This window comes from Haliotis rufescens, unplaced genomic scaffold (genome assembly GCF_023055435.1).
Source record: "Haliotis rufescens isolate VD_foot unplaced genomic scaffold, xgHalRufe1.0.p SCAF_24, whole genome shotgun sequence".
In the NCBI taxonomy this organism is placed as follows: Eukaryota; Metazoa; Mollusca; class Gastropoda; order Lepetellida; family Haliotidae; genus Haliotis; species Haliotis rufescens.
In genome coordinates this window covers 1,668,423-1,812,601 of record NW_025963935.1, presented here as the reverse complement: position 1 = coordinate 1,812,601, position 144,179 = coordinate 1,668,423, and the positions used below count along the sequence as shown (strand labels likewise).

The window sequence follows — 144,179 nt, the reverse complement described above, 5'->3', positions numbered from 1 at the left end:
CCCGCAGTTAATATCTGCTAAATATAAACTAGTAATCGATTCTGAAATAGCCATATCTCAAAATGACATAATGAAACTACGTGATTACACCTCAATCGATCGATACAGATACCATACATCGATACAGGCTATAGGCCTAGGTCTATGTAAGGTATCCAGGTAGATCTTTGCTCTTTTAAATTTGCCCACACTTGTAACACACAGTGATCGTTTATCCAGAAAATGTTCGCAAGTAACTATGACAAAAAACAGCAATTTTAAAACATTTTTTTATTTCAGCTGTTTGGTGATCGAAAACCGAACTCGGCAGTGTAGCTCCATTCATCGATCAGTAGGAATATTAGATAGACCGCATGACATGCACAAGCAATGCTGAAAGTTACCGAAAGCCTCGTTATGAATTTCATGTTCACTGCTTTTTGTGCTGACAGCAATCACAAAATTGACTTGTAAATTCATGTTCCTAACCTCATCCATCCCCACACTTTTCAAATACGACTGCGACAATGACAAATGAAGCAATGTTCATTCAGAAATACCAATGTAAGTAATTGTTTGGCTATTCATTTGCTTGCCGCTGTCATCCTCTCACCCCGAGATTGCGACTCGTGGGTTGAACATCGCAGAATCTACATGAGAATAAAACATATCTTGTCATGTTTTGCAGTTTCCCTTATCCCCGCGTTTTGTGAGAAATATGCGATGGGACTGTTGGGTTGATGGTGGTGTAGGTGATGGGACTGTTGGGCTGATGGTGGTGTAGGTGATGGGACTGTTGGGCTGATTGTGGTGTAGGTGATGGGACTGTTGGGCTAATGGTGGTGTAGGTGATGGGACTGTAAGGCTGATGGTGGTGTAGGTGATGAGACTGTTGGGCTGATGGTGGTGTATGTGATGAGACTGTTGGGTTGATGGTGGTTTAGGTGATGGCACTGTTGGGCTGATGGTGGTGTAGGTGATGAGACTGTTGGGCTATTGGTGGTGTAGGTGATGAGACTGTTGGGCTGTTGGTGGTGTAGGTGATGAGACTGTTGGGCTGATGGTGGTGTAGCTGATGTGACTTTTGACATGATGGTGATGTAGGTAGTGGGTCTGTTGGGTTGATGGTGATGTAGGTGATGGGACTGTTGGGCTGATGGTGGTGTAGATGATGGGACTGTTGGGTTGATGATTGCGTTGGGGAATGGACTGTTAGGCTGATGGTGGTGTAGGTTATGGGACTGTTGGGTTATTGGTGGTGTAGGTGATGGGCCTGTTCGGCTGATGGTGGTGTAGGTGATGGGACTGTTGGTCTGATTGTGATGTAGGTTATGGGACTGTTGGGCTGATGATTGCGCAGTTGAATGGACTGTTGGGCTGATGGTGGCGCAGGGGATGTGATTGTAGGTTGATTGTGTAGATCAAGGAACTGAAATCCCTCACTTACAACAACGTGTATTTATAAAAGCATGACCCAAACGACCCGTGTCAGCAAATCGACACGTAGGCTATATTTTGAGTCATCGTCGTCATGCGCAACAGTCCTGCGTAAAGGCAGGAGTCATTCTAGCTGGTTGTGTTATAGTCTCTGGTACTCGTCCAACCAGTTTGTTGAACCTGTGCTCTGATTAACTGAACTTTACGCCTTTTAGACACATTTATGATGGGCTGACAATGCGACGAGACATATTTTGACCTTAAAAGTGTCGCGTTACGTCATCATCGCCCTTGCTAAAAAAGAAAGAAAAAAGATTATTCAAAGAGCGACAAAGCGACAACACGAAAAATAGCAAAAATACCACGTTGTCGAATTGTCGCGCTCTGGTTAATTTCGACACGTTTTGCTTGTTTTTGAAAGGGCGTCGAGACAGTGCGACAGGACAACAGAGCGACAATGTCCCTTCGAAGATTCCATAGTGATCCATGCAAATAAAACTGAGTTATGAAATAGAAGTCTAACATGCCAATTAAAAGCTAAAGTGTACACATGCGCTATTCCTGCTTCTCATTTCATAGCTCTTCAAGAATGATTATCAATAATGAGATGGGTGATGAGTTCAACTGCATGCCGCGTCTATATGGTGTGATTAACAATAATGCTCAAATGTATTGCATGTATTACCTGTAGGAACATATAGTTGATACTCGTCCATGTATCACCGTAGTGAGTTACTGCAATTGTCCAACTTATGTGTAGTGATGTTGTGTAATATGTAAAAGAAAGCATATTCAATTATCCAGTTGATTTGATCAGAATATACTTTCGTCAGTGCATTTTATTAACTCCCAAAACCATATTTGTTAAACACATATAATAATAAATCTTTTACACGCATGGTGCCTTGAATTACGACTAGCCTTAATATGCTGTCCTGGAATAAAATAGTTCCCTAAAAGAGAGGTTACATGAGCATATGTGTGCTCAAATTTCTTTTTAGATACATCTGTTATGGTTTATTTACAAGAAATGTATTCTAAAATATCCTCATTAGATAAGAAGGTATGTTAAGAGCTGCCTCTGTAAGTCAATTAGAGCGTCGTAATACATTTACATCAAGTACAAGACGTCAGAATGGCCGACATGATAAACGTGACGGGAGTTATTTGCGAAGTTGTTAATTAACCTGTGGCTATTTCAAGCCTTTGTCATCACTTATCAATTGGCCGATCATTGAAAGGTGATTGTAAAGATGTGTCAAATAGATACTAAGGTAAATTCATAGATTGTTGTAGACTGTCACTACGATAGCTTGAATGTGCTTTTCTTAGGGTTTTTTTTCTCAAGGTTGTGACGAGAGTTTCACTGAACGGGCAATCGCACTCTCTGACTTAGGGGGTCATCACATTCACAATTGTGGTGGTGGTGGTGGTGGTGGTGGTGGTGGAGTGAATTGTGGTGTTGGTGGTGGAGGAGTAAATTGTGGTGGTGGTGGTAGTGAATGCTTATTCCTTCTATGTCTCAGCATAGCATCTTTCCTAGAAAACAGTTTCTCACTATCAGAACATGATGTGGACTCCATGGCGAGTGGAGAGTAAATGAACATTTTCTCAAGAGGATTATTCTTATATACACTGAAGATCAGTCTCTGGGATCCAACTGTTAAACCTTTTCGGATAGACCGTCCATTTCACAAACACCTATTTTACACCAGCTTGCTTCCTTGTCTTCAAAACCTTCTCCACTCTCCACACTGTGTCTGCAGGCTTGTCTACTTTCTTTGAGTTCATTTGCATAGAAACTGCCTTGAATGGGATCCTCTGCCGTATCTTTCAACTGATGGCTATACCATCTCTGTAGTATTGACTCACAATAATACAGATTTCCTCAGTCCATTTTTCTTGATAGTCTCTTTGAAATGTATGTCTCAAATGAGACAGTCTCACGTGATCACCCACTTTAAACTTGAAGGGTTTTTTCATTGACTTCTGTGTGATTTTATTAGTCTCGTCAAAGTATCAATGCATTGTTCTTTCTATACCAGAGCTTCATTAGTTTGATTAATATCTGAGGGTGATGGTTCATTTAATGATCTGTGAAGTCTGTGGTTATAATCCGGGTCGAGGTCTTGTAAAATATCCAAATAATGATATGTTTGTTTGTATGTGAAATATCTGTACATTGTTGTCTTAAGGGTATGTATTGCTCTCTCAGCATAAGAAGCCATTGTTTCATTCTGTCTGACATAGTGAGTGATGCCCTTGTTTCTTTAAAAAGATCTCACTTTCTTATTATCAAATTCTTGCCCATTGTCTGATCGTATAATTTGTGGCAAAGTAGCATGGGAAAAAATCTTCTTCATGGCCTCAATGACAGCATCTGGTGTTTCATTTTTGAGAGGTTCCACCCACAGAAACCGTGTAAATACATTTTCCGAGGCTATATTAGATACATCAGCTATGTCGATATCAAAACGAGCATCCCATTGTAGCCACCATTCCGTTCCGCTTGAACTTGTATCTTAAAGATCGCTGAAGTGAATAGGCGTCTTGAGAAGCTAGCCACTTCTTTATGTGATGCAAACTGATATCAAATTTACCTTCCCTTTTCACAATGTGATATAACTTAGCAGGGACAGACAAGAAAGCTGAATGTTTGGTATTAAAATAAATACGAGACAAATATGGTTTCCATCCGTCAGCAGGCATGGTTACATGAGAAATGAAGCCTAAACAATGTTAATAGAGCTTTTATATTTATCAACTTCATAGCCATTCATAACTACAGGGGGGCACGGGTGGCCCAGTCGTCTAAGGTGTCGCGATTCGCTGTGCAGAGTTGCGTCCCTTTGGCACGCCAGAAACCTAGGATTGTGGGTTTGAATCCTGGTTCGCCCCAATTATGTTTCTAGGTTTATCAGCACCATACCCGTGCTCGTGGGTTTCACCGAAGTGGTAAACGTCTTAGACCTGCATCACTTCGGGCTTTCCTCCCACATTAAGCTGACACGCCGTGATATAACTGGAATAATGTTAAAAGCGGCGTTAAACCCAACTCACTCACTCACTCATAACTACAGAGATGGGGTTGGGTTTCATTCAATAATGAACGTGCTTCTATGTTTATGTCAACTCGTGGATACAGAGGACTGCCTTCCTCAAAAGTTTGTTTAAACAACTGATTGCCTTCAGTGGACAAGGCTGTTATGTGGCCTAGTTTCAAACTCACTGTATACCGTAGAAGCTGTTTCACAAATACATTGCTTCACTGAAAACATAATTGGGACTCATAGATGTACATCCATAATATGAGACCTGATAACACACAGACAAGTAATTCAGCCTCAATACAATTAAAAACGTTAAGACTTAAAGCATAATCGCATTCGTTAACTGCAAAAACATTTGAATTCGAGACGTTGATCTATTGATAGCTACTGATCTCTATTTTTAGGGCCACCGTACATGATTTTACCCAATCAGAATCACGTCCCTTCCTGTCAGCCAATCAGAATCACGTCCCTTTGATGTTTACCCCGCGTTTCCTATTCATCAGACTGTCACTACGATAGCTTGAATGTGCTTTTCTTAGGTTTTGTTTCTCAAGGTTGTGGTGAGAGTATCCATGAACGGGCAATCACACTCTCTGACTTACCAAAGTGTATGCTAAGACGCTAAGTTCAAAATTAAAGGGTCTAAATGATGAGAAAGAACGATTCTGTATGAATTCGTGCTGGGGAATTCCTAGAGTTTTCGGCAGTATTTCAGTCATATCGTGACTACAACAAGTTAAAAATTGAGACTCTATGAAAAGTAGTCAACAGAGGAAAGTAAAATAATTCGATTTATAACAGATTGTAATTCAAACAAGTATATAACCATACCTTTGCTACTTGCATGGAGCAGGATTTACATCATCCCTTCAGGTGTTGATGATTATTGGCAATTTTTTTAAAAGAACACATATTCTACGATTGAACCTATGATAGAACTTACATATTTTGAATGACATGGAGTAACGATACCCTCTCAGGGCGACAATAATTTTATAATACTTTAACGCCCGTCGAGGGCACAGCCACAAACAATCTCAGTTCATAATTAGACACATCCGATTTTAGAAACAGCTATTTATCAATAAGGTCAATTTCTTTTAAAAAACTGATAATAACATAAAAAACATACGTCAGTAAAAATATCCTCAATAGATGATGTTTTATAATATTTATCCCTTGTGATGGAAAAATCAATACGGTCAAGCAGAACATGCTCGACTATGATTCTCTTATCACAAGGGATACAAAGCGGATGATCCTCTCATTTCAACAAATACTCATGAGTGTATGGGAATGGCCAATACAACATCGTCTTAGAATGACCTCTTCAAATCTAGACTGACAGCCGAAGAAGGTGTAAAGGTGGATTAAATTTAAATTTTGATTATTTTAACTTACTGATCCCTACTCAGGTGTCCCACTTATTTTGCATTAACTCTCTGGTGAAATATCTAATAGAAGGCTTGTAATCACTGTATGGAATTAGAATTGGTGTCGCATATTTGTTTAGCGCTGCCTTTGTAGCAGCGTCGGCCATTGTGTTACCAATAATACCAACATTACTGGGTTACCAACAAAAGACGATGTCAAATTGGCCAATAGCAAGATCATTATGTAGTTTTATAATTACAAGTAAAAGTCGATGGTCAGAGGAAATATTCTTAATGGCCAGAAGACAGGAAAAGGAATCAGAAGATATACTGAACAAAAATAGTTCCTGTGACATTGAATGAGATTTAATGCAAAGTTATGTTTTTTACCAAATCTGAAACAGTTCTGGTTTGCAACAGATAAAAGACTCTTGTAAGTGTTCAAATGGTTTAATTTGCGATATTTATTTCAGAAAATGCTTGTTTTCATTAAAACAAAACATGAACATGCCAAAATGTCAACTTACAAATCAATAGCTTGTGTGTCCACCTCAGGTTGCGATGTAAGCAACACATCTTCGTCTCATGGAATGGACCAGGCGTCGCATTAAGTCCTGTGGGATATCAGTCCATATCTGCTGGAGCATGTTTCGAAGTTACTGGAGTGTCAAAGGTGCCGATCCAGCTCGATTGGTAAGAGATCAGGGTATGACATTCACATTGTTTCGTTGAAGAGAACCTGAACAAGAAGGGCAATATGAGGCCGGGCGTTGTCATGTTAAAAGGTAATGCCTGGGCCATGACAACGCAAAAACAGTAGAAGAACAGCGCCAATGATCTCGTCGCGGTAGCGCTGTCCATTGAGATGTTCCTCTACCACTATAAAACGGGTCCTCTGTCTTGCTGTAATCCCAACCCATACCATAACGCTGCCACCTCCGAGCCGATCTTCTTCCATGACACAATGGACCCGTGAAGATTCCGGGGTAAAAGGTGACTATACTTGTCGTAAAAGGCGACTAACAGGATCGGGTGGTCAGGCTCGCTGACTTGGTTGATGCATGTCATCCATCCCAATTGCGTGGATCGATGCTCATGATATCAATCACTGGATTGTCTGGTCCAGACTCGATTATTTACAGACCCCCGTCATATAGCTGGAATATTGCTGAGTGCGGCGTTAAACAACAAACCATCCATCCATCCATCCTTGACACAATGACTGACGTAACGTCCACCTCAACGTCGGTATACTCGAATCCGTCCATCGCTGTGGCTGAGGTGAAAACGGGACTGTCAGTGAATAAAACTTGTCCCCACTGCATGGCCGGCTAGCGTAGACGCTCTCTGCACCACTGTGCAACCACTGTGGGTTCCTGTCAAAATGCGACGTCTGGCGGGTCTTCTGGCAACAATCCCTCAACATCTGAGGCGACGACGAACGGTTTGTGACGATTTTCGTCGCAGACCAGGAATGCTTCTTGCAGTCACTGTTGCTGGCTGGAATTAATTTCGTAGGGTGTTGTTCGAATCCAGTTGTCTTGTCGATTATTGTTTAAGCATGGCCTGCCACTCCGAGGATGGTCTCTGACTGCATTCGTCTGTTGCCAACGTTGCCATAAACATTAAATGGTGTTTCTGTGGACGTTACATTGTCTTGCAACATCACTTTGACTCGATCCTGCTTCAAGCATACCAATGGCTCACACACGCTCATTTTCGGACAGGCGTGGCATTTCGTAATGTTGAATAATTGCGTAATTGTGTTGTTTTTCTGAGTTGTTGTTGTCAGCACGATGCTAAACAATGCATATAGAATCCTGTTAAAAGCACATGTTTTTTTATACCTGTTCTTGGGTAGTGAATTGCATGGGGCTTGCATAAAAGTAAACTTTTGCATGGAAAGCATGCTTTTCTGTTGCAGTTGCGATTCCATACATGAAGTACATTATTGAAAACCAAACTTTACTTGTTTGAAAAATACACTGAAATGTTGGTGTCACGGGAACCTTTGTTGTAGTAGAATATGCTGAACTGTTTATATTTAGATAATGGATGTATATGCAGAGCTGTTAAAATTGCCTTTGATTCTGCTGTAAAAAAAATGAACTGGCGTCTAGTTTTCTTCATGATATGGTTCAATTGCACCACCATCCTTGGGTCCATCTTTTAAAATAAATTTGTAAGTATAATAAGTGCCTCTTAATTCATTATATTCTTGCTGATAAAGGAACTGATTTCTTTAGGTTGGTTAACGTCAGATCAAGCTGTGGCTTAACAGACTGCAACGGAGGTGAGGACAACATCTGTGTAGAAGATTTAACGGTAAGATTAATGTTAGCATCAGACATTGCAGGTTTTATTCTTATGTGAGTGCTGTTTTTTTAAGCATACACATCCTCATAAGAAGGCTGAAAAAACACATTTATATGCAGAATATGATGAACTGGAATAAACTTGTTTGACATATTGCGTGCTAACTTTAAGCGATGTAGTTTCAGGGATGGCTCATCAGTCTCCACGTACAGACTATTAATGGGAGACGTTCTGAAGGCACCGAGGCAAATCCTCTGACCTCGATGTGAATGGTATCCAGTATATTTACGATGCAGCCATAATCTATTTTAGAACAAATCAGTGATCGGTTTAAGTGGAGTAGACTTTGATTTGGAAACAACTTTCAGCAAATCTAGGGCCTTTAGGCATCAGGCCTAATTCTGGGTCATTGGGGTCTGAGGTTTGTATTTCCTACAGCCAAAAATATATGAAATTATATCAATATACGAAAATGGAAATCATATCAATACAAAAACAAAAATTCTATGGATACCAAAACTCGCAATAGATATGTGTACCATACTCACACAAATAAGTCCAAAAGAGGGACAGGTCAGCCGAAATTGGTTTGGCAGAAGGTGACCTCTCACACACTTAAAGCAACAACAGCAATCATTACTCAGCCAGACCCGTGAACCTCCGGGATAGAATAGGTCTTCAGCAAACCATGCTTGCAAGCTCCTTGCCCAGCCCGTGACACCTTTGTTACATCGCTGCCACCAGTGTGGGCGCGGCCATTACAAGAATCTTGAAATTTGCCTTCTAACCATAAATGTACTAACCTTTCTACTTGTGTTTATGTCTTTGGGAATGCCATCATATTTCATTTTGAAAAAGTTTACGACAGACCATCTTTTCGAGATGAATTTACTATATCAATAACATGATGAATGATTTAATGATATAGAAATTCAAATTCTCAAACAAAGAAAGTAATTTAGCAGGGGTAAGTGTATTCGGCGTCCCGATAGTCTTCACTTGTTTTGTAAACATAACGGTCATTCGGTTGCGAGTTCAACTCCAAGCATGGTTTGGGCCACCCCTCACAGAGGGGCGTTCTGACAGGTGGCAGCGATAGTACAGAGAGCTCCGCGAACGGGCTATCGCTGCAAGGAGCTTGCCATACTTGCCGTAAAGGGCGACTATGCTTGTCCTAAGAGGCGACTAACGGGATCGGGTGGTCAGGCTCGCTGACTTGGTTGATGCATGTCATGGATCCCAATTGGGTGGATCGATGCTCATTATATTAATCACTTGATTTTCTGGTCCAGGCTCGATTATTTACAGACCGCCGTCATATATAGCTGGAATATTGCTGAGTGCTGCGTTAAACAACAAACCAACCAACCTAATTGCGTGGATCGATGCTCATGTTGTCAATCACTGGATATTCTGATCCAGACTTGATTATCTACAGACCGCCGTAATATATAATTGGAACATTGCTGAGTGCGGCGTTACACTAACAAACACACAAACAAACAAACAAACATTACTCAGCCTTGCTTGACAACATAACAAGTATCTGTACTTAGTGGGAATTACTTTAAAATATACCCACACGCAAAATAAATGCAAGTCGAGTATGCAATTAACATGTTATTTATTTTCAACAGTAAAGACAAGAAATACTAATAGGACAAGATTGACAAAAATTTGACTGAAGACAGTTTAATGGATTAAAAGGCAGATGACATAATTAGTTTTTTTCAAATGTTTAGGGCTTACACAGTTTCAGGTCAATACCCAAATTGTCAGTCAATACCTGGTGTGACTACCATTAGCATTGATCACTGCCACACATCTCCTGTACATTTAGTGGATACGACGATTTGTGAAGGCCCTAGGGATCCTCCTGCACACACCCAGAGCAGCTGTGCGTAGTTCATCGGCAGTTGTAGTGACTGGGCGCACATTTTGTGCAGACGCCTTTGAACCTCATCCCACGAGTGTTCGATGGGGTTCAGATCAGGACTGAGGGCTGGCAACGGTAGAACACGGATGTTGTGTTGTTGCAGAAAGGCCATGGTAGCTCTGGCAACATGGGGACGATCGTTGTCCTGCTGGAAAATGTGTTGTTGATGCTGTGCAAAAAATCGAACAACGTGGGGTCTGATCACTTGGTCGATATACCGCTGAGCAGTGACGCCGTGTCCCCGACCTTGACCAACATTCAGAAAGCACATGGATCCGAGTCTCGCACTAAGTCCAATCCCTGCCCATATCATGATGCTAGGTCCACCTTATGGATCCCTTTACACAACGTTTCTGTCAGCGATCACCTCGACACTGCCAATTTCTGACTCTTCGGCCTGCATGGGAGACACAAAAGCGACTTTCATCAGAGAAGATGACACGCCTCCTGTCACGATGACGCCAATTGTGATGGCCCTGTGCCCACTGAAGTCGTGCTTGTCGATGCAGTGGTTGGAGAACAGGACGACATGCTGGTCGGCGACATCTGAGGTTGTTGGAACGGAGACGTCGGATCACACTGTCCCGGCTTATGTGTCGATTATGTGTTCCTATGGTCTGTCAGCACTTTCACTTGCAGTTAGGAACGGATGTCGCTGGTGTTGACGGGTAATCTGCCGATCTTGTCGAGGTGTGGTGACCCTAGGACGACCGCTCCGAGGAAGGTCATTTGTGGTCTGTGTAGCATTGTATCGTTGCAGGAGACGGTAAATTGTGGTCATGTTAACGTTGAAATGGCGGGAAACATCTTGGACAGACTCTCCAGCTTCCAAACGTCCGATAGCCTGGTTTCCCTGAAATTAAGTTAGGCGTGGCATTGTTGACCAAGGAGTGGTAGGTCCAAGAATCGGCCACAGTGTTATACCCACTAAAGTTCGCGAGTTTTGCGAGAAATGGGTGCATGATACCCACATAATGATTTAAATGGTGCGTTTCGGCGATTGTTTTTTTAGGTTGCGTTTTTACTCGGGGCTTCCAAAATGCAACCAAAAATAGTAATAACACCAACAGGCTTCACTACATGCTAAAACTCGTATCAATTTATGGTTCGGGGTTTGTTACCTATTTGCTTAAAACCACTTGCGTTGCTTTTGCGTTTGAGTATATAAAGGAGTTATCATAAATATTCATTTATAGCTGGAATATAGCGGCGTCACACTAACAAACACACAAACAAACATTGCTCAGCCTTAGTTGACAAACACTACAATAATCTGTAACAAAAAGGAGGAATTACGTTAAAATAAAGAAGTGAAATTATCATAAATTAATGTTCCTTTGTGTGTTGTTGATATTAACATAGATAATACATGACTAGTTAGTCTGACAGGACAAGCTGTTGTTCATATTTACCATCCAATCGCGGTGCACTGTGCAACCCTACCAATATATTATTCCGTTCTACGCAACAAAAGACAGAACATACGTTGGTGGTGTTCTTCCATGATATTGGAAAGGTAAGACTGATTACAATCCCTGATTCTACATAAGCATTCTTCGTTCCTAATGTCACGAGAAGGCATGATGTAATGTTAAGTATTCTACTCACCTGAAATCCACCTGTTGATTTAATGGTTCTCCTCTCCTGAAGTCCATTAGCCGTGGTCACTATTCTCTACAACGAGGTCACAGTGTTGTGTAAACTATTCTCCTCTCCTCTCGCCATGGTGTTCTGTTGGCTATTCTGCTTTTCTGTCGTCAAGGTGTTGTTTTAACTTTCTCGTCTTGTGACGTCAAGGTGTTGTGTTAAGTGTGCCCATCTCTTGTTGTCAAGGTATTGTATAAACTATTCTCCTTGTGATGTCAAGGTGGCGCGTTCTCTATTCTCCTCTGCAGCGTTCAAGTTTCTCGCCTGTCCACAAGGTGTTTTGGAAGTCAGTTTGTAGTGTTAACTGATGTTCACTCTTGAAGTCACGATGTGATAACTGTTTATCTCCTCTGATGGCCAAGGATAGTTTAACTATTCTCCTCCAGTCAAGATGGTGTCTTGTATTGTGTTAAGTATTCTATGCTCCTATCTTCCTGTGTTTCCAAGGTATTGTGTCAGCTATTTTTGTGTGACATAAAGGTGCTCTTTTAACAATCCTCCTCTTATGGCCCAGTGTTAAAATGGATAGAGCATATGCCGGCAGAGCGGAAGGACAGGCGTTCCATCCCTAGCCACGTCATACCGAAAAAACGTCAAAAGATAGTGCATGTTGTTACACCGTGTCTAGCGCTCGGAATTGAGGGACTTAAACAAGGACTGGTCAGCTCGGAGTCAGTATACTGTGTCTGAGTGGGGTATTCATGTTATACTGTGGCATGGTATCTCAGTGTGCTCGCACTATAACGTAGGCATTAATCCGGACTGGAACAAGCAGTCACACACACGCACGCACACGTACATACACGTCGCTATGTGTGTACTGTGTTGATTGATCTCCTCCCCCGAATGCCTTGTGTATTGTTATCCATTCTTCTCTCTTGAAGCCATGGTCTATTACTCCTAACTATTACCTCAGCTAAAGTCAATGTGTTGTCCGAACCAATCTCCTCTCCTGTCGTAATTTCTTCTTGTAAACTGTCCTTCTCTCATGAAGTGCTGGGTTTGTGTCCTTCTCTCTTACTGTCAAGGTTTTATTGTTGTTGTTATTGTTGCTGCTGTAAGCGTTTAAGAGGTTGCCTTCTGCCTTAGCAATTTCGACTGACCTGTCCCTCTTTAGGGAGTCATGTATGTGAGTAAGATACACATATCTATTGTGAATTCAGATTACTGTTTTTGTATTGATATGATTTCTCTTTTCGTATATTGATATAATTTCATTTTTATTGTTTGCTCTGTTTATACACATTCGAGTAGCTGTCCATCTCTCAAAAATAGAGTTAGTTTGGCCTTCCCTATTGCATTTCTTGGCTTTGGGAGATCTACGACAGATAGAGGAACTAACAGCAATTCTTTTTTTAACCGAGGACCGGATGGGACTTGGTCTTGACATTTCAGTTACAAGTTAGCAATGGATTAAGCCTGATGGTCATACCTTGTCATCGTGCTTTTTGTGACGCTGAGTCTGAAGCGCGAGATGGCAATTTCAACTTTCTTTGGAGTGTGAGTTTGGCTTTTGGTGGATCTTTGGTTAAATTTTGTGTAGCCATCTGCCGATCCTACTAGCGTCCCACTGGGCCTGCCATCTTTGGGCTATGTAGGCTTTGATTTTGATTTTGCACTTCATCTCTTCTATACTAAAGGTAATAGGCTGTATCTCTGCTTTGTCTACCGGTAGTTCCGGTATGAATTGCCTCCATTTCAACAGAGATTACTGACTGACCATCAGGTATGCTGACCGAATGTACTTGGGCTTTGGAGCTGTGGATTTAGATTCCGTAACCAGTACTGTTGTTGATAGGATTCTTGGATCCATCAGTGTGTATATATAGGCCCAGCTGTCCCAAGTAGTTTGAATTTTAGTGATAGCTCCTGGCCGTAGTAGTGTTGTTTTTGTTTTTTAGTAACTTCTGCTGTCAAAGCAGTGTCCACTTTGGGAGTCCAGGGAGGGTGTAACTTTGTAGTGGCTGAATGTCATTACAATTGTGACTTTGGATGAGTTTTCGTACTAATATCCCAGATGGCTTCAGGGTTTTTTCCGAGATAGGGCATCATCTCGGGTGTTTTTGTCTTGCAATATCTTTTTCACCAAAGCGTTTCATGTTCGTCCCCAGAACGATAATAATGCCCGATCTCTTCTTAGTTTCAAAGGGAGTTCTCCTGTTTCTTCTTGTAGTGTTTCCAGTGAAGTACACGTAGCTGTACTTGTGGTTAACATTAAGGCTCTGTATTGTATTCTGTCGAGGCGGCTGAAGACAGTATTTGATGCTGAGTGAAAGGCCTCACAACCATAGTCTACTTTGGATCTGATGAGTCATTTGGAGAAGTCCAGTTGAGTGTCTCTCGATGTGCCCAAAGAAGTGTCTGAAATTGCCTTAATATGTTCAGGTATTTTTGACATCTGTTTTCCACAAACTATATATTTGCGCCCAGTGAGGTGTTGATCTAGGATCACCCTAAGAAATATTGCGGGTTTTTCCAATTTGATTGGTTTGCCTTTTAGGGAGACACGGGGTATCATAGCATCTTCCCCCCCGTGTTTGAATAGAACTCCTACAGATGTTTTCACTTGAAAAGGTAAACCCCCTTTTATTGCACCAATGATCTACTCCGTCCAGGGCTGACTGGAGTTCTTTTCTTACTTGTGAAATATCTCTCTGCTTTACCCATATTGCTTCATCAGCAAATTTTAAAGTTTGGGTTGGAGAGTTGACATGATCAAAAAGATCATTGATCATGATGTTAAACAAGGTCGGGCTTGCAATGCTGCCTTGTGGCGTGCCATTTCCAGTGACATAAGATCAGATTTATTGTTCCCTATTATAACTGATAGCGATTTGTCTTGCAGGAAGCTGTCTATGAAGTTTAACACGTTCCCTTCTACTCCATCTTGTGCTAGTTTTCTGAGGAGTCCGTCATGCCATACCATGTCGAAGGCTTTGCTTAAGTCCAAATATACTGTGGCTAGGCATTGCCTGTTTAATTGAGCTTTTTTTATTTCTTTTTCAGATACTAGAATGTGATGGAATTTACTGTCGGAAATGCTAGAAAACTGCTTTTCTGGCTTCATTTAATAAATAAGCGTCATAGGACTATAACAAGAGCATATATTAAAATAACACACATTGCCCTAATCTAGTCCGTCCTAACTGACACTGTGATTACCCTTAAAATGTTCTTTTACAGGTAAATGATGATCAACTAAGTCTCAACTGGTCTCAAAATATTGCTATTATTGTACTTAATTTGCATTTGCGTTGATGGAGTAGCAATGATGGATATGTACTGCATTATATTTGCTTGGAAACATGATGCAATAGTTCAGAGTTATGAAATTGGATGAGTTTTCGAAGGTTGCGGTTTGGGAATCCAAAAGTATTTTGTTGTTCTACAGATGATTTTTTTTGGAGGTAGCATTTATCTCTGCTGATGACGTTTATGAATATGTACCTTTGAATGTTGTGTTATGTAATTCGGAACTACTACTAATTCCACGGACCCTTTACACTTATATATAATTAGCAAGGATTGGCACAACAGGGTTGAGCTCACAATGTCTGACTGCCACATGTAAGACAACGTGACCGTTATGTGCTGCAAGCACATATGTCCTCTACTTTACAGGGTTCTTATTCAGCTGAATGTTCTCTATGAGTTGAACTTTTGTTATATATGGTCTGAAGTCAACAATGTCATATGTTCCAGTATGGTCACCTTCAGACTAATCATGGAATGGGCAACAGTATCTGATTCCCGGACGTTATATTAACGCGCGTTATCTATGACAATAACACTGACGTTGTTTAAAATGGGCAATAGCTGAAGTTCCAACCAGTCTATGAACACATCACCTCCTTTAATTTTCTAGAATGCTGGCCTATATTTTTGCTGTATGGGCGTTGGCTAACTTGAGAATCTTTGTAGGTTTAGGCTTACCCCTGATTTCGTGTTTTTTGCTCCTGACTGTTTTAACATTTATTTTGCATTAAGAGATTTGCATAAGATGCCATGACTCTTTTTTAGAAACGTCTATGAGCTGTCTTACGTTTGTCCTGGCTGAATTATCATCCCTTTTTGACCTATTTAGGGCTTTCCACTCTCCTAGTTTTTGCTATTTCCATGTTCAACAAAGGGTACCGGGGTTTTGCCAGTTTTGTGGTCTTTTCTTAATGATTTTTCAGGTGCGGCAGTAATTGCATAGGTGAGGTTTTGGCAAAAAAGATCAGGATTATCCGAAGTAATTTCTTTGGATTCGAATGATATTCATTCCTTCATGAGTTTAGGCCAATCAGCCTTTCCATAGTCCCATCTGGGCTGAGGAATGGTCTGTTCCTCTATTTGTCCTATAAAAGATATCAAGGATTATTCCATTTTTGCCTACTATTTGAGCTAGTCTCGTTAGCTCTCCATGTTTGTTGCATGGGTAACCTTGTGCGATATGTTGGCTATGCATAATTCATTGCCACAGTTTTAGGGAGATCACTTAGGTTTCAAGGTTTCCTACGTTTGAATCAATATTTGTGGAGGTTCCGCTTTTTCTGCCTTCCCATATTGGGTGTACCCAGGTAGTGTGAATTTGAATTTTTCGCCGAGTTTAATCTCCTGGATTAGAATGACATGTGGCTTTTGATGTGGTTTTATGTTAATTACTCTCCTCTTGTAACGTCAAAGTGTTGTGTTAACTGTTCTCCCTTCCTCAACACATTCATCTCATGTTACATATGTGATTTTTGTGTCAACGATTCTCCTTCCCTTATGTCGAAATGAAGTCCAGGTGTGGTGTTGAAAGTACCAAAATCTTGAAACCGCCATGTCCTGGTAAATATCATCTTCCACTAAGGGGCTGGTGTATTGTGAACTACTCTCATTTCTTGTCGCTGGATAGAATAAACTTTTAGGCACGGACGTCCGCGCTTAGAATTTCGATCCCGAAAATAGTGATGATTCTAGGGTGTCTTGGGAGGTACCGGTTCTGACCCCAATTGCTATTTTTAGGGCTTCATATTGAATGAAGCGTAGTTTTTTAGCGGATTGTTCTACAATTGTATGGAGGACAAGTATTCTGAGTTTGGGTGTAAAATTCGGCATGTAAGTCAATTATTTTTTTAGTGTTAATTTTGAGGCCCAACTGGGAAGCCCAATATTGGATGTCAGTTAATATGGGCTGCATTGTTTTTTGCAATTTCTTTAATTGAGGTTAATGAAGTCCAGATTGAAGCGTCTTCGGCGAATTGAGCTGTGGATGTGTTTTGTGGAACTTTTGGGAAATATCATCAATGAATGAAATTTAGAATTCTTCCATCTATGGCTTTATCCCGATTTTTTTTAATAAGGCCGTTATGCCAAACCATATCAAACCCTTAACTGATCAGTAAAAATTGCCAGTATGTATTGTTTTTGTGCTTGTGCTGTCTTAATGTCATGTTCTAAATGTAAAATGTGGTCTAAAGTTTGGCGATTTGGGGAAGGTCGCTCTGGTCCTCCCTTAGTAGAAATTTAGAATTTTAGCCGGTTGTTTGTTAGCTTTATCTTTGTTTGTGAATATTATATTCGGGGAGGAGTTTGATTTAGAATTGCATTTAATGGTCACATATTTATCCTAAGAATTTTCTAATTTTGTTTACCTATTTTCAAAGTACTGGTAAAAGTTTCCCAGTGCTTCTATTTGGATACTCCTATAGGTAATTTGGTTGAATTTCTGATTTTTGTTTGCCACGGGGAGTTAATTATTGTCTTGTTCAGCTTTATTGAACACCTTTTTTGTTAATTTTCTCGAATTGATAATGTATGTGCTCCAACAAGATACAGGTTAATGTGTGATTGGTTTATGTTTTTTTTTTAGATGCATTGGGATGCTATGTCGTGTAATCACATGTGTCGACAGTTGCAACTGAACTTAGATGACAGAGATATGAGTTGTTCAACGTACAACTCTGGATGAAATGTTTGATCATTGTGGTTGTATTCTGTATGTGCTACATGGCCACCATGTACTGTTTCTAACACGTGGAACTAGTAGGATCGGATAAACCTCGTAAGGAAAATACTGTCAACTATGTCAGATGCGTTGAATGTGACAAGGGCTTTGATAATGTTACTTTGTTACTAATGTCACTCTTTTTATTTCTATCTTGTTGAATATCTCATTGCGGTATTGTATTTGACGGCCATTTCAAACTTTGTAGATTCACCAATTTCTGATCAGACAACTAATTCAAGTGCTTATGTCTGAGATTTGTTATGAATATGGAAAGGGTTTTATCGCTTATATTTATACGATCTATGAAATACCATTTCGTGCACCCTTTGTGCATCTATATGTTGTGGAGAAGTTTTAATCCATGTCGGACATATTCGATTCGGCGGTCATCTTTAAAGACCTTCTTTAACCAAATATTCATAAATGTATAAAATCTAAACAACTAAAGACCTAAAGAAATTCAGGCGTTTGCTGTGGGCGTGTCAGAGAATCATGTAGTCAGCTTGAAGTCCTGCTATTAACTTTTTCATGGAACTTCAGATCAAACACGAACCAAGCCAAAGAAAACACGGGACATAACTGGTGGGATTCGGAAGGTCACCAAGCACGTCGTGCCAGACAAAAACTTCGTGCGTTTCATGACACTAACAATACCTCTGATCGCCTTGCAAACACTAAAGCATGGAAGCACTATAAACAACTGTGTTATCAGAAATATACATGCATCGAGAGCGAGAAAGGTCATTGTGACACGTGCCATTTGGGGCCGGGCGTTGTCCTGCTGAAAAATCTCACGTTGGACGGCAATGGCTGGCAGGAGGTGTGGTAGCAGGATGGTGTCTCTGTAGCGTATAGCCGTCAGGTTTCCCTGGACGTGGACAAGATCGGTATGATCAGTGTAGGATATTGCCGCCCATATCATCACACTCCCTCCACCAAATCTGTCCACTTGACGCATGCAGTTAGAGTCATAACGTTCTTGAACATGTCTGTAGACCCGGTTCCTACCCTCACGTCTCTGCAACAGGAATTTGGACTCATCGCTAAACCAAATGCGTCGCCAGTTGCGAAGGTTCCAGGCAGTCACATGTTACACCAACGGAGACGATGAGCACGATGATGACGACGTAGCACGTTCCCGACGTAGGGTCTCCTGGCTCTCAGTCCATGTTCTCTCAGCCTGTTCCGTACAGTCTGGCTTGATATCCTCTTAAGTCCTGGCACCCTGGCTGCAGTGCTCTCACCCGTAGCAGTACAGTCACGCAAATGGAGTACCCGGATGTAGAGCTCCTGGGCTGTTGTGGTGACTATAGGTTTTCCTGTACGGGGACGGTCATTTGTTGTGCCTGTTTGGTTGTAGCGAGCTGCAAGCCGTGATATTGTGCTTTTGCGAACATTCAGACGTTGGCAACAGAAGATTGGGACTCTCCAGCCTGCAGTCTTCCAATGGTGATGTTCTTTGTGGCAGCATCAAGACGTGTACCTTCATATTCAGCACCCTTCAACGAGAATAAATGAAACGTCTTCTTTATATGTTTAACTTTAGTTAAAATCAGTAGAGTACTTGCCAAGATTCTTGGAGATTAAAACATTGAAACACCCCACAAGACCCTGATTAAATTTAACCCTTTTGCAATTACTAAGGGCATCTATGGAAAAGCGAGTGACGTTAAAACTATCAAAAGATTGAGAACAGGATCATTACCTATTGAATGTGCAAAATGGCAACAAGTAACAAACCTGATGTCAATCGATGCACTCGTTGGAGTTACAGTAAATGTATCTCCAAACAGAACCCACAGGCAGAGGCATCATCAGAGATCGCAATCCATTTTTTGAAGATATGACAGAACTGGATTTAGCATCTGAAATGAAAATGCAAGGGGTTACATTTGTGGAAAGATTTACCAGGTGCCACGGTATCGAAACAATCCAAACAAATACATACCTGTTTTCCTTTTCTTCACCGGCAGCACAAAAACAGTAAAAGCAGACTACTGTAAAATTGATGTACAGTTGTTCATCCCAAACCCATTGAGATGTTTGAAATTTAAGCAATTTGACCATGGGATATATTGCTGCACATACAAATCACATGTGCACATTGTAGTGAAACTTCTCATGCCACTGGGGACTGGAACAGTGATTTCAAAAACTTTAAAAACTCTTCTGGAGCTCATCCTTTATACAGTAAGAAATGGACAGTTTGAAAAAAAAATGAAATCAGCACAATAAAATGTACCACAAACATCACATACACAGCAAAAAAAAAACGTTCCAAATACTGACCAGCATGAAGCCTATGCGTCACTTACTAAAACACCCACAGTTATAAAATAAAAAATTAATCGATTTGACATGGGTCAGTTCTATCAGTCCCGAGATCCTCTTACCTTCTGAATCTTCTACCCAGACTGTTGATCCCATAACAGCTGTACAGACTTCTGAACCTTTACCTCCTTCTGTGACACCATCTAAATCAAATCATATCATATTAAATATCTGAAAGCAATTGAAGTCTAGGTTTTTCGCAGGTTGAGATCTGAATCTCTCATCTCACTGGGGCTTCATTTTAATTCTTAATGGAGTTATTTGTGTCTTTCAAAAGTATATATTTTATCAGACCCAGCGTTAATCTATAGACAACCGATAGTACCCTTACAGCTCAAATAAGAACACCGAATAGTCAATTGTCTGATGTCCTTACAACGATAATGACCCCGACAGCATGTACACGTGGGCTTCACTTGTATTTAGAGGTGAAGGAGAACTGGTCAAGCATTTTGCTGGGTCCCACGTGGGACACAACATATATTACCCATAATGTATTAAGTAAGAATATCGTAGATATTGTCTATGCCCAGTTACACTATCGCCTACTCATTATTAATTAAACTGACAAGGATAAACGTTAGTCCAATGAACATGTACTTGGTCACGCACTATCAAGCACTATTAGCCTGTTGTGTGATGAATGTAACTGAGCTGACTTAGGTTATCACAGAATAAGTTCAGTTTGGCCATTCGGAGCTGCTTACCGTTTCAGCAGCTTGCTTTTGGCTACATCATCTAACATGGCCAATGGATGTCTTAAGTAGAAACAGTGTGATCCTTTATTCTGCTTCTTTATCCCTCTTCCTTGAAAATAATATATGCCACCTCACAGCTATATATATATATATATCGAACAGAGTCAGTGAGTTGGTGTCAATGCGTGTGGTCCAAAATTGTGGTCCAAATGTCTACTGCAATCCAGGTTGGAAGCAGTGTTTGTGTTGTTTCACTTGGTACTCAACAATATTCCAGGTACATAGTGGAGGGAAATGTGTCTTCTTGCTGGGTGTCTGAATTCCACTAACACGTACCACATCTTAAAACCGATTTATAAGCAAATCACTCTGCACTACGTGGGACAGATCTTAGAGAAAGGTATGCCACACCAGCCAGAAACACAAAACCTGAAGGAAGCCTTGGGCATTATGTCTTTCAGAAACCAGAGCAATGCGATTTGCCATGATCATTTGTACATTGTATATCCGTCTAAAAATCGACGCTTTTTCGGAAGCTCACCAATTAATCAATTTTAATGAATTTTCCGTCGTTTTCCCGTTCTAGGCCAATATACGGAAACAAGCTCAAATGATTTCTCTAATGGAAGTTGACGTAGCCATAAACAGACCCAAGTCACACAAAAGGATAATGTCCAAAATGTACCGTTGGTCAGAAGACTGCCTTGTCTGATTAATGTTTTTTACCCATTATTTTAGTCTACTAATAATCAGCTGAGAAGATTGTGTCATATTTCTTTTAAAATGCACACACAGTGACCATGACAAAACCTTTGACACACTGTTTTTCTCTGGGTATTAATTCTGTTTGGCCAAATACTTGATTTTTATGATCCACCTATTTCCAACATGAACATACTTGTCAGACCTGTTGTCACACATGGATACAGAGTGGCCTCAAACCAAATTCACTCACTCCAATTCATTCGTGGATATTCCCTTCCATTTGATGACAGTATTCGTGAATTAGTAGTCGAAAGGTTTCAACACTAACATCTTATCACTTATGAAAAAAATGCTGCTTTCCCTGAATTAAATTGATTTATCCACATTTTATTGAAAGGCAAAGACAACTCTATGAAATGTACACAGCGACGAGCACAGACGATGCCACTCAGATGAAAGTCTTCAGAGCAGATAACAACTCATCAAACTGGAAGAGAGTGAGTTCGGTTTTACGCTGCTTTTAGCAATATTTCAGCAATTTACAATGGCGGGGAACACTAGAAATGGGCTTCACACATAAACTGGAAAAGAAAGGTAGTCAAATTATGTTAAAACGCACTGTCAACTGTTTGACTTTTTCTAAATGTGTTGTATTACATTGAGCAGATGAAAATTCGTTGTAATGGTGGAGTTGGCGATACATTTGCTGTGCTTATTCTGCACCAAAATGTTGATAATATTTTGTGAAATAACTAACATCTCAAAATAGAACTCTGAAACCACACAAGATGATGACCACAACGTTCATGGATAGAATGGAGCAACATCACTTCTACCATGTGTCGGTATTTTCAGCTCCGATGTTGTCTGAAAACCAACTTGCTCCTGATAACAACCATCACATCAGTGGTCCTTGGAGTGATTCTCGGAATGCTTACTCGTCGGCTAGAACCCACCCAAGACACTGTCAGCCTTATCGGTGTCCCAGGGGACCTGCTGATGCGCATGTTCAAGATGTTATTGCTGCCTCTCGTCACCTCCAGTATGGTCACAGGTCAGTGAAGCCAATACAGAATTCATCTAATATAAAAATATAGTCAAATTAAAAACTTCACATTTTTAAAAGTAATCCCATATATGATATACAGCGGACAAATGAATAGCGTGTATGGCCAGCATGTGTGTTGACAACCGCCAGACAGCACCTCATGGACCTTGTGATGCTTGTGAACACATGACTGGTAAGCCGACAAAATGGTGCCAAGATCTTGCAAATTCTGTGGTTGGTTCTGGAGAGTGCGCAGACTTCTGCCAAGAGCATCCCAGATGTGTTCGATGGGATTGAGGTCGGGAGACCTTGACGGCCAGTCCATGACGTTGACTCCCGCATTCTGAAGGAAATTCCTTGTCAATATTGCTGTGTGGGGTCTGGCATTATCGTGTTGGAAGATCAAACCGGGTACTTGTGCTGCCATAAAAGGCAGAAGTTCTGGTGCCAGTACCTGGTCGCGCAGCAGCGTTGAGGTTGCCACTGATGACAAGAAGCCTGGAACCTGCATTGCTACAGAAAGCACCCCACACCATGACACTTCCGCTTCGAAATCTGTCAACTTCCTGTACACAACACTTGGCGTAACGTTCATGACGGCGCCCCTACACCCTCGCCCTAACATCAGCAAATCGAAGATTAAATCGGGATTCAAGACGATTGAAGGCGACCCGCAGTGTGGCCGTCGTGCTTGAAGGTGAGCAGTTCTCAGATGGTTTCAAACAGTTTGCGCACTCAGTCTACCCCTAAACAGTTCATTTCTGGTTGATTTAGCCATCAAAAATCGGTTACAGAGGTGACGTAAGACAATCTGACGATCCTCTGCCTGTGACGGCACACGAGGTCGACCTGGCCGAGGGCGATCAGCGGTGTAGACGCGTCTGTAAATCACAGTCAGTCGACTAAAACCCATCCTTGCGACTTCAGCTACGGACGTTCCCGTCTGCAACATGCCGATGGCACATTCACGTTGCCCATTTGAAAGCCGTGGCATTACAAATGTCCGTAAAGACTTTTGTTGTCTTGTGTTTTTCTCTTTTTTTAAATGACTGCTAACAAGTATGGCTGAAAACACTTACGGTATTATAGCCACGTGACCAGTTGCACGTGAAAAAACACTTTTGCCACTATAGTGCTTTGCACATGATTTTAATCGATTCACCTGCACTAAAAACGGGTATCTAAAGACAATACGTGGCCATTACTGTTTAAATACCCAGTAAGGGCCCACACTGATAACTGGTCAAAATGTTAAATTTTAGGATTGTGAAGTTTTCAATTTGGGTGAGTATATGCAATGGAAATAACAAAAAGTACATGTTTACTTTACGGTGAAATACCGAATTTAATGGATACAAATTTAATGGATATCAAATACGAATGTCTCAGTGACAACATGGGTTTCAGATGAAGATCTTAAAGATCATTCTTGTCTTGTCAAATAGCATATTTAAACCATCTAAGTGTGACAAAGTCGACGTTTTCAGTTTTTACTGCTGTGGTCACTGGTGTCACAGTGGCGCCTCAATTCGCTGTGGAGACCTGCATCACTTGGACATGTTTAGTATGATCACCCAAAACCAATATCATTGGTTAGAATCCTGGTTCGACCTTAAAATGTTTTTATGTTTGTCACTTCTATACCCATTTCCGTGGATATCACGAAAGTGGCAATGTACGAGGCAGGCATTCTGGTCAAACAGAGATGCAGCTATATGCCTACAAGCTCCCATCCGATCTGAAATTATGTCAACATGTGTATATCTAAATGTTTGCAAACATAGCTTCATTGTATGCAATTGTTTTTGTTCTGAAGCAGTGATATATTTCAATACTTTCTAACATTATTTTTGTATGGCAAAGGCAAAGTAAAACTCACGTGGATAGTATTCACTATCAGTTATAAGCCTTAGAGGACAGGGGGATTTAAATGGTATGTGTTGGCCAGGGGGACCAATATAAAGTTAAATATCGACCTTCAACTTAAATCAAAGGCCTTTGTGCAAGATCACTATTCGACTTTTTAGACAGGTGTTTACAAACTCAATGAGTTTAGAAATACCTTGAAAACTCCAATGGTATTAGAGGCATAAACACAATTCACGTGGTTGATATGCATCTCAGGAAACAAAAGACGGTTTTGAAACCAAGAAGCCTTCTTCTGTCATAATGTGGCTTCTGTTAAATATATGCCGATTTAAGTGTGCGGAAAGGGAAATCGTTCATATGCCATAGTGTTAGGGACGCGTAAAGGTGAAACGCTATGACGTGACCAATTCAGAATGAATGAATCGTGTAAAAATTAAACCACGATTCTGTAAATACATCTTCTACTGCGGTACAGTCATGGAGGGATCATGGCTGATATGTCCTTGACACCAAATTCGTAAATAGGAAATACCCCCTGTTGGCAAAGGATCTCATGGATCTCAAAGGACAACTTTCTATTTACATATTGTCAGGCTAGCTGCCACCTGTCATAGTGGGTAGGAAACACTAAAGGGCAACGATGAACATGGATTATTAAAAAGAATGGTATCCATACATTAGAATTTGAAAATAAATAAATGCAAATTGCCAAACGTACTGCAGCAAAGTATGAGTATTTGTAAATGTAACATCTGTTACCTGTCCTCTGAACATTTATATCTAACCAATGTTTAACAGGTGTGGCAAATCTAAACAAGTCAGGTGGAAAGTTAGGAATCATGGCGTTGGGGTATTACATCTGCACCACTATTATTGCAACTGTCCTCGGAATCGGACTGGCTGTCAGTATACGACCTGGGGAGGTTACCAAAGCTGACCAAAGTCCCGACAGAGTCTTTGACAAGCCATTACCAGTAACCACGGATGCCATATTAGACCTATTGCGGTGAGCCTTCTTTTGATGTTTATTATAATGTCTCTTTTATAAAAAAAATCCCAAACGATTCACACATTCACTCTTTGGCTCCAATATTTTGTAAAGTTTCCCTATCGCTCTTGCATAAGTTGGACTATGCAAGTATGATGTAACAAATGAATGTTTGTTTTACAGAAATATCGTCCCCGAAAACATCATGCAAGCTTCATTCCAACACTCCAAAACAAAATTTACCAAAAACATGGCTGAGCCTGTGAACACTAGTGAAACATTGGTATCACAGACTAATCACAGTTCAAACAACTTCAAATATGGTGGGTATATTTGGCAGAAATCCATAAACTACCAAGACGGCATGAATGTCTTAGGTAAGTGAGGGACCGAAGGTAAGATACATACAAACGAGGTTGCATCATACATGTAATAAAGTAGGTCTATAGTTTAACGATTGTATAGAATGTTTGAATTATAAAGACAGTCTTATGAATGACTGGTCGTTATATGGTTGAAATATTGTCGACGTAACGTTAATTTGTTACTTACTCACGCTTACCATATTCAACTATTTCTTAAAACTTGCAAACAAATTCAGAAATATGTACAATAATTTAAACAACATGTATACAATATACATCAAGTTTATGGATAGGTCATAATGCCCTTGCTGGATGCCTTTCAGAACCTGCTTACTTTAGTAATTATGTCATCAACATATTAAGGTATAAATTATATAGTGCATTCTGATGCTGTTGATAGTGTTGATAGTGTATGCTACTGATCAATGACTGTGCTGCAGAAAGTCTGGTTTATACATTTGTATAGGGATCCTGATGTTTTTTGCGGTGTTTGGTGTGATGCTAAATAGGATGGGCGAGTCTGGACGTGCTATGCTGGACTTCTTCAACATTCTGAATGAAATAACCATGAATATGACAAAGCTGGTTATGTGGTAATTATAACAGTTGACCAGCGTTTAACAAAATATAACTATAATCACTCTGAATGTATCAAAAGCTGGTGTTCACATTGATTTTGCGTTAAATCCAAATATAAAGAATAAAGGTGACAGTTAAAGAACTCAAAAGCCATCATTGGATTTTGTAAGCATAGTAAAAGTGTGAAACGAAGAGATCAGACAAGAGGATAGTTTGATATTGCCAATGATGTGTGCGTAATGTGTGCATTTGGATGAATAATGAACGTAGCCTCATCCACGTGGCACAAAGACCTTGTCTCACTCGGCTTACAAACTGTATGTTGTTATGTCTTTCAGGTACAATCCTATTGGTATATTTTTCATCATTATGAACAAAATTCTTGAAGTACCGGACTTAGAAGCAGCAGCTAAGTCACTGACGATGTACATGGTCACTGGTCTCCTTGGTTTAGCCATCCATGCACTGATCGTGCTGCCAACAATCTACTTCACACTGACCAGGAGAAATCCTTTCCGTGTGTCCCTGGGCATGGTGGAGTCTCTTCTGACTGGCCTGGGTACAAGTTCCAGGTTCGAACATTGTTTGTTGTAGGGTAGTGGGAATCCTTGTCATCATCTACATTATGCCTCGCCGACTTTGATTAGGATTTGATTTTAACTTTTGTTGCTGATATTGAAACTGTGGTGTATTGATAACGTATCCATCCTATCATTGTGGTGCCCAGTCATGGCTTCGAAAAAACTGTTCACTTTATTATCTTGAAATTTGATGTTATATGGTTTGTGCCAAGAGCATGATTGCATGTCTAGGACTTGGACGGGATTAACTGAATGTCCTTAGCTTTCATTCCTCTAGACAACCTAACTGTAGCCTGAGGGCGCACTGTTTTGTCCACACGATCCATATCAATTTTAAATGCAGAGGAATTCTAGATTCTATAATGCCCACAGGCCAAATTAGCTGTGAAACTATATGTAAGGACCACTGGGAATCAGTGATGACACCAGGCGTTTGCCAAAAAGGTAAGTATGTCGGGTCCTACCGGAAGCACCCGCCATACACACAATACCGAGACTCTCGGTGTGGTAAATGTATGAACTGTATCATTTGGGCTTACTACCCTCATGATGAGAATTAACATCTTATTTTTTTCTTGTGACAACCATGAAATACTGAGGTCATAATCTGACATGCAATGAGATATAAGGCACAGACACATGATAGTGTCGTTAAGTGTGTTCATATTCTGTTTTAGCGCAGCGGCCCTGCCTGTTACTCTACGCTGCTGTGAAGAGAAGCTGAAATTCAACAAGACCATCTGTCGGTTCGTGTTGCCTATAGGAGCAACAATTAATATGGATGGTTTGGCCATTATTCAGGCTGTCACACCTATCTTCCTGGCCCAGATGAACCAGAGGATGCTCGCATTTGCAGATTTAGTAGCAATCAGGTATAACAATGTGATGTTAACAACATTGGTTGGTTGGTTTGTTGTTTAGCGTCGCACTCAGCAATATTCCAGTTATATGACGGCTGTTTGTCAATAATCGAGTCTGGACCAGACAATCCAGTCATTAATATCATGAGCATCGATCGAGATTATTGGGATCGATGACATGCAGCAACCAAGTCAGCGAGTCTGACCACCAGATCCCTTTAGTCACTTCTTACGACAAACATAGTCGCCTTTTACGACAGGCATGGGTTGCTGAACACCTATTCTACCCCGGATCTTCACGGGTCTGTTAACAACAACGTGTATGTTTGATCACTTTGCTCGAGAGCTTTTGATCGATATTCAATATCAGGTTATAGTTAATATTACACTGCAAACGCAAAAACGTTTTTCCGTATATGGACGAATATACAACTTCTCCTGGACACATTCGTACTATCGGTCTTCCGTCCTAAGTACACCGTTATTTGACATCGGAATTTACTGCAAGAGAATGCCCCACCCTTTTCTTGAATGACCTTGCGTCTGCCAGTGTTTCTATTTCTCAGCTTTCATTGGACAGCTCTCGCCTTTATGATTACAGGCTGGGCTCCTAGCGGAAGTGCTTAATCCCACGCATCCGGATTGAATAATTCCTTATTCAATTTTGCTTTTTCATGCGTGCGCGGATTGTTTATAGCACGTTCTTGATCTAATATGTCGCACCTGATGGAAACTGTTGCCTGCCTTTCTCTTTACACAACGCAATGATAATGGTGATAACTCAAACTTGTTAGGAAAGGGCAAGGCTCAGGAACGGCTAACATATAGAAAATTTCACAGTGAAATATTACCAAGAGATACGCAAACTAACATCAAACTGCAACTATAAATTATTTGCCGACACTAACAACTTATTTTTTCAGAAGATGACCAATTTATAAATAATGCCAGAAAAAAAGGATACAGTTTCTTATATGGGCAGTGGTGCAGCCTAGCGGTTAAAGCGTTCGCTCGTCACCCCGAAGGCCCATATTGATTCCACACTTGGGTACATTATGTGAAGCCTATTGCTGGAGTCTCCCGCCGTGATATTTTTGCAATCGAAGTAAACTCACTCATTAGTTTCTGATGTTGCTTGCAACATTGACCCGGGGTTCCCCTTTCTCGTATCAACAGGACACTTGCCTAAAACCGTATGCAGTGATCACAGTAATATCATAATGTAGTCGACCATGCATAGTCCAATCAAAATCGCGTAGCAAAATCAACATCCCTTTCGTAAACTGCCGTGCATATTTCGGCCGTTTGCAAACTTTGCAAAGCATGTGAGCTGACAACTTAGCGACCAGAGATATTTTCCAAATCTTTTCATGTTTTTAATGAAGGTTCTCACGTGATTTGATGCACTTCGTGAAGTAATACCCGTTTCGTTACACAATAGATTTTGACTACTGATCAGATCATCTACACTGGGCGACACAATTTTATTTGAAGCAGTAGTATACATGATGGCGATCCTGGCTCACCACCACCTGAACCATTCCCGGACCCTATCAATGCTTCTATGGGGGTCTTAAGTTTATGTGAATTATATGATGACTATCCATATGTATCCAAAATATTCTCTATTATTATTTTTACTCATAAGCATACCATTATTTTGGACATAGTTTTATTCAACATTTTTATTTAGTTCTTTGTTGATTTTACTACGGGACCTTTCTCGTCTTCACAATTGGAAAGAAACCACTGATAAGCATATTTGGATGGCTTGTTATCAATGATAAAATATACACATTGTGGTAATTCTCGCCATTTGATAATTTTATCCCGGAGCATAAATGCTTCGAGAACTTTTTCAAGTTCTTTTTTGTTTGCTTGTAATTGTCCATTGAAACACACTTATATAAATATTTATCTAAATGGAACTATTAAAGATACATCAATATTAACTAATATTTGATAAAATTTAATATAGCTAGCGAGGATATTGAAAAGGTATGGCAGCAATACAAAAACTAGCCGCAGCAGCTAAAGTATCTAAAGATGTTGCCAAGGATTGGTTAAAGAAACAAGCAATATGCGTTATATACCAAGGAAAAGGTTAGATATTTTTATAACGAATGAAGTTCATCAGGCTGGCCTCTTATTGTTTTCATGATAAGGTAAGACGAAAAACATATAAATATGCTTTAACCGTAGTAGATGTAGCTAGTCGGTACAATGAGGCTGAACCATTGGCATCATAAGATTCAACCGAAGTAGCTTATGCACAGGGCCGCATAAATAAACATGGACCACTAAAATGGCCTGAGTTATTTCAAGTAGATCCTGGTCACGAGTTTATTGGATCAGTAACTAAACTATACTCAACAACAAAAGTTCCTGTGACACCAATATTTTATTGTTTTTTTCAAACAAGTATAGTTTGGTTTTCAATATTGTAGGACATGTAGGAATCAGAAAAGCATGCATTCCATGCAAAAGTTGACTTTTATGCAAGCCCCATGCATTTCACTACTAAAGTATTGGTATAAAAACGTGCGTTAACGGGATTACATATTCATTGTTTAGCATCGTGCTGACAACAACAACTCAGAAAAACAACAAAATTACGCAATTATTCAACATTACGAAATGCCACGCCTGTCCGAAAGTGAGCGTCTGCGAGCCATTGGTATGCTTGAAGCAGGATCGAGTCAACGTGATGTTGCAAGGCAATTTAACGTCCACAGAAACACCATTTGGTGTTTATGGCCACGTTGGCAACAGACGAATGCAGTCAGAGACCATCCTCGGAGTGGCAGGCCATGCGTAACCAATCATCAACAAGAAAACTGCATTCGACCAACACACCTACGAAATTGATTCCAGACAGCAACAGTTACTGCATAAAGCATCCCTGGCCTTCGACGAAAATCTTCACAAACCGAACGTCGCCACCTCAGATGTCGGCAGAAGACCCGCCAGACGTCCCATTTTGACAGGAAACCACCATCAAGCACGTCTACAGTGGTGCAGAAAGCATCTACACTGGACGGCCGTGCAGTGGGGACAAGTTCTATTCACTGACGAGTCTCGTTTTCACCACAGCCACACCGATGGACGGATTCGAGTGTACTGACGTTGATGTGAACGTTACGTCAATCATTAAGTCATGGAAGAAGATCGGTTCGGGGGCGGCAATGTTATGGTATGGGTAGGGATTACAGCAAGACAGAGGACCCGTTTGACAGTGGTAGAGGGGAATCTCAATGGACAGCGCTACCGTGACGAGATCATCGGCCCTGTTGTTCTACCGTTTTTGCATCATCATGGCCCAGGCATTACCTTTAAACATGACAACGCCCGGCCAAATATTGCTCTACTTGTTCAGGATTCTCTTCAACAAAACAACGTGAATGTCATCCCCTGGCCGGCTCGCTCCCCTGATCTCTCACCAATCGAGCACATGTGGGATAAGATGGAACGGTACCTTCGACGTCAACCACGTGTTCCACAGACACTCGAGGGAACTTTGAAACATGCTCCAGAAGATATGGACAGGACTTTGTGCGACGCCTGGTCCATTTCATGAGACGAAGATGTGTTGCTTGCATTGCAACCAGAGGTGGACACACATGCTATTGATTTGTCAATTGACATTTTGGCATGTTCATGTTTTTTTTATGAAATCACGCATTTGCTGAAGTCAGTATGGCAAATTAAACCATTTGAACACTTACAGGAGTCTATTATCTGTTGCAAACCGAAATTGTTTCAGATTTGGTATAAAACATAACTTTGCATTAAATCTTATTAAATGTCACAGGAACTTTTGTTGTTAAGTATATAAACAAAGCACGATGTTGCAATCGGGCGAAGTGAAAAAGTAGCCAAGCTATTGTTGAAAGATTTAACCGGACATTATCAGAACACTTGTTTGGATATCAGTATGGGAGTGAAATGAAGTCAGGTCGATTAAGATCAACTGAATGGGTAACACGATTATCAGCTGTTGTAACAAGGCTAAATAATGAAGTAACAGTATTAATTGGGAAAAAACATCCGATGCCATTAAAACGAATCATCAGCACTGCGGGGTAGCAAAGAACAAAAACTTCCCGATAGAGTAAGCCTAAGCTATTTATACCAGCCCGGTGAACTTGAAGGAGGCCAAAGTTGTGCAACCGATCCGATTTGGTCTCTTAAGATATATAACATTAGTCGGTTGGTTATGAAAGAAGGCGGGCCTTTTCTATATTATGTTAAAGATGGGTCGGGCAGGGAATTTGTACGAGAAGAGTTGCTCATTGTTCCAAGCCATACAGTATTACCTCCCTAAGTGATACCTATAGTTACACATTCCTTATCAATCCATCGCATTGTATCTAAGGGGGGTAATGATTATTCTTAACCCATATATCCTGTTCTTTTTGCTTCTTAAAGTATTCATCCTCTATTCTACCGTCGAATAATGCCTCTTTATACTGTTCGTGTTTGATATGCTACTTTTACCACATACTTCTGAACTCCTTTAGCTTTTCTTATTTCCTCTTTATCAGACTTTTTTTTATAGAATACTTCTTAGATCTTAATCCAACATGCTCGGCAAAAGGAGTTCCAGCACATTCATCCTTCATATTACCGAAGACCTAAGACTTTCTTCCTCATTAGATCTGACCAACTTAACATCAACACGCTACCTCAGATTCTCCATAGTGTTACCAAATACTGATCGCTGGTACCTATCTTTCTAAAATATGTGTTCAGCCTTATATATGGCTCTTTTCAAGGACTTTGATCAAACTTAAGAACTCTGTGACTTCCGAATCTTCAGCACCGAGGAGAGGCAAAGAACAAAAGCTTCCGGATGGAGTAAGCGTAAGATATTTATACAAGCCCAGTGAACTCGAAGGAGGCCAACATCATGCAACTGATCTGATTTGGTCTCTTAAGAGATAGAACATTAGTTGATTGGTTATGAATGAAGGCGAGCCTTTTCTATATTATTTTTGTTTTTTCTTTAGTTTCATGCCTAATGACAGATATAACTGGATATTTCTATAGTGGGCCATTTTTTTTGTCTTATCCATCAAATTTGGTACGGGTTTTTGTACGTTAGCTAACTTAATATTGCCCATCAAGTTATGTTGATATTCGGACATCCAATCTCTTTGACCATTAATCTTTCGGGAGCTAGCGGATAACTGTTATTGTGTTTTTGTAACTCTGTTGGATATTCTAAGTCAACTTCTAGTATGTACCCTTTATCAAAATCTTTGGGAATATTATTCACATTGATATTGTTTACGTATTCAAAGCCGCCCATGGGTAAAGGTTGACTCATAGCCCACCAGTACAAATTGTTGGCGTAGAGATGTAATATGTGTGTAGTAGGTTTACTCGAATCATAGCCTTTCAGTCATTTATTATTGGCATTAGAATACCTTGTCGCTGCCAGTGATATACCACCTCTTAACAAAGTAACTTTTGTTCCACATCAGGCTTCTTCAACAATGCATCCCACGAGAGTCTTAGACTGGAATAGTACCATGCCGGATCCAAGCCATATTATTTTAAACAGTTTATTTTAAACAATATCTCAGATATATCTGTGAGTAACAGTACATCAGTTTTCAAGTACAAATCATGATAATCGCCTAAATTCTGACAGCCTAATTTATCCGACATATTAAGAGAGTGTTTATAATCACCATCGGTTATATTGGATTATGTTAAGTTACTATAGAATGAGTCAACGGGTGGTAATTTAGTTTCTTCATATTTAGACCAATCATCCATATATTCGTAAGGATATACACCTTTTCTCAGCAACAAATGCCGAGTCAACCGATCAGTTTGACCGCCATCAGTCTTTGAGAGAGCTTGCATGATCAGATGAAAGTCATATCCTCTAAGATTATGAAACACAACGGGGATGAGGATTTATTTTACGCTTCAAGTTAGACTCGTTATGCGCGGCTCCTCTGTAATTACCTATGACGAGACAATGATCTCTTACAGAATCCCCATTCACGTGTTTAAAATGACGCTTTTCCGGACACTTCATGGGCCCTCACCATTCAATCAATCTCACTTCACTTTTCCGTCCACAGCCAAATCGACGTCTTTGTGTTTGCAGTGATGAAGGACATTTCAAGGAGTTTTTTAAGGAGTTTTGGAATAACGAAAGTGTTTCAAGAAAATCAATGATAATAATTACAATTGGAAATGACAGGACAGAACAAAAATACAAGTTTATATCTTAAAAATGTATGTCACATAACTCCCGAATATCTCTATGTCTATTTGGCGTTTACATTTCCATTCCAGCAACAATAAGACTAGGATTTGCTCAACATACATAGTAGCTATTTTAAAATCCAGATGAACAACACAATGGCAAATACAGCCACAATGTTTTTATCTTGAACTTATTGGTAGCGTGACTTAAGTCAAAGCAAACACTCCAACAAACCTACAACATTATATTTCCTGAATACCATGTTTTCCCAGCCTGTCTGCAACTCTGGCAAGTATTGGTGCTGCTGGGGTCCCAGGAACTGGCTTCATCACCATGTTAGTGGTTGTGGCTGCTGTGGGTTTACCTGTAGAGGATGCCTACTTGGTGCTGACTGTGGATTGGTTCATGTAAGTATGTCCATGGTCACTCCTGTAAATATGATTTACAAAATGTACAGAGACAACGTAAATATTAATAAGCATGAATTGTGATTGTTTTTAAATGCAGAAACACTTTTTCAAGCGACTTACAGACACATCACATTTGTCAGAACTTAAGTAATGATGGAATAAGTAATACCAAGGAGTTCTGTTCCCTTAAAACCTGTTGCTGTGTGTCATGTTTGAAAACAGGCTTAATGGATCAACTTTCATTTCTAGGATGCGCATGGTGACACTGGTGAACGTCTATAATGACAGTTTGGCAGCAGGAATACTCACGAGATACTTCACCCTGACTCCCAACTCAGAAGAGCCGTGAAACTAGAATATCTCGACCTTTTCAATTAAGCTGGGCATTGATTGTTCATTTGCTTTCACTCACTGAATTGCTTGACTCGACTTTTTAATGGCCGTCGTGATATGGTTGGAATATTGCAGACAACATATACGCCATCACTTACCTATTTCAAGAGCCACTTTTTAATACTTCCATTTCTTTACTGTTTCATCACATTTTATATCAACCTTACGTCAAGGTGCGCTTCATTCAGTTTAGTGATTTATTTCAAATGGCTTGTATGCTTTTTCATCTCTTCTGGAGATGTTATACTGGGAGGCTCAATTCCGGATACAACTATAAACTATTTAATCAGGACATTCGACACACTCATCAGCTTTCATAATGTAGTATCTATTCCGATTTCAAAAGTGTGCATTGTTTGGTATGTTCATTGAATAAAAGTGGAAATGGTTTGAACAGTTGGTGTTGGCAGAGCTTAAAAGAGTTTCACTGCTATAAATCTCGAAGTCAATTCCATTTAAGGATCTTCTTAATCTATCATCATGCTTTTAACTTCTGGGAAAACTATTCTATGTATATCTAAAGAGGTTATCACGCGAGTGTGTGTGCTCGACAAGGCTCGCTAAATACAATGTTTATTCCTAATGCAGGATATTTACCATCCCCAAACACACAAGCATGATAACCTCTTTATCATATAATGTCATTCTTTAATTCTGTGCTTGAAAATCGCTTTCCCTCTCTCACAAACATTACCGAAACATTGCAAGTTTCCTGGAATGCGCGCATTAATATTTATTACGTCACAGGGCAAGTGATGTGTCAGTCGGACAGTGATAGTAGCCAATATAGTTCCAACTGAAATCTGTTTCTTATACAGTGTCGAAGTAACATATGCGCAAAATAACAATTGTTTTTACTTGCCTTTCGCGGCATTCTATCGGTCTGTCCGCTAGAGTAACTGCTATTTGTCAAAGGGAAGCTACTCAAACCCTAGTCGTCACGGCCACGTACAGACGATGACAGTCGGCCTGTCCTGTCATAACGTTAAGAAGTGCAGTCAGATGTACAGACAGAGACACAACGAAACAAGCTAACAATTCAAACATATTTCGGCCAAATCCAACTATTTTTATTTGTGGAAAAGGTTTCAAGCCGCAGGGGTCTACAAGCACAGGGGGGCACGGGTGGCCCAGTCGTCTAAGGCGCCGCGATTCGCTGTGCAGAATTGCGTCCCTTGGGCACGCCTGAAACCTATGATTGTGGGTTCGAATCCCGGTTCGCCCCGATTATGTTTCTAGGTTTGTCAGCACCATACCCGTGCTCGTGGGTTTCACCGAAGTGGTAAACGTCTGAGACCTGCATCACTTCGGGCTTTCCTCCCACATAAAGCTGACACACCGTGATATAACTGTTATACTGTTAAAAGCGGCGTTAAATCCAATTCACTCACTCACTCACTACTAGCACGGATATGGATACTGATCCCGCTTGGCTAGGCCTAGTGCCCTCGAAAAATTGTTTCGAAATTCATATCTCCAAAGTTGCCAAAACTTATAAAATGCCTTAGCTACGTCACAGTTAGACACTGATTTTCAGTATATAAGACTGTTCTTTTGATAATGATAGCAATAATCCCAGTAGTTTATCCAGGTTCCCGATGGTTAATCCTGACTCAATCGCCGAGTGACAATGGTGACGCCATGTTTGTTTATAAACAGTGAAAGTAGTCACTACTTGACCTTTGATATTTGCATCTCTATCCTCATATGACCCCAACGGATATCGTTTTTTCCCGTTGGCTTTATCCTGCCGAGAAACATACCCATTATATGATAAAAATACTTATTTCAATACTTACTGATATACACCCAGGTAATGTAAAAGTATTCAAACAAATACTGATCAAAATAATGTCAAATTAGGTTAGGGATTTTATGAAAATGTAATACATTTTAGATCATTCGCAGTATTGATCCGAATTGCTGTTGCTGTTGGACAATGTCAGCGATTTAAAAACAGAATCCCTTAAGTGAGTGAGTGAGTGGGTTAAAATTTAACCTCGCATCAGCATTATTTCAACAATATAGCGACGAGACCAAGTTAAAAACATTTTAAACATATTAAAAACAAGTTGTGACACATATTTGAAAATAATATATTTAGAAATAATTTATGAAACATATTTGAGCATAACAATATTATATATACTGTTTTAAAACACGGGCTTTAGGCAACCAGTTACCAAAGCCAGGCCACCTGACATAGGATCATGGGGACTTACAGTACCTCTGCTTCCTGCATGATGCCCCAGCAGGATTTACGTCATCACTTTAGCGACTGGTGGTTGTGAACAATACTAGCCATTATTAAAAAATACTCAGGAATGAGTTGGCTTAAAAACACTGGTTGATGAGAGTTACATCGATTATGATAGGATAACGTGTCACACAGGGGGACAATAATTTTACGATACTTTAACCCCCTTCTGACCCCCGAATTCTGTACTTCTCCAATTGTTTCTCTCTCAGTCCCTGAACCATATTATTTGCCCTTCTGCCCAGTGTGCTGGTAGAGACGGGACTTGGCTACAGTGTGCTGGTAGAGACGGCACTAGTACACAGTGTGCTGGTAGAGACGGGACTAGTACACAGTGTGCTGGTAGAGACGGCACTAGTACACAGTGTGCTGGTAGAGACGGGACTAGGCTACAGTGTGCTGGTAGAGACGGGACTAGGTTACAGTGTGCTGGTAGAGACGGCACTAGTACACAGTGTGCTGGTAGAGACGGGACTAGGCTACAGTGTGCTGGTAGAGACGGGACTAGGCTACAGTGTGCTGGTAGAGACGGGACTAGGCTACAGTGTGCTGGTAGAGACGGGACTTGGCTACAGTGTGCTGGTAGAGACGGCACTAGTACACAGTGTGCTGGTAGAGACGGGACTAGGCTACAGTGTGCTGGTAGAGACGGGACTAGGTTACAGTGTGCTGGTAGAGACGGCACTAGTACACAGTGTGCTGGTAGAGACGGGACTAGGCTACAGTGTGCTCGTAGAGACGGGACTAGGTTACAGTGTGCTGGTAGAGACGGGACTAGGCTACAGTGTGCTGGTAGATACGGGACTTGGCTACAGTGTGCTGGTAGAAACGGGACTAGGTTACAGTGTGGTGGTAGAGACGGGACTTGGCTACAGTGTGATGGTAGAGACGGGGCTAGGTTACAGTGTGGTGGTATGGACGGGACTAGGTTACAGTGTGATGGTAGAGACGGGGCTAGGTTACAGTGTGCTGGTAGAGACGGGACTAGGTTACAGTGGGTGGGTTGGTAGAGACAGGACTAAGGTACAGTGTGGTGGTAGAGACGGGACTAGGTTACAGTGTGCTGGTAGAGACGGGACTTGGCTACAGTGAAGTGGTAGAGCCGGGACTAGTGTAAAGTGAAGTGGTAGAGACGGGACTAGGTTACAGTGTGCTGGTAGAGACGGGACTAGGTTACAGTGAAGTGATAAAGACGGGACTAGGTTACAGTGAAGTGGAAGTGACGGGACTAGGTTACAGTGAAGTGGTAGTGACGGGACTAGGGTACTGTGAAATGGTAGTGACGCGACTAGGTTACAGTGAAGTGGTAGAGACGGGACTAGGTTACAGTGTGGTGGTAGTGGCCGGACTAGGTTACAGTGTGGTGGTAGAGACGGGACTAGGTTACAGTGAAGTGGTAGAGACGGGACTAGGTTACAGTGAAGTGGTAGTGGCGGGACTAGGTTACAGTTAAGTGGTAGTGACGGGACTAGGGTACTGTGAAATGGTAGTGACGGGACTAGGTTACAGTGAAGTGGTAGAGACGGGACTAGGTTACAGTGTGGTGGTAGTGGCCGGACTAGGTTACAGTGTGGTGGTAGAGACGGGACTAGGTTACAGTGAAGTGGTAGAGACGGGACTAGGTTACAGTGAAGTGGTAGTGACGGGACTAGGGTACTGTGAAATGGTAGTGACGGGACTAGGTTACAGTGAAGTGGTAGAGACGGGACTAGGTTACAGTGTGGTGGTAGTGGCCGGACTAGGTTTCAGTGTGGTGGTAGAGACGGGACTAGGTTACAGTGAAGTGGTAGAGACGGGACTAGGTTACAGTGAAGTGGTAGAGACGGGACTAGGTTACACTGAAGTGGTAGAGACTGGAGTTTGTTACAGTGTGGTGGTAAAGATGAGATTTAGCTACAAAGTGCTGGAAGAGACGGGACTTGGTTATAACTCGTTATACAAGTCCGAGGTTGGACCATGTAGAGAACAAGTGACTGTCAGGCTTCATTAGACCATATGGTTAAATTTATGCTGATGGTCAACATAGAGTAAGAGGCCCAACGAGTCGGATTTGCTCTTTTTAAACAAAGTGAGGAGAAGAAAGAGTGACAGTTATAGGATATATTCACAATGTGAATGACACATGGAAATTAAAAATATCTATTAACAGTACAAACAGTAATATTCATCAAAACAGAAACCAATTCTGGAAACTATTAAATGATATTTAAACTTTATTTATCCTGATCCTGAGAAGCTAACAAACCACTTCAGGAATATTTACAACACTAAAACAAAGAGATATGCATACAGAACATCAGATAAAGTATTTCTTCTTTACAAAATAATATATCCGACAAAAAGTAAGAAGAAAAGAATAAACAGTTGCTTTGTAGACTTTCATTCAGTTGACAGATCACTACTCCTTACAGAGATGCTAGCAAACAAAATCTGAAGAAATGTATTAAAACTAATATCACCACTATATCTCTTATGAAGTGAAAACCGACAAGGGTATTTCAAAATCCTTTAACGCCAACTTTGGGGTACGACAAGGGTGAAATTTTGTCTCCCACATTATTTAATATATTCCTCAATTATCTTCCACCATCTATCAAATCTGAAAGTTTTAATATAACACTTAATGGTTGAAACATTTGTCATTTGTTGTTTCCCGATGACTCAGTACTATTCGACAATATCCAAAAAACATTACAAGTCTTACTTGATGGTCTGAGTGTAATCAAACCATGGCTGCTTTGTCTTTGACCGTGATCTGACTAACTGAATTGCTTGTTCAACACCACTTGGCACTGACGGAACTTCTATATTTCCCTATCCTTTATCTTGATGATAGAACAATTCCATGAAAAACGTTCGTCGCAAACGGAATTCAAACACACGAAGTCCGCACGGAAGGCTAACGAATTAGTCTTCTACCAGGGCAACATTGGAAAACTTTTGTGAAATTAACAACTAAATATTTACTTACATCAGGACTACTGGCTTATCAAATTATGAACTGCGAAATATGTATTATGCATTTTTTTATAGAGTGTGTTTCTCTGTGCATTATAGTATTTATACAGTTCTGTAGCCTTTATTCCATAGTAGAAGTGCTCGAGTTGGTCCAAATTGAATGATATACTTGCCCTGGAATATGGATTTAATAACCAAGAGCGGCAAAGTGCTAGGCGCACATGTGAAAGGCTCGGGGAACTCATATCACGTGCTTAACGCAGGGCCGACTAACAGTGTTGCTGCATAGTGTTCCTGAATATCTTTCAAAATACCTTAGGCAAAACAATGTTTTTAAGCATTTTAGGTGCCATAAATGTTGGACATGGTTTAAGTACACAGTGTTTAAGGTTGCGCGCCCCGTGGTTTAATTGACCATTCAACGATTAGACCCTGGGTCTTTACGATCTCACCTATACTTAGGGTCTAACCCTACAACAAATAACCCAAAGATCAATTTTGACAGAACAAATGTTGGTGATAGATAAACACTAGTTACGGATAAATATAATTACTTAGGAATTACATTTTAAGCAAATGGTCGCAAATGTTTTCATGTTTTAAATCTAAGCGTTCATGTGATTTGATGCACTTCGCATCCCGGTTCGCCCCGATTGTGTTTCTAGGTTTGTCAGCACCATACCCGTGCTCGTGGGTTTCACCGAAGTGGTAAAGTCTGAGACCTGCATCACTTCGGGCTTTCCTCCCACATTAAGCTGACACGCCGTGATATGACTGGAATACTGTTCAAAACGGCGTTAAACCCAACTCACTCACTCACTCACTCGCGAGGTAAGGCAATTACACCCATACACGTACAATAACAGCAGTCGTAGTAAATAGGTAAGACTAACACTTAGTCTATGGAATCTTATATTGCACAATACCCTTCTCGACACTAAATTCCAGATTGTTTTTTATTTCATAAAATAAATATATTTCACAGTCATGGTGCAGGACTATGAATAGGTAACGCAGCTCATAAACTGATATGCATGGCTGGCTCCCTTTTGGATCGGTATGTTGCTGACACTTCTCACGGTTCTGTTTCCAGTGCGCATCCCGCATCTCAAATACAATAAACCTCTCCTGCCTTTTGAAATCCGATTGTATACATGAAACGACCTTCGGGGCGTGGGAAGAAATCTCGAATGTAATGCACATAACTTGCCAATTATATATCTAAATTGAAATATAGATCCAATGATCCAAGTATCGCGCATACACACGTACGCAGAGATATTCGGCCAAATTCATATCCTCAAGACTGACCCAAACACTACATGCGTTTTGCACAAAGCAGCCGCTTGGGTAAACTATTTTTTGCAACTTCATAAATGAATATAGGAACACTTGAAACACATGGAAAAAACTCTATTACAAGACGACTGTCAGTCTGGATTTAGAAGGGGATACCGAACATCAGATAATGTATTTGTTCCTTAAACATAAATGTATTCTACAAAAAGGGAAAAAAATATATACAGTTTCTTTGCAGGCTTTTTAAAGGTCTTTGATTTGGTTGAGACACAAAGATATGATGAAACAAAATCTGAATAAATGTATGGAATATAATATCATCATTATATCTCTTACGAAGTGAACCCGAAAGGACATTTCACAACCCCAACATCGGGTAGAGACAAAGATGCGTTTTTTCTCCCACATTATGTAATAAACTCCTCAATACGCTTCCACTTTATATCAAATCTGAAAGTTATAATATTACACTTAATGGTTGAAACATTTGTTATTTGTTGTTTCCTGATGAATCACTACTATTTGCTGATGTTTTTAAAAACCTACAAGTGTTACTTGATTGTTTAAGTGTATTTTCAGCAACAAAAAGCCTAAAGATAAATGGTGACCAAACAAATTTGGTCATACACAAATACTGGTTACGGATAGATATACTTACTTAGGAACTACATTTGAAACAAATGGTAAATTTAAAAATAGTGCTAAACCTCTATTGAAAAAGGCCCTAACGCCTACCACAGGCTTTAGTCTCCATAGTTAACCAAGATATACCTACAGTTCTTACTTGCAAAATATTCAAAACATTTATAGAGCCAGGAATCCCATATAATAGTGAAATCTGGGATATAGAATTAATCCTCCTTAACATCTCTGATTCATTCAATGATTCTCGAGAAACTACAGCTCTGATTTGCAAAGCATTTTTACCACCAACTGTGCGTCGACAGATATTTCCAAATCTTTGCATGTTATCAACTAAAGCCCTCAAGTGATTTGATGCACGTTGCGAGGTAAGAGCCTTACATCCATACACGTACAATAACAGAAGACGTAGTAAATAGGATGGACTGACAATTAGTCTTTGGAATCTTATATTACACAATACCCTTCTCAAGTCTAAATTCTAGATTGTTGTTTTTTCATAAAATAAATATATTCAGCAGTCACGTTGCAGGACTATGAATAGGTAACACAGCTAATAAACTGACATGCATGGCTGGCTCCCTATTGCGTCGGTATGCCGCTGATATTTCTCACGGTTATGTTTCAATGTTTCGTAGTGCATCCTGCATCTCAAATACAATAAACGTCTCCTGCCTTTTGAAATCCGATTGTATACATGACACCACCTCGGGGCGTGGGAAGAAATCTCGAATTATGTATCTAAATTCAATATATATGTCAGCAGCAATGGCAGGTTCCAAGTGTTAAATGTACAAACACATTCAAAAAGTTTAGGCCACATTCAAATCCTCAAATGTTTGCAGTATATCGCTCCTATGAAATTCGCGTATGCCTGAGTGTCCAAGGGGTTCTAAATGCATTTTCGACCTCTTCCCTAATCGAATTCTCAAATGGTTTGCTTGTGTGAACGCTGTCAAAAGATAGGCACCGCTTCCCTCACATCGCCGCTACGAAATTGGCGTGTCCAAGAGCATCCCTGGGTCGTTCTTAAGCCATTTCAGACCTCGACCTCGCGACGCGATTCGCCTTCATGCGAATATCTACATTTAAAAAAAGTCGCCCTCATGCCAACAAAAACAAAATAACACGTGGCTGTAAATGCCTTGGATAACGTTTTGCTAAGGGCACAAGATGGCATCCTGTTGGTTAAATGGCTCCCGGTCGGATCTATGTATTATCGTTCAGATCGTCTTGACATTGCGCCGCCATTTTGTTTGAAACAATGGAAAGTTATATGAGAGGTGTAATCTGATTGGTCAATAGGAGGGACATAGAAGGGACATAACTCGTAAAAGCGATTGGTGGCGCTACGATCGAGTTTGGAAATTACAGCATAGTTTGGCAAGGGTGGAAACTGGACCTTTATAGTCAGTTAACGCCCCTGCCTAGGGAAAATGTAAAAAAACCCAGCCAAAGTGAATAGACGAATAGGATGGGAATACCAACTCAATCTATTCTTAGAAAAAACAATATTAAACGAAATTCAGATGTCCTATCACCAGCATTCAATAGAGACAAGAGCATCATAATTAAACTCTCTCTTCAAGGAAATTCGCCAGATGCTAATGCAACCAAAGGCACCGGAAACAACATCGGGACATACAGCATAGTTCAAAATGAAATAAAATTAACTATAAAATCATCTATATATTAACTACTGAAGTTGGATGACATAAAAACTCCCACCCTATTGCATCAGAGACTGTGCTCTACATGTTCAACCGAAACGGGCTGTGTGGGTCAAGTGATGGGGAAAGCCTTGTTTGTTTCTAGTAGTAACCTGATACATTATGTGGCTAGTTGATACTGAGAGGAATTTCCGGAGAGTGGGAGGGGTAAAAGAAATTACTGGGTAATACTTTTTTTTTACTGCTTCTTTGACATCCTAAAAGATAGTCAATTTTATTGCATTTGGCCTTTGACTATATTCAAAGTTTTCGATGTTTTGAACATATGCATTGTGTGACAGACAAGAAATCAACGTAAGTTATGAAATTATTAATCTAATTATTTCATGAATAAAACTAAATATATAAAAAATAAGAAGTTTGATTTCTCATGGTTGGAGTATGTTCAATAATAGTTTTTGTTTGATTGTTTGTTGTTAAACGCCCCATACAGCATTAGTTCAGCTATATGACGGTGGTTCTTAAATAATCGAGTCGTGACAAGACAATCCAGTTATTGACATCAAGAGCATCGACCTACGCAATTGTGATACGATGACATGCCTCAACAAAATCATTGAGTCTGATCACCCGTTCCTGTTAGTCGCCTCTTACAAGCATGGGTTGCTGTAGGCCTATTTTTACCAGGATCTTCAAGGGTACATTTTGAACATAAAGAACAATAAAAGGCTGTGTATGTTCAGACTACGTGTGTTTAAGTAGATGGATAGTATATCGATACACGCCAATTAAATGAACAGCATATGGTTCAATGATGAGCTCGTTTTCGTATTTGTGTTGGCTGGTAGAGAGAAGTAGTAACAGTAGTGACTGGTATCTGATTGGTGCAAACAGGTGTCAAGTGGCTGTCTGAGAAGGCTCAAATTGTAGAACTCTTAAGATGACGACCGTGTTACAGGAGAATATTATTTTCCCTTCCGCTCAGTCCTTACCTTAATGCTATAGCCCAAAATGAAACAAGCCTAGATGTTCAACAGGTTCAGGCTGATTTTTCCATCCCACAGGGGCTCCTTTTATCAAAATAATATATACTGAGAATCTAAGCCTTAGTCTCACCGTGAAGTATAACTATCCAAACGATCCCGTGCAAGTCTAAATGTTTTCAGATTTCGTCAGACAGACTCTCCATGTTTCAATCGATATACACAGACAGCTACGTTTTGTTATAAATTCCGAGTGTCTATGGATGTATATGTGTTATTCACATACACACAATTAATTAACGTTGTAATACAATGCAAATATATCTCTATATGTATACATCAGTTTAATCTACTTTTGGCTCTTTTTCTACAGGAGATTATGGGGTGTTGACTAGTGGTTACATAACACCAGAAAGCCAAGTCCGAATCCAAGTCATTATTTCATGGTACGTCTTGTATGTGGGAAACCAATATCGCAATAGGGCTGAATATGGCTAAACGTTGGATTAACCAGATAACTCACTTATTTATTAATTTTCTTTATATACTTTCCACAATCATCTGTGATCACAAATCATATATATAGATATATACCCATAAGAAGGTATATCTCAATTCATCAAAATGTCCATACATATATGTCCTCATATGTATGTATTAAGCAACTCTGGCACTACTCCTTGAAGTTAAACACTAAGCATTTTGTTTCTGTATAAATTGTATAATTGTAACTGGAAATAAATGTCATAAGACGATTCATACGGGTAAATGGAGGTTAGCACGCGAATAAACATTGTATTTAGCGAGCCTTGGCGAGCTAAATTTACTCACACACTAAAGAAACGCAAGTGGTTTGAAGCAAATAGGTAACCAACACGGAACCATAAATTGATACAAGGTTTAGCATGTAGTGAAGCCTGATGGTGTTGTCAATATTTTTGGTTGCATTTAGGAAGCCCCGGAGTAAAAACGCACCATTTCAATGAATATGTGGGTATGATGCACCCATTTCTCGCGAAATCGAAAATGCACGAACTGTATTTGGTATAAAACCGATTCTTGGACGCACCACTCCTTGGTCAACTCAAATTCAGAGAAAACAGGCTATCGGACGTTTGGAAGTTGGAGAGTCTGTCAAAGATGCGTCTCTTCATTTCATCGTTAACACAACCACAATTTACCGTCTCCTGCAATGCTACACAGACCACTGATGACCTTCCTCGGAGCGGTCGTCTTAGGGTCACCACACCTCGACAAGATCGAAAGATTACCATTCAACACCAACGACATCCATTCCTAACTGCAAGTGAAAGTGCTCGACAGACCATAGGAACACATAATCGAAACATTAGCCGGGACATTGTGATCCGACATCTCCGTCCCAACAACCCATGCAGACGGAAGAGTCAGAAATTCGCAGCGTCAAGGTGATCGTTTCGCTGACAGAAACGTTGAGGAAAGGGATCCATGAGGTGGAGCAAACGTCATGATATGGGCAGGGATTGGACTTAATGCGAGACTTGGACCCATGTGCTTTCTGAATCTTGGTCAAGGTCGCGGCGTCACTGCTCAGCAGTACATCGACCTAGTGATCAGACCCCACGTTGTTCCATTTTTTGCACAACATCAACATCCCTTTTTCCAGCAGGACTACGCTCGTCCCCATGTTGCCAGAGCTACCATGGCCTTTCTGCAACAACACAACATCCGTGTTCTACCGTTGCCAGCCATCAGCCCTGATCTGAACCCTATCGAACACGTGTGGGATGAGGTTCAAAGGCGTCTGCACAAAATGTGCGCCCAGTCCCTAAACTGCCGATGAACTACGCACAGCTGCTCTGGGTGTGTGCAGGTGGATCCCTAGGGCCTTCACAAATCGTCTGATCCACTCAATGTACAGGAGATGTGTGGTAGTTAGCAATTCTTATGGTGGTCACACCAGGTATTGACTGACATTTTGGACATTGACCCGAAATTGTGTAAGCCCTTAACATTTGAAAAAACAAACAATTATGTCATCTGCCTTTTAATCCATTAAACTGTATTCAGTCATTTTTTTGTCAATCTTGGCCTACTGGTATTTCTTGTCCTTACTGTTGAAAATATATAACATGTATACTGCATACTCGACTCGCGTTTCTTTTGCGTGTGAGTATATATACTGTTTATTCCTAATGCAGGATATTTACCATCCCCAAACACATAATCGTGATGATCTCTTTATCATATAATGTCATTATTTAATTCTGTGCTTAAAAATCGCTCTCTCTCTCTCTCTCACAAACATTACCAAAACATTGCAAGTTTTCCTGTAATGCGCGAGTTAATATTTATTACGTCACAGGGTAAGTGATGCGTCAGTCGGACAGTGACAGATATCGTTTTTATCCGTTGGCTCTATCCTACCGAGAAACCCACCCATTATATGATAAATACGATTTATCATCCAAAACTGGCTCTCACATGATATATCCCCTTTGAGAGGTATTACACTTCTTACTAATGTGCCAGTGTTCTATCATAATTTGTTATATGCCATTCGTAATGACAGGGGTATGACAGTACATTCCTCGTAAAATGCATTCTCAAAATCATAAAACAATATCTGGATTATGAACAGGATCGGCCCAACTTTATAAAAATCATAGATCTTAGTATATAAACATGTGACTATGCCTCAGTCTCACATAAGGGTTTGGTGAAACTATTCCAGTACAGTAGTCTGTGTTTCGGTTAAGGATGCATATCATACATAAATCACTACGTAGAGTGCACTATTTGAACGAGTGTATATCTTGCTTCAATCACTGACAACAGAGATGGGGAAAAGTCAAGACCATGTTAGATGTTCCCAAAACACGTCATAGATCTCTATGTCAGAAAACTACTGTTCATCCCGATTTCACTACACTAATGAAGTCACATGATCATCGTTTTCAGTGATTAGTGTTGACAGACTCTTGTGTTTGGCGACCCCCTCCGTGGTGAAGTGGACAGAGCGTCTCCCCGGGGAGTGGAAGGTTGGTCAAAACAAAGACGTTACAGCCCACCTCGTCTCTTAAGTTTGACGCTTCTAATTAATATTATTGTACCTTGCAATCCACATGACATCCCTTTCGATTTTGCAGTTTTCACTTGCGGTTATGCCGAACATTGAATTTTGACATTTCAATATAACAGGAATTCTAGCCACGTTTCAGTGTTGACCAGTAGAGATTCCAGGTTAAAAAATATCCTCAGAATCTTCTTGTTGCAGGAGCCGATTGGTGAAGACGACGTGGTTACAAGGTGTGACTTGACCCATTTGTTTTTATATCGTATACCAACAACATGGTTTCAACGTGTGAGGTGGCAAATCGCGAGACATCGTATACCGATGACATGGTTTTAACACGTGACTTGGCAGATCATGAGACAACGTATACCAACGACATGGTTTTAACGCGTGACTTGGCAGATCGTGAGACATTGTATACTGACGATATGGTTTTAACGTGTGACTTGGCAGATCGTGAGTAATCGTATACCGCCGACATGGTTTTAACGCGTGACTTGGTAGATCGTGAGACATTATGTACTGACTACATGGTTTTATCGTGTGACTTGGCAGATTGTGAGACATCATATACCGAAGACATTGTTTTAACGTGTGACTTGGCAGATCCTGAGACATCGTCTACCGACGACATGGTTTTAATGCGTGACTTGGCAGATCGTGAGACATCGTATACCGACGACATAGTTTTAACGCGTGACTTGGCAGATCGTTAGACATCGTATACCAACGACATGGTTTTAACGCGTGACTTGGCAGATCGTGAGACATTGTATACTGACGATATGTTTTTAACGTGTGACTTGGCAGATCGTGAGTCATCGTATACCGCCGACATGGTTTTAACGTGTGACATGGTAGATCGTGAGACATTATCTACCGACGACATTGTTTTAATGTATGACTTGGCAGATCGTGAGACATCTTATACCGATGACGAAGTAACAATGTGGTAGTTGACTGAGCATGTGACGTCGTATACCAACGACATGGTTTTAACATGTGACTTGGCAGATTGTGAGACATTGTATACCGACGACATGATTTTAACGCGTGACTTGGCAGATCGTGAGACATCGTAAACCGACGACATAGTTTTAACGCGTGACTTGGCAGATCGTTAGACATCGTATACCAACGACATGGTTTTAACGTGTGACTTGGCAGATCGTGAGACATTGTATACTGACGATATAGTTTTAACGTGTGACTTGGCAGATCGTGAGTCATCGTATACCGCCGACATGGTTTTAACGTGTGACATGGTAGATCGTGAGACATTATGTACCGACTACATGGTTTTATCGTGTGACTTGGCAGATTGTGAGACATCATATAAACCGAAGACATTGTTTTAACGTGTGACTTGGCAGATTGTGAGACATCATTAACTGAAGACATTGTTTTAACATGTGACTTGGCAGATTGTGAGACATCGTAAACCGACGACATTGTTTTAACGCGTGACTTGGCAGATTGTGAGACATCATTAACTGAAGACATTGTTTTAACATGTGACTTGGCAGATTGTGAGACATCGTAAACCGACGACATTGTTTTAACGCGTGACTTGGCCGATCCTGAGACATCTTATACCGACGACGAAGTAACAATGTGGTAGTTGACTAAGCATGTGACGTCGTATACCAACGACATGTGTGTGACATCAAATACTGACGACTTGGTTACAAGGTGTCACTTGGCTGATTATGTGACATCGTATATCGACGACTTGGTTATATTGTGTGACTTGGCTGATTGTCTGACAAATTATATCATCTACGTCGTCAAGAAAGTCATGACCGCATGTCACAGGTGTATTCCACGAGCTGTTAGCTGTTCCACTGTTAAACGTTGGTCAGCTATGTTTAAGGTTTGGGGATCACCTTTTGATGATGACTCTAGGTCTGGACGTCCCTGGCATTGACATAGAATATTTAGAGCTAATTGAGGAAGATTTGGTAACGGGTGATGATAAATGGTCTACCAGAATGATCCTAAGTCGAAACGTCAAAACATGGAATGGCGCACACAATTCCACATCTCCGTCACCAAAGAAATTCAAGTCTCCAAGATCAGTGAAGAAGGCTATGTCCACTGTATTCTGGGCTGCAAAGGGTGTGATTACTTAGAAGGTCAAAAGACGATTACCGTTGCCTACATTGCTGATTTGCTTTCATCGCGTGAGAGTACCTATCAAAGAAATCTGAGGAGTGCTGATTTCAGGAGTTCTACTACTTGCTACTGGAATGCTTCTTCTCATACCTCTCGACTTGCAAAGGCTGCTGTGTGACAATGTAGGCTGGGAGATATTTATCACCCTCCATACATCCGTACAAGTCCTGGCTCAAGTGATTTCCACCATTTCCTAAACTGAAAGAACACCTTCGTAGAAGCGCTATAACGACAACGATGATCTTAAAGCTGCCGTGAAATGTTTTTTTAGGGTGGCATCGCAATCCTCCTTTCTGGCTGGAATTGAAAAGCTTCACCAAGAAGTGTATTGCAAAGAAGGGAGATTATGTTAAAGAAATAAATTTAAGACACTCTCACAATTGTTGGCTTTCTGTATTAGGCTTAGCATTTTTTTACCAGCCCTCATATGTACGTTAAGAAGATATATCTTCAATGTGTACCAACTAATGACAAAACTAACAACCTGTCAAATATAACCACAGAGTGTCTTTATTCTTACAAGGATTTGCTGTACATGATTTCCAAACACGCTAACTCTGCATGAGACAAATGATGCATCTCGAGTGAAGGATCTGTGACATCACATCTGTTCACACAACATACAAGTTCAACCAATCTAATATGTCTTGAATATAAGTCTTCATATAGTGACCAACAGGTTTCTTTTTGCGGTGTGTATATATAATGTGTAAGACAGTGGGATGTAATGAATACATTACAGCAGACGATGTAGCAATGGGCCCTGAATTATTAACAAAGAACAGTGAAGCTATTATCATGGTATAACATTTATAACTAAGTTTTCCTATAATAATTAGATCCACATCAAGTGCTTTTATGAGTTAGCATGGTGTAATATTTATACATCATTTCCTATAATATAGTTTAGCAAGTAATACTTATCATCAGGTAAAATGCATAAATAAAATATCAGTAGTTTCAGTTATAGCTTTTCAGATAGATGCTAGCCTAAGATAATGGGAGCGCACCTCCTAGACATACTATTCAATAAAACAAGAGTTACGTCTACATAGTTTAATTGATTTGAAGCTTTTAGATAAATGCTAGCCTAAGGTATCAAGATCCCATCTCCCAGACAAAGGATATGTCTACATAGTCTTATAGATCTAGATTACCTTGAACTATTTTATTTAAGTATATCTGTCATCACCTACCGGGGTATATTAGAATAACATTCAGTAATTACTTCAATTAAGACTCATTAAGGATTAGCCCACATTCAAGCTCGTCTATAGGGCATTAAGGATTAGCCCCGATACAAGCTCGTCTACAGTGCATTAAGGATTAGCCCCAACACAAGCTCATCTATAGTGACACCATAATCTCTTTCAAAGCATCCAGTAAATATGTCAACAAGATTAGTGCCAGTCCAACAGGATTAACAGGATTTAGTATTCCCCTCTGTCTAGCCATCCATTTAGCATAGGACACAACCAATCGTGTATCAACCAATCCTATTCCTTTTTATTGTTCCATTTTTTTTTAAATACATACAGTAACCTCTTGTTAGGGCAGAGAAGGGGTTTGACTCTCTTACAAAGCAGACCTCTCTCCCACAGCCCAGAGTGTTGTACCGACTCTCTGTGGCATCCTCAGTTATTTTTCTAAGATATTGTAACTTGCTCATTGTTAATTGTTCTTGTAAATAAAATTGTAATTAGTCTCCTGTGACTCCAGCTCTTTGCTAATTCCTCCAAGAAAAACCAGCACGCCATTTGGAAGGTATTGTTCACCCCAAACCAGGGATACTATTATGACCTACCGTTTGGGATGTAAATGTATTAGAATTACTAAAGCAATTGCAGAAATATTGAGTACATGGACCCTCTATTACGCCTTTTACTATGTTGTGTATTTTAAACCAGGAAATACATCAATCAGGATGTAACCACATCACAAATGAATATGAGAAAATGCTCTTCACACTCAAAGTGAAATAATAGTGTTACGAAAACTAAATTCTCGAAAACATAAAACTAGCGTGTGTTATGTATTATGCGGGTGCTTCAAGCTATTGTAGGTGTATCATTACAGGATGCTTGCTGAGCATTACAAGAATATATGAGGATTGGCATAACATACATCACAGTGTATGTAATTCAGAAATGTTTTAAAATATGCAGACAATACATTATCAATAACTACTACATACAATATTCTGACATTAATGTATAATTACGAAATTTATCGCAGGTAGGTACCCTGGTCATAAAGTCCAATAGTTGCTTGGCCAAATGGTTGCTGCTGATGGTGTTCTGGTCGACGGGTTCTGTGAGGTAGACAACATGGTGGATTGTATTATCTTTAGTAGAACAGCGTCTCACAAAGACCTTGGGAACGGTGGGGTAGCCTAAGTTGGTTGACTCGTGAGTGAGTGAGTTAAAATTTAGCGCCACAGATTAGTTTACTAAAACCCATGTTTATTGGTGTTCTTTTTTTTAAATTCTTATGTCTCTGTTGAAGTATGTTCTCTATCAGCGTCTACTTACCTCTGTGTTGCCGTATGTTCTCAGTCAGCGTCTACTTACCTCTCTGTTAACGTATGTTCTCAATCAGCGTCTTCTTACCTCTCTGTTAACGTATGTTCTCAATCAACGTCTACTTACCTCACTGTTAACGTATGTTCTAAATCAGCGTCTACTATCTCTCTGTTAACGTATTTACTCAATCAGCGTCTACTATCTCTCGGTTGCCGTATGTTCTCAATCATCGTCCACCTACCTCTCTGTTAACGTATGTTCTAAATCAGTGTCTACTTACTTCACTGTTAACGTATGTTCTAAATCAGTGTCTACTTACTTCACTGTTAACGTGTGTTCTAAATCAGCGTCTACTATTTCTCTGTTAACATATTTTCTCAATAAGTGGTGTTTTTTTGTGATTTGACATTAAACGTCTGTAGTACGACTTCCAGTGATCATGGAGCATTGTTTTTATTGGATCCTAATTCCTTTATGATGGTTGGTTCACTTTGTCACATCTCCATTGCCGTGACGCTGGGAACGGACAGTATTGAATTAATGAGAGTAGGTTATATCATGAAGGATACACTTTGGGGAGAGGGTTCTACTAATTACCGTACCACAGAAAGAAACCTGTTAACGATGGCCGTTGCACAATGGCCGCCAGGAGAGGTAAACATTCTGCTAAAGCAGTGGATGTTTTTACGGGCTTGTTGAATAAATTCCCAGCGCTACTGTCAATATATTGTCTACTTCATCTTTGATCATCATTTTGGCATTTACAATACCTATTTTTTCAATGTACATTAATAGTTTACTAGTCATATGTTTTAGAGTATTTGTCAATTGTGTTGAGCTTACAGAAAATATATTTAATTCATGATAAATATGAAACGTCTCATGTAAAACATGACGTAAGTACGATAGTAAATGATAATATTCAAACTGCATTAAAATTCAATGATAACAAGATACATATATATCCCTACAGCCTGTACCCCACATTCAGAGCCAGGAGGAACACTAATTAAATAAAGGGAAAACGTTTGCCCTTACATATATGCAGAGACATCATCTGAATATGACTATATGTGTAAATGCTACGATACTGTAGCTATCTGCACGAACTATGAAAAATAACGGAGACGAAGGTCGTAGATACTATACCATTTAGATTTTTTAGTTGATAAAATACATTATTTGGTACACAAAAATGTTTTGAATTGATTGTCATAATAATACAGATGGACATATATTTCAGTCAATTTGTAAAATAACTGAACATTCCTAAGTGAAAAGTTTACACTTTTGACTGTCAAAATATAAACACAATAAAATAAGCAACGCTAAGGAGAAATGTTTACTTTGTGTTGCAAGTCAAAATAGTGTAAAGCATGTGACTTATCAAAATTTCGTGACCATTACCGATGCTTCCCACAAAAATACCTACATTTCCTCATTATTTCCAAAAATGTATTTCATTTTGTTGATCAATCTGACAATACGCCCTTATACTATCAATAAAGGGGCAAATGTGCTTACGAATTGCGCAGCACGGGTCGCTAACTAGTCTAGGTTTCTGTTATATCATCCGGGTACATTTATGGGAAAAAGACAATAACAAAGGCAGCAACCAGTCCCGGGGAATTGCTTTAGATCAGTGCCGCTTTAAGGGAGAAGGGAAATAGTTTCCAATGACTATTGGACGAAATTGGAAATGGCTGAACCTGTAGATAGCATCAAATCCGTGATAGATGTGACGTGAACTATATTGGAAAATGAGAGAAGAAATAAATAGTCAATGGTTTTTTTATCATAAAAAGCTCTCTGTTTGGTAAACAACAGTTGTTATTTTTGTACTTTCAAGAGGAATCCCAAACCTTCTCTTACTCTGTTATGATATAGTATGTCTAAGTGAAACATTAAAACATTAACGTGCATCAAAGCATTTTCAAATGACGTGTTAATTTGCCTACTGTTGCCATAAATATGTTCAGATTAATTTAAACTATACCAATCAACTATAATTTGCTTCCGTGTGTGAATGCGTGTAATTCTTGCATATTGACTCACCAGTTCTCATATGAAAGCAAAGTTTGGTGTATGTATTAACCTAATCTCTCATGTCAGTGACTGATTTCAAACATCATAGTTGGTGTTACTTAATCAGTGCCCCAACTCTGTGTATCTACTTTAATGTTTCGCCCTCGTGATCAAACGTTCTAGCATAGACATTCTCTTATACACAACAGATGCGTTCTGGACATATTATCTTTCGGTTCCATAGCCTGTACAGCCTTATAATTGACTTTATTAATCTTCGAATGTTACGTCTAGTACACACAAACAGGACCGTTTAACCTATTAATTGATTCCATACATTTACTACAATATTGAAAACCAGACTTTACTTGTTTGAAAAATACACTAAAATATTGGTGTCACAGGAACTTTTGTTGTTGAGTATATAATCATCTGTTCGGTGGTACGGAGTCCTGGCGGCTTTGAATCATCAGGTATTATTATTTATTTAAATGGAAATTGATTTTTCGTGACATGAACTTTATCATATAGTTCTAAAATATTAATTGTCATAGGATACATGGAATAGGAAATCTTTTTATAGAGCTAAAGTCAGAAGAAGACTGTGGGGTGTGAGAACTTTTTGAACTTTGATATATCGAACATTGTTGCATATATATAAACTCACTGGAGTGTTATTTCTGTAGGTTAAGTACGTGGTTATTAACACAGTGTATTTATGTATAAAAATATATATGTTTTGGATGCTTTCCTTGCATTTAAATTGTGTTAGCAGTAGTTGAAAAGAGCGATTCAGCATGGAACCAAATTTGAAATGGGGTAAAACAGTTGTTACATAGTGTATGGAATACCCTCTGAAGACATATATTGCAGTCTCAAATTTAGAAGTCTTAACTCAATTTCAGAAAAAAAGTGATATGGGTAGGCAATTAGAACTAGGTAGAAAAATCGGAGCAAAATATAATTTGACTTATTGGTAAGTCACCAGTCATTTCATTGGAATTTTAAGAGAGTATGTTATTACAGTGCTTGATGTTAGCCCAAATTACCTTAATCCTCTTAATCTTTCAGAGGAGTTTTTCAGGGGATTATTGTACGTATATATTTCGTATCAAGGTTTCTTAGCGCAATCCACCAACGATTGTCAAGTTTAATGATCTTCAAGTACGTTTCAAGGTCAAAGAGAAAATTTATTTTAGTGCCAAACATATTTTATTATAAATTTTCAATTCCTTTCTATTTGGATACAAGCAGATATATTTCAAAATTGATTGCAAGAAATTTATGATAATTTGTATACTCTTTGAAACTGTACAAGAGTTATCCCAAGATACCGGATGTTATTTGTGTATGCACGGGATCTGTCAACTCATTTATTGTATTTGAATTCTTCGTCAAAATAGAATGAATTAAATTCCCTCATTTGTTTCAAGAAAAGGATCATGTACTCCTCATCAACTCGTATAGCGTTCCCACTGCAAATCGACACACTGATTGACCAGCCTGTGTCTGTTCCCTTCGTCATCACTCGTTCAGTCGTGTCAAACTGGTCAACGTACTGGTGAAGCAAGTCATGCAAAAAACATCTTGAATAGCCTTATATGAGTATTGAACAATATGTCACAATAAAGTTATTTGTCGAATATACGGTTGTGTAACCCATCATTGTGAACCCGAGGATGGATCTTTCAGTCATTTGACACCATTCGATGTTTGACGACACCCTTTAATGACGATTGTAAGATAAACCATCCCTAACTTAACAGTTTTATACGTTTGTCATCATACACATTATTTCTCGAATTGTACATGTGAAGCGCAAGCTCAACTGACAAAGATCATTTCTAGTCAATTGGCGTCTTGGACACTACGGTAGTAAGGTTATTACAATTTACGTAAGAACCTATTACATTTTACCGCAAGTAGAGATTATTACAATTTACGTCAATTTTTATTACAATTTGCGAATTGCAATTTATGTAAAATATTATTACAAGTAACGTTGTTATTACAATTTACGTCCAAATTATTACAATTTGCTGCAAAATACAATTTACCTTTTTATTATAATTTATGTCGTAACAGTGCATAATAAAATCAGCTTTAATAAATTGATAGGGTTTTTCCATACTTGAAAATCTAGACTGGAAAAGAAGTTTTCTGACTTGCTTCCCATCATCAGTGGGGTCCTGCTGAAATTTAAAAAAATATATATCTCCGATTATATTGTAAATATCAAAATACTGAAAAAAATTCACTTATGACGTCCCCTTATAAACCTTTTCTCTCACGACTAGCCTGGTATGTTAAATGCCGACTGCGTGTCTCCACGATTGTCTCACTCATATGTATGTTTCGCTTGTCAACTTCTCCATGTCACCACCGTGTGTCATGAGAAAGAAACATATTCTTCGTCTTCTTCTTCTTTTGTTAGCTACCCAGTCAGGTTGGGATCATTGATAACACAATCTGTGACACTTCCAATCCCTTCCAGTGATTATAAACATGTGATTAGTCCTTACATCAGTGATCTAACGCTGAAGAAATTAGGCTCCCAAGTACGTGTCAAAACTTTACATGAAATTAAGCCAACTGACGATTACACCTCCTTGGGTTGTCAGTCAAGATTTGAAGAGGTCATAATACGACGATGTCGTATTGGCGGGAGCAGATATACACATGGATATTTATTGAAAGGTGAGGATCCTCCGTTCTGTGTCCCTTATGACAGAATCACAGTCAAGCATGTCCTGCTTGACTGTGTTGATTGTTCCTCAATCACAAGGGAAAAATGTTTCAGAGTAAAACCGTCAAGGACTGTTTTAGTAACATAACTTCTCATCCAATATTATGTTTTTTAAACGAAAGAGAACTTATTCATAAATGTTGATGTACTATTCTACAGTGTTAATAGAGAATACAACACTCATTCTTGTTAGATACCATTTTTACGAAACGAGTGGACTTTCTCTGGTATCTGACCGAGCGAAAGCTCAAATAATATATGCCCAAACATGCGCATTGTTAACATTTCTATGCATAGGCATTAACAATATGTTTCTTCTGTTGTGTGTGCAAACATGACAGCACCAAAGCTCAAAATCTTTATTTTAGAATTCCTGCAACTTTTGGTAATTCAGGCGCATTTTAGTTCGTACGCGGGACAACTGTAAGAAAACATTAAAAGTCAAACAGCGCGGCCCTTTGAATCTTGGACCAACAATCGGCCACTCGCACCGTCGGGATCCTGGCTGCTCAATTAAAATGGTGCGGTTCCTTGATCTATTAGCTGAATTTTTAACCTGTATGGCTTTGGAAGAGGGAAACCTGAGTGCTCGCCAAAGACGTTTATGTTAAGTGTACGACCCTATACTGAAGTCGTGGAAATCAACAAAATCTAGTCTCCTTGCATGTCAGTGACAGCTTCGAACGAGATCACTATCGGAATAAGAAAAGACAACTGTGATCTACAAACAGCGTTTTACGCTAGAGATCTTTAGGAACTGTTATTGTTCACATTTGGGATGTTTTGGGCCACAAAAACAGAATTCAGGCACACTTCGACGGAGTTTTTGAATGATTTGTATCGGAACTGTTTACTTTGATTGATCTGGTATTGCAGTCGTGTATGTTCATTCATGAAAAATTAACACCTTCGGAAGCAATGTCACAACTACGCTTCGATGATGATGGCACAACCGGAGCACCACACTTATGTCTAGGTTTCTGTAGAGACAGTTTAAACTGACTTCATTTCACCACGCATAACCTTTTACCTTAAATCAAATTCGCGAAAGTGGTCGGGTGCGTCACTCTCAAAAGGGACCCTCGATCTATCGATAATCGTACATTGCAAATTGTTATAACACGATTATAGAATGGCTGTAAGAGCTTTCTGCATAACTTATATAGACTGCAAAACGACTTTGATGCGTGTGACTATCTTGTTTCGTTTATTAAAGTGTTGCAAATATCACATCATGAGATTCTTCAGTTCTGATTCGTTTCGTTTTGTGAAAGTGAATGACATCTCGTGATTTTTTATGCATGAAAAAAGTAGTTCCGGTGTGACAGAGGTCACGGTTGTCCAATCAAAACGAATAAAACGAGGTCAACCTCGTACGACAAACGTGTGGCGTACGGATTTTGTATCTCACCACCTGTATATTCACCACGTGGGTAATAGTATTCTATACATATGCAGGAAGCAAAGGTACTCTAAGTCCCCATGGTCCCTAATATGTTGACCTCCGTTTAGTTGCTGGTGATCTGTAGTCCATGTGTTGATGACTAATGCTATATCGCTTTTAGGCATATATAAACTTTGTTCAATCTTACTCCACTTATTTCAGTATTACTATATTGTGCCTGAGAGTTAGAACTTTACTGTGCTTTATATATCCCGTCACAATATGGATGGAACATTGCCGATATGACGTTAAATCCTCACTCACTCACTTGTGTTTACATTTGAAATTGTTTTGACTGTTCAAAATCTAAAGATTGTAAGATTAGTCCCTTAATGATAAAACATTTTGCATTTTGAAAACAATATAGTTATCAATTGAAAAACAATTGCAGCCCTCTTATCAGTGACCAATTTAAATCAATGATTGGCGTCCTAAAGGTATCCACTGCTCGCTACTTGGCTACCTGCAAGTAAACTTACTGTCAACAATCCCTGTTATAGATATGAATACACGGTAATTACATGTAGAAATGTTGTTTACCTAATCATGTTTGCAAGGCCACTGTCAGATACATAAATATTTATAAAGATTTTATATCATATTGGCATGATGTATTTATTTGCAGGTAATAAAATTACGGGGTATTATCAATACTTAAGTTAGTTTGTCCCCTGTTTCATTTGCATGCACACAAGTGATATTGTACCAAAACAACACAATGGCAGTACACAATAGAGTGGTTGTACAATATCCAATGGCAGTACACAATAGAGTGGTTGTACAATAATCAATGGCAGTACACAATAGAGTGGTTGTACAATATTCAATGGCAGTACACAATAGAGTGGTTGTACAATATTCAATGGCAGTACACAATAGAGTGGTTGTACAATATTCAGTGGCAGTACACAATAGATTGGTGGTACAACATTAAGTGGCAGTACACAATAAAGTGGTCGTACAACATTCAATGGCAGTAAACAATAGGGTGGTGGTACAATATCCAATGGCAGTACACTATAGAGTGGTTGGACAACATTCAATGGCAGTACACAATAGAGTGGTTGTACAATATCCAATGGCAGTACACAAAAGAGTGGTTGCACAATATCCAATGGCAGTACACAATAGAGTTGTTTTACAATATCCAATGGCAGTACACAATAGAGTGGTAGTACAACATTCAATGGCAGTGCACAATAGAGTTGTTGTACAACATTCAATGGCAGTACACAATAGAGTGGCTGTACAATATCAAATGGCAGTACACAATAGAGTTGTTGTACAATATTCACTGGCAGTACACAATATAGTGGTTGTACAATATTCAATGGCTGTACACAAAAAGTGGTCGTACAACATTCAATGGCAGTAAACAATAGGGTGGTGGTACAATATCCATGGGCAGTACACTATAGAGTGGTTGGACAACATTCAATGGCAGTACACAATAGAGTGGTTGTACAATATCCAATGGCAGTACACAAAAGAGTGGTGGTACAATATTCAATGGCAGTACCCAATAGAGTGGTTGTACAACATTCAATGGCAGTACACAATAGAGTGGTTGTACAATATTCAATGGCAGTACACAATAAAGTGGTCGTACAACATTCAATGGCAGTAAACAATAGAGTGGTTGTACAACATTCAATGGCAGTACACAAAAGAGTGGTTGTACAATATTCAATGGCAGTACACGATAAAGTGGTCGTACAACATTCAATGGCAGTAAACAATAGGGTGGTGGTACAATATCCAATGGCAGTACACTATAGAGTGGTTGGACAACATTCAATGGCAGTACGCAATAGAGTGGTTGTACAATATCCAATGGCAGTACACAAAAGAGTGGTTGCACAATATCCAATGGCAGTACACAAAAGAGTGGTTGCACAATATCCAATGGCAGTACACAATAGAGTTGTTGTACAATATCCAATGGCAGTACACAATAGAGTGGTAGTACAACATTCAATGGCAGTGCACAATAGAGTTGTTGTACAACATTCAATGGCAGTACACAATAGAGTGGCTGTACAATATCAAATGGCAGTACACAATAGAGTTGTTGTACAATATTCACTGGCAGTACACAATATAGTGGTTGTACAATATTCAATGGCTGTACACAAAAATTGTGGTTGTACAATATTCAATGGCAGTACACAATAGAGTGGTTGTACAATATTCAATGGCAGCACACAATAGAGAGGTTGTACAATATTCAGTGGCAGTACACAATAGATTGGTTGTACAATATTAAGTGGCAGTACACAATAGAGTGGTTGTACAACATTCAATCGCAGTACATAATAGAGTGGTTGTACAACATTCAATGGCAGTACCCAATAGAGTGGTTGTACAACATTCAATGGCAGTACACAATAGAGTGGTTGTACAATATTCAATGGCAGTACACAATAGAGTGGTTGTACAATATTCAATGGCGGTACACAATAGAGTGGTTGTACAATATTCAATGGCAGAATAAAATGTGAGAGCAGTGGAAATGACAATGACAAGATAGTAATCACCTCGCTGCAAAAGTGGTCGAGCTTCCGAGATCGGCCTAGGCTGAACTCAAGGGTGAAAAGCTGGTCTTGATGGGCTTGTCAGATGAAATATGAGAGATGATACGAGTACGCGCTCGCTCCACTTATATAGTCTAACTTGTTTCCATGACAGTGCTAGACCAGTCCAGTGTCACCGGAACATCACGGCTTATTCCATATGTTTCTAGAATGGTTGACATTAATCCGTGCTATTCCGGATAATTCGAGCATCTAAATATAATACCTTCCTCACCACTGCTTACATTTAATCGTACTACATTCCTGAGAACTAATCATTGTTTAAATATAATGCAATACATTTCTACTGAATCTCAACAGAGACAACTTGCAACATAGTTACAATCATTGTTTCACAAATGAATTACACTGACCCATAACATTATCCCACATAAGTATGTAAAGTTTTATATAGGGGTGCCGCAGCCATGCTACACGCAGTGTTCACGCCAGCTCACTCACACACAGCGTACATCCCACCCACTCACTGACTCGCAGCGGTAGACATGTATCACATGTAAGTAGGGAAACAATAACATAGGGACGCCCAAAGCCATGCTGAACGCAGTACATCCCACTCACTCGCAGCGGTAGTGGCAAACATTTATCACATATGAGTAGGTAAAACTTGATATAGGGGTACCGCCAGCCATGCTTAACGCAGTGTTCACGCCAACTCACTCACACACAGCGTACATCCCACTCGCTCACTCACTCGCAGCGGTAGACATTTATCACATGTAGGTAGGGAAACAATAACATAGGGACGCCCAAAGCCATGCTGAACGCAGTACATCCCACTCACTCGCAGCGGTAGTGGCAAACATTTATCACATATGAGTAGGTAAAACTTGATATAGGGGTACCGCCAGCCATGCTTAACGCAGTGTTCACGCCAACTCACTCACACACAGCGTACATCCCACTCGCTCACTCACTCGCAGCGGTAGACATTTATCACATGTAGGTAGGGAAACAATAACATAGGGACGCCCGAAGCCATGCTGAACGCAGTACATCCCACTCACTCGCAGCGGTAGACATTTATCACATGTAAGTAGGGAAACAATAACATAGGGACGCCCAAAGCCATGCTGAACGCAGTACATCCCACTCACTCGCAGCGGTAGACATTTATCGTAATCGAACACTTATTCTACGTCAACAATTTGAACCAATGAACGTGATCCACATGTTTATTGTGAGTCATGTTTTAAACATGTGCGTAATATTGATCTCATCATAGCCTTCAAGACGGGGAACGTGAAATTGTCAGGTGATACTCTCCAACAGTCGTGTCTTGTATTCATCGTTTGCTAGGTGGCAGCCTTCGGAATTCTGTGTCGTAGTCGTTCAGCACATCTCTGTCTGTTTCCTGTACTCCTCTGTGAACAAGATGCTGTCGCTGTGTTCAAGTAACTGTTGCGGTTTGCAGCTGGCATTAACAGCAACTGTTTTCATCTTGTTTGGAATTTCTGCATGCTGCTCAAAGAAATGTGGTTTTCAGATGACAGAGCAAATGGCGTACAGGTCTTTCACCATCAGGAACATCGGCATTACGTTGTGCCAAGTAAGATGTGTTGAAAATTGCTTCAGTTCGAATTTCGAATACGTTAATGAAACGTCAGACTGTCCGAGTTATGACGCAAAGAAGCTTGAGAAGACGAGCAGATTGAGTGTTCATCCTAAGAATCATCCAAATGTAAGTTATGTCTATTGTGGTGTGTGTTGATCTTACCTAGAATCACAGGTACCACATTGAATGTTGCTCAAATCTTTCGAATAAAAGACTTTTTGCTTCGACCAAAGTCAGCAGGGGGTGAAAAATTATGAACAATGTTACTTGACCAAGGGCAAGTATGACCAACAGTCTTACTTGCCCTAGTTTAAAATGTTACTTGACCAAGGGCAAGTATGACCAACAGTCTTACTTGCCCTATTTTAAAATGTACCTGCCCCAAATCTAACCAATAAATTCTGTAAAATGTTACATCTACAGAACTGAGAATCAGAGATAGTGTTCCCTCACCATTGACGCCCTCATTATAACGATAACTCGGTTATAGCGCGGTAACGCATGGCTCCCAAAATTTACTGATATATTTAATAAACTGAAATTTTACACTGACACGATGCCCCCCGCCCCCCATCACGGCAAACATTATCAGCTGATCACCGCGATCACGTAACACCGGAAATACCAGTCAACACATCCGAACTGAAGTACGCGATTTAATCCTATTATTATGTTCATTGTTTATCTGGACTAATATCTGAAATATATTTTATTAAAAATAATCAAAATTTCATTCAAAAATTATAATAATGTTTACAATAATTTCGGGGAAATCGTTTGATCGGTAGATCGGTAGTAACGCACCTATATTTACAGCAACCACGGTCAAATTACCGCTATTGACGCCTTGAAACGAACTTTAGTTGCAAAAGAATGGATACACATATCATAAATGCCGTACCATGACTCCCTAAAAGTCATATTTGAGGCAGTTTGACTATTAAATGTCAACATAACGTTTTCGCAATCGAAATACATGTAGCACAGGAAGCCCCTACGGTGACGACCCGTGACAATTCCGGGGTAAAATAGGTCTTCAGCAACCCATACTTGCTATAAAAGGCGACTAACGGGATCGGGTGGTCAGGCTCACTGACTTGGTTGATGCATGTCATCGATCCCAATTACGTGGATCGATGCTCATGATACTAATCACTGGATTGTCTGGTCCAGACTCGATTATTTACAGACCGCCGTCATATAGCTGGAATATTGCTGAGTGCGGCGTTAAACAACGAACCAACCAACCCTACGCTGACTGGTCAAATTGTTCCAGACGTAAAAAAATATCCAGCACATCACCTGAACCAAAGTGCAACACTTATGGTTCTTATCATTTTTAGTATAATCAGTGGAAGCTGCAACTAAAATAACACGATATTGGAAAGTATTATTCCTGATAAAATAATAATTTAAGATACAATTCCGACCATTGCATCAAAATTCTAGAATTATAGAAGTTATATGGAATTTGAACACTGCCGTCCCATCATAAGACGTGTTGGATTATTTTGAGATAACAAATGGCTAGGTTGATAATACTAATAATTCATGACCGCTCATTTTCTAATAATTGGAAAATTAAAATAGAGCACAATTTACCATATTTTGGCTTATTTTTACTAATAACTCTATTTGTGAGAAGCTATAATTAAAACGATAATATACTGAACCAAATTAAAAACTTCACAATCCTAAAATTTTAACATTTTGATCAGTTATCAGTGTGGGCCCTTATTGTGTATTTAAACAGTAATGGCTACGTATTGTCTTCAGATAACACCCGTTTTTGTGCAGGTGGCACCTATAGTGGCAACAGTGGTTTTTCACGTGCAACTGGTCACGTGGCCATAATACCGCACGTGTTTTCAGTCATACTTGTTAGCAAAACACAAGGAAACAAAAGTCTTTACGGCCATTTGTCATGCCACGCCTTTCAAATGTGCAAGGTGAACGTGCCATCGGCATGTTGCATACGGGATCGTCCGTAGCTGAAGTCGCAAAGAGGATGGGTTCTAGTCGACGGACTGTTTATGATTTACAGACGCGTCTACAGCAAACGGGTACCACCGCTGATCGCCCTCGGCCAGGTCGACCACGTGTGACGTCACATGCAGAGGATCATCAGATTGTCTTACGTCTCCTCCGTAACCGATTTTTGACGGCACATCAACCAGAAATGAACTGTTTAGGGGTAGACTCAGTGCGCAAACTGTTCGAAACCGTCTGAGAACTGCTCACCTTCAAGCACAACGGCCATACTGCGGGCCGATTCTGACTCAATTACAGAGACGTCAACGTCAATTGTGGGCACAGCGACACTTACGATGGACTCAGAGGAATTGTCGTCGTCAATCAAGTGGTCTTCAGTGATGAATCCCGATTTAATCTTCGATTTGCTGATGGTAGGGCGAGGGTGTGGATGCGCCGTCATGAACGTTACGCCCAGTGTTGTGTACAGGAAGTTGACAGATTTCGAGGCGGAAGTGTCATGGTGTGGGGTGCTTTCTGTGGCAATGCACGTTCCAGGCTTCTTGTCATCCGTGGCAACCGCGACCAGGTACTGGCACCAGAACTTCTGCCTTTTATGGCAGCACATGGACCTGGTTTGATCTTCCGACACGACAATGCCAGACCTTACACAGCAATTTTGACAAGGAATTACCTTCAGAATGCGGGAAGTCAACGTCATGGACTGGCCGTCAAGGTCTCCCGACCTCAATCCCATTGAACACGTCTTGGATGCTCTTGGCAGAAGTCTGTGCACTCTCCAGAACCAATCACAGAATGTGCAAGATCTTGGCACCATTTTTGCAGCAACAATGGCGTCGTCTTTCCAATCATGTGTTCACAAGCATCACAAGGTCCATGCGGAGGCGATGTGTGGCAGTTGTCAACGCACATGGTGGCCATACACGCTACTGAATTTGTGTGCCATCAGATTCTCGTGCTTGGGACTTATGATTTAAACTGTTGATGTTATTACCGAATACCATAGGTGCTTGGAACAAATTATGGTTACCAGCGATAGTTAAAATCCTTCTTTGGACATTAATGATTACAAATTACCTTCTCTGATACATTTGTCCGTTGTATATCATATATGGGATTACTTTTTAAAATGTGAAGTTTTTAATTTGACTCAGTATAATAATTCAAGTCTACTTTGTGTTAACTATCACATAAATGATAAAAATAAGGACTTCCGAGTATAGTTTTATACTCGACCATTTTAACATGGTACGAGCGTCAGCAGATAATGTGTTAAACAACTTTGGAAAAAGTTTATTAAATTAATGCAGTATCTTAAATATACATATCATGAATGGAAGATGTTGGTCAGACTCAGAAGTTCGAGACTATACGTTTATTGCCAATCAAGGTGCTAGCATCATAGATTACATAATCTGTTCATCTGGGTTGTTTGACGTATGCTGTAATTATAACATTGTATCACGCACGGAATCCTGTCATCTTATATACTTCCGTGCAGACTAAACCCGTGCAAGCTCATGGTAATAAGAAGGCTTCTAAATTCGTTTGGGTCAATGATAAAGCTGACCAATTTATGTACAAATTGTTGAGCAGTGAATGCTGCTCTTTATTAAACAAGGCTGTTGAAGTGGTACACCATATAGACGAAAGTGTTAGATACATGTCAGAGGCCTTGTGCACGGCAGCAAGTGACATGAAAAGAGCGTGTACTTCTAACACATCCAGTCAACAGTGGTTTGACCGTGAATGTAAGCTACTCAAAAAAGAAAGATGTAAATATTTAAACAATTTTAGGAGCAAAAAAGGATAATAACTCATTATATGAGGATACATATATTAGAAATAAATATAATAGAGTAGGCAGAGAAAATAAAGCGAATTTATTCAAAGAGAAGCAGGAAAAACTTGAAAATTGTATACGCGATTCTAAACATATTTGGGCACTCTTAAAGGGCTAAATACCAATCGTTATACACAAAACAATATTCCAATTGTTGATTTGTTTAACTATTTCAGGGATCTGTTTTCAACTTCTACAGAGAACGAGGAAAGATGTTTTGATATCGACGAATCGAATGCATTTTATAACTTTTTGTCAGTTAACTTCAGATATTCTTGATTCCCCTATAACACGAAATGAAATTTCGGAAAGCATCGCAAACTTAAAAAGTAATAAAGCAGCCGGTGAAGATAATTTTTTAAATATTCAGTCGAAATTCTCCTTCCCTACCTTGCAATCCTTTTTAACGTTATGCTTGAAAAGAACAGTGGACTTTGGGGATTGTAATTCCTTTGCACAAACTGGGATCAACTAATGTCACCAACAACTTTATATAGGGGTTTAACTCTTTTGAGTTTTTTCAGTAAGATTTTTACCAGTATTATACACAAACGTTAAGTATTTGGGACCGATTCCTTTCATAAGATACATGAAGCACAAGCCGGTTTCAGGCATGGATACTCTACAATTGATAATGCATTTGTATTGCAGACACTTGTACAGAGATATTTAGCACAAAAAGGAGAAAAATGTATGCTATATATGTTGATTTTGCTAAAGCGTTTGACTCAATAAACAGAAACATGTTGTGGTCCCTTTGCAAATCTCAAGGTATCAGTACTAAAATTGGTAAATTACTATGTTGCATACATCACAATGTGAAGGTCTGTGTTCGAAACAATAACACCTTATCTGATTCCTTCTACTGCAATATTGGGGTTAGACAAGGATGTATTATAAGTCCATTTCTGTTTTCATTTTTCATAAATGAACATTCGATACAATTATCTGAACATTGTAACGAGGGCATCCAACTCCATCCAGAAACTATTAAACTTTTTCTGCTTCTTTTTGCTGATCATATAGTTTTGGACTTCAAAAGTTAATGAATGATGTGAGTGTTATTGTAACAAATGGAAATTGAAGGTCAATATCGATAAGACAAAGGTTATAGTTTTCAAAAATGGAGGGAAATTATCAAAACGAGAAAAAGGGCTCTATAAAGGTGAAACACTTGAGGTTGTAAGAAGTTACAAATATTTGGGGGTACATTTTACAAATCGACTAACTTGGTCATTGGCAACAAAGCCGCACTGCAAGCCAAAAAGATTTTAATTGGCATTTTACAAAACTTAAAACCCCTTGGAAATATTGGCGATGAAACATTTCCAAGATTTTCGACACTAAGATCAGCCCTATTCTACTCTATGGTGCTAAAGTATGGGGCCGAGATAACTATGATACAATAGAGAAGGTACATCTCTTTGCGAATAAAAGGTTTTTAGGAGTGAATTCCAAATGTTACAGTTTACAGAAAATGTGGAAGATACCCAGTGTATATATTTAGTTGCATAAAGGTAATAAAATATGGAATAAAAATGCTTAAAATGCCAAGTACCAGATTCCGAAAGAAATGCTATAACATGATAATTCTTTACGATGGCAAAGGTAAAAATAACTGCGCCTCGGGTGTCAAAAAGATACTCCGATCTTGCGGGTATGAGTACATTTGGTGAGAGCAACATGTAACAGTACCAGATCGTTTCATATATAATTTAAGACAAAGGTTAAAAGATATGTATTTTCAAAAGTGGTACTCTTCACTAGGTTTACACAATAAGTTAAAACATTACATCTGTTTTAAATTATTCATTCTGACTGAAAAATTAGGACACAGAAGAAAGTGACAAAAACAGAAACAACACATCACACGACACCACGTAGGAATGTGTCCATTTTCATTAGGACACACCACCTCCGTGGTCTAATGGTAGAGCGTCCGCCCGGAGAGCAGAAGGTTTGGGGTTCGTTCCCCGGCCGCGTCATACCAAAAGACGTTAAAAGATGGTACTTGTTGTTACCCTGTCTGGCGCTCGGCATTAAGGGGCTAAAACAAGGACTGGTCGGCTCGGAGTACAATGTGTCTTAGTGGGATATTCATTTTAAACTGCTGCATGGTATCTAAGTGGGCTAGCACTATAAATCGGCATCAGTCCGGATCAGTACAAGCTGCCACACACACATTTGCATGCACGTCGCCATTTTAGTGCAATAATCTTTGACGCGATGTTAAACCCCAATTTCACCTCACCCCATCTTATCAGGATACGGGAGACAGTGACAACAATATCTGAACATCACGTAACAAAAACAAGCATGTGGCCGTCCTCATTAGGGCACAGAAGAAAGTAACAAATATAACAGAACATCATTTGACACCAAAAAGGAATGGCCAATCCTCATTAGGACACGGAAGAAAGCGACAGATATAACAGGACATCACGTGACACCACATAGGAATGTGCCAATCCTCATTAGGACACGGAAGAAAGCCACAGATATAACAGGACATCACGTGACACCACATAGGAATGTGTCAATCCTCATTAGGACACGGAAGAAAGCAACAGATATAACAGGACATCACGTAACACCACATAGGAATGTGCCAATCCTCATTAGGACACGGAAGAAAGCGACAGATAAACTGAACATCACGTGACACCACATAGGAATGTGCCAATCCTCATTAGGACACGGAAGAACGTGACAGATATAACTGAACATCACGTGACACCACATAGGAATTTGGTCGTCCTCATTAGGACACGGGAGACATTGGCAAAGATAACAGAAAATCACGTGACACCACATCGGTATGTGTGTTTCTTCATAAGGACACGGGAGACAGTGGCAAAGGTATCAGAACATCATGTGACACCGCAAAGCAATGTGGCCGTCCTCATTAGGACACAGAAGTAAATTTCAACAGCAACAAAACAGTGCATGACACCACATAAGAATCACATGACACGGCAAAGGAATGTGGCCGCCTTCATTAGGACACGAGGACAGTGACAACAATAACAGAACATAACCTGACGCCAAACAGGAATATCGCCGCCTTCATTAGTACACTGGGGACAGTGACAACAATAACAGAACATAACGTGACGCCAAACAGGAATGTGGCCGCCTTTATTGGGACACGATAGACAGTGACAAAAATAACAGAACATAACGTGGCGCCAGACAGGAATGTGGCCGCCTTCATTAGGACACGAGGACAGTGACAACAATAACAGAACATAACGTGACGCCAAACAGGAATATAGCCGCCTTCATTAGGACACGAGAGACAGTGACAACAATAACAGAACATAACCTGACGCCAAACAGGAATGTGGCCGCCTTCATTAGGGCACTGGGGACAGTGACAACAATAACAGAACATAACATGACGCCAAACAGGAATGTGGCCGCCTTCATTGGGACACGAGAGACATTGACAAAAATAACAGAACATAACGTGGCGCCAGACAGGAATGTGGCCGCCTTCATTAGGACACGAGGACAGTGACAACAATAACAGAACATAACGTGACGCCAGACAGGAATGTGGCCGCCCTCATTGGGACACGGGGGACAGTGACAACAATAACAGAACATAACATGACGCCAAACAGGAATGTGGCCGCCTTCATTAGGACACGAGAGACAGTGACAACAATAACTGAACATAACGTGGCGCCAGACAGGAATGTGGCCGCCTTCATTAGTACACTTGGGACAGTGACAACAATAACAGAACATACCGTGACGCCAGTCAGGAATGTGGCCGCCTTCATTAGGACACTGGGGACAGTGACAACAATAACAGAACATAACGTGACGCCAGACAGGAATGTGGCCGCCTTCATTGGGACACTGGGGACAGTGACAACAATAACAGAACATACCGTGACGCCAGACAGGAATGTGGCCGCCTTCATTAGGACACGAGAGACAGTGACCGCAGTAACAAAACATACCGTGACGCCAGACAGGAATGTGGCGCCGTCATTGGGACACGAGAGACAGTGACAAAAATAACAGAACATAACGTGGCGCCAGACAGGAATGTGGCCGCCTTCATTAGGACACGAGGACAGTGACAACAATAACAGAACATAACGTGACGCCAGACAGGAATGTGGCCGCCTTCATTGGGACACGGGGGACAGTGACAACAATAACAGATCATACCGTGACGCCAGACAGGAATGTGGCCGCCTTCATTAGGACACGAGAGACAGTGACCACAGTAACAAAACATACCGTGACGCCAGACAGGAATGTGGCGCCTTCATTGGGACACGGGGCACAGTCACAACTATAACAGAACATAACGTGACGCCAAACAGGAATGTGGCCGCCTTCATTGGGACACTGGGGACAGTGACAACAATAACAGAACATACCGTGACGCAAGACAGGAATGTGGCCGCCTTCATTGGGACACTGGGGACAGTGACAACAATAACAGAACATAACGTGACGCCAGACAGGAATGTGGCCGCCTTCATTGGGACACGAGAGACAGTGACCACAGTAACAGAACATAACGTGACGCCAGCCAGTAATGTGGCGACCTTCATTAGGACACGAGAGACAGTGACCACAGTAACAGAACATAACGTGACGCCAGACAGGAATGTGGCCGCCTTCATTGGGACACGAGAGACAGTGACCACAGTAACAAAACATACCGTGACGCCAGACAGGAATGTGGCCGCCTTCATTAGGACACGAGAGACAGTGACCACAGTAACAAAACATACCGTGACGCCAGACAGGAATGTGGCCGCCTTCATTAGGACACGAGAGACAGAGACCACAGTAACAAAACATACCGTGACGCCAGACAGGAATGTGGCCGCCTTCATTGGGACACGAGAGACAGTGACCACAGCAACAAAACATACCGTGACGCCAGACAGGAATGTGGCCGCCTTCATTGGGACACGAGAGACAGTGACCACAGTAACAAAACATCATAGATCCATCGTCAAAGTGGAGGCATGAGACGTAGGATCGAATGCCTCATCCAGGCACGTGGTGGCTATACACGCTTCTGATCTATTTCACGTGTCATGTGAGACCGCCTCCGTGGTCTTGTGGTAGAGCGTCCGCCCGGAGAGCGGAAGGTCCAGGGTTCGATCCCAGGCCGCGTCATACAAAAAGACGTTAAAAGATTGTACTTGTTGTTACCCTGTCTGGCGCTCGGCATTAAGGGGCTAAAACAAGGACTATCGGCTCGGAGTCAGTATACTGTGTCTGAGTGGGGTATTCATGTTAAACTGCGGCATGGTATCTCAGTGGGCTAGCACTATAAATTAAATCGGCATCAGTCCGGACTAGTACAAGCAGCCACACACACACATACACGTGCATGCACGTCGCTATATAAGTGCAATAATCTTGGACGCGACGTTAAACCCAATTTCACCTCACGTGTCATGTGGGGCGGTCGGGTAGCCTAATGGTTAAAGCGTTCGCTATTCACGCTGAAGACCCGTGTTCGATTCCCGATATGTGTACAATGTTCTGTTCTGGTGTCCTCCGCCGTGATATTGCTGGAATATTGCTAAAAGCGGCGTAAAACCATACTCACTCACTCACGTGTCATGTCAAATAGAGACTTTTAGGAACATTTTCACATGAAACATCAAACGTGACTCGTTTACTTATTCCTGCAGCTCCAGGGAGTAATTTTCAATTAAAACTCACCAATATCTTCTTTATATGTTGTCAAATGTTTGATCTATCCGACGACATTGGCATCGCCCAGCTCCTGTGGTCAGTCATCCCATGCCATGATTTTTGCCATTTGTCATGGGTCAGAAATAAGGGTGTGCCTACTGTTTTTTCTTTGTGTATATGTTATTTGAAACTGTTTATGGCCTGATATTCGACAAACGGCATTGTTTTCACACCTTTTAAAAAATGTTATGGAGGAAAACAGTAAAGTTGCACGTGCAGGTTATGGCATTCGTAAATCGCGGAAGTGGCTATAAAAAGGCAAGCATAAGCCAATAAATTGTCATTCAATTGTCAACATTTTTCAAGTTCGAAAATCCTAAGACTAAGCGATGCCGAACAGAACATCACCAACGGACGTATCCAAAGAGGGGAATCGCAGTCTTCTGTTGCACGTCACTTCAACGTCCACCACAGCAACATTTGCCACCTTTGGGACCGATACTCACATTTCAAGTCCACTGCAGACCGTCCGAGAACCGGCCGACCAAGTTTTACCACCCCTGCACAGAATCGCTACATTCGACTGTTCCACCGACGTCATCGCAATGCCACGGCTACGAAGACTGCAGGACGCATCCCCTGTTTGAGGAGGATATCGGAACAGACTGTCAGGAACCATCTTCGCCAGGCTGGAATCCGATTCAGTAGACCAGTTATCGTCCCTATTTTTCAACAGATCCATCGACAGCGACGATTGTGTTGGTGCAATACCTTACAGCCTTAGAATAAGAGAAACTGGAGACGGGTGTGGTTTAGTGATGAATCATGATTTCTGCTTCACCGGTGAGATGGAAGACAATGTGTTTGTCGTCGTTGAAATGAGCGTTTTGCCCAACATTTAGTACGTGAATTCGACAATTTCGTTGGCGGTTGTGTCATGGTGTTGGGGGCCATACCCTACACCACAAGATCTGACTTGGTTGTGGTTGAGGGATATTTGACATCAACAGCTACATGAATTCTTCCAATCATTGACCGCCAGAGGGAGCTGTTTCAATAGGACAACGCTTCAGCGCACACAGCTCGTGTCACTGAAGACTACCTACACAATGCCAACTTCAACGTTTTGCCCTGGCCGTCGAGATCGCCAAATTTCAACCCAATCACCTCTGGGATGAACTCGATCAACGTGTACATACAGAATTCGTACACTTATCCAGTCAGTACCGCGGAGATGTAGAGCCGTGATTTCTGCCTGGGGCAGTCACACGAGTTCTGCGCAACCTTCTGGCTTTATGTGACATGACAATGAACAGTTGTCAATGTGACTATCGAGGTGCCAAATTTCATATCTGTATCTATGATATTGAATGAAATATATCTATCTGTGCATTTCTTTTTTTTGATGAGTGTATATTTACAGATATACCTCTGCTGTTACATAAATGGAATTTAAATTTGTTAACATGACAGTTAATATAGAGTTTTAATTGTTTGATACTAAAATATAACCACTTGTCCTTTATGGGTCCGAATTATGGAGATACTATGTTCGTTTCTCGGTCTCTCAGTCGATGCCACTGTACATTGTTTCAGATGTTCCGGTGCAGCAGCATTTGGTTAATTGTGTATACTTATAAATGCAGCCACATCTACGCTTATCAAAATCGTCATTGTTGTCAAACCAAAAAATGCCGATCAAGGACTTCAATAATTATCACAAATGTGCTTTTCTTCCTGTTATTATTAATTATGTTCCTTATATGTACAAGTGCCTGTGACTTCCAATACAGAAGGAAACTTAAACGTATATATTATTTATATACATTTATGTTTGTTATTACTTCCTATTATTTACGAAACCCTTTCAAATATATGGACCCCTACACGAAGAACTAAGACATATACATAGAGTCTCACAAGGTTCTTTCTATTGCTGTCTGAAGGTCCCGGTTCAACCCTGTTCATCTAAGGTCTGCAATCCACCTTCCCGATGTTCGGAGACTGGATCTGGAAAAGCTGTCTGTGAACAAGGTATGTGTCACATGCAGAAAAGTGTACTGTGTTTAGCTGAATCTTGTGTCTCTCAATTTCATCACCTAAACACTGGAGTGAAGGATCCAAATCTTGAACATAAACCAATCACGCTTCTTGGAATACGACGTACTGCGGCCATGATAGCACACTATCCCTCAACTGTTGTTTTAGGGGCTTTGATCAATGGGTATTGGGATTTCTCATTCTAGTCCGAAATGAAGATATTTTCTGGGAGCCTTTCTTTTATGTAGGACTCAGATCAGTTTGCGAATATTTCGTGTATAAGTTGCAAATAAGTCGCGAATTTGGATACGCGCGGATTTCTGCGAAAACTACTGTTTTATGGCACTAATTAGGAAATTTCAATTTATACTGAACAAAAAAAGTTCCTTTGACATTGAATAAGATTTAATACAAAGTTATTTGTTTTACCAAATCTGAAACAATTCAGAAAATGCGTGATTTCATAAAAAATGAACATGCCAAAATGTCAATTTACAAACAATAGCGTGTGTGCCCACCTCTGGTTGCGATGCAATCAACACATCTTCATCTCATGGAATGGACCAGGCGTCGCACAAAGTCCTGTGGGATATCTGTCCATATCTGCTTGAGCATGTTTCGAAGTTCCTGGAGTGTCTGTGGAACACATGGTTGAGGTCGAAGGCGCCGATCCATCTCATCCCACATGTGAGAGATCAGGGGAGCGAGCCGGCCAGGGGATGACATTCACGTTGTTTTGTTGAAGAGAGTCGAGCAATATGAGGCCGGACGCTGTCATGTTGAAAGGTAATGCCTGGGCCATGACGACGCAAAAACGGTAAAACAACAGGGCCGATGATCTCGTCGCGGTAGCGCTGTCCATCGAGATTTCCCTCTACCACTATCAAACAGGTCCTCTGTCTTGCTGTAATCCCACCCCATACCATGATGCCGCCGCCCCCGAACCAATCTTCTTCCATGACCCAATGATTGACGCAATGTTCACCTCGACGTCGGTACACTCGAATCCGTCCATCGCTGTGGCTGAGGTGAAAACGAGACTCGTCAGTGAAAAGAACCTGTCCCCACTGCAGTGTACCACTGTAGACGTGCTTCACGGTGGTTTCTGTCAAAATGGGACGTCTGGCGAGTCTTCTTGTGAGAATCCCTGCACATCTGAGGCGGCGACGTACGATTTGTGAAGATATTCGTCGAAGGCCAGGGATGCTTCTAACAGTGACTGTTGCTGGCTGGAATCAATTTCGTAGATGTGTTGTTCGAATCCAGTTGTCTTGTCGATTATTGGTTACGCGTGGCCTGCGACTCCGAGGATGATCTCACTGCATTTGTCTGTCGCCAACGTTGCCATAAACACCAAATGGTGTTTCTGTGGACGTTAAAATGTCTTGCAACATCACGTTCACTCGATCCTGCTTAAAGCATATAAATGGCTCGCAGACGCTCATTTTCGGACATGCGTGGCATTTCGTAATGTTGAATAATTGCGTAATTTTGTTGTTTTTCTGAGTGGTTGTTGTAAGCACGATGCTAAACAATGCATATGGAAATCCCGTTAACGCACATGTTTTTATACCCATTCTTTTTCATGGAATGCATGCTTTTCTGTAGCAGTTGCGTTTTTGTGACTTGATTCCATACATGTACTACAATATTGAAAACCAAACTTTACTTGTTTGAAAAATACAATAAAATGTTGGCGTCACAGGAACTTTTGTTGTTGAGTTTATTTAGGCGTTGATGTATGTAATATGTACTTGGGTTAAAAACACACACCATGTACATGCATGGAGGAACGTCCTGATTAGTGTGGTCACACAGTTAACGTTGATAACAATGCGAAGTGCATCACATGCATTCCTACAAAAATGATTAATATATAGGTATTTGCATTCGACAGACATGCTTCAAATCACATGTAGTAGTATAGGTAATGATGGTTCTGGACCACTTCCACTGGAGCCAGATTCATATACCTATACTGCTACTACAGGGGGGATTTTTTATGCCAAGATGACTATGTGATTCAACGATAGTCATAAAATTAAGTTAAATTGATCACCACCTGGAGCCAATGATATAATTTTTTATAGGTAATGATGGTTCAGGACCACTTCCACTGGAGCCGGATTTATGTACCTATACTGCTACTACAGGTGGCATTTTTTATGCCAAAATTATGATGCGATTCAACGATAGTCATGAGTTGTATTAAACGAAACATCAATATTAATTAATAATGGATAAAATTTACTATAGCCCACGAGGATATTGGAAAGGTGTAGGAGAAATAAAAAAATTAGCCACTGCGGCTAAGGTATCTAAGGATGTGGCCAAGGATTGGTTAAAGAAACAAGCGATGTGGCAAATATATTTACCGGCACCGCGTTATATACCGAGGAAGAAGTTTGATATTTTTACAATGAATCAAGTTCATCAGGCTGACCTCTTGTTTCTTCCCCACGATAAGGTAAAACGCAAAACGTATAAATACGCTTTAACAGTAGTGGATGTGGCTAGTCGATACAAAGAGGCTGAGCCATTAACCTCGAAAGAATCAACAGAAGTAGCTAATGCACTGAGTCGCATATATAAACGCGGACCACTAAAATGGCCAAAGCTATTTCAAGTAGATCCCGGTCGCGAGTTTATGGGATCGGTAACTAAACTGTTAACAAAGCACGATGTCGAAATCGTCCATGGTGAAAGAGAGGCCCACCGAAGTCAAGCTATCGTCGAAAGATTTAACAGGACATTAGCAGAACGTTTGTTTGGCTATCAGTATGGGATCGAAATGAAATCGGAACGATTGAGATCAACCGAATGGGTGACACGATTATCAGCCGTTGTATCAGCGCTGAAAAATGAAGTGACGAGATTAATAGGGAAGAAACCATCCGATGCTATTAAAATGAAATCCGTGACTTCCGAATCTTCAGCACCGAGGAGAGGCAAAGAACGAAAACTTCCGGATAGAGTAAGGGTAAGATATTTATACCAGACCGGTGAACTCGAAGGAGGCCTACGTCGCGCAACCGATCCCATATGGTCTCTTAAGACGTATAACATTAGTCGATTGGTTACGAAAGAAGGAGAGCCTATTCTTTATTATCTTCAAGATGGACCGGGTAGGGCATTTGTACGAGAAGAGTTGTTCATAGTTCCCGACGGTACGGTATTACCACCATAACCATAAGCATAGGTAGTTACACCATCATGATCAATCCATCTCTTTGGATCTAAGGGGGATAATGATGTCTTGTTCATTCTTAATCCATATATCCTGTGATTGTAACTTCTTAAAGAGTTCATCACGTGTTTGAACGTTCTACCGTTGAATAATGATTCTTTATACTGTTCGTGTTTGATATGCTTTTTTACAACATACTTCTTAACGCCCTTAGCTTTTCTTATCTCTCCATTATCGGACTTTTTTTATAGAATACATCTTAGGTCTTAATCCTACGTACTCCGCTATAGGGGTCCCAGCACATTCATCCTTCATCTTACCTAATACCTTTTTATTTACTACGCTGTGCAGTGGATTGTCTTTTGGGTAATCGCTCGTGTCGTACATATCTATTTTTTCTGCCATATCTTTATACACATCCTCGGTTTGTATTTCCATCAACAAAGAATCTGTGTCGGTATATAACACCTCGCATCTATCGCCGTATTGCTTCTTAAGTTCGTTGTAATAAAAGTCATACATTAAGTGTTTTGACAAGTCGAGAATACTCATACCGACGTACACCGGTGTGTTGAATTCTATATTACTCTTCTGCATATGCAACGCGGCTAAGTCGTTATCGAATATCTTGCTTCTGTTAAAAGCCGGACTGGCTATAAGTTTCCTGAGTCTTTCTTCCTCATTTGATCTGACTAATTTAACATCAACACGCTTCCTTAGATTCTCCATAGTTTTACCAAATACTGAGTTATTCATGAGCTTATACAGATTCTTTTCGAAATCGCTGGTAGCTATCTTTCTTAAATCTGTGTTCAACCTAATATAGGGCTCCATCCAAGGGCTTTGATCAAACTTTAGAACTCTGTGTATTTTCTTAAGTTTCATACCTAACGATAGATACAACTGGAGATTTCTGTAGTGAACTATATATTTTGTTTTATCCATCAAATTTGGTACGAGTTTTTCTACGTTAGCTAACCTACTATTACCCATCAAGGAGCGTTGATATTCCGACATCCAATCTTTATTAACCATTAATCTTTCGGGAGCTAGCAGATAACTGTTATGGTCTTTATGTAAGGAATTTGGATATTCCAAGTCAACTTCTAGTATGTACCCTTTATTCTCATCATTATTATGGATATTATCGATATCATCGACCCATTCAAAACCACCCGTGGGTAAAGGTTGACTCATAGCCCATCCGTACAAATTGTTAGCGTCGAGATATAATATGTGAGTGTCGGGTTTACTCGGATCGTATCCTTCCACTAATTTATTATTAGCCTTAGAATACCTTTTCGCTGCCATCGATATACCACCTCTTAATCCTTTCTCAATAAACAAGTGCATATCATAATCTGTGAGTAATTTTAGTTCTACGCCGGTCTTCTTCAACAATGCATCCCACGATAGTCCGGGACTGGAATAGTACCATGCCGGGACCAAGCCGTATTGTTTTAAACATGTCTTTCTAAATATCTCGAATATATCGGCGAGTAACAGTACATCGGTTTTTAAGTACAGATCGTGATAATCGCCTAAATTCTTACAACCTAATTTATCCCACACCGTCAGAGCGTGTTCATAATCGGCATCTGTTATTCTAGATTCCGTTAAGTTACTATAGAATGATTCGAGGGGTGGTAATTCAGTTTCTTCGAATCTAGCCCAATCATCCATATAATCGTAAGGATATACACCTTTTCTCAGCAACAAATGACGAGTTATCTTATCTGTATATTGATTTGTTATCGCAAAGTCATCGGGATTGTTCGCATTAGCTAAATTGTCCAGGGAAGATAACAGAAACTGTACAGAGTCTATGAATCTAAGCCCATTACTTTGCTTTATTCTAGATTTCCCATCCTTGTCCCTATAATGTAAAGGTTTAGTCAACGAGAACGATATGTATTTTTCCATATTGTTAGGAATGCACGTTAAACCGCCGTCGGTCTTTGAGATAGTTTGCATAATGAGATGTGAATCGTATCCCCTAAGGTTATGAAACACAACGGGGATGGGTATTGTTTGAGAGTTCATTTTTAGTTTCAAGTTACACTCGTTATGAGCGGCTCCCCGATAATTACCCGTGACGTGACAATGATCTCTTACGGAATCCCCATCCAGGGGTTTATTACAAACGTGACAACTTGTTGACTTCTTAGGGGCCCTCCAATCATCCCTCGTCATACGCATGAGTTTCTTACACGATAATTTTTGCCTTATTATTCTCTCTTCATTTTGTAGATATTCTAGGAACTTTTCCGCTGCATCGGGACCTCTGTAAATCACGGGCGGGTTTGTTTTCCCATCATACCTTACAACTATATATCCAAACCCACAAGGAATATGTTCTTGAGTTTTCCACCGGCTACCAAAGCCGCGAGTCTTTTTCTATGTTTATCTAAAGATTTATCTGTAACTTGTTGATCAACATGATCTTCTTTGAGCATTTGTTCGATGAGTTCGTCGCATTCCATAATGTAATACCTAAGGAGATATTTAAGTCTAACATAATATAATATGGCATATCCAATACATCCCGTAATAATGAACTGTTGCAAAAGAATGATGATTTCGAACCACATTTTATGTAATATTAACCGCTAATGTTCGATTTATCGTATTTTTGCTATAATTTTGCTACATTTGCTATAATTTTGCTCTATTTGATATAATTTTGCTACATTTTTGCTATAATTTTGCTATATTTTGCTATAATTTGCTAAGCAATTGCATAAGCAGCTGGTTGATCGGTTTTTAATATTAGTTTACAGTGCTTCGTTGCCACTAACAGTTTTCTGACTTTATCTCGTTCGCCCTTGGTATAAATAACATCATTTTCGCGTAAACATTCCTCGAATGAATCTCGGTCTTTGCAATGAAAGAGTGCCACTCATTTGGTTTGCTCTCTGAGATCTTTCAGGACAGAGTTGTATTTTTGAGTAAGTACCCAAACGCTATGTTGAGTATGCCGACCGGAGAATGCTAAATACGAAAGCATATCTTTCTTTTTGGTGAGTTCTTTACTCGCGCTGCAATCGTCTATTACGAAAAGGGTCGATTCTCCTTTGTATTTTTCGTGACATACTCGGAGGCAGTCTTGTAAACGATCGCCCGGATCGACTCTGTGTACCCCGTCGTCATTCATTACCAAATCTCTCGATAGGTAGGTATTATTAACGCTTATAGTCGGGCACAGAATAATAATATGATCGAAAACGTCCCGATAATGACTTTCTAAAATATCTAGAATAAAAGATGTTTTTCCTCAGCCCGTTTGCCCGCGTATGATAACGCAGTGCGGATCTTTAGGTAAGAGATTATTAATAGATTGCTTGCACGAATCTCCCATTCTGTATATTAAGTTGCGCATCCATAATCACGTACAAATATATGTTTAATTTACCAGCTGATTCCTGAAGCTTCGTTATCTGTATGGTGGCACCCTCGCTAGCATTTTCTATTCTCCTCCCACTGCCGTGTAGTTGGTCGTCGTCCATTGTTCGCATGTCTAGCCATAGCGCGTACTTCGTGGTGAGGTAGTCACCCATCGATACACTCCCGAGAGACAGATCTTTCACGACGGCGTTAACTTCCGGAGAACATTTTATAGAAGGAAGTTTTTTAATCTCATCCCACTGGTGATACGCTAGCATTCCTTGGCTATATAGTTGATTAGGAACGCCCTCGATAGTCAATTCTACTTTTGTAATCTTGGGATTGTAGAACTTCTCGGTATTTCTTTTAAACGCAACGGAGGGGTCCTCGAACAACATTAAAATACCCTTCAACGATCTCGTTGGGACGTTTAGATTGATATTCCACATCGTATCTTTTTTGTCCCTTGTGATCTTTCGGTGTCGCAGCACGCGATCGTACAAAATGGCTAAACTTACCGTATACTGGTTACGAATTTGTCTTGCTAATTCGGGATCCGTTATCATATCGTACTCCAGAGAGATATTGTCAATGGATTAGCTAGCATCTTCAGCAGCTCTGATTACTCTGCCGTAGTCATTAAAAGTGAGTTCGTATTCTAACCTATCGCCTAGGGATGCTTGATAAAAGGGCATGTGGGAATCTAGTAATTCAAAGTCTAGGGGAACATAGAATCGGTTACCTAATGCGTCGGCAACGGCCTTATCTTTTTCGTTGGTATCAACACCATTATCAGCGCCCATGCGCAGTCTCAATGTGTTCTTATTACAAATACCTTGGTACTGTAAGTTTTCCCGCTCTTTATCCGTTCTCCAGAGATCCATGTAGCAATAGTATACATCGCTATCGTCGATACTCAAAACCTCATTACCGCTAATTTTAATTGCGATTTTCTTAACGATAGCACCACCTATGTTCTGAACGGGCTCCCTGTTAACGTCGGTAGAAGTCAAACTAATCGTAAATGCTAGTCGGACAGTTCCCGGAACTAACACATCGTGTGCGCCGAGATTAGGAAAGCGAACCAGAAGCGTTTGATTCTGATCTATGGTACTAGGGTTATTAGTTATAGTTACAGACTGACGAATTGCTTTGACCCCTAATGGATCTCGAAGTCTACGTTGTGGGTTTAACTTGCGTCCGTATTGCGAAGACATTGCTATATTGAAAACATGTACCCTATGTTTAATATAAAAATGACTGATTTTGATATTAATGACTTTGATCTAAGTACCTTTGATGATCCGAATCGAACCAAGGATGGTACCGATGAAACCAGGTTTAGTAGTCTTAACGATGAACTATTACAATCGTCCGTCAATGATTATTACAATGCCTTAAAAGAAGATGCCCCAATAGGCCGTGACTATTCAAAGTTTACGATAGATAGTAAAGGAATATTGCGACTGCGTGACTCTCCGGATATTGATCTTATGAATTCTCGTACTCGTAAGCCCCTAGCCTTGTCTACTATAGCCGGTAAACACGGCACCGTGTTTGTTCGTGATAAATTAGGTTTTGTAGACTACTCGCGGCTTTCCGCGAAGACTACTAAGGTTCTTCGAACCGTGCGTACTGAACTCGGTAATACAGATGATTTGGAAGCAGCCCGTATGGTGGCCTCGAACAGACTCGGAGAAATCTTAGATACCTATTACGATAATTCCACGTTACAGGTATCGGAGTTTAGTATTAGGGAAATACGAGGTCTTGACAAGGCAATGCGAACAATGCGGGGAAAACTGATAAATAATACGGCCAAGATATCCGAAATCGACAAGCATATAGCTCAAGAGAAAACAAAACTCGAACAGGCGGGCGATGAGTTCAGTAGACGCCGCGTAGCGGAAAGATTGCGTAACTTAGAAGATGAAAGATCGGCCCGCCTCGAAACAGCTTCCAGTAATAGAAAGGCACTTCGTTCGCAAATCAGTCGTATTCGAGAAACTATCGATGAAGTCCTCAACGATGACACTACACTGGCCGATAAAATTAAAACATTGTTCAGAGAACAGGGAATAACAATTGCCAGTATTTTAACCGCATCGGGTTTTATTATATCGACTTTCACTCTCTCGTTAACAGGTGGCACAGGTGGTACAGGTGGTGGTACACTGCCTAACGATAAAAACGGGATAAAAGGGTGGATAAAAAAGCATTTAAAAGCATTAGGCTCAGTACTGGGAAAGCTCGCTGAGAAAGACCCAGAAAACTTGGGGGGGGGTTGATCGTAGCAATTGCAGGGCTGTTGTATGTATTCGCTAAGAACTATTTAACCACCAAATCATGAGTAAACCAACTGAGACTCCACCCACTACAAGCGCTGTTTTTTCATCGATATGTTGTTGATTTTTAGCGGTGGCACTTGTGCGTTAGTAGATGTTTGTGAAACATGTGGTGTTTGTGGCTTGACTATTCCCTTTTCTCCCGTGATCGTTTGCGTTATTAATTCGACGTTAATATCTGAATTTATACCTGGTTTTTGTTGATCAGTAGCGATAACAATTTTATTATTATAGCCTATCACTTGACCGATCTTAAGTTCCATATTACTCAGAGACATGTATAGTCCCGGCGCATAAACGTAGTCCACTTTTGATTGAGCGTACTGTAATGCATCTTGAAAACGCTTTATAGACGATGGTATGTCAACTGGTGAATTAATGGCGTCCTCCACGTTTGCGACAAACTGTTTTTGCGCATCGAACGCCGTCCCAGTACCGATGATGGATGTTCTTTTTTGCGATTGTGCACCGAGAATTGCTCATACATAAGTTCTTATCGATTCATTAACTCTTTCAAATCCTGGGTTAGTAAAATTATTTTCCGTTTTATCATTAAGAAATTCATTCCAAGCATCTGTTGTATCGTTTGGATGCACAAACTTTGTTATAATATAAGGAATGCCACTCTCAAAGTTCCTACGATCTGCTCTAAACTATTTACTTGAGAGAGCAAAGCCTGAAGGGATCACACCCTCTTTAATTAAATAATCGCTTTTATCTTTAATAGTTCTTTGTCCATTGTACGGAATACCTAGACCATGGCTAGGTCCTTTAATGCGCCAATCTTTACTCGTAGAAACATTAAATTCATTACAAATACGTTCGAAGGCCCTGTTATTATAATGATTATTTGCGTGATTCCATGCTGGATCCAGCGGTAATGGAGCACTAATTTCTTTAAGTATACGTCTAATCTGATAGTTCACGTGAAATAATATAACAGACTTATATAGTTTAAATCCTGGGACATTAACAGATACGCCACATCCCGTTGTGGCACAACATACGGCAAAGTTTAACTGATTCTGCCAAAATTGCATCGGACGGTTAAACCAATCGTCCACCATTGTATCGTTAGTTGCCGTGAAACTGTATTTTTCAAAGATATCGTGGAATTTAACGGTAAACTCAGCTCCGGAGGCAGTTACTATAATCGATTGATTAGTAATGTAAGTTGATTTCAGATTTAAGTTATGATATAGTATCATTGTATATTTAATATGTATGTTACACTACCTGGAATAACAAATGGTCAGTCTATTGAACTGCTTCGTACTATCGATAACTCGGATGGACAACTCGAAGTAGCTCTATGCGATGTAACGTATTACCCGCGGTGGACCAATATAAGTGCTGCGAGAGATAATAATGAGTTGTATATAGCAGGTGTACACAGGCTTGTTAAAAAAAACATTTATATACCTGATGGGTTTTACAGTATATGCTCACTCAATGATAACATTTTTAAGCCTAATGGAATTAGTATCACACAAAATGAGTGGAATGGGAAAGTGAAAATATACACTGGAGAAACAGGTATACTTATTAGTGCGAACTTAGCAGTTATACTTGGATTTGTATGGGCAATAGACTTACCACGCAACAAAACAGTTGATGTAGAGAACGTACCTGATTTAGTTCCCTATAAAGAGTTGTGTATCCATCTTGATCAAATAAGCACGACGGATAATATTCAACTAGAAAGTCCTTCAACTTAACTCAGATCTGTTCCAGTCAAAAATGAAAAATATAATAGCGGTAGAACAGAATCTTTCTCGTCATTACAATATAAAAAATTGAAGCGTGGTATTATTTCAGACCTCAAAATTTCTGTATTAGATGTAAAACACCAACCTGTACATATAGGATACTTAAGTGTAACACTCCATATTAAAAATAATGATTGATTCCATATTTAAGTTATGATATAGTATCATTGTATATTTGATATGTATGTTACACTCCTGGGAATAACAAATGGTCAGTCTATTCAACTGCTTCTTACTATCAATAACTCGGATGGACAGCTCGAAGTCGCACTATGCGATGTAACGTATTACCCACGGTGGACCAATATAAATGCTGCAAAAGATAATAATAGGATAATGCTATTATCCGCACTTGGTACTGTCAAATCCATTACTATACCTGATGGGTATTACAGCGTAAGCTCACTCAATGATGAAATTTTTAAGCCTAATAGAATTAGTCTCACACAAAATAAGGCGACTGGGACAGTGAAATTCGACCATGAAGACCCAGATATAATTTTATTGGACCCATCACCTACACTTGAATTTACACGCTTAGTTGGCACAATTAACAAGTTACCAGATCAGGAGGTTAAATTACCCGATTTAGTTCCCTATAAAGAGTTGTGTATCCATCTTGATCAAATAAGCACGAAGGATAATATTCAACAAGAAAGTCCTTCAACCCCGTCAGATCTATTCCAGTGAAAAATGAAAAATATAATAGCGGTAGAACGGAATCTTTCTTGTCATTACAATATAAAAAATTGAAGCTTGGTATTATTTCAGACCTCAAAATTTCTGTATTAGATGTAAAACACCGACCAGTACATATAGGATACTTAAGTGTAACACTCCATATTAAAAATAATGGTTGATGCATCAGGCCCTGGAACACTAAGATAATGTAATACAATTGCGCTTTCCGATCTCGGAGACAAAGAAGGATTTGATAAACCCGGTTACAATGGTAAGTTATACGCTTTACACTTACACGATAATGTATACAAGCGGAAAGAAGTCACATTCACTGGTAATCTAGAAGATTTAAGCGATGTCGACGTTAGTAGACTAATTAAAAATACTTCATATAATATTACTCGCAACGACGATAATAAATGGATTATGGTCGAAGCAAACATCGAGTGGCTACTGAATATCGTCATTACCCCACCTTATGTGATGATGGGTAAGGGACATAATTTAACTCAGATAATAAATAGTGGCATCGTACTCGCGGCTTATATCCCGTCAAAACGAAAAAGTGTGTTAGTTACCCCCCTGCCAGAAAACCCAGGTCATATGTTATATAGTCGTCCGGCCTTAAAAATATTACTTTAAATTTGGTTATTGAATTCGAAGATATTAAAGATAACTTGAGTGCAATACCTAATATTTCCACGCTTATTATTGAAGTCTTGTTCGGAGATGCACCGGAAGATGTCTTCGAAATATTACCAGGTCTGTCGATTAAATGGCTCAAGAAACACGAGCGTCGACGTTGCAGTATTATTCATATCGGAGCATCACCCGTTGCAACCCTCGAGAGGGTCCAAATTATTAAAAGTGACAGCATTTCTCTTTCTAAGATATTCTTGCCGTGTAATATACATTTGATAAGGTTGATGTATAGTCTCAAAACATTTAAGCAAGACCAATTAAAGACTATTATATGATCGTAATATACACTATGAGTTTATATCCAGGGCTCGATGAAGCATTTGAAAAGATGGAAACTGTTGATGGATTTCGATTACATCAAATAAGCGACATAAAACATCGAATAGAGAAGGATAGGGAGTTGAGACTTGGATTGTATAAAAAGTATCGCAGAGCCGTGAATGCTCTGGACGGAGTTGAAACCGCGCTTGTAGCAGCTGGCATCGGACTCGGTGTAGCCGGTGTCGGTTTACTATCAACTATAATCGCCACGCCTATCGTGCTCGGCATGGAAATAACCGCTGGAGTCTCGGGACTGGCAGGAATAGCGATAAAATTCATTTCTCGTAGGTTGCAAAAGAAAGCATTAAAACACGATAGTATTCGGATACTCGCCGAAGCAAAGTTGAACAGCATTGAGGATCATATTTCGACAGCAATGGCCGATTGTAAGATATCTGAGGATGAGTTTCGTTTAGTGCTGTCAGAACTCACCAAATACAATAAAATGAAGCAGGAGATTCGATCAAAATCTCGTAAGACCAGTGGTATTAGCGAAGACGAGAAAAAAAGTTCATAGAACAGGGGAGGCAACAAGCGCGTAAATTATTCCGTGCCAAAACAAAGAACTGGTGGGAGATTAAAAATAGATTGCTTACTATCGTTTGATCACATTTAGACAAATGCTTACATAAATATATAATAATGGAGAAAGCTATTAAACTGAGAGAATTACCACAAGGTTTTTATTATATCAGTGATGTCAAACCAACCAAATACGGTTATCAATTGTTTCTTATCAATTTACAAAAAGAGTGTAGTTATATAGTCTGGTCTCCTAGTAAAATGAACGAAGAACTTAATAAAAATGTTGAATATCGCCTTATCGATAAAAATAATAAAGAATATTTTTATTAACATTTAGACTCATCTAAAGCAATGATTGGCCCCAGGTATTGGTGAGCTAGAGCCAATCTCATGACTATCATTGAATCGCATCATCATTTTGGCATAAAAAATTCCCCCTGTAGTGGTGGTATAGGTAATAAATCTGGCTCCAGTGGAAGTGGTCCAGAACCATCATTACCCATAAAAAATTATATCATTGGCTCCAGGTGGTGGTCAATTTAACTTAATTTTATGACTATCGTTGAATCACAGTCATTTTGGCATAAAAAATCCCCCCTGTATAAGTATAGGTATATGAATCTGGCTCCAGTGGAAGTGGTCCAGAACCATCATTACTTATACTACTCATGTTATTTTACCAAAAAAAACAACTATAACATATGGATATTTCTGTGTGTAACTTATACTCAGTATTATTTTCCTATAACAGCAGAACGTGTACATTCAAACAGGTTTTACACTCAGACAGATAATTAGTTTGTAATTTGTGTATTATGTATACTACTCAAAAGAAGTTAAGGATCACCCGATTTTTTCATATTGGTAAAGTTAATCTGTCATGGCATGAGATTAACTATTGTAATATGAAAGAATCGGTTGATCCTTAATTTCTTCTGAGTAGAATACATCAATTGTCGTGCATCTAAGTCAGTGCATCTGTGTGTAATTCTCCAGATATTAAACAACGCATTCAAGAAATGCTTTCATGAATGTGTGGGGTGGTAGTTGAAGCATTATTTTGTCACGCTAAAATTCGACTTGATGTCCAATATGAAAACAATGTGAACCCTGTAATCTAGTGCATCTACATGTTTGTTTGTTTTGTTTATTTGCTGTTTAACGCTGCGCTCAGCACTAGTCCAGCTATATGACGGCGGTCTCTGTGTGTGTGTGTGTGTGTGTGTGTGTGTGTGTGTGTGTGTGTGTGTGTGTGTGTGTGTGTGTGTGTGTGTGTGTGTGTGTGTGTGTGTGTGTGTACGTGTGTGTGTGTGTGTGTGTGTACGTGTGTGTGTGTGTGTAGATTGTTATTTTATGATAATGAATAACCAGATTAAATTTTTCGGACGTTTGGTATTTACGTATTGTGTCTATGACAAGATATAGATGAAGCTATTACACTCTAGTAAAAAATCCAAACTTTCACAATGCCCCGACTTACATGTCGACTAGGAACTTGTTTTGTGATTCAGTTATCATCACCTCCCTTTAATGACATTTGATTTCCATCCATGCTCATTGTGCTGGAGAAGTTTTATTTGTAACCGAGTCATAGACACAGGTCACAACGAACTCCCACACCAAGTACACTGCGGTTTGAGTTTTCTAATGTAGAACTTCACATTGAGGGTATTTGGGTGCGGGGATGCACGAAAATTAGGGATAGGCCATTCCGGCGATTGATGAAAAATTGAATGAATATTGGGACACAAATGCAACTATTAAATCTATTCCCACTTTTGATTTGAATTGGGAACAACTCAGAAAAAGCAGCCTTCTTATAATAATTTTCCTATTCTCACGAATACGTTGTGTAATGTCTAGAATGTAAGTGCGATCCTTAAGAGTAGATATTGTATCTATGTTTATCAATTATTTCATGAATTTTTAGTTTGTTCACGAAAACACGTTTATGATGTTAGTAATCGTAATTTATTGTTAAATCAACTTCAAACTCACAGATGTATCATTAAGTGTGTTTACATCTATACACTAGTATCATATCTACCTGTATACCACTTTGTAGTGTCCCATATCGCATGAGTTAAAGCAAAGACGGTGCTCAAAGTGAAACCCTTTTCGCTCTACATTCTCAACATAGTCTCTATCTGAAGTGTTAGGCTTTTGTTTGGTCCGACTTGGCCCAGGCTGTCAAAATCAACTTTAAACTCAGAGATGGTTCATCTAATGCTTTTTTACATCTATAGACTAGTACTATATCTACCTACATGTATATACCAATTCATAGTGTCTCAGATCGCGCTATTGATAGGAAAACAAGGTCGCAAAGTGAAGACCTTTTCCATCTACATTCCCTGCTCTGTCAGCCAGCCTGAAGCGCTTATCTGGCGTTCCCACCGTTGCTCTGATTGGCATCTCCTTAATAAACATCATCATTGAGTTTTGATCACGTGGTTACAATCCGGGTGAGAATTGACAGTCAGGTGTCTGGAAACTATTCTATTTGGCAGTGACCTTGGTCGATAGCGATTTAAATACTACATCTGCAGGTACGCTTCTTTCAGTCGTGGTGATTATGCTTACTTACTTACTGTGGGAGATTTAACGTGCGCTGGTAACTTGCATATGCTACTACAAATAGCCGCCTGTAGTCACGTGACTGACGGTCCTGACTTGGCACGTCTTACCAAAAGACGTTAAAAGATGGTACTTGCTGTCGGGAAATATCTCAGTGGGCTAGCGTTATAAAACCGGTATTTGTCCGGACGAGTTCAAACGGTTCTACTAAACCGTGGAGGAAATGTCTCGCACGCAATATGTCAAGATACGTACACTGTTATTTTATGTCATGATAAGTTATAATTCATTTGTTGTTGTTGTCACTTTTAAGTGACTGTAATACAGTATTGAACATATTTCATACAAATTATTCATCTACAGAAGCATGTAATATTCTTTTCTCATTTCTAATTGTACCTTTAGTGATGGTACCAAGATTTTCTGAAGCTCTCGATGTATTGCACCTATGTCGTATTCGCTTTATTTTGACTATATAGGAAAAAGCCTAATTTACTTTAATTAGCAATAACTGTCAAACCATAGTTAGCTTCTTCCTGAGAATATCCGCAATTTACAGACAAAAATAATTACATCTCTGGAATGAGTGAGATGTATATTATATTTGGAATGGAACTCGAGTCTGTGGCGTGCTGAGCGAACAATGTTACGACCAGGCCGCTGTTGGCACTCGATTTCGTCTCTGGAATGAGTGAAACGTATATTATATTTGGAATGGAACTCGAGTCTGCGGCGTGCTGAGCGAACAATGTTACGACCAGGCCGCTGTTGGCACTCGATTACGTCTCTGGAATGAGTGAGGCGTATATTATGTTTGGAATGGAACTCGAGTCTGCGGCGTGCTGAGCGAACAATGTTACGACCAGGCCGCTGTTGGCACTCGATTTCGTCTCTGAAAGACAACGCCACCGATTCCAAAGGTTTGTTGTTTGAGACAACCATAACAACATAACAACTGTACAACAGAGAGCACATCAGCAAGGACCATTTCTAGGTATAGATTTCAAATGATTTATTTGGTAAAATATTTACACTAAAATGTACTGAAATGTAGCATAACTCATATAACGATTCTCGTTGACAATGCACCACTTTGGTTTGCCTTTACGAACATACTCTAGATGAATATAATATACCGTCAACTTGAACGTAGATGTGCAGTGCATACAATACAATTTTAGATATTACCCGTAAAAGAAATATTTTGCTGTGACACCGATAGTCTTGGGTCTGTTACTCAGTTTCAACCGTATACAAGTTTCATACTATTGATTTGTAACTGTGAAGAACCATGAACACAACACCGGAAAATGTCATGAAATAATTATTGCACATGTTTCTTCTGCTTTACTGTCTCGATCATGTTACACTACAGCATGAATTAATCAGCTCCAGTCAGACAAATGATACTTCACATAAATGTCACGATCGTTAAGTTTTGCCATGCTTCTTTCCCTGAATATTATAGTTGACAGTTGATATGGCGTTTTATTCCACCAACGTCAGGACACGGTGCTATGCCACGTTGGTTATCTGTCCCTCTGTGTTCATGAGGTTATACATGTAGCGTGCGCGCTAGTGCATACGTGAATCAGTGGAATAAAATTTAGCATGTTATTTTCACGTAAGCAGAATAAAATTGAATAAATCATCTCTATCAGAAGCGTTAGGTTTCTGTTCGGCCCGGGCTGTTAAAATCAACTTTAAACACACAGATATAACATCAATTATGTTTACATCTATCGGTTAGCATTATATCTACCTATAAAACACTTTATAGTGTCTGAGATCGCATTAGTTAAAGCAAAGACGGTGCTCAAAGTGAAGCCCTTTTCCATCTACATTCTCAACATAGCCTCTGTCTTTTGTCTGTGTTGGGTCCGACTTGGCCAAGGCTGTCAAAATCAATTGTAAAAGACAGGTGTATCATCAAATGTGTTTACATCTATCGATTAATATTATATCTACCTATATACCACGTTATAATGTCACAGTACATCGCAGTGAAATAAAACTGGTCCGTAAAACTCCGACTTGGCCCTGACTGTCAAAATCAACTTAAACCTCACAGATGTATCATCAAATGTGTTTACATCCAAAGAGTAGTATTATATCTACCACATACTACTTTATAGTGTCTCAGATCGCTGTAATTAAAGAGAACAAGGTGCTAAAGGTTATATCAGATTGCTGTTCATCGTATGTTATCATTTAATAAGTAATCAGTGAACAGTTCCAAACATAACATTTGTTTGTTGTCCCACAACCCCCCTTTACGCCCGAATTGTGGTACGAATTATTTCTCCCACTTGTGAATAATCTTCCTTTCTTCCAATTATTAGAGAATTACATGAAACACGCTGTAATCAATGGACAGGAGTAGCGCCAATATGATGAAGGCTCTGGAGCTAACAGTGGTCTTCCACCTCGGTTTTATGTCTCATCCGAAAGACAAGTGAGTGAGTGAGTGAGTTGGGTTTAACGCCGCTTTTAAGATTTTTCCAGTTATATCACGGCGTGCCAGCTTAAAGGGGAAGTGTACACGCAAAAATCACTTTCTTTCTTATTTTAAACAAAACGGAATTTTAGAATTAGTTAGTATCAGTTTTTGAAAATATACACTCATTTTTGTCACAGTCAATGTAGCGAGCTCGCAATAAGTGTGAAAATGTCATGCCGTTATGAGGCCTTCGTTTTTCGAGCTAAACAGGCCTGAGTTATCCCCCTTAGGTTATGGCGTAATTGGTGCCAATTTAACTGGGTCCCTGTCTCGTCACAACGCAAAAGATATCAAGTACCAGTTTATGGTGAGACAACATGGCATCCGATACCTTGCCTGGTCCGAAGAAGTTCTCTTGACCCTTCAAGAATTCGCAAAACCATACGATTTTGAACCAAAACGAGCAAGCTTCGCGGTTAGAAACGATGAAAATCAAGTGGAAACAAGAGAAGACCCACATCACCTAATTTGTCACCGGACCCCGACTCGACATCTACACCAGTGACAACGTGGTAAGAATAACACTTTGATGTGTTTATACCTAAATTACCTATATGCTCATTATTACGTTTTCAGAAGGGGAAACGTAATATTCTAAGAGATCTTTGTCACGCCTGGTGACCCGAATATTCTCTTTGGTTTTTTCCCATCCGAGTTCAAAATACCTGCCAAATTTATTGATAAGTAATTGGATTTCGTACTTCAAACCGTCCCTATTTGAAAGTGAAAAGATAGATCACTCAATTGATTTGTTTAGTGTTTGAAACCAGTTACTGCAGTAGGCCTACAGTATCTTATACTATTTAATAGATAATTGGTTATTGGTTAGTTCTGACAACCATTCATAGAAAATGCATTTTATGCCAGATTTTTTAAAAAAATGTTTAGAAACTATAAAAAAGAAGAAATATCTAATATATAATTTATTATTAAAAACAGTGGGTTGTTTAACTGAATGGACCAGATATATGTAAAATGTTTACAAAAAGCTCATTTACTGTCACAATCAATACATATAAATTATCTAAGAAACTATAAGTAAAATTTGTTGAATATTAGTGAAAAATATTTGAAATTGTAAATCTTTGTTTGGAAGTTTGGACCTCCCAACCTGACCTTTTGAGCAAAACGCCTGGAACAACCACCCCCTAAAATGCAAATGAAATATGCAATCATTTTTTTTAATATGAGTGAGTGAGTAGGGTTTTACCCCGCTTTTAGCAATATTCCAGCAATATCACAACTGGGGGATACAATACTCAATTTTAATGCAGGAAACGATCAATCTTTGCTGGACGGGCCGTACATCTCACGACCAAGATGTTTTGCAACCAAAGCAGTTGTTTCCCCTTTCAACAGGTGGAGTTTACCAAGATCAATATAATTAATGTATTTTGGCCTATAATTATGTGGTATTTTTTAAACATTAAGACTTCAATTATTTAAACAAACTATCTCAGGACAATTAAGAAACTCATTATGAAAAAACAACATTACCCCGTTAAAACTTGAATATATTAAGTCATACCTAAATCTAAATAAACTCCAGAAAGTAATATATGTATTTATATTTTTTCTTAACTATTTTGATTTATTATAGGGAGCAGACAAAATGATGAAGATAAAGATGGTGGGCACCAATCAACCTTTTTTAGGTATTTTTTTCAAAAGCAATATTCTTTTTTTTCAACAATGATGTACATTTATGCATCTTAAAATATATTGTGTATTTTAGATAGGATGAAATAATCTCAAAATTAATTTCTTATTATAAGTTTTAGGTAGAAACTCACAGATATCACAGTCAATTATTTTCAGAATTTACAGACAATACAGAGTATTAAGACATGTAGAATTAGGTTTGTTTCAAGTATATTCTTTAAACCAAAGATTTATTATTTACCATGATTACTGAAAAAAAACACTTCTTTAGAAATGCATTAGGAATGTCTAATTTTAATTTAAATACTTTTTGCCAAAAAAAAAAAATCACATATGAACAGGTCACTCAAATACATATTTATTCTTATGTCTTGTTTTCATGAAGAAAAAAAGAATGTTTAAGAACATGTTAATTTTAAACTACCTTATCAGTAAGTCTTAATTCTAATCTGATAAAATAACAAAAGAATAAAGTTTGGAGGTAACTGTTGCAGTAAAATTACAATGTAAAATTACAAGGGTATTAAAATGCAAATATTTGTAGAACTACTGAAATGATAATTTATTGTTTACATACTATCCTATGTATTTATGTTTCACACACAAAAAAATATTGTGCTTGTCAAATTCACATTGTTTCTTGTCATTCACAAATATGGGGAAATTAGATGACTCATTTAGTAATATTTGGTGTCATGACGTTAAATATTATGTTCAAAAGAAAAACTGTCAACTGAAAAGGGTTTTTTTATATCATAAAAACACATGGGCTCACAGTGTTCAGGAACAAAAAAAATTGTAAAAAAGATGACATGAAATATTCATCATTTTACACATTAAATTATTCACTGTAAAACTAGTTTTAAAGAGGTAAATTCGTCCAAAAAATTTACAATCCATTGAAGGATTTGAGAAGATGTAATCAGCTGATCAGTTGCCTGAGTTGGTAATATTATTAAATCTTGCCTGATCAATCCTGCTGACAGTTCTTTTGGGCACTTGTTTTTCGTTAACAATAGTTCACAATATATAAGACAATATTTAATTTCCTCTTAATTGGGTTTATAACATTTGTTTCTAGTGAACAAATAAACGAATAGCGTATTTACATACACTAAAAAGGTGGGCCTATTTAGTGTTGCGCATTGAAAATGATAGTCACGGCGAGACGAATGCAAATAAAGTTATGGGCCGAGAAATCCAAAACCATTAACAAATATCAAATCACATTACTAATTCTCAAAACATTACCCCCATCAGCTTTTAATAGTTAACAAAAAACATAACACGAATGCTAACAAGTGGCTTGCCTGTCACGGAAACTTCTTGTGAGTTGTCTTCGCTAGAACCTTTTTACCTGTTTATGTTACAGTTGTCTTACTGAGCATATTCGAAAACGAGGCTGGGGGGAATCCCGAGTGGTTACTAAACACGGGAAATCTTCAACTACGAGCTCGACTTTTTATGGCATATGGTTATGGGAGAAAAAGGATTAACCACTGTGTTCGGTTGTTACCGAAAAACCTACACACTCGTGATTAATCTGTCACAATTAGAACTCGGCAAAGCCTCGTTCTAATCGTGACAGATTAATCACTCGTGTGTAGATTTTTCGGTAACAACCGAACACAGTGGTTAATCCTCTATGTAACTAATAATAGTAACAAAAAAGGCATTCGGCCTCGTCTATAATTTTTTGGTGAGTTTTTTTTAATTGTTATTATTAGTTACATATGGCCCTGTGGTTTCAGAACCAGCAGGTACCTAAACGCTCACGGAAGACGACAGCAACTCAGTAAGAGCCAATATGCGCAACACAAATGAACGAATAAGTGCAATTCATACAACGGACCCTTCCAACCATAATCGCGAATCTTACAGTATGTTATCAGTGCATTGTTGTCTTCTCAGTCGCGATTTTGGAAAACGAATTTTGTTTAAAGTAATTGTGCTTAGCGTTGTATCTTGGACAGCTCGGCACCGAACAAAACAAAAGCTAGTCTGCGCATCTGAGAAGATAGAACTACACACCTACATACACCACGTGAAACGCGTCTAATACAGTCTTATGACGTCATTCCTTTATCAATTGGCACCAATGACGTCATATTGCAAGGGACATAAGCCATGGTGTGTTTATTATGGAAATAGAACTCTCTGTAAATGTGAAAAATTTGAACCGATTTTATTAATAAAATAAATTTGATACGTGTGATATTTTTATTGTTTTGCCTCCGAAACTACTAGGTAAATACTTTTCATGATGAAAAAGTACAAGAAAAATAGGTTTATTTCCGTGTGAACTTGCCCTTTAATGCGGGAGGAAAGGCCGAAGTGATGCAGGTCTTAGACGTTTACCACTTTGCTGAAACCCACGACCACGGGTATGGTGCTGACAAACCTAGAAACATAATTGGGGCGAACCGGGATTCGAAAACACAATCATAGGTTTCTGGCGTGCCCAAGGGACGGAACTCTGCACAGCGAATCGCGGCGCCTTAGACGACTGGGCCACCCGTGCCCCCTCGAAAGACAAGGTACAAAGCTGTTACTGATAGGGAGCATATAGCAATACACACAAAGAAAAAAGTTAAGCACACCCTGATATATTTCATTATTGTTTGGTCCCATGAAAGATATAATTACGGGAAGAGTTATGTTTTCTCGAGATAGTGTAATCAGTCATGCGTCACGAAAGCTCACGTGCATGCATGGTATGCCCGTGCAGCATGCTACCCTCGAGTATCTCTAAAAGCAGTATATCCAAACGTTAAAATTGCTTTCTTAAGCTCGGTTTTAAACAGATATTCAATGAAATTTTGTGACCATGGCACGTAGGCGATTATCAAACGCCACAATATGGCAAATACTCGGCATGTATAACGCAGGAATGTCTTGTAATGTCATTGGTCGGAATTTGGGGTATCATCACACTGTCGTAAGCCGTTTAGTGGAGCAACATGCTCAGACCGGTGATGTTCAGGACCGTCCCAGATTCGGGCGACCTCCTGTGACAACACATCATGAAGACAGGGACCTTCTTCGTCTCATACGCTGAGAACCCTTTTTAACAAGTACTCGTCTGAAACAGCTGTGGTTGCCTAATCGTCGTTTCAGCACCAGAACCGTCAGGAACCATCTGAAAGCAGCAGGACTGATGGCTAGATGAGTCATAAAACGTCCCTTGTTGAGAGATCACCACAAAGCTGCTCGTTTAGCATGATGTATTGCACTTGTTAACTTGGAGACGGATCCATTGGTCAGATGAAAGTCACTGACGGAAGAACGAGAGTTTGGAGGCACCGGAACATGACCTACACCCTAGGAACATTAAACCGACTTTTGCATATGGCGGGGGCTCGGTAATGGTTTGGGGGTGTATCTCTCACGATTGCAGGTTGGATTTGGTCACCAAAAGGGGCAACTTAACAGGGGCTCAGTACATCCGGGACGTTTTGAAGCCAGTCGTCGTTCCTCATTTTGACAACCACCCTCTTGCTACTCGACCTCAGTACATGGATGACAATGCCAGACCTCATCGTTCGCATGCAGTCATGGATTACATGAGGGCCAATGCAATAACGACTCTACCCTGGCCAGCAATGAGCCCAAATTTGAACCCCCTTTGAACATGTTTGGGATATTCTGGGGCGGCGCATACAGGCAGGAGATCCTCCTGTACAAGATTTATTCCAATTGGAAGCAGCATTGCATCAGGAGTGGGTGTTGTTGACCCATCAACAGATCCAACATCTGACTGGAGGCATGAGACGTCGGGTGGAATGCGTCATCCGGGCACGTGGCGGTTATACCCGCTACTGATCTGTTTGACGTGTCATGTCAAGTAGAGACTTTAAGGAAGATTTTCACATGAAACATCAAACGTAACTCGTTTACGTCATCCTGCAGCTCCATAAACTCCATAAACATTCTTCAAGCTTACAAGCCAAACACTTCTGATAGAGACTATGTTGAGAATGTAGAGGGAAAATGGCTTCACTTTGAGCGCCTTGTTTTCTTTAAATACCGCGATCTGAGACACTATAAAGTAGTATATAGGTAGATATAATACTAATCTATAGATGTAAACAGATTTGATCATACATCTATGTGGTTAAAGTTGATTTGGACAGCCCGGGCGAAGTCGGACCGAACACTTCTGACAGAGATTTTCTTAAGAAAATACAGTAAAAGTGCTTGACTTTAACGGACAAGTTTTCTTTCAATGCGATGTACTGTGACATTATAAAGTGGTATATAGGCAGATATAATACTAATCTATAGATGTAAACACATTTGATAATACATCTGTGTGTTTAAAGTTGATTTTGGCAGCCCGGGCCAAGACGGACCGTACACTTGTGAGACTGTTGAGAGAATGGGGAAAAGAGGGCTACCTTAACCAACGTGTCTGCTTTAATTATAAATACGATAAACAGTGACATTTTTAAGTGCTATTTACTTAGATATAGTACTATCCTATAAATGTGAGCGCTATGACGACAGATGGAAATTTGTATCACGACAGCTTAAAGTATTTGATACTTTTCAAATCCTATTTCGTTTAACAATTGCTCTTTTACATGTTTCAAAGATCAGCTACGCTTGTATGATCTTTTTTTATATTTTCATGTTCCATTCCCAATAAATAACTCACATTCCGTTCACAAAAAATAACTTCATTATAAATTGGAAACATCTTGAGTGTTTTGTTATTTTGTTCTTGTCAAATATTCACATGCCCTTATGTGCGGCAAAGATCATTCATGCACAAATGTCACTGTAGATGTACAATATTTCTTTTCACAAATTATGTTATAAGTAGTTCAATAGTTGAAATCAGGGATGTGTTTCTACATCACATTGTGGTCACAATAGTATATGTAATAGAATCGTCCATATTACATCGGTAAAAGCAGTAACTTGAGGTTTCTGACATATGTCTGATTGCGGCCGTGGAATAAATGAGCCTTGACTAGATATGCAATCCATTTTTAGGTTTTGTTTTGTTTGTAACTGTAAACAATTTTCCGTATTCAGTTCTTCGTGGCCCAATTTAACGTGCGGTCTCCTCCAATCCCAAGATGTGAATAGAAATGCCAACCATGTATCCTCTCTTATTTATTTGACATAACTTTTGCTGAAGGGAATCCTTGTAATTAATATATGAGTAGATGTGATAAATCCTATTTATATAATTTTTAAAAACAATTATTTCACTTGTCTCTACATTTAGACATGTTCTTTCTACTTCTTTAAATTAGTTGTATTGATTAATTGTAAATGGTATGCCACAAGGTTTAGACGAAAATTACATCAGATTAAAGTGTTTTATAAGTCTTTTTAGAAACTTGATACCGCTCGTCTAGAGAAAATTAATATCGCTTTATATGATAGACTGTTCGGAATTAAATTCTGTTCGTGCAAAACGATAGCTATGGATTGTTGACGGTATATGAAAGTACCAAATATATCATATACAACACTTTGACCCCGATCTATGGGGGATGGTGCATATCGAATATGTTATATACATATATTATTGAGAAAGAAATATGGGGAAGTGCACACATACATCGGACATGAAATATACATCATTCATAATCAACCGCGGGGTGTTTTACATCAGTAAAAATTAATTGTTTGATAGGCATTACTTAGAAGTTGACGGATGACAAAGTAGACACAATTTATGCATAACTTCTTTAATACTGTAGAGGCGAAGTTTCGGTTTTGACCATTATGCAATTGTCAAGCAAGTCCTTTTGCCGTTGTCAATCAAGACTTGCTTGACAACGGTATAAGGATCTATACCGAAACGTCGCCTTTACAGTATTAAAGAAGTTGTGTCTACTTTATCATTAAAAATGAAAGGCGCTTGGGAGTATGTATATGGGATATAAAATATACACCACTCAGAACGATATACATGTATAATGATAGAGGGTTTGTATTGGATGTATTATATAATACATACTTCAGAATTCGGTAGATGCAGACTAATGTAAGATTTGAAACATGATAAGAAGTAACATATCCAAGCTGGATGTTGACGATTGTTTCAGAGTGGCAATCTATCCACATATACAAGTAGCTGGTAACCTCAAATGCCTCCTTATCTTTACCCCATCACATATACATGATACAGGTAATGCAAGCTCAGAAGTATGGTGTGCAAATATAAAACGAACAGATATAAGCTGAAAGACGGATATGACTGCTCATACATGCATGCACCAGTAACATCTCGAGACCTCACAGAAATGAGTATAGTTACTTCATAGTGAACCAGACAGCTTCAATGTGAAATTGCACTTTGTCTTGTTTGGAAGATCTCCAAATGACAGGAAAGATATATTGAAGCAAGTCGAAATAATATATTGAGACTAAAATCACAATGATCCATGGACAGTGCAGTGTGTATGTCTATGTTGGACATTGCGTAAAATGTACCCACAGCTACGCCTGTCGTGGGAGGCGACAATCGATGGACCGGGTGGTCATGCTTGTATAGTGGCTTCGTTGAATGTGTGTCATGTACCGCGATATAAATACATGTAATCGAGACTGGGCCAGACAAATGAGTGGTTTAAGTACGAACAACGTCCCACGCTGAAATGTACGATGACTCGCAATCAACCGAAAAACGAACCTGACTCACCGAGGCTCTTTAGTTTTACAATTAACAGTTTATACCCATTGCATTCAGATTCTGCTCACAAGTTTGAAATGTTTTTTACCATCATCAGCCAATTTGAAATCTTATGATTCCATTGATTGCTGATTTTAAATGCATTATCCCCCTTCTGGTCGAGGCGATATGAGTGATAATATAGTAAAAGATCTCTTAAAATTAACAGTATTGACCCATTGCATTCAGATTCTGCTCACATGTTTGAAATGTTATTTACCATCATCAGCCAATATGAAATCTTATGATTCCTTTGATTTTAAAGGCATTATCCCACTTCTGGTCGAGGCAATATGAGTGTTAATATAGAATAAAATCGCATAAAATTAGAAATATTGACCTATTACATTACGATTCTGTCCTAAAGTGTGAACTTTTATTTACTATCATCAGCCGAAAGAAAATCGTAAGATTCCATTAACTGTAGATTTTATAGGTGTAATACCTTTTCTGGTCGAGGGGATATGAGTGATTATATAGTACCTGGCAAATAAAACGAGAACAAAGGAGTCCTGCTTATTACCGTATTTAATGTATAGAGATATACTGGAATGTTGAGGTAAAATGTACATATTGATAATCTATGTCAGACAGATTAGTTTGTTTTTGTCTTTGCTGCGGAAGTTCAGACATGGTGTACAAAGAAAAGACATGATTAAATATTCTACAACCACTGCAAAAGCCAGCATGGTTTTCTGACAGTATTTCACTCCAACTATGCATGCATTCCTTCTGACTTTATATGTTTGAATAAAGGTAAAACTTCAGTGTATAAATGACCAAATCGTTTTCTATGAGTATCTAAATACATTTTGCCAGGGCTACGGTCAAACTATTCACAATCGGACATTTGGACCTATCTCTTGAGACCTACATCAGGTATCTAGGTAGGGTCTGGTAATAGTGGGGTGGGTACCGGGGTAGTGAATTTCGACTCTTCCCCGCAATAAGTAACACTTCTTGGTCATTGTCTACCGTTTTATTATATTTAATATATATTTATTAAAATACTCGTAAAAGTCTCACACAGTTGCTGTCTGCCTCTCACACTCTCTTTAAAAGTCACTCTCAGTTGCACATTTGCCATCTTGGTGTATTGTTTTGGATGATAAGACTTCTTAGGCATGCATTTTTACTCAGTGTCATATTGATGTTATTATGATTCAGCATATGACAGCTTTTCAATATCTTATGTGTTCTGAAACAAGCGCTTTATCTGTAAAACTATCTGCTTCATGAGTGGACTCATTGTAACTGTGGGGCGGTCGGGTAGCCTAGTGGTTAAAGCGTTCGCTCGTCACGCCGAAGACCCGGGTTCGATTCCCGACATGGGTACAATTTGTGAAGCCCATTTCTGGGCCCATTCCGCCGTGATATTGCTGGAATATTACTAAAAGCGGCGTAAAACCATACTCACTCACTCACTCACTCATTGTAACTGTAAACAGTCAGGACCTCTTCAGTAGTTTCTCTCTCTCTCTCTCTCTATCAGTTCTAATCCTGAAACCAGTAAAACAATTGTAAAGGCAATCCCACAACAGATTAAGTACATTGAACAAATAGGAGTCAAACTACTTATTGTGAAATTTCTTATTTCATATGTACCATTTTGCTATCTTGGGTCATTCCATTGTAGCATTACTATAATTAATGGGTTCCAATATACATGTGTAATCATACACGGAGAAGCTGTCAAGGGAAGCTGTGAATGAACTGCCTGGCTGTCCTGCTGCACAAATACAAGGCTCTACATGCTCCTAGTTTGCCTTACAAATATATTGTCAAGGAATACCAGCCTACCTTCTCCTTGTTTATATTTTAAGAAAAACAGTACAAATCACATCCAAGAACTATGCTTTCAGAGAACATGTGAAGATACTTAAATGTATCACTTTGTTGCTACACATCATATCAAAATTTATTCCATTTGACCTTATACGCTACCTGTAAAAAGTGTCTTAAATATTTTTAACACTATTAACACTATCCTGGTGCTTGGCATCCTCCTAAAGTTTCAGGTTGCTGCTTCCCAGAAGTTGAGGTTAAAGGACACACAACAGAGTGATCGAAGGAATACAAAATTGCTACCATCATGTAACATAGACCCTTCAGTGAGCAAATAAAACACTGGAAGTCAATTTCTTCTCAAATACAAATTATTGTCCTTTTACCTTGAAAGCAAGATTGTAATGGAACTGACTATCCTCAAACAAAAGCAAATTCAACAGTTGATATATTTAAAAAGGTTATGCCACTTCTTGACAGAATGATATATTTGATAATATTAAAACTTTATGGATGGGATGGTTTTTACAATAAAGATGGTAAAACATATCTTATATTTGTTGCTCACCTGTTTTCATATATCTTACTTTAAGCTGTATTATATCCATATGTCACATGTATGAATCCCTGGATTGTTTTGTCAAGACTCGATTATTCACAGGCCACAATCATGCAGCTGGAATATTGACAAGTGCGGTGTCGAACAAGAAACAAATAATCAGCTTCATTATGTGACACATTACTTGAAACAGTATTTCAGGCATATCATGGCATGTCAGATAAATGAGAAAAGAATGCCAACATGATGCAAGTCGTAGACGTTTACCACTTTGGTGAAACTGGTATTCTGCTGGTATTCTCTGCTGCCAAACCAAGAAACATAACCTGGACAATTCTGTCACTTGAACCCACAAGCATAGTATTCTGGCATGTATAATGGACACAACTCTGCACAGCTAATTGCATGCCTTGAAAAACTGGGTCAGGTCTGCCATTCAGACCCTGAAATAAATATATCCAAAAGTGTCTCTCCTTTTTATTATATTTGTATAACTATAATTTAACAAATATTTTGATCTGTAAAATATGTTCATTTAAGAGACTAGGTGTTAGTCTAGACTGGGCCATGTGCTTCTGGAACCCCTAAAAAAATTGAGAACCTGAGCTAATACTCAAAGTATGCCCTTACTTTAAAGAAGGTGTCCTGAGGTTATAACGTGTTGTTTTTTGGTTGGATCACATGTAGCGGGTCTCCATTACTACAGCTTTCCATATGCCTGTATCTGATGATCTGTTGGTGAATTACTTTTCATGGCCAATGGCCTTCACGTCATAATAATATCCATCAGCATAGAGAAAATGTGAATGGTTTGTTCATAAATGATGAAAGTGTAACGGTATGCTACATGGAGATAATATTATTATTGTGTTGTCATTTAGTTCTGTCTGCACCAAGTTATCATCACTGTATGGCAGCAATATGGTGAGCTGATCAACCTGAAAACTTTTCTTGTTATCTAATTTGAGTCCTGCAATAAAACGTGGGACAATAAGAAAACATGCCTTGTTTTGAACAGGCAGTTATTCTCATTGTCGCTTAGCATATACGTTTTGAAGATATCACCTTAAAGACTGTATGCATATAACTTCTTATATAGAATTATATGAATTTTCTTTTCACAGCCAGACTCTAAACGGAATTTGGTGCAATTGTGATTGAGCACACAGTACAAAACAGTGTTGATCGTTAAAACAATTTGTCCAATACTGCTACTTACAACTACTTGAAGATGGTTTTTTTTGGAAGCTGCATCGTAGGTTTGTCACACAATTATCAATGAGCAAGCTCAGTGATAGTGACAGTCATGGGTGAGGTGGGGTGAAATGGGGTTCAATGTCGCGTCCAAGAGTAATGCACTTATATAGCGACGTGCATGCATCTGTGGCTACTTGTACTAGTTCGGACTGATGCCGATTTATAGTGCTAGCTCACTGAGATATACTGTATACTGACTCCGAGCCGACCAGTCCTTGTTTTAGCCCCTTAATGCCGAGCGCCAGGGTAACGACAAGTACAATTTTTAAATGTGTTTTGGTATGACGCGGCCTGGGATCGAACGCCGGCCCTTCAGCTCTCCGAGCAGATGCTCTACCACTAGACCACGGAGGCGGTCGACTGTCATAGGTTATTTGTAACTTTGGACATACATGTATGCTACAGACAAGTGGCCTGAATACTTCAAAGCTATTCCCCTGCTCTTATGTTTCTTTTTCCATTCTAATTGTTTCACAGGTTGAGAAAATGGCAGACATTACTCGCATCCTGTAATGACCTTTTATATCTACAGTTATTAGTTAGTTGAGGTTATTTTGCATACCTGCAACTTTATCATTCATGATCTTGTTCTTGACAGAAATCATTTATTACATATATTCCTGTTCCTTTTTTTCAATTTTAAAAGGAAAAATTCACTGCATTGCTGAACATTTCAGTCTTTCAACCAAAGTGAGAGCTTACCCCACAGTAATTCTCCTATTCACTTATCTAATCATATACATATTCATGAAAATTCTCACTTTATGCCCTAATGGGTCAACTGAAAACTTTCAATATATTTTGCATATCTCTTTACATTTATCATAAAAGTTACAACATAACCTTGCCTTATACAATCTTATCCAAATTTCACAGATTTAAAAATTATTATTAAATCTTCTTTTGTGTTCATTTACATAGGGGAATTAAAAAGATTCTAGTAAAATAAAAAAATAATTCACTACAACATTAACTATATGACCTAATCACCTTGCTTAAATATACACTGAGGTTCTCACACCTTTCATAGTGCCAGTTCCTCCTTGGAATTCACGTGTCAACAATCTGGTGAGCAGAAAGAGATCTGAACAGACAACTTTTCAGTAGTAATTAGGGAATCACCTGGTGACATGTTTATGGCTAGGTGTAGAGTCAGTGCTGGCAGTAGCTAGCCTGTGTTCAGTTGTTTGAGCCCTCAACAGACCAATGAACCCCTCAGTATAAACTATGAGTTTCCACTTTCCCCAGTTTGGTTTCAGCAAGTCTAGAAATAGACAAATACACACTTCCAAGGAAGGTGGTAATACACCGACCTATACTTCTGTTCACAGGTCATATTCAACTTATGACATTTTATGCATATCATCAGATTGTTCATATTGATATTTTCTTTAAATGATCTGTTTATGTTTACATGTTTGTATTTACGTATATATGTATGTATGAATTAAAATGTTTTAACATTTAAATATTGCATCTGTATCGTAATGTTTTCTGTAAAGTATTCATTGTTTGCAGTAAGTATAAGGATTACAACATAGATATGACTCTTTGTAATGATATCATTAAAAGCGCAATGAAACATGACTCTTTCTTATGGTTTATCTCCATAACATAGAATTCATATGTAAGGTAAACATCTTGTTTGTTAGGGTGGGTAATATTTTAATGGTGGGTATCTGTTTGGTGTTGTAGATTTTCTTTGCTAGACACCCATCATGTACTGTGTAAGGTTCGGGGTATTAATATATGTAACAATATATTCATCCCATATCTTCAAGAGCTTGTTCAATGTCTAGCCCTTTCCCATACGCTCAAGCCCATCATGGTAAAGAATTCAAAAGTAGTAACCTTGATGTTATGCAAAAATGCACTCTTACATATATATTTATTTCAAGAGTGCATTAAAAAAAGTATTATCCTATATTGATGAGGAATGAAATATATGCATACAATTTTAGTGGCAAATCCTATATATACATGACATGCTTAACAAAACTAAGGACCATATGGGAACTAAATCTGTATTTGCTGTATATACTTGCACAATTACTGTCAAAAATCAAAATGCACTCTCAGTCACTCAATCACAGTTGCCTAGAATGCCACCAAGTAACAGCAGTGTTTTAGCCTTATGACAACAAACAAGTGATTGACATCATGAGCTATAAATCGTATGATCAATAACACACACTTACATGTACCGTTTGATCCTGACGTACTGAGGACATTTCTTTATTCACAGTGTTTAGGCAAAACAATCAATCTAAATGTTTACAACTAACACAAGAGTGGCCAGTCTAGGTACATGTTACTGTGTATGTGTAATTGATTAATTCTAATATTGTGTACCAATATTATGTATATATAAGATAACCTAAAAAGGCTCACTGTCAATGGTTTGGATATCATGAATACTTTGTCGTACATTGTTCTCCCTCATGCTCTCCCCGCAATGGGTGTCCCAGTCGTCTGTGCAGAGTTGCGTTGCGCTAGAGACCTATGAGAATGGGTTTGATACCCGGTTTGTGCTGATTATGTGTCTGTCAGCACCATGTCGTGCCCTGAAAACCAGGTTGTTCCAACTCCAAAAACACAACTTTCGAGTTACAACGATTTGAAAATTGTCATGCTTGTATTTTTTTGTAGATGTCATTCAATCTACACTGTATTTGGCACGAAGATGTACACATGTATTCTCAAGTGACAAGTCTCTGTTAATCTTTCGAAAAGATCATACATTTTCTAGAAAACAGATTTGTCTGTTTGGAGATAGAACAATTATCTAAACATTTTGCAGTTATCTTGAGTTCCACAAACACCATTTCCTGTTTCGAACAATACTTTAGACATGTATTTGATGTCTGTATGTCACTTATCGTTCTAAAAAAGAGAAATACTCATTTTCGTTTGTAAATACATCTTTATTCATCAATAAAAACGAACAAAACAACGTCATTCAACAAGCAAAATACCCTTTGTGGAATGTCCAGAGATTTCAGATCGGAATGATTATGGTCTGATGTTACCCTGCTTGTATAACAACGCTGATGCACATGGATCAACTAACATTATGCAGTAATCGAACTCTGGTATGAACAATATTATGTGTCTGTCAGCACCATGTACGTGCTCGTGGTACACGTCTGTGACCTGCATCACTTAGGGCTTTAAGCTGACATGCACTGATATAATAGGAATACTGTTCAAAACGGCTTTAATCCCAACTCATTCACTCACTTAAATTGAGATTAATATACGAACGTGTGTCATACTGATTTTTATGAAACATGTACGAGACACACATGCGAGTGTAATACTTTCTATATTACCCATTCAGTGTTCCTGTTTACCGGTAAAACATTTGGCTTGGACCGGTAATTCATGTGACTGTCAGTCCCTGTGGACCGGCAAATAAAGTACTTATAAATCGTTGTTGTTAAACAAAACATCGGTGATATTCATGTAAGTACATTTTTCGAACAAAGTCAACTTGTCTGTTACATCAGGGTTTACCCTTGTCGTTTTCTAGGTTAAATATTCAGTTGTAGCGACTTTGTCTCGAAAACGTAAAAAAAGAGAGAAAAGTGTGACTGAAGTTTATGTGAATGACATATAAAGTAACTAAGTAACTTCAGAGATGACATCTTTGCATTGAGCATAAAGTTGAAAGAATTAAAACCAAATAATTTTCATACGTTTTTTTTATTTGTTGAAAGTTGGGACTGGCAAAAATTAGGGGGGACTGGTAATTTTTAGAATTGCCAGTCCACAAGGACTGGCAGTTTCAAAAGCCAGAGGGGACACTGCCATTATTTCTTAATCCGTATGAGCTTCTTCAGAAAAGTTAACAGATGAAGACCGCCAACTTAGAAAACCACAATTGTCGAATGACGTCAGGAATTTTCAGCTATGATATCCTTTCTGGTGTGACATCATTAACTACCTTGCGTCACAGTAAAATTCGAGTGACGTCAACAGTGCCATCTTGATGACATAAACTATATACTGGTACACATGAAGGGATATTTGCACGAGTGCATATACATTTTTTATTAAATCGGTTATTTCTAAACCTATGGGTAATAAATATATTTATTTTCGAAGGACAAATCTGCAGTGATTGTCACTTAGAGATACATATGTGCCAATGTGTGGATAACATTAATGGTAAGACTTTGTTGATAGTAGTTTCTGTAAAGATACCTTTTCAACCCATTTTAGAACATGTATACTGTTGCAGTTATAGTGCGTAGTGATACAAGTAGATGGCAGAGTGACTGGTGTACCAATACTTAAATCACCATATACAGACTGCTCCAAGGACTATCTCTGTCAGTACATATAACAAAGAACTACAGTAAAGTACGGTTATAACGAACTCAAAGGGACTACTAATTTTAGTTCGTTATATCCGTCAGTTCGTTATAAGCGTGTTCGTTATAACCGTAGTTTACTGTACCTACTATATTATCATCATTATTGTTATAGCATGTATTTCTTCTACAATCAGATATGCTTAAAGTTAATTCACGGTAACTTGGCAATTGGTTCATACATACTGTGGGGTTTTATTGTTTATTCTTGTGCCATATCACAAAGGTCAGGAAATATACATTATGCATATACCAGCATGTATCATACCCGCCACTGCAACACGCGACACGCCGTGATATAACTGGAATACTGTTAAAAGCGGCGTTAAACCAAACTCACTCACTCTTTACTTTCATTCACTCAATTGACACGGTCTTATGATAATGAGACATGATGACATTCCTAGAGGTGTCCACAGTACAGAATGCCAGATCATAATATATCCTTTGTATCATCTAATATATTTTTTATTTGTTGAAAGTTGGTACTGGCAAAAATTAGGGGTAACTGGTAATTATTAGAGTTGCCAGTCCACAAGGACTGGCAGTTTCAAAAGCCAGCGGGAACACTGCCATTATTTCTTAATCCTTATGAGCTCCTTCAGAAAAGTTAGAAAACCACAATTGTCGAATGACGTCAGGAATGTTCAGCTATGACGTCATTTCTAGTGTGACATCATTCCTGTACTTTCCTGTTTTCCTGCTTCTGCTTGGTATTAGTCACAATTGAATCTTAAAACCAAGACATAACACTAGTCTTGCCATATTTCCGTTCTGACCATATGCAATTTGTTTCATTCATGCCATTTTTACAGAAGAGTAGGTCAGGCTTTATCTTGTACATGTTTTTGGTTCAGTAACTTTGGTCAAACATGATACAATTATGATGATAGTAAATCCCATTTCAAACTTGTGAGCAGAATCTGAATGCTATGGGTCAATATTTCTAATTTTAAAAGATTTTTTACTATTTCATTACTCATATCCCCTCGACCAGAAATGGGATAACGCCTGTAAAATCTACAATCAATGGAATCTTAAGATTTCTTCTTGGCTGCTGATAGTAAATAATATTTCAAACTTGTGAGCAGAATCTGAATGTTATGGGTCAATAATTTTAATTTTAAGAGATATTTTACTATACTATCACTAACATCCCCTCATCAGCAGTGCCATAAATGTAATGCTTTCAAGAATGAAAGGAATCTTGAGAGTTTTGTTTTCTGATGATTGTAATTCACATATGAAACTACATAGCTTTACTTTAAGCTTCATCTCCTTCACAACAGTAATAGGCTAACTTATCATCATGGATGGACTGACTGCATAATGTATGACATTGTGCTAGATCTGTACCTGCCTTGATAGAAACCACAGAAAGAAGAAAAAAAAGTAAAGGTATAATTACTTACCTTGACGTTCTCACTTTAAAAGAAACATTATCTAAGAAACTTCAGCCACTTGGCCTTCAACTGCAAGGACCAGACGACCATTTTGAACAATTTGTGAAGGGAGTATAACTTTTAATGTCACTGATTACAGAGCATGAGATAACAAGTTCAGTTCTCTATGATTGGGTTTATGAAATATTTGTCATTTGTCTTAAGTTGGTACTTTTGAAGCCTTTCTAATGTTTCAATCATATTAAATGATATCATTTAGATTCCATATGTATCATATATATGAGGACATTTTGCGGGCAAAACGGTTATGAAAGCTCCAATGTAAATATGTCATTAGGCTACCAGGAATAGTTCAATGAGTTTCCCAGTTAACTCTCTCACATTCCGCATCTGCTATGCCTTGAAGCAGTTACATGCCACTTCAACATTAATAAAAAGTAGTTGTTTTTATCATTATGTACACAATAATCAAATGGAGTGATTTTGAATAATTCTTACCACAATGGTTTTGCATTATAGTGATAATAATATTTACAAAAATGACTTTGGGACTTGAGAATACAAACAAAAATACACACATCGGTTGCCAGAGGGCTGTGAGGTATTTGGGCTTAGAAATCCCTTGAATAATACAAATGTAATTGTACCCCTTTTTACTCTGACATGTTGAGTATCATATTCTTGTTTGGTGTTTTATGACACACTCAGTACTATTCAAAATAGTTATTATAATTATATTACTGTACATACCCTTCCACATATACAGTGTGAACATCATCACCTATTGTACAATGTCATGAGTGTATACTCCTGGACATTTTCCTCCTGTGTTACTGTGCATGAGAAGAATAATTAAAATAATCTTGAAAAATAGCATAACACAAACATCCAAGGAACTTGTATTATTACACTTATATCCCTACCATTGCAATGAGTGACATAACATCTTTAAAATATATAAATTAGGAAATAATTTTGATTTCATTTGGCTTTTGCTATTTCCTAGGAAAACAATGTGTTCAGAAATGGCCAAGATTTCTATTAAACAGAAAATGTACTCATTATTAAACATGTCACCACCTCACGAAGGTTATGATATGATAGACAATTAAACAATCCATTTGTGAGTGATATCTTGGTTAGAGTGAGTGAGTGAGTTGGGTTTAACGCCGCGTTTAACAGTATTCGAGTTATATCACGGCGTGTCAGCTTGATGTGGGAGGAAAGCCCGAAGTGATGCAGGTCTCAGACGTTTACCACTTTGGTGAAACCCACGAGCACGGGTATGGTGCTGACAAACCTAGAAACATAATTGGGGCGAACCGGGATTCGAACCCACAATCATAGGTTTCTGGCGTGCCCAAGGGACGCATCTCTGCACAGCGAATCGCGGCGCCTTAGACGACTGGGCCACCCGTGCCCCCATCTTGGTTAGAAGTTAAACATGGCAATGGGTAGTAATTACAGATAATAAGCATCACGACCATTTTTATAGGAATTTTTTCATTAGCAAATTGTATAAAAAGAAGTAATTGTATTCCGCTTTAGTTCCGCATTACCACTTGTATGCGCTGCTATATTGCTAGATTTAGCTACAAATGGCGGATATCGAGTCAGTAGCACTGCCATTGGCGCACTTTGCAGAACGGAGTACAAATAAAGAACACAAGAAGTGCAGATGATTTTGCTCTTATTAAATGTTTGTCAATGTACACATAGTTGCATGTGACAGATATAATTCTCTATGGTGTTTATCCCACTTCTGGTCAATACAGACGCTAACACACAGCTCCACTTTCTGGTTTTCAAGCGATTTACTTGCAATCACTTAATTATGGTGCACGTTTTTCGTTGGTGATTGCTAATTTATGTCATGTGTGTATATTGCAATTATCAATTATATATAGGTATGGTCGCCGATAATGGAGTAATTAGCCAATAAACCTTTGGCTCGTCTTGGCCCGGCCCAGCCCGACTTTTAGGCAATCCCCCGCCCAGTTAAACAACATTGCTCAGTTTAGCTGATTAAAACTAGTTGTGATCCTGACCTTGTGCGGAGACGGGTCGACCCGTAACATTTTGTGTCTGTAGAACACATTGAACATACTGACTACCCCTTGTTTCCGCCAGTTTCAAGAACGACAATAGCTCAGAGGCGTTCATCACGATGTGGACGACGTATTCCCAATCCGATCACAAATACTGCAGTGCAGCAAGCGAAGGGAGCTTACGAGCTCCTCTGCACGGAGGAATGTTTGTGTGCAATGTTTCGGGTGTCTTGAGGTGTTAGGCTTTGGTTCCGAAGCAGCTTAACTTCATTCTTTATGTTCCAAGATCCTAGTTACCTTGGAGAGTGTACAAAGACGGGACGCTCAATACACAGGTACAGAGGATATCGTCGGAATGAATACTCGCACCAATATTCATTACAATGTAGAAAAGAGCGCGTGACTCAGATTTAAACTAAAAAAGGTGCACTTCTCTTAAATATGTTTTCAGTTACACGACATTTATAAGGGGTGAAAACATGCAGGCGCGTCCTACTCCTGTTTCTTTTAAAAGCATCCTCTCCACTACAAACGCAGTGTTGTTCAAGTGGAATCATATTCAATAATCAATGACATACGCAATTATAAATATTTTACACTCAACTGAAAGTTCTAGTTGCGACAGGAAGCGTCATTTACACTTTAACACTGTACAGTAGACTTGATACACCGGCCAAGTGTTTTAGTGGTGTCAGGAAGCGTCATTAACACTTCTAACACTGTACAATAGACATGAAACACCAGTCTAGTTTCGTGTTGATGCAGAAAACATAATTAACATCTCTAACACTGTACAGTGGACATGATACACCGGCCCAGTTTTTCGAATGGCAGCAGGAAGAGTCATTAACACTTCTTACACTGTACAGTAGACATCATACACCAGCCCTGTGTTTCTAATGGCAGCGGGAAGAGTCGTTTACACTTCTTACACTGCACAGTAGACATGATACACCAGTCCTGTGTTTCTAATGGCGGCGGGTAGCGTCTTTAACACTTCTAACACTGTACAGTAGACATGATACACCAGCCCTTTGTTTCTAATGGCAGCGGGAAGAGTCATTAACACTTCTAACACTGCACAGTAGACATGATACACCAGCCTTGTGTTTCTAATGGCGGCGGGAAGAGTCATTCACACTTCTAACACTGTACAGTAGACATGACACACCAGCCCTGTGTTTCTAAAGGCGGCGGTTAGCGTCATTAACACTACTAACACTGTACTGTAGACATGAAACACCAGCTCTGTGTTTCTGATGGCAGCGGAAAGTGTCATTAACACTTTTTACACTGTGCTGTAGACATGATATACCAGCCCTGTGTTTCTAATGGCAGAGGGAAGTGCCATTAACACTTCTTACACTGTACTGTAGACATGATACACCAGCCCTGTGTTTTTAGTGACGTCAGGAAGCGTCATAAACACTTCTAACACTGCACAGTAGACATAATACACCGGCCCTGTGTTTCTAGTTGTGCCAGGTAGCGTAATAAACACTTCTAACACTGCACAGTAGACATGATACACCAGTCCTGTGTTTCAAATGGCAGCGGGAAGAGTCATTCACACTTCTTACACTGCACAGTAGACATGATACACCAGTCCTTGTTTTCTAATGGCAGCGGGAAGAGTCATTTACACTTCTAACTCTGCACAGTAGACATGATACACCAGTCCTGTGTATCTAATGGCAGAGGGAAGAGTCATTCACACTTCTTACACTGCACAGTAGACATGATACACCAGTCCTTGTTTTCTAATGGCAGCGGGAAGAGTCATTTACACTTCTAACACTGCACAGTAGACATGATACACCAGTCCTGTGTTTCTAATGGCAGCTGGAAGAGTCATTCACACTTCTTTCACTGCACAGTAGACATGATACACCAGTCCTTGTTTTCTAATGGCAGCGGGAAGAGTCATTCACACTTCTTTCACTGCACAGTAGACATGATACACCAGTCCTGTGTTTCTAATGGCAGCGGGAAGAGTCATTTACACTTCTAACTCTGCACAGTAGACATGATACACCAGTCCTTGTTTTCTAATGGCAGCGGGAAAGGTCATTTACACTTCTAACACTGCACAGTAGACATGATACACCAGTCCTTGTTTTCTAATGGCAGCGGGAAGAGTCATTCACACTTCTTACACTGCACAGTAGACATGATACACCAGTCCTTGTTTTCTAATGGCAGCGGGAAGAGTCATTTACACTTCTAACTCTGCACAGTAGACATGATACACCAGTCCTTGTTTTCTAATGGCAGCGGGAAGGGTCATTTACTCTTCTAACACTGCACAGTAGACATGATACACCAGTCCTGTGTTTCTAATGGCAGCTGGAAGAGTCATTCACACTTCTTACACTGCACAGTAGACATGATACACCAGTCCTTGTTTTCTAATGGCAGCGGGAAGAGTCATTTACACTTCTAACTCTGCACAGTAGACATGATACACCAGTCCTGTGTTTCTAATGGCAGCGGGAAGGGTCATTTACACTTCTAACACTGCACAGTAGACATGATACACCAGTCCTGTGTTTCTAATGGCAGCGGGAAGGGTCATTTACTCTTCTAACACTGCACAGTAGACACGATACACAAGCCCTGTGAACTTCATTAACACCTCGTTGTTGAAACCATGAATGAACTACTTTGAACGAAACAACTTTCCTACCAGTCTCTTGTCATGGGTTTGGAGATAAACCGGCTTCACGACAAGTAACCCACTAAGAAATATCAGAGATTAAGTTGAACACATACCGGCACATATTAATCGCGGAAGGAAATACGTCTCTCCATCCTGTGCCTGGTTCTAAAAGGGATGATAAGTAACTTAAGAAATTCAAATCTCCTCGCTGAATCTTATCGCTGACATTTATACATACACCTGGTATCAATCATCTCGAGCCTCTCGGTCTTCGTCCACTCGAGTTGCGTGCGCATCATGTCATGACACGTTCAACGCACAGTGATGGAGCAAAAGGAGTATGTCGGGTTACCTAGTTATTTACAGGAATGTGATTGCTTTCGTGCAGGCGGGAAAGACTTGCAATAAAGTCTAGGAGCACTTAGAGGATGACTGGAGAAAGATAATTGGATCGTAAAAACACAGGACATATAGCTTCATTTCATCTGTATATAGAATGAAATTTGTCTTTCTGACATCTCACTGATTATTTTATTTGTTTTTCCAACGTGTTTGGTTTTTCTCCGTTTAGTTCATATTACTAATATAAGCATGATTTTGTTTAAACTGTTTGTTGTATTCAGGTGTATCACATCCATGTATGTACATGCCATTATTCTAACGTATTGTTTTCATATTGATGTCTAGATATGTTGTACTTTGATCTGTCCAGTTCATCTGTGATGTTTACTTCACAACATTAACGTACATCCTCTTTATGAAAGTATAACTCCTCTCCTCGATACATGGCTTTTGTGCGGCCTCAGATTGAATGCTCTCAATCAGTGACTCACTATTAACTCAAATGTTTTACATCTGTGGCATCACTGACCTGCCATACACGTGCTTCACATATCGTTAACAAACTATACTGTATGTCCGCCTGACACAATGGCACACGGTATACCAAACCGAATCGTTTTGTCCCAAGTGATGCTATCACGAATTTCATTCACAATCTGTTCTTTTCGCGAAGACACACCCTATTGAAGGATTAAGGCATGGCCTATTACTATCGACTCAAGCTATTTCCGAGGGAAAATCTATACCTGCATGTCAAAATGTTTCTACAGGACGATGATCTCACTGTCTCACTGTCTCACGCTCATTATTGCGGTAAATTTTCCTACAAATGTCAAAGAAGTAGGGTTGAAATAAAAATAAATATGAAGATTTTCAAAAGTCGAAAAAATTAAAATCTAGCAGACCAAACGTGATATGATATTGGCATTTGTTTAAAGACGTAGAAATGCGTGTTCTTTCTGTTCAATTAACCATAAGGCATTATTTCAATTTCCCACACAACCCATAGATTTTTTTATGGAGAATATTTTTTTTGCAGTAAGAGGTTATACCACCATATAGTGCGGGCGCTAGCCGTAGGTCAGGACATGCTTATCCTGCAAACACCTGGTGTCATCACTGATTTTCACTTAATCATTCACATATTTTTTACCGCTATTTGCCCTCTATACAAAATCGAATCTGTTTCGGCGGATACTCTAGATTGGTTATTCTCTTCCAGTGACAATCTATATAATTGTAGTCACGAGTCTAGTTTCATCACTTGGTTTAACCTCGATCAGGTCGATCGTTCGTTCATGTAATTGTGGAAAAACACAACGTATAAAAATGATCTATAGTATAAACAGGTGGTTCCTTGACATGGCAGTTGTCCCGTGGAGACTTATGATACAGAGACAATAGTTTTGTTTTCGGGCTAAATACACTGGGCCTAGTTGCTTGGAATGTTGGCTGCCATTTTCATTTGGCGTTGATTTTGCTTACCATTAATACATGTATTAGATATTTTGCTAAACGGTGACATTTATCACCAAATACATGCATTCAGCTTTAAAAGCGCCTGCAGAGTACGAATAATTAATTTAACACTGGAATACAGACATAGGCGTAGATGTCAGTAGCTGGATCCACGAACAGGAATTAACGTTTTTACGTTTGTAGGGAAGTTGTTGAATGAAAAACGTTCCACTCATGCACAGTTCTATATTACGGTCGAAGCCGAAAGCTGTCTGCAGATCAGTATTTTCTTACACAGACAGCACAGGGGGGTTCAGTGGCGGTGGAACCCCCCTTGTCGAAACATTAAAGTAGAGAAATATTTTGAAGCATATAAATGAAAATATTATCAATTGATTATTTATACGTCCTTAGTGTGATAAAGGTGCCTGACATATCTGTGAAAGGCATCTTTGTATGACACGCGAAGTTAGTGAGTGAGTATGCTTTAAGCAATATTCCAGCAGTAGCACGGCGGGACACGCGAAGTAACACGAATCTGTGACAAGGCGTAGACGGAAATTCAACAGCAAATATCCTTCCGTCGCACGTGCACTTGATCCAACAGTGTACACCGACAGACCGCTTTCTACCAGGCTCATCACTTTCAACACAGATGTCTCCGAGTCATCGCCTCCATCGTCTTACTCATCATCGGCGTCCACGACTTCTTCAACCCACAATTCTCTCACAACATTCACATGGTCATTCCAACGAGTTAAATAAATGTTGATTCAGAATAAGGATAATGATTTTGAGTGCAAACTAGCCACCGTTCTGAGTCCCGTTTCAAAACAATTGTTTGCCTGATAAGTCGGAAGAAAAATGTTTGCAGAATCACCGCACTGTCGACAGGTTTCTAACGCCCAAAAGAAATATAGATTCTGATCATGGATACAGGAGTTCAGCGCAGAATAACTACACATGACGAAACATTGCCACCTTTCTGAGTTCCATTTTCAAATAACTTGTCTCCCTTATTGAATTGTCAGGACCCCATTGTCAAGGGTTTTCTAACGCCCTGTATATATAGATAAGTATTCTGATAATTCGTCTATAGCAGGTATAGCGACCGTTCCGTCGCGCATGTTCACACCTGTATCGCCCACTAAGAGACAAAGCAGAAAAAGATTGACACCTTTAGGGGAGTCCAGTTGAGTCACATTTTGTCCCGTGAATATAGTTATCTTATTTATACAAAGGGACAGACAGAGAGACAGACAAACAAAGTGTTTGCACAAACAAGAAACGATTTCTTTTCATTTCATTTCATTTCGGTCTCCAACAAGTTGATGATTAGGCACAGTCATCTTTGGCGGCGAAATTCGCCGTGCAGAGTTGCGTCCCCTCGGCGTGCCAGAAAACTATAATCGTAGGTTCGAATCCCAGCATTATTACATACTTCGGATGTTCCTCCCACATCAAGCTGACACACCATGGTATAACCGAAATACTGTTAAAAGCGGCGCGAAATAATAGTCATTAAGCATATCCTTTTTGACGATCCTTTATCAATAAATTATAAAGATCATATTTCCCAATAATGTTTGGATGATGTTTATATGCTTACAACATCAAACTTCAGATAACCAACGAGTCTTTAATCCTAAGATATAGCTCCTTCTTTACGGACTTAAGTATGCACATGTGTTATTGTTGTGACTGAGTTAAATACCTGAGCGCATTCATTTACAGTCACATTTCATGTTCAGTAAAGATTTTGAATATAAGCAATACGAAATGTAACGGCGACAAGGTAACACTTCATCACTATGTCAGTGGCCGAAATGTTTCAGACATTCAACATTCAAAATGGTGGCTATCGTCGCGATAGCTTAGGTGCTGTGTTTGCTTGTGATAAGGTTAAGTAACTGGTCAGTTGTTATCGGTAATTTTCCGATCAAAACACAAATATGACTTCATGGTCTGATGGTTTTTAATGAACCAAAATGATGTCTCAGGGCAAGGGCCTGGCACATCGGGCTCGACCAGTTTAAAAATATGTTCCCATGGTAAGAAGTGCAGGCTTGCAGTCAAAAGATCGAGTCCTTACAATCAATATACCCGTGAAGATCCGGGGTAGAGTAGGTCTTCAGCAATCATGCTTGATGTAACAGGCGACTATGCTTGTGGTAAGAGACGACTAACGGGATTGGGTGGTCAGGCTCGCTGACTTGGTTGATGCGTGTCATCGTATCCGAATGGCGAAAATACTCAATCGATGCTCACGATGTCAATCACTGGAATGTCTGGTCCAGAGAGCGGCGTTAAACAACAAAGATAACAATCAATCTTACAGTCAATAGATGGAGTCGTAACGTTGCAGTCAATAGATGGAGTCGTTACTTTACAGTCAATAGATGGAGTCGTTACGTTACAGTCAATAGATCGAGTCGAACCTCGGTCACTCCAGTTGCCCATTCGATGACGAGCCTGTCCTGTCCAGTTAATGGTATTAATGGTGTATTCATGGATGGACTAAACCTCAAAGGACGCACATCACGCGACTGGATTTGGCAAAGGATACGAAAACAGGTTTGATAATGAAGGACGCCGACTGAAGCTGTGTAACTCAGTCAATCAGTGAGTTGTGTTTAACGCCGCTTTCTACAGTATTCCAGTTATATCACGGCGTGTCAGCTAAATGTGGGAGGAAAGCCCGAAGTGATGCAGGTCTCAGACGTTAACCACTTTGGTGAAACCCACGAGCACGGTAGGTGCTGACAAACCTAGAAACATAATTGGGGCGAACCGGGATTCGAACCCACAATCATAGGTTTCTGGCGTGCCCAAGGGACTCTGCACAGCGAATTGCGGCGCCTTAGACGACTGGGCCACCCGTGCCCCCAGCTGCGTAACTGCCAAATGTGTGGACGTATACGTAGCAATATGGCCACCAGTTGTATGTGAGCGACAGGTGAGGTGAGGTGAAATTGGGTTTAACGTTGCGTCTAAGATTATTACACTTATATATAGCGACGCGCATGCATGTATACTGAGTCAAATTACAAACTTTACATTTTTAAAAGTAATCCCATATATGATATACAACGGACAAATGTATCAAAGATGGTAATTTTTAATCATTTATGTCCAAAGAAGGATTTTAATTAACGGTGGTAACCATAATTTGTTCCAAGCACCTACGGTATTCGGTAATAACATCAGCAGTTCAAATCATAAGTCTCAAGCACGAAAATCTGATGGCACACAAGTTCAGTAGCGTGTATGGCCACCATGTGCGTTGACAACTGCCACACAACGCCTCCGCATGGACCTTATGATGCTTGCTTGTGAACACATGATTGGGAAGACGACGCCATTGTTGCTGCAAAATGGTGCCAATATCTTGCAAATTCTGTGGTTGGTTCTGGAGAGTGCGCAGACTTCTGCTAAGAGCATCCCAGACGTGTTCGATGGGAGAGGTCGGGAGACCTTGACGGCCAGTCCATGACGTTGACTCCCGCATTCTGAAGGACATTTCTTGTCAAAACTGCTGTGTGGGGTCTGGCATTGTCGTGTTGGAAGATCAAACCGGGTCCATGTGCTGCCATAAAAGGCAGAAGTTCTGGTGCCAGTACCTGGTCGCGGTAAGCAGCAGCGTTGAGGTTGCCACGGATGACAAGAAGCCTGGAACGTGCATTGCCACAGAAAGCACCCCACACCATGACACTTCCGCCTCGAAATATGTCAACTTCCTGTACACAATATTGGGCGTAACGTTCATGACGGCGCCTCAACACCCTCGCCCTACCATCAGTAAATCGAAGATTAAATCGGGATTCATCACTGAAGACGACTTGATTCCAATTCCTCTGAGTCCATCATAAGTGTCGCTGTGCCCATAATTGACGTTGACGTCTGTGAAATTGAGTCAGAATCGGCCCGCAGTATGGCCGTCGTGCTTGAAGGTGAGCAGCTCTCAAACGGTTTCGAACAGTTTGCGCACTGAGTCTACCCATAAACAGTTCATTTCTGGTTGATGTAGCCGTCAAAAATCGGTTACGGAGGTGACGTAGACAACCTGACGATCCTCTGCATGTGACGTCACACGTGGTCGACCTGGCCGAGGGCGATCAGCGGTGGTACTTGTTTGCTGCAGACGCGTCTGTAAATCATAAACAGTCTACAACCCATCGTCCTTGCGATTTGAGCTACGGACGTTCCCGTCTGCAAAATGCCGATGGCACGTTCACGTTGCACATTTGAAAGGCGTGGCATGACAAATGGTCGTAAAGACGTTTGTTTTCTTGTGTTTTTCTTTTTTTGTTAATGACTGTTAACAACTATGGCTGAAAAAAATATTTTGATCGATTCACCTGCACAAAAACGGGTGTTATCTGAAGACAATACGTGGCCATTACTGTTTAATACACAATAAGGGCCCACAATGATAACTGGTCAAGATGTTAAAATTTTAGGATTGTGAAGTTTTAAATTTGGTTCAGTATATGTGTGTGGCTGCTTGTACTATTCCGGACTGATGCCGATTTACAGTGCTAGCTCACTGAGACACCATGCCGCAGTTTAACATGAATACCCAACTCAGACACAGTATACTGACTTCGAGCCGACCAGTTCTTGTTTAAGCCTGTTTATGCCGAGAGCGCCAGACTGGGTATTAACAAGTACCATCTTTTAACGTTTTTTGGTATGACGCGGCCGGGGATCGAACGCCGGACCTTCCGACCTCTACCACTAGACCACGGAGTCGGTCGTGAGCGACAGGGATGGCGGAATGGAATGTGCGTGTGTACTAGTATGGTAAAAGCCAATGGAGCTATTGAGAATGTTACCTTTTAATATCTCACACGTCTATCTGGAAAAAGAATTAGGTAAAGAAACTTGCATCTAAGCATTCTCAAAGACGTTAAAAGTAGGTACTTGTTGTTACCTTGCCTTCTGTTAATTTATCTTAAAAAGTCATTTAATCACACTGTTGAGTTTTAGTTAAGAAATAAAGTTTGCTCTACCCCCATTAAAAGTATAGTGTTACCCTTAACTATTATAGTTAAAGCACGAGGACGCTTGCGGTGCTTTGACGTTATAATAGTTTAGTTGCAAAATTATACTGTATTACACTATACGTGCGGCTAGAGCAAACTTTATTAATTTTCTAAGCTGCAGAATTTAAAAATGATCAATTGTTTGTCTTGGAGAGGGGTTTAAAATCAAATCTGTATTAACATGCGGTAAATTGAAAATCCTCCAACAGGCTAACTGACGGGCTGGTCCACTTGATTGCCTGTATTTCCTTACGCTCAGAGACATATTTACGTTAAAAATATAATACAACACGACTAAAATGATTAGTTTATTATAATAGGTCCTATTTTTTTATCTGTCCAGTGTGTTGATATTAAAGAAAACATGCAGAAAAACGACGGATTTTGACATTTATTTTTTTATAACAGCGGCTATATGACGGTGGTCTGGAAATAATCGAGTCAACACCAGGAAATCCATTGATTGATATCATGAGCATCGATCCATGCTGAAGACATATATATATATATATATATATAATTAATTCGTAGGGCACCGGGGCCGACGCCCGCATCGAACAATTTTGTGACTGCTGTCGCACAGTTAGTTTGGTTGGTTTGTTGTTTTACGCCGCACTCAGCAATATTCCAGCTAAATGACGGTGGTCTGTACATAATCGAATCTGGACCAGACAATCCAGTGATTAATATCATGAACATCGATCCACGCAATTGGGATCGATGACATGCATCAACCAAGTAAACGAGCCTGACCACCCGATCCCGTTAGTCGCCTCTTACGACAGGCATAGTCACCATTTACGGCAAGCATGGGTTGCTCAAGACCTATTCTACCCCGGATCTTCACGCGGACACAATGCTTTGTCGCAGGATAAAGTATAGTCGGTGCCTTTGATCTTTTAGCAAAGCATCTTAGAATAAAAATAAAGACATATTTTACGCACGATGATGAGGTAGATTTCTTTAATCAATGAAGTAGGCCTAATTTTTTACCTCAACATGCAATCTGAAACGAAATATGGTAAGACGGTAGTAAGACTTGTAGATCTTGTATCACTCCACACTGTATTATCTTTTGTAGCACGGTTTGCGAGCGGTACCTTTGATCTTACCCGTGCTATATCATGGTAGTAAGAGCACGGTTTGTTAAAGATTATTACCATTGGCTGATGCCAAGATCAGCAAGCCCCGCCTAAGAAATTTCAAACTTACAATGTTTCTTTAGTGTTGTACACAGTGTTCAAGAGTAATAACGTAAATAAACAACAAAAAGCAATAGAAATGTTCATAACTTAATTAAAAGATTACAATGTAACTGTCAAACATAAAAACAACTGGACACAGAACGCATTTTGCTAAATTCGGAAAATTAATAGTTGACATTTCTAAAATTCCAAAGTTTACACTTGATATTACAATTAGATCAAAAGTTAAACGTTAACGTCATATTATACGTCACTAAATTTTACACAAACTCGCACAATTTTGGAATGACTGTCGCAACCCGTGCTACAAGTCACTTACAACACACCCACCTACTCGTTGATTGGGCAGTAAGAGCACGGTTTGGCTTGGCATTTGATTGACAGACAAAAGGATCACCTCGGGGCTCCGCCCCTCGGTCCTTTTGTCTGTCAATCAAATGCCAAGCCAAACCGTGCTCTTACTGCCCAAACAAATCGCCTCGGTGTGTTGTAACTATAACAGAGTGATCGGCACAAGCAGCCGAGCGCCAAACTATGCCATGCTCATAACCAGACACGTCACACTGACGTCATAGCTCGCCCCTTCGCCAGTCAAGGCGTTTCTTAACTGGCAGTGAGATGTGTCGCTCGTGTTAGGACGTAAACGGTGGGTAAGTTTTCAGTTCGTACTTCGTAAATGAAACTAACATTGTAAATATACCAAGATTGATGTACAACAGAATACATTTTGAAGGAATCGGGTGCTTGCTTCACACACAGGACCATGTAACAATAATAATATAATCGTCTATGATTTTTTTGCGAGTTTTATTATATTTTTATTGTTAGAATCTACATGGTCCTGTGCTTCACACAATGTTTACACCCAGACGTTTGTTTAGCCTGTCACCGGGGATAACAAACGTCTGGACGTAAACATTCATACCTCGTTTCAACTGAAAAGCTTGTTCTATTTTAATCAGTAGATCTATATTGCAAAATATATGCTTGTACGTTTCATCTCTGAACTAATAAGAATTATTTACAACTGAGACTGAAGACAATATGATATTATTCTAAATCTGTTCAGTCAAGTGTCGGATGCGTTTTTTCGCTCATATTTTTAAAACGTTGTTCTGCATCATAGAATGGCCAAACGTGTCAGCCATATTATTTTTACACTCAAGGCGTGCAGCTTTGTTCTTCTAATCCTCTAAATATTATGTGGAACAATTGTATATCTGCAGGACACTACATTGTTTTTAAAGAATGGCAAGGACATGTAGAATATATAAGGGCAAATGTGCATGATTCTCGTTTTTGTATGAGTTAGTTAGAACGGACGTTAAATGCGAAAACAATTTGGCGCATGTCACACGGGCAATCGGCATTTCAGTCTTATCACTTTATAGAGCCACATGTTTATTCCCTTCTTTACACAAGCAAACACCGTATCAAACATCTTGTAGTGCCGGCGACAGTTTTGCCTCAGATAGTAAGCGGATCTCTGATGGGTGTACTGCCGCCATCGCTCGGAATGCTGAATTATGACAGTGTTGCAAAGAGTTTTCCTGACACTGAATTACCACTGTGTTGCACACGCGCTTAGTCAACTAGACCTGTTTAGTTGCTCTTTTACATTCATTGTATGCCCCATTGTATATCATCATGAAAATGTCATCACTGACATATTATTCTGTAGCATGTCGTGTATCGACATTTGTAATACTATGTAGCCCGAGACACCAAACGACGTAAAATGCACCAGTTTCAGAGTCTAGTTAAGAGTGTGTTTGGGGAGGGTGGGGACTAAAACATCAAGCAAAGTCACTTGGAACAACAAATAATTTACGATAGGTCGCAGCACTCTACATTTAGTAGCCTGTTATCATCAATTGGCAAAGGCAATATGTACACAGAGAAACCATCAAGACAGTTGTCGATTTGACGATGTAACAATTGTGTAAAATGTCCATTGTCCACAGACGTTGAAATGCACGAGAAATATATTTTTCCCTCTAGAATTACACTGGTGGGCGTCATATCCTGGTCAAAATATATATAACGGATGTGCATTGATTCTCACTCACAACAAATACCTGAGTATAATTTAAATATACAGTAATAACATAGCAGGCAATGCAAATTAGAAAACAGTATTTGACCTGTATGAGCGAAGTAGGTTTGCTATTCACAGTATTGATACTCAAATGCAGATATTATGCAACAACGCACCAACTTGCGGGGACCATTCCACCCACAACTAACGAAGTCAGACTAAAATACTAATCATTCCATAATTGGGAATTAAGGGTAGGTAGCTGATGTAATACCATGTTGTAAAGTTCCAAAATAATAAATGCACATATTCTGTGTATTCTGTGTACACTAATATAAACTGAGATGTTTAGTCCTTAGTCCTCATAATGGTAACATATAAAACCCTAAAAATAACATATGTTTACAAGCCTAGTCGTTATGATATCTGAACTATTGGGATGTTTGGCAAGGAATATAGGACGAGTTCCAATTTCTATCGCTGATGTAGTAATGTTCATTTATGTTGTATGATAATATTATTTATGACAACAAAATAATCTATTCAGTTCCTGCAACTTCAACCAAGAGAAGAGATATATCTCAGCAGTTAGCACAGAGGCAGTGTGCAGCTTAGGTTTATTCAGGAAGTGATTAAATAAATAAAAGCAATCTAAATCTAATAAATATAAGTGATTTCCAAAATGTGTCAGTCACCATGCTATGGTATATTAATAATACATCTACTGCAACAAATGTATTATAAGTTATGTTCATCAGTGAATAAATTTGAAAGTCACACATTTGTTGAAGGCAAAAGCTTCTCTGAGGCCAGTAGTTATAATGTTTACCTGCAATATATAGTTTTCTGAACAGCATATATGGGGGTTTTGGGTGGTGGGTAGCCTAGTGGTTAAAGCATTCGCTCTTCGCGCGGAAAAACCGGGATCGATTCCCCCACATGGGTACAATGTGCGAAGCCCATGTCTGGTGTTCCCCGCCCAGATATTGTTGGAATATTGCTAAGAACCTGTAAAACCCAACTCACCCAACCCTAATGAACAGCATATTTTGTGTTTCAGCTTCGAACGACCCGAGTCACGGAGAAAGGGCTGCACAGACGACGACAGTGACGACCCATGGTAGGTGGAAGAAGCCAGCAGGTGGTAGATACTGTCACTGTCCAACTTTGTACGAGATGAGGTCACATCAACATGTAACAAATATAAGCCTGAAAGTTCACTCCAAAAACCTTCATATGAACAGTCTCTACAATAACAAGCTGATAAATGTAATCTCTTATTATCCTAATAATTTGTAACAAGTCAATTGTACTGGCAGTAGCACCATAAGGCTCAATCCAACAAGCCTGTACTGACGCGCGGCTCAGATTAACAGCAATCTCAACGTTTGTGTTGTATTTATGATAGAATCTAGTCGTTTGAGTGATTTGTTAGTCGCTAGACGACCTTATATTTATACCTCTACTAAGATGAATGGTTTTGAAATTGTATTCATCAGTCAAATTTTAAAAACACAAACTTTGTCGAATATCTTGTATCTATAATGCTTATTTAGTTTGTATTGTTTTCTGAACAGCATGTTCTGTGTTTCAGCCTCGAGCGACCCGAGTCAGACAGCGAGTACACCAGTGACGACCACAAAAAAGCCTGCTACACAGGGTAGGTGGGAGAACCCAGCAGGTAGAAAGCCCACACTTTAATCCCCCCAACAATTAACAAGCTGGGGTATAGACCCGTGAGGGTTCTGACTTGCTTCTTGCATATTATCGTATTCCAGTTGTGTAGATCGGTGCTCATGTTGTCAACCACTGGACTGTCAGTCTTCATCCGACTCCGCCATCTTATTGCTTGACTACTGCTGAGTGCGGCGTAAAACAACAAACAAACAGACTGACATACTCCAATTTCATGTCTTATAAGATCTATCTAATATTTCCAAACAGCAACTGTACTGACAGTATCATCTCATAAAGCTCAGTTCATCAAACGTTGACACTCTCCAGCCACACATAGAATAATGTTACAACAACTGGATGTGACAGAAAGATTCTAAACATTGACCACATAATCCTTGATTACATGAACCAGCTGTCGTCCTTCCCCTTGATCCTTGTGTTGTCAGCCATGTCGGAAGTGGTTGATGACGTACCGTGTCACGTGTCACCATGTTGAGGTGTGAACCATGTTGATGTATGACGAAGATGTCTGGAAGTGTACAGAGTTTACTTTGTGTTACAGCGACTCCATCACCAGCAGACTGCGAGCACCTCTGTGACGCCAGCAAGGCCGGGAACCTGGAGGAGGTGAAGCGGCTCGTGTCTCAGGGCGTGGACGTCAACTGTAGGTGGGGAGGGTGGAGCATGACACTGGTGATGTGGGCAGCATACGGGGGACACAGAGACGTGGTGGAGCTCCTGGTGAGTGAAGGGGCCGATGTGTCACTGGTGACCGGGCACAGTTACAACACCCTTCACTACGCCTGTTGGGGAGGTCACTTGGAGACGGTGAAGTTTGTGCTGTCTCTGCACGTGGTGGACATCGACGCCAGGAACAACAGGGGGTTGACGGCGGCCGACCTGGCGAGACGCAGGGGACATACGCGAGTGTTGGATCTCCTCGTGTCCCGCGGCGCTCAGTGACGTCAGTGTCGTGTTTGTGTGGACGATGGGGGGAGACCTGACAGTGACGTGGTGTGCCGTTCACGTCGTCGTGTGTACATATGTCTTTATTAACGTTAAACTGTTTGTTGTTTTTGGAGATGAATAAAACTTGTAAAAACTTTGTCAGACATTTTGTCATTTGTTGTGTTTGGAAGTTCTCATGATCAGGTAAGAAAATTGTTAACTGAGTGTAAATAGAGACGATGTGTGATTGGTATGTAAACACCGCACCTCGTGATATGTTCATGCAGGTCGTCATATGTTTCTGTGTTAATTTTACGCCATAAGTTTGTAATTAATCGTGAAAAACACAAACAAACCTGTTTGTTTACATCTCGCTGCACTCGGTGACCTCAGACCGAGCCAAGGTTCGCCCAGCTGACGTGGCGCCAAATGTACAATGACAGTGACGTCACACTGTCGATGACGTCACGGCATTCCGGCTTAGGTCTAAACACTAAAGCTGCCTGCTGTTTTCTCTGCTAAATACGATATCAGTAATTCACAGGGCGGCACAATGCTGGCTTTGCGACATATTCAAGTACAGCACAGACCTCATGTGGGCGATACAGATTAACAAACAGAGATGTGTTGCATATTATTGCTGCTGAAATTTAAAAAGAAATATTTCTGATTGGCGAGATATTTATTTTCTCTCTCCCATTTTACCATTACAATCAAGCTACTTCCCAGTCGGTGACACCTTCTTTACACTCTCGTCTCACGACTGACCAGATTTCCCAGATGAATTCAGAGCTATAGATAGGGTTTTGGTTATTTGTTGTTGTTTTTCACCCTCAGGGGCAGGATGCCAGAGGGGTATATATGTCCCCTCTCTTCAAACCTCACTTTGAAGTCGAATAAAATTCAAATACATCAGACACACAGATACACTTCACAGTTTTGTATACTGTGAACTTTCCGCCATATTAGATAGTGTTTACAAAATCACGTTTCACATGTAGCTTACCGGTAATGAGACGCCTGTAACATTACGCGTATTTCAAACTCAGCTGTGATACATACATCCTTGAATTCCTCATACATTTTATAATCAAATGACACATGGTCTCTGTCACCGATACAAAGTGCCAAGATCAAATCAAGCAAAATAAGTTAGGTGTGAAAACAACGCTGTGCTCGAAAAACTGCACTTGTTTGAAATGTAAACAAAGCAAAATACATATTTTACAGTGTAGCATTTTCCCCCTTTTTTAGCTATCCATTCGTCTATTCGTTCAGAATATGCATGTGAAGAGAATTATAGGAAGAATTAGGGAATTAAAAATAAATACATTGCTATGATTTGATATTTTTCAACAGAAATTTCTTGGGAGTGTCAAAGTCAATATTATAAGTTCATATAAACAACTTCCATGAATAGCCGTTTCATTTTATTTTAAAACTAAAACTGAATTTTTATAACTATATCAAAATGGATATTTTGCATTAAAATATACGCACACATTTCCAGGAGAATTGTCTTGGTCTTGGAATAGTTTTTTTAGGTCGTTTGATAAACATAACAGCGATATCTAACGATTCGCAGGAGCGCGTTGTCACAAACTATTTACGAATTATTCCTCTCGTTTTGCATTATATAATCAAAATGTTCCTCTTTTTCTAAATATTGTGATCACAGGGTATTAAACTGTTTACTTTCTTTCTCCAAGAATAGTAAAAAGTAATTAGGGGAGGTATATATATATTAATCAAAATACCAGTGTCGTCTTTCTCCGACGCTGTCAAAGATATAAAACCAGCCATGACATCAAAATAGAACGGTGTCATGTTTTTAGTATTTCATTACATTTGATCATAAGACTAGTACTCCATTAATAATGGTGCAACATAAGCCAAATTACACTTGCACAGTCAGAAGAATGTTGTAATCTAAGGACTAATTAACAGCTTAGATAGGGCCATTCATTTCGCTTTTACTTCTTTTTATATTAAGTAAGTTTCATAATTTCTTACGGTAATATAAGGGAGTATACAGTTTCAAAATCAATATTTGTGTTGGAATAGTTTGGTTACTCGTGAACAAAATACCACGAAAATATACTGTCCTTACCCACAGCTAATTCTCACCAAGTGACCTGAGTTTAAATAAACTGGAGCTAAGCATAGCGGAGTTATGCCCCCTTTTCTTTTTTCGTGTGTAACCTCTCTGTCGCCTTTTGACGTCATAGAGAAAAATCAGTTTTCGTCATTTACGGCAGGCTATTTTTTGCATTGAATGTATGGCAGACAGACAGACAGACACACAGACAATTTATTCAATAAAAGGCCACTGGCCCAAAATACACACATATGCAGGAATACATTAAGCCTGCGCAAAATGACATATTTACAAACTGGGAAAATTTACATTATTTAATGTTTTATTATACTTATAAATTCGCAGTGGATTATTTACTATTTACCCTAAGTTGATGAGATTTTGGAAAAAAATACATATTTTATATAAGGTGTCATATGCATCTGAGGAAATAATAGAGATAAAGTTATGCTGAAGGTTAGAGGTAATATATTTATCTAAAAGTGCATTATGAAGGGAGCTGTAGGATTCACAAATTAATAATAAGTCTTTCTTCATATGGCTAGGCATGGTATCTTCCAGTATTTACTGCTATTGGAAAGTTACTTAAAAATCCTTTTTAAGTGAGATGGAAGTGGTGAATTTAAGTAATATTCAACATTTAGTAGTGATTTAAAATGTTTATAGGAATAAGAGTCAGATAAACTGTTCACATTTACACTCCAGGTTTGCTGCAAGTTGTCAAATAGTCTCTGTTTAAACATGGAAATAAAAACAATTTTATCCCCAACTTCTTGTGCTATCCATGCATATCCAAATCCAAATCTGAATAAAATATTTTTAATGTGTGTGCGACCAGGTGGTGCGATCTGAATCATCCAGAACAGCTAGCATCTTGTAACACTGATATGTGGTAGTCTCTCCGGGCTCAGTTGTATCAGCCTGCGCCAGTACTTCACAGCTCTTGTCATATATGTAAGCTGTAAAGGAGCTCTACCACACTCACCAAGCACCATCACATTACATGTATTTCTTGACACTTTAAGAACTAATTTGCACACCTTAACTTGAATATCCTCAATGAGTTTGCTGTAATTAACATCCCAGATTTCAGAGCCATAGCACAGGATAGGAGTTACAATACTATCAATAATTTTGAATAAATCTTTGCATGGAATATCACCAAGTTTCTTCTGATATCTATTTATGGCAAACACAGCTTTGGGACTCTGAGCAGCTAAACATGTTTGAGCCTGGGTCCACACAAGTTCGGGGGTGAACATAATTCCTAAATATCTGTAAAATGGAACAACATCAATGATTTCACCATTATATGACCACTTTTCACAACTTCTTAGGGGACCACCATTTCTAAATACCATTACTTTTGTCTGCTTCAGATTGACTTTCATACCAGTTTGTAAACAGAATAAGTGTAGAGCATCAATTTTCTTTTGTAGTTGAACTGCTGAATATGATACAGATGAAACATCATCTGCAAACATTATGGCAGAAACATTTTTAAAATCTTGTAATATAAAAACACCTTCTCCTCCACAGTCTTCAAGTTGAATTAAAGCTTGTTTATGAATATCATAAATAGTTGTGGACCCAAAATACAGCTCTGCCGGGTGCCAATATTACATTCAAAATAATCAGTTAGTCCAGTTGAAGCCCTTACACAAGCACACAGACTTGAATACATTGATGAAATTATGTTGAACAGTTTACCCTTGATCCCAACATCATGTAGGCTTTTCAGTAGATTATCTATCATGTCTTATGGTGTCAAATGCCTTTGAAAAGTCAACAAAGAGGCAGTAAAATCTCCCCTTTCTTCTCCCTGCATATTTTGAGTTATTGCCTGCAGACTAAAAATGTTGTCAATCAAGGATATTCCCCTGCAGTTGTTTACATCATGCTTGTCTCCAGACTTAAAAAGAGGGCAAATGATCAATCTATTCCAAGCATTTGGAAACACACCATTGTCAAGTATTTCATTAAAGAGAGCAGTCAATGTAGGTAAAATTATATTTTTTGTATTCTTGAAATATTCAGAGACAATACCATCAGGTCCTGGTGATTTATTATTTGCAAGCTTTTGGATATGTTGTTCAACTTCTTGATTTGTTTTAGGTTGATTTAATTCTTCATGTGCCGGGGTATCATCAGTTACATAATTATCTGTGTCAATTGATGGAGGTAAGATGGGTTTATTTTCTGAGTGGAGGAGGGAAGAAAAGTGCTTCATCCATTAATCGTTTCTAATTCCAACTAGCAATTGTGATTGTCTCCCTTGCTTTAACAATTTCCAGAATAATTTAGGATTAGCTCTTGATTCAATTAGTTTTTGTTGCTGTTGATTTTGATAAGATTGTCTTTTAAGTGCAAAAGTTTTCTTGAGTTTAGATCGCAACTCCCTGAACCCATATCTAAACAATAGTCTCTATGTCCTCTCAGGGCACAGTATTTTTCATTCTTTTAGTTTTCAAGTTCACAGTCCCACCAAAGTGGTTGACTAATCTGTCTAGATTTATTATGGGTTGAAGGAAAACAGTAAAGTCTCTTGTTTATAGATGCTGCTTCTTGGTAGACATTCACAAGTCGACAGAGTGCAGTATTAACATCTGTTGAACATTATCTGTTCAATTTCATCTTTGAGGAGGTCATACAAGTCTTTAAACTTGGATTTAAAGACATCTTTATTATCTTCCTTCCATGGGTATTTGTACCAGGGATTAACTTCAAGTTCACTAAGCAGAGAATCACCATTGTACTTGTTGACTTGTACATTACTGCAATCATTATGAGCAAAATTAAACCTGCAAAACACTGGGAAGTGATTTGACTCATCTCGCTCACCTACTCCAAAGTCAGATATACATGGAATGAGGCTAGGGGAAGCTATCATATAGTCAATAGTACTGGCACCATTGTGTGTAATGCATGTATATATTCACCTTGCTTGTCTCTGTGATATCTTCCATTCAATATATGTATACTGATAAATTTGCACAATTCAACATGTCTCTTACCAAAATTGTTGCAGTTATCAGAATCTTTATTGTTGCTTGGTACTTCAAAGCTGTCAGTTGGGTAATCATCAATTTCCTTTTGGATAAAATCAATGTTATCTTCAGGTATGTAATCAAGGAAGGTTTTGGTCCTGGCATTCAAATCACCAGCAAGAAAGAGTTCCTTTTGTGGGTGATCATGTACAATCTCTGTCAAATAGTCCTCCAATACTGACATACCATCTCTATCTTTATCCTCATAGACAGGCTAGTTCTCAGGTGATAGATATGTCAGAATCAAGATTGTATCCTTGTCAATACCTAATCTTGATGTGTTAAATAAGAAAACTACTGTATTTTCAAAATGTTCATATATCCTTGTTAAATATTCATCAATGACCCACGATTCTCTAATAAAAATTGTCACACCACCACTGTAGCTACCAAACTTCACTCTTATATGAATGTATGTCGTTAAACATACGCATATAACTCCATTTGATTATATACTCTTCAAAAAAAGAAACTTGACATAGATGTAAAACCACCTTTTGCCAAATATCTAAAATAGTTACATTAAATGAGAACCAAATAAGTCAAACAGAAAGATGATGTGTCTATAATTGGCAAAAACACATGCAAAGCACATAAACGTACCGTTTGGGGATCAATTTTACAGCTACATCCAAACGCAACCGCCTGTAAAAAACGTGCAGCACAGGATCCTGCATTTAGGCATGAAGGCCCCCCTGCTGAATGGGTATAAAAATCCACATCAACGGCTGTTCATACAGTCCTTATAACGGCAGGAGAGGCGATGACAGAATGCCAAGAATGAATGCAGCTCAACGGAACAACGCCATTGGGAGAATACAAGCTGGAGCAACTCAGCAAGAAGTGGCCAGGCACTTTGGCGTATCCAGACAGACAATCTCCGCACTGTGGTCCCGATACAACAACACCAACAGAGTTGACGACAGTCCAAGGTCAGGAAGACCAAGGGTGACGACCCAAGCACAAGATCGATACATCCGGCTGCGACACCTCCGCCACTACCACACTACCACAGCCACGTCTACAACCACACAGATCCCTGGGGTACGCAGAATATCAGATCAAACGGTACGCAACAGACTGAGGGAGGATGGACTTTTAGCACGAAGACCTGTTCGACGTCATGTCTTGACCCCACGTCATCTGGTGGACGTTATGCCCCCAACTGTTTGCAGCAGGTTGTCCCATTTGGCGGTGGGAGTCTGCTTTGGTGCCAACAGAGGGTTAGATGGGCACGTGCAAGGTGGAGAAATGTACTGTTTACTGACGAGTCCCGTTTCCTACTCACACGTGCTGATGGGCGCGCACGTGTCTACAAACGTCGGGGTAAACGTTATGCCCCCAACTGTGTGCAGCAGGTTGTCCCATTTGGCGGTGGGAGTGTCATGGTATGGGCTGGAATTCATCACGGTGGTAGGACGCCTCTCGTGCATGTTGCAGGTGCATTGACAGCCTTACGTTCTTCCTCACGTCAACGTTCATGGCGGACAGTTCCAGCAGGACAACGCTCGACCGCATATTGTACGTGTTTGTCAGGACTTCTTACACCACAACAACATCCACACATTACCTTGGCCAGCCCGGTCACCAGCTTTGTCCTCGATTGAGCATCTGTGGGACGAGTTGGATCGACGCGTTCGCAGAAGGAATCCACCGCCCCAAACACTTCCGGCGCTTCTTGATGCACTTCAGCATGAATTGCAGCACATCCAACAGCGTGTTATTGACAACTTGATTGCATCTATGGGTCGTCGGTGTCAAGAGGTGATGGGGAGGTGGTGGGTCAGTGATGGAGAGTGGTGGGTCAGTGATGGGGAGTGATGGGTCAGTGATTGGAAGTGGTGGGTCAGTCATGGGGAGTGATGAGTCAGTGATGGGAAGTGGTGGGTCACTGATGGGAAGTGGTGGGTCAGTGAAGGGGAGTGGTGGGTCAGTGATGGGGAGTGGTGGGTCAGTGATGGGGAGTGGTGGGTCAGTGATGGGGAGTGGTGGGTCAGGGATGGGAAGTGGTGGGTCACTAATGAGGAGTGGTGGGTCAGTGATGGGGAGTGGTGGGTCAGTGATGGGAAGTGGTGGGTCAGTGATGGAGAGTGGTGGGTCAGTGATGGGGAGTGATGGGTCAGTGATTTGGCGTTGTGGGTCAGTGATGGGAAGTGGTGGGTCAGTGAAGGGGAGTGGTGGGTCAGTGATGGGGAGTGGTGGGTCAGTGATGGGGAGTGGTGGGTCAATGATGGGGAGTGGTGGGTCAGGGATGGGAAGTGGTGGGTCACTAATGAGGAGTGGTGGGTCAGTGATGGGGAGTGGTGGGTCAGTGATGGGAAGTGGTGGGTCAGTGATGGAGAGTGGTGGGTCAGTGATGGGGAGTGATGGGTCAGTGATTAGGCGTTGTGGGTCAGTGATGGGAAGTGGTGGGTCAGTGATGGGGCGTTGTGGGTCAGTGATGGGGAGTGGTGGGTCAGTGATGGGGAGTGGTGGGTCAGGGATGGGAAGTGGTGGGTCACTGATTGGGAGTGGTTGGTCAGTGATGGGGAGTGGTGGGTCAGTGATGGAGAGTGATGGGTCAGTGATGGGGAGTGGTGGGTCAGTCATGGGAAGTGGTGGGTCAGTGATGGGGAGTGGTGGGTCAGTGATGGGAAGTGGTGGGTCAGTGATGGGGAGTGATGGGTCAGTGATTAGGCGTTGTGGGTCAGTGATGGGGAGTGGTCGGTCAGTGATTGGGCGTTGTGGGTCAGTGATGGGGAGTGGTGGGTCAGTGATGGGGAGTGGTGGGTCAGGGATGGGAAGTGGTGGGTCACTGATTGGGAGTGGTTGGTCAGTGATGGGGAGTGGCGGGTCAGTGATGGAGAGTGATGGGTCAGTGATGGGGAGTGGTGGGTCAGTCATGGGAAGTGGTGGGTCAGTGATGGGGAGTGGTGGGTCAGTGATGGGAAGTGGTGGGTCAGTGATGGGGAGTGATGAGTCAGTGATGGGAAGTGGTGGGTCAGTGATGGGAAGTGGTGGGTCAGTGAAGGGGAGTGGTGGGTCAGTGATGGGGAGTGGTGGGTCAGTGATGGGGAGTGGTGGGTCAGTGATGGGGAGTGGTGGGTCAGGGATGGGGAGTGGTGGGTCAGGGATGGGAAGTGGTGGGTCACTAATGAGGAGTGGTGGGTCAGTGATGGGGAGTGGTGGGTCAGTGATGGGAAGTGGTGGGTCAGTGATGGAGAGTGGTGGGTCAGTGATGGGGAGTGATGGGTCAGTGATTAGGCGTTGTGGGTCAGTGATGGGAAGTGGTGGGTCAGTGAAGGGGAGTGGTGGGTCAGTGATGGGGAGTGGTGGGTCAGTGATGGGGAGTGGTTGGTCAGTGATGGGGAGTGGTGGGTCAGGGATGGGGAGTGGTGGGTCAGGGATTGGAAGTGGATCATTCATACCACAGAGGATCATTCACACCACAGAGGATCATTCACACCACAGAAGCTCATTCACACCACAGGGGATCATTCACAGCACAGAGGCTCATTCAGACCACAGAGGCTCATTCACACTACAGAGGATCATTCACACTACAGAGGATCATTCACACTACAGAGGATCATTCGCACTGCAGAGGATCATTCACACTACAGAGGATCATTCGCACCACTGAAGATCATTCGCATCACAGAGGCTCATTCAGACCACAGAGGCTCATTCACAGCACAGAGGATCATCCACACTACAGAGGATCATTCACAATACAGAGGATCATTCGCACTACAGAGGATCATTCACACTATAGAGGATCATTCGCACCACTGAAGATCATTCACACTATAGAGGATCATTCACACCACATAGGCTCATTCACACCACAGGGGATCATTCACAGCACAGAGGATCATTCACACTATAGAGGATCATTCACACTACAGAGGATCATTCATAATACAGAGGATCATTCACACTATAGAGGATCATTCGCACCACTGAAGATCATTCACACTATAGAGGATCATTCACACCACATAGGCTCATTCACACCACAGGGGATCATTCACAGCACAGAGGATCATTCACACTATAGAGGATCATTCACACTACAGAGGATCATTCACACTACAGAGGATCATTCACAATACAGAGGATCATTCACAGCACAGTGGATCATTCACACCACAGAGGATCATTCATACCACAGAGGATCATTCACACCACAGAGGATCATTCACACAACAGAGGATCATTCACACTACAGAGGATCATTCACACTACAGAGGATCATTCAATCACTTGTAACAAAATACATAATCACGAAATACTTTTCCTTCAATGTCAAATTACAGAACTATCCATCTACCCAAAGTGAATACTTGATACTTTCAATAGATGCCAACTTAATAGAAACACACGTTGTGACAAGGGAAATCCTACAAAACAAACACGTTGCCTGCGAAATCAATGACTACGTTGACAGACAGCTAGCCTACTTTATCAAATCTGTCAATACACTTCACTGACAATCAGTTAGTTTTACCACTCAATAACATGCTTGTTTGTTACAATATCCAAATATGAAACAAAAATAATCTTTTTATTATTTCTATTTTTTACTTAAAGAATAGAGACAGGTTGAATGGTTTAAACCACTTAAATAACTTGTATCAGAGCCTTTCAGAATAATCATTTTATTCAATCCGAGTTGTTTCATTTTATGGTACGTAATTCTTTCGCCAGTTTCCCAGATATCAGAAATTGAATACACTGACAGCTCATCTAAAAAACTAGTTTAGACTATCTTCACAAACATTTTCGAGGTAGAGGTAGAGGTGTGTGGCGAAAACAAGTCTTTACAAAAACTTTGCTTTTTGATTATTTCTTTAGGTTCAAACTAAACCTTTCAAACAATCATCCAGGCCTACAATAAGCATCACATCTGTCTTCATCGATGACCATATTCATCACTGTCCAATGGTCAACTGTGAAATAAGCCATGTTTACCTGGCGATGCCTCCCCTTGTCGGAGAAGAAATGTTCATTTGGCATAGCCTGGCAACAGCACCCATTCCTTGGAGGCATTTCTGAATACCATCTGAAAATAACAAAACCATCACATGACTAGAGGACCTAGACCAGTCTCTGAAATTAACTTATCTTACAGAAAAAATGTTGGTAAATCATCTTAATTAAGAAATAATAAAAAGGAGCCCAGAGACTCTTCATTTCCTGATATTGCAGTAATCTAGACGTGCCCACTATTAAGGACAGACATGAATAGAGGACCATGAAAGTCACACAGGTTTGAAACAGTGACTATTCCAACTTGGAAATCTCTGCCTGCTGCCAAACATTTGTAGTGTAGATGGTCCCAGGCCATGACCATCTTAACAGCAAAACGCAAATTAATCTTGAGAAAATCTACATTGGATTAACAAGATTACCATGGCTGAAATTAATTCATAAGCAGACTATGCCAAGTCTAACCTTTACCTGCCTTACACTTGTGCCAGTCATGTTTTACACAGGCTCGTCAGCAAACTTTGCACGATACGATACCCAATACATTTAATTTGGCATCGATTCCCATTTAACCCCGTATCCATTGTCCATGATGATCTCTCATGCATATGAATAAGCAAGTACAAACTATTTTTTAAATTCCTCATAACTTTCTTGGCCGTCCTTTGGTACGAAACCGGCCCAATAACAAGACTGACCAGCTTTTCCTTGCTGCCTGGCATAATACAATACATCAACTGTTTGTTTCTTATCATTTTCTCGTACAGAATGGTTGGCTTGACTCATTGTCATGTTTGATGGGAATTAGTCAGTTGTCCTGCTATGGACTCTATTCTCAGTCTAATGACTGGGATTTCCTCATAAAATGTCATAGATACAGTATTGAGATACAAATCACATGGTGGCTTCTGTATCAAGATATGTATCACATCGTGTAACGCCTGTACTGCGACACCCCTACAAACTGGTCATATCTTGGATTTAAACCCCCAATAATCTTCTAATTAAGCTTGGATATGGTGTTGCGTGGTGCCGCAATCAATATTTACTGTGGTCAACAGCATGAGAGAAATGAGCAAAGTTTGAACCTGAGTGTCTTGTAAATGGGAGTGAGTGAGTATGCTTTTACCCCGCTTTTAGCAATATTCCAGCAATATCACGGAGGGGGTCACCAGAAATGGGCTTCACACATTGAACCCATGTCGGGAATCGAACCTTGGCCTTCGGCATGTCGGGCAAACGCTTTAACCACGGCTACCCGACCGCCCGTCTTGTAAAGGAACACTGTTCCAGATCTAAATCAATGATTCCCAGTGCTGAACATAACTTGATATGAATATCATATATGATATTTATCACATATTAAATATGATACAAATTGTTAATTCCCCTTCCTGATTAATTGCTGAGAACTCTTGACAAAATGTCCATTAACTTTGAACGTCACATTCCCTTAAATCAAATGCCACTAACATTCAAATACAGATATCATTACCAGCGTAAAGAGGTCTGTCACCAGGCTGGGCAGACACTGCAGGTGACTTGTCTGTCAGTAGATAGTGCTAGCTGATATGTTCCTTACAACTCATTACATGGCTCACAATTACCCGTGAAGATCCGGTGTAGACTAGGTCTTCAGCAACCCATGCTTGCTGTAAAAGGCGACTATGCTTGTCGTAAGAGGCGACTAACGGGATTGGGTAGTCAGGCTCGCTGACTTAGTTGATGTATATCAACATATACCAATTGCGTGGATCGAAGCTCATGATGTCTATCACTGGATGGTCCGGCCCAGACTCGATTATTTACAGACTGCCATCATTAAGCTGGAATACTGCTGAGTGCGGCGTTAAAAAACAAACAAACAAACAAAACATGTCCCCTTTATGAAATGTGTCCTATGTTGTGACAAGCTGCCCTAAAAATATTGGTTATGAAGATTTTAGAAGTAATGTTTTTTGAGGTGATGGAATCAAGAGGTTTTCTTTCTGTAGTATTAAGTTTTAAGATAACAACATGTAGCTCGCCTTACATTTTTTCTGGAACATTTAGAAAACTAATGATCAATTCATCGGAAACTAAATAATTGGCTGAGAATAGGTTTACAAAAGGGCTACCATAGCCGTCATGCTAAAAATGGGGTCAAATTTACATCTCGTTAAATTTTGACATCATTGCTGGCTATATACCAGACATGCAATGCTTCACGATAATGATATCTGAGAAATGTCTTTCAGTGGCACTTGAGAAGCTGTAGAAAGCTGTTGATTCCTGAGAACCATTTTGAAATGTCATCAATTCCAAGCAAATGGTCGGCCTTTCCTAGTCAGTTGTCTTGTTAACTGTACATGTCTGAGCACCATGTCAACAAATCTGTCACAAACAACTATACTTCCAAGTGCATAACAAGGAACATATGTCCATGATGGTACAGAGTCTGACAACAGGCAGGAACAGATGTCTTTGATGGTACAGAGTATGACAACAGGCAGGAACAGATGTCCTTGATGTTACAGAGTATGACAACAGGCAGGAACAGATGTCCATGATGGTACAGAGTCTGACAACAGGCAGGAACAAATGTCCTTGATGGTACAGAGTCTTACAACAGGCAGGAACAGATGTCTTTGATGGTACAGAGTCTCACAACAGACAGGAACAGATGTCCATGATGGTACAGAGTCTCACAACAGGCAGGAACAGATGTCCTTGACGGTACAGAGTCTTACAACACACAGGAACATATGTCCATGATGGCACAGAGTCTGACAACAGACAGGAACAGATGTCCTTGATGGTACAGAGTCTGACAACAGGCAGGAACAGATGTCCTTGATGGTTCATAGTCTGACAACAGGCAGGGACCAATGGCCTGGATGGTACAGAGTGTCTGACAACAGGCAGGAACACATGTCCATGATGGTTCATAGTCTGATAACAGGAAGAAACACATGTCCATGATGGTACAGAGTCTGACAACTGGCAGGAACCAATGTCCTTGATGGTACAGAGTCTGACAACAGGCAGGAACAGATGTCTTTGATGGTACAGAGTCTGACAGCAGGCAGGAACAGATGTCTTTGATGGTACAGAGTCTGACCACAGGCAGGAACAGATGTCTTCGATGGTACAGAGTCTGACAACAGGCAGGAACAGATGTCTTTGATGGTACAGAGTCTGACAACAGGCAGGAACAGATGTCTTTGATGGTACAGAGTCTGACAACAGGCAGGAACCAATGTCCTTGATGGTACAGAGTCTGACAACAGGCAGGAACAGATGTCTTTGATGGTACAGAGTCTGACAACAGGCAGGAACAGATGTCTTTGATGGTACAGAGTCTGACAACAGGCAGGAACAGATGTCTTTGAATGTACAGAGTCTGACAACAGGCAGGAATCAATGTCCTTGATGGTACAGAGTCTGACAACAGGCATTATACGCTCAGTGAGCCTGACCACCCGATCCTGTTGGCTCTTACTACAAGCCAGGTTGCTGAAGACCTATAGTAACCGGGATCTCCAAAGGTGTCAACTTCCAAGCTGTTTCAATTTTCACCTTTAACTATTCAATGGTTTGATTCTCGGGTTTTGATTTCATGAATTCATAATGGCATCCGAAATTCCTTCAGCTTATATAACAATGTTCATAATTAGAGCAGGATGATCTCCAAGACAAAGAGATCCTATTTCTGTGCTCAAATACAGCAATGTCTCCCCCGTGCCCTCACTGCCAACAACAACTTGATGAGGACATTTGTATCATATTAACACAGTGCTTTTGTTACTATTGGTGTTGGAAGCTTTAACCTTCAGAACCAAGATCTAAAAACAACAAGAATGTTTGCATGTCAAATATGTTCCATATTCAGGGTTTTACAGTAGGGTTGGCGTATTGGCATAAACACTGTATTGCAACATATCACAAAATGGAGAGCTGTATTTCCATACATACTGCAAGATGTATTGGTGTCCAAATTATATACATTTGTACTTCTTCATGCAATAATCCAGACTTCAGACTTCAGACTGCAAGACGGGTAGTATGGATAAACGAGACTACATATTACGTCATCAATATGGAATGTAATGTCAACAGTGTGAAGTGTGTGCTGTTTACATGGTTTCGATAGGAACCAAGTCCATCCAAATGCCTCAAGATAGTAGATTTATATAATATGTTATTAATTCTTCTGTGGCTGTATGGGAAAATATGGATACACAAGGATTGTATTGCAACATGTGTCTTGCTGACGACCGTATTGCAATACAGTAAACTAGGTTTATGACGAACACGCTTATAACGAACTGACAGATATAACAAAGTTATTGGCGTTATAAGCCTTTTAAAATTAGCAGTCATGACAACTCCCCACATATTATACTGAACAACAAAAGTTCCTGTGACGTTGAATAAGATTTAATACAAAGTTATGTTTTTTACCAAATCTGTGTGGTGATGCCTGCCACAAGATTAAACAAGAAAACATTGATGCAGAGCATCAAAGTTCCCCGCCATATGTGATGCCTCACAAACGCATAATTATGATGTTACTGAAAGGCATGATGGAGCATAATTATATTAACCACAAATAACACAACGCTGTTGTGGAAAAAAATATTATTTATTTTGAGTATTGGGCAATACAGTTGATACATTTGCATAGGGTAGGTCTATTTAAAAATAGCTTCTTGTTTAACGCCGCTCTCAGCAGTATTCGAGCCATATGACGGCGATCTGTAAATAATCCAGTCTGGACCAGATCATCCAGTGATTGACACCAAGAGCAACGAACTACGCAATTGGAATATGATGTTATGCATCGACCAAATCGGCGAGCTTGACTACCCAATCCTGTTCGTCGCCTCTTACGGCAAGCATACGTTGCTGAAGATCTATTCTAACCTGGGTCTTTATTTAAAAAGTAGATCGAAGAAAATAGAAGCAATTTCTGGCCCAAATGTAAACATGTGGAAAGAGTATCAAAACTGCCAACAACATTGGCAGATGCACATACTCAAATAATAGATCACATTCTTTTTACACTTGGCATTTGGTTATAATAATGTAAATGAAAATACTAAGGGCTCCATATGGCAAAAAAGTCATACTAGATAAGGTCTATTGGTCACAACTCAAAGTATTATCACGTAGTTGGAGAACATTTCAATACCGGGACTAATCAATAACGGAGATTCCTCGTCTCTTGCTTTACGTTTTTTGGTCAGTTTCTTTTTGTATTTCTTTCTTTCAAAGAATAGTAATTGTGATCATGATGAGTTGAGTTACTTGGTTTTTTTCTATGTACTCTTTTTTTATCCAGTGTCAGTAACTGTTGTGGAATGTGGTTCACTTGTAACAATGATTGGTTTGAGTTCATATGATGATGATTTATTGGTTTGTCGTTTAACGCCGCACTCAGCAATATCCCAGCTATATGACGGCGTTCTGTAAATAATCGAGTCTGGACCAGACAATCCAGTGCCTAATATCATGAGCATCGATCCACGCAATTGGGATCGATGTCATGCATCAACCAAAGCCTGGCCATCCGATCCCGTTTGTCGCCACTCACGACAAGCATACTCGCCTGATATACTGTTAAGATGTAACAGTACAATTTATCTATACTACACAGAAAAAACGATCGTTTAGCGATTAAACGGTAAACTAAACGGCAAAATGTCTCCACTTTTAAAACGCGTTTAGCGTTTTGTTTCTGAACACTACTTGTTAGTTTCTAAACACCAACGTTTAAGTTTCTAAATATGCATGTTTAGTTGCTAAACACCTTGTATTAAACGCTATGCGTTTAGAAAACTAAACGCTGAAATGTCTCCACTTTTAAAACGCGTTTAGCGTTTAGGCCCGTTTAGTGCCTAAACGGTCGCCTGTATAACTGAATTAAGCTAGAATCAATATCATATGATGTCTTCATACCTATAAAAAGCACACAACTGGGATATACACATTTTTAACAACAGAAATGTAGAATTAAACATTTTATTTTGCCATTAGGAAACATGTCAATCTAGTCAAGTTAATCATGCATGCTTCAACTTTCTTCAAGAAGTGAACACAATTTTTGGTTTTTGAACCAAAGGTTTCCTTGAAAAAGAGTTCTTGCATAACGCCAAACATCTGTGCATACTGCCTCGGGTAATCCAGCCAAGCTGCATAGTATATGGCCAGCAGCTGGACCACTGCCTTCCTGAAGTTCCTTATGACAGGAAGGTTTACCCGGTCGGCGTGTATGATTGCCTCAGTTATCCGGTTGACCTTTACAAAGATCCGAAGCATCGGCCCTACTGGCAACTTTGTTTTCTCGGCTTCCTCGTCAATTTGTTTAGGAGACAACTCCTGCAACCAACATATATGATGATGATGATGATGATGATGATGATGATGATGATGATGATAATAATAATAATATCATATTTAATATTTCTATTATTTTTTTCATGACATTTATAAATCAGTATAGATCTAATAAAGAAAAGAATAACCTTAATCAATACACGCACTGATCTAAAAAAAATACTACCGCCCCCCAGCAATTAATCAAGTCTTACAAATAACTCCTTACATGCCGAAAATGTCTAATCTTTGTAAAATGAAATAGAATAGACAAAAGACGGTGAAAGGGTAAAAGACACCTTTGATTTT

General features: G+C 39.8%; 3 protein-coding genes and 1 long non-coding RNA gene across 4 annotated transcripts in view; 3 read left to right on the top strand and 1 right to left on the bottom strand.

Moving 5' to 3' along the window:
* The first annotated feature begins 21,868 nt into the window (after positions 1–21,868).
* On the top strand, positions 21,869–25,766 carry LOC125383518 (excitatory amino acid transporter 3-like). The gene is made up of 4 exons (XM_048401841.1): positions 21,869–21,949; positions 22,308–22,506; positions 25,168–25,375; positions 25,541–25,766. The coding sequence occupies exons 1-4, from the start codon at positions 21,869–21,871 to the stop codon at positions 25,740–25,742; spliced, it is 690 nt and encodes a 229-aa protein (XP_048257798.1). The 3' UTR covers positions 25,743–25,766.
* Positions 25,767–26,001: 235 nt separating this feature from the next.
* Positions 26,002–28,356, top strand: LOC125383517 (excitatory amino acid transporter 2-like). Its single transcript, XM_048401840.1, has 4 exons — positions 26,002–26,315; positions 26,640–26,873; positions 27,560–27,754; positions 28,344–28,356. Exons 1-4 carry the CDS (start codon positions 26,197–26,199, stop codon positions 28,354–28,356), a joined length of 561 nt encoding a protein of 186 aa, XP_048257797.1. The 5' UTR covers positions 26,002–26,196.
* Positions 28,357–62,444: 34,088 nt separating this feature from the next.
* Positions 62,445–127,554, top strand: LOC124127178 (palmitoyltransferase AKR1-like). The gene is made up of 5 exons (XM_048401939.1): positions 62,445–62,822; positions 74,160–74,247; positions 125,833–125,892; positions 126,367–126,432; positions 127,012–127,554. The coding sequence occupies exons 1-5, from the start codon at positions 62,517–62,519 to the stop codon at positions 127,410–127,412; spliced, it is 921 nt and encodes a 306-aa protein (XP_048257896.1). The 5' UTR covers positions 62,445–62,516; the 3' UTR covers positions 127,413–127,554.
* Positions 127,555–143,815: 16,261 nt separating this feature from the next.
* The window catches only part of LOC124124603, a 591-nt gene continuing 227 nt past the window's right edge, over positions 143,816–144,179 (bottom strand). Inside the window, exons 2-3 of the long non-coding RNA XR_006859509.2 lie at positions 144,170–144,179; positions 143,816–143,873 (exon numbers count right to left, since the gene is read on the bottom strand). The exon at positions 144,170–144,179 is cut by the window's right edge and continues 93 nt beyond it. This is a non-coding gene — a long non-coding RNA (uncharacterized LOC124124603). The remainder of the gene's footprint in view (positions 143,874–144,169) is intronic.

Bases quoted from the DNA above. Each gene is read 5' to 3' on its own strand.
- LOC124127178 (XM_048401939.1), top strand. From the start codon at position 62,517: ATGCTGTCGCTGTGTTCAAGTAACTGTTGCGGTTTGCAGCTGGCATTA. The intron at 74,248-125,832 runs GTATGTGTCACA...TTTGTGTTTCAG, and splicing joins AAAAGCTGTCTGTGAACAAG to CTTCGAACGACCCGAGTCAC. The intron at 125,893-126,366 runs GTAGGTGGAAGA...TCTGTGTTTCAG, and splicing joins GACGACAGTGACGACCCATG to CCTCGAGCGACCCGAGTCAG.
- LOC125383517 (XM_048401840.1), top strand. From the start codon at position 26,197: ATGTTTTTTGCGGTGTTTGGTGTGATGCTAAATAGGATGGGCGAGTCT. The intron at 26,316-26,639 runs GTAATTATAACA...TATGTCTTTCAG, and splicing joins ATGACAAAGCTGGTTATGTG to GTACAATCCTATTGGTATAT. The intron at 26,874-27,559 runs GTTCGAACATTG...ATTCTGTTTTAG, and splicing joins GGCCTGGGTACAAGTTCCAG to CGCAGCGGCCCTGCCTGTTA.
- LOC125383518 (XM_048401841.1), top strand. From the start codon at position 21,869: ATGTACACAGCGACGAGCACAGACGATGCCACTCAGATGAAAGTCTTC. The intron at 21,950-22,307 runs GTGAGTTCGGTT...CGGTATTTTCAG, and splicing joins ACTCATCAAACTGGAAGAGA to CTCCGATGTTGTCTGAAAAC. The intron at 25,376-25,540 runs GTGAGCCTTCTT...TTTGTTTTACAG, and splicing joins GCCATATTAGACCTATTGCG to AAATATCGTCCCCGAAAACA.